General features: G+C 39.4%; 1 protein-coding gene across 3 annotated transcripts; it reads left to right on the top strand.

The window, feature by feature from the left end:
• The first annotated feature begins 50,326 nt into the window (after positions 1-50,326).
• POMGNT2 (protein O-linked mannose N-acetylglucosaminyltransferase 2 (beta 1,4-)) lies at positions 50,327-133,744 on the top strand. 3 transcript variants are annotated; one of them, XM_034404018.3, is made up of 3 exons: positions 50,327-51,170; positions 73,615-73,696; positions 129,481-133,744. In XM_034404018.3, exon 3 carries the CDS (start codon positions 129,514-129,516, stop codon positions 131,305-131,307), a length of 1,794 nt encoding a protein of 597 aa, XP_034259909.1. In that variant the 5' UTR covers positions 50,327-51,170; positions 73,615-73,696; positions 129,481-129,513; the 3' UTR covers positions 131,308-133,744. The 3 variants fall into 3 exon arrangements, with proteins under 3 accessions (XP_034259909.1, XP_034259910.1, XP_034259908.1); XM_034404019.3 differs by lacking the exon at positions 73,615-73,696 and having other exon boundaries at positions 50,327-50,970; XM_034404017.3 differs by lacking the exon at positions 73,615-73,696.
• Positions 133,745-144,179: the final 10,435 nt, after the last annotated feature.

Here is a 144,179-nt window from a genome sequence, read left to right as displayed (position 1 = left end):
GAGATTGCCTTTATACCAGAAATTTACCTCCTGGGAGTTCTGAAATGAGCATATGGGAAGAAGAAGAAATATCTAATTATCCACATTGTTACAGCTGCAAGAATCTCTTATGCACAACATTGGAAGGAGAAAAGTTGTCCAACTGAGGAGCATATAGTTAACAAAATATTGGAATGTGCAGAAATGTATAGATTAACATATGTACTAAATGAGAAGGAAGATTCAGAGTTTTATACGGTATGGGATTTGTGGTATATAGGTGGTTGGGAAATAAATGCAAAAGTTAATTACTAAGGGGGACAACACTTAACTATTAACTTAACTTATGTACTATTATATTATGACTTATAATATATTAATTTCAGAAATATCTTACAATTCTAAATGTAAATTATCTATATAACCTATTAGCTACCATATTTATAAGCATATAGTATGACTACACGTTGCCAAACCAAAAAGGTTGAATTGTAATATATTTGTGTATTCAATAAAATTATATATATAAAAAAGGATAGTGTTAACCCTTGCCCTGCCATGGGTGCACAGTGTTAGGCATTTGTATGTAACAAAGAGGCACTTCGGAAACTATGTTGGGAAAATTTTACTGGACAGCTTAGTCACTTGAGAATTTATTTTTATTTTATTTTATATTGGATTTCTATACCGCCCTTCTCCCTGAGGACTCAGGGCGGTGTACAGCCAGATTAAAAAACATGCAGAACAAATATTAAAAACAATTAAAAGATATATAAATTTGGCCCAATTAAAACTCATTTACCAATTAAAAATGTTTAAAACATTTAAAAACAGTTAAAAATTTCATCTTAAGCCAGCCCGGCTTGTTTAAATAAATGGGTTTTAAGGGCGCGACGGAAGGCACTGAGGTCTTGGATTCTCCTTATCTCTGGGGGGAGCTGATTCCAGAGGGTAGGTGCCCCCACAGAGAAGGCTCTCCCCCTGGGGGTCACCAGCCTACATTGTCTGGCTGATGGCACCCCGAGGAGGCCCTCTCTGTGGGAGCGCACGGGTCGATGGGAGGTCGTTGGTAGCAGCAGGCGGTCTCGAAGATAGCTAGGCCCTATGCCATGGAGCGCTTTAAAGGTGATAACCAACACCTTGAAGCGCACCCGGAAGACAACTGGGAGCCAGTGCAGCTCGCGCAGGAGCGGTGTTACATGGGAGCGCCATGCTGCTCCCGTCACTACCTGCGCTGCTGCGTTCTGGACCAGCTGGAGCCTCCGGGTGCTCCTCAAGGGGAGCCCCATGTAGAGAGCGTTGCAATAGTCAAGGCGAGAGGTGACGAGGGCGTGAGTGACTGTGCACAGGGAATCCCGATCAAGAAAGGGCCGCAACTGGCGAATCAAGCGAACCTGACAAAAGGTCCCCCTGGTTACAGCCGTCAGATGTTCCTCCAAGGACAGCTGCATATCCAGAAGGACTCCCAGATTGCGAGCCCTCTCTGTGGGGGCCAATGACTCGCCCCCAATAGTCAGTGATGGAGTCAACTGACTATATCGGGATGCCGGGAGCCACAGCCACTCAGTCTTGGAAGGGTTGAGCTTGAGCCTGTTCCTCCCCATCCAGACCCGTACAGCCTCCAGGCACTGGGACATCACTTCAAGGGCATCGTTGGGGTGGCCTGGGGTGGAGATGTACAGCTGGGTGTCATCAGCGTACTGGTGGTATCTCACCCCAAAGCCACGGATGATCTCACCCAGCGGCTTCACATAAATGTTGAACAGAAGGGGCGAGAGGACCGATCCCTGCGGCACTCCACAAATGAGAGGCCTCGAGGTCGACCTCTGCCCCCCTGCCAACACAAACTGCGACCGGTCGGAGAGAAAGGAGGAGAACCACCGCAACACGGTGCCTCCCACCCCCAACTCTTCCAGCTGGTGCAGCATGATACCATGGTCGATGGTATCAAAAGAATAATATGTGTTCCTTGCTTTTTGCAGTTGTTTTGGAGAGGGATAGAATTCATGGAACCAAGTAACCTATAAAATCTGATCCATCCATTCTATCATCCCATTAGAAAGTCAAAGATTTATTTTCTCAGAATTATTTTTTCTTTTCCTTATTTTCAATAGTTCGTAATGCATCAGTAAGAAAAGGGTTTTAAATGTAATAATAATCCAAAACTCAGAGACATCGCCTTTATTAGGCCCACTGAAGTTTTAAAAAATTAATTGCAATTATTCCATCTCCATTTGGAAAATAAATTCAGAGAAAAAAATAAAAATGGGATTGAGAAGAGGTCGTCAATGAAATTGATCTCAGGGGTTTTTTTGTACCAGCTTAAACAATTTAATGGAGTAATAGCTCTTCATCCATGTAATTTAATTTATCAGGGTCAAAATTGTGTTGGATTGGAATGAAAGCTCTTCCTAAATTTGTTAGAAAGATTTAAACAAGGGTGACTACAAGGAGGGTCAAAATCTGAAAGGTTATGAATGCAGCATTATAATAGCTGGGCCCACCATTTTGAAGATTTTGATCCACACCCACCCACTCACACTAACACCTTCAAACATCTCTGGAAACAAGAAAATGTTATAAATGTTCCTCTTGTGAGCAATTATTTATCTCCTGACACAATTGAAAGTGACTCTCAGCACTTTGAGCATTTAAATTCTACAGATTTTTTCTAATAAAAAAAAATCAAACAACCATATGTTCTAAGATTTTTGTGAAAGCATAATAATCTAACACAATATCATAATCAGTTTCATACAGAGGCAGAATTCAGAAAAGATTGGAATGATATCACATACCTAATAAATTAATTAATAGCTATTTCCTATAAAATTATATACATATATTTTAAGCAATATCCATACATGTTATTTAAAAGGAAATGTCAGACTATTTAAATGTTACTTCAAATAAGTTCAATTGAATTCAGTAGGTGAATTCAGTGAATTCATAATCCATGAATTCATTTAAGGAAGGAAAGTACAAGTAAAGTCACTTTCATTGTACTATGCAAACTCCAAACTCAGCCAGAATTTTTCATACCTGATGCCTAGTTTTGTTAAAATATTATTTTAGACATTTTGTTTCCGAGAACACTGAACAAGAATCTCTAGAATTCTAGGACTTCCGGTCGGCACCGCAGGCTTCGTGGACGGTCTTTTTAGACCGCCAGCCCTGTGTCTTTGTAAAAGCTGCTTTGACAGCGCAAACCAGCTGTCTGGCGGCTGAAAAACTTCCCCTTCGGGAAAAGAAGGAGAGGAGAGCCGGTGGGCGGGAGTAGAGCTCCCCAAAAGCCCTCTGGAATATTTCCAGAGGCTTGGAGGGTGAGAGCTCCCCAGCCAGCCCGCCAAGAAGCTCTGAAGCCAGGACGACTCTGCGAAAGCAGAGCGAGAAGCCGTGATCCGATCCTGCTCTCAAAAGTGAGTTTGACTGATTACAAGCACAGGCAGAGCGGAAACAGGAGAACAAGCTTTAAAAGTACAGAGCTTAACTCCGAAGTTACTTTGTTTCAAACTGAATTTCATTGAGCTGGAGGCTGAAGATGGCGTCTTTGTTATGGTTTTGAAAGTGAAAGCCAGAAACGAAAGTGCTTATTGAGAACTTTGTGCTGGGAGAGTGGATTAGCTGCTTATTAACTGCTGGGAAGTGAGAGCTTGTGGAGAAAAAAAAAACTATCCTGCCTGATAAATTAGAGACTACAAATTACAAACATTTTAAAGTTGTTTAAGGGACTTTGTGGCTTTGGGGGAAAAAGATCTCTTTAGAAGGGGAAAAAAAGGCTTCTAAACAAGTGAAACCAGGAGTTGTTAAAGGAGGGGGAGGTTCTCCAGTTGTGTCAGTGGTGACACAGAAAGCACAACTTCCGGCTGATTCACAGAGTCAGAGTCAGAGTCAGGAGGTAGCACTTAATGATTTTAAAGAATTTATGAAAGAAGCCATGAATAATCAAGCAACAGCAATGAAAGAAGCTATGAATAATCAAGCCACAGTAATGAATAACTTAACATTACTTGTGGAAAGGAAATTAAAGAAAGTTGAGGAGGATATAAGATCAATTAAGGAAGTGGTTGCAAAGAAACACGATGAAATAAGAGATGATATTGTTTATGCTGTATCAGGATTGTCAAACCTTGTTATCCAGCTTGATGGGAAAGTTGAAGAAATTAATGAAGCCAATTTAAATTTGGAAAGCAAAATGGGAGATGTTATGACCAGATCAGAGAAAGTGGATGATGAATTGGTAATGTTACAATACAGGTCCATGGAGTTTGCTTTGAGATTGAGAGGCCTGAAAGAAAATAGCAAAGAAAAATTAAAAGATATTTGTGCTGATGCTATTGCAGAGATAATTAAAGAAAGACCAGAAGATGTGGCAAGCCAAATTGATAAAATTTACAGGGTTAATTCCTGGCTGGCAAAACAAAGACAGCTGCCAAGTGATGTGGTGATTTATTTTACAACCAGGAGGATCAGAAATGATATTTTACAAGCTTCCTACAAGAATAAAGTTCAGGTGGCTGGGCAAGAGGTGGTGGTTTTGAAAGAGATTCCTCCAAAGATGCTGAGAAGTAGAAAAGACTTTGGCTTTTTGGTAAATGAGCTGAGAAATCAACAAGTGGCATACAGATGGGATGTTCCAATTGGTCTAATAGTGACTTATAATGGAGAAAGATACCAGTTAAACCCAGTCTGGAAGGCAAAAGACTTTTATGTAAATGTTTTAAAGGGGGCTAAGCCGAAGAGTAAGGTGGAGGAGGAGCTTCAGCTGATGCTCATACGGCTTCGAAAGGCTAAAGATGGCAACTAAATTCCTATCTTGGAATGTCAATGGCCTAAATTCACCACAAAAAAGAAAGAAAGTATTTCACTACTTGAAATAATTTAACAATGATGTTATTTGCTTGCAAGAAACACATATTGGATTATTAGACCAAAAATATTTGATAAATCCAAGATTAGGTACACATTTTGTGGCATCAGCACCAGAGAAGAAAAATGGGCTAGTCATATATGTAAGGAAAGGACTATCAGCTAATTTAATTGAGGCAGATGATCAAGGAAGATATATTGCAATTGAATTATCAACACAGACTGGAAAAATGCTTTTAATTGGAATATATGCCCCTAACCAGCAACAAGACAAGTTTTATAAATTTTTGGAATGGAGTAATAGACACACAGAAAGATAAAAAAAGTTTATCAAAGATCTCAACACGTGCAAAATTACCTAAATCTTTTTTTGATATGATGGAAGATATAGCTCTGAGAGATATTTGGAGAGAACGTAATGTGGAGGAAAGAGACTTTACTTTTTTTTTTGATAGACATTAATCCTTCTCCAGGATTGATTTTATACTAACCACAAATGATTTTATTTCCAGGGTGAAGAAGACGAAGATATGTCCAAGAACTTTAACTGATCACAGTCCGGTTTGGGTGGAATTTGAACAGGAGAGGGGAGAAAGGAGGTCTTGGAGGTTAAATGAAAATTTATTTAGATATGAAGAAAATGTGAAAGAGCTTAAAAAACAAATGAAAGAATTTTTTGTTATTAATATGAATAAGGGTACTTCTATGGAAATGGTCTGGGATGCTAGTAAGGCTTATATGAGGGGTATGTTAATACATATGAATAATAAATATAGACTAAAACAACAAAAGAAGCAGAAAGAGATAGAGGAAGAAATAAAAAAGAAAGAACAATTATTTATATTTAATCCAGGAGACAAGAAAGTAAAAGAAACAATAAATATACTACGAGGGCAATTTAATATGTTAATGGCTGATCAGGTGGCAACTAGCTTACAATACACTAAACATAATACATTTTGTAATGCCAATAAACCAGGTAGGTGGTTGGCCTACATGTTGAAGAAAAAACAGAAATCATGAGCCATTGGTAAGATAGAATTTAGAGGTAAGCAAGTTTACCAACAGAATATGATCAAAAAGGCTTTTTTAGAATTTTATACAAAGTTATATGCTAGTGACTCAATACAAGGTATAGATATAGATAGATACTTAAAGGAAGGAAATATTCCTGAATTAACATTGGAACAGAGGGAAGGATTGAATCAACCAATAACTTCTGATGAGATTACTGATGCAATTAAGCAATTAAAAATAGGAAAAGCTCCGGGAACAGATGGATTAACAGCTGTTTATTATAAGAATTTACAGCTTGAAATGGTAGAACCGCTTAGAGTTCTATTTTGTAAAATTCAATTAGGGGGAGGAGTCCCACCCTCTTGGCGAACAGCTTTTGTTTCACTGATCCTGAAGGAAGATCAAAATTGTACTAAACCTGAAAATTTTAGGCCAGTTTCACTTTTGAACACGGATTATAAAGTTTTTGCTAAGATATTAGCGAATAGACTAATGCCAGTTATGCAACAAACAATTCATAATGATCAATCAGGCTTTATAAAAGGGAGGCAAATGAAATATAATGTTAGACAAATTATAAACTTATTGGAATATCTGGAAAAAAACAACCAGGTCCCTGCAGCGTTCATATATTTGGATACAGAGAAAGCATTTGATCGATTGAATTGGCAATTTCTGTTTAAGATAATAGAAAAAATGCATTTTGGGGAGTATTTTATACATTCAATTAGAGCAATATATCAGGAACAAATAGCACAAATAATAGTTAATGGTTTAACAGATGTGTTTAAAATTGAGAAAGGTACTAGGCAGGGTTGTCCCTTGTCGTCATTGTTGTTTATTTTAACTTTAGAAGTTTTGTTGAATAAGTTACGTGACTCTGATAAAATAAAAGGAATTGTAATAAAACAGCAGGATTATAGATTAAGAGCGTTTGCAGATGACCTAGTTGTTACTTTATCTCAACCTATAGAAGCGGCTCCCTATATGTTGGACATAGTAGCTCAATATGGCAAAGTATCTGGATTTAAAGTAAATCTACATAAGACAAAGATGATAACTAAAAATATGTCCATAACTCAAAGAGAAGACTTAGGGAGAATAACAAGGTTTGAAATAGTCAAAAAGGTTAAGTATCTGGGAGTATATATTGGAGCCTCAAACACGAAATTGTTTAAAAATAATTATGAAATTCTTTGGCAAAAAGTACAGAAAGAAATGGAAAATTGGAAAAAGTTACAACTATCATTACTGGGAAGGATAGCAGCAATAAAAATGAATGTACTACCTAGGTTTTTATTTTTGTTTCAAATGGTACCAGTGCTTAAGAAAGATGGAAATTTGATGGAATGGCAGAAAGAGGTTAATACTTTCATCTGGGGTGGGAAGAAACCAAGAGTGAAACTGAAAATTATACAGGATATATGTGAGAGAGGAGGTCTTAAAATGCCTAATTTAAGATTGTATTATGAAGCAGCTGCTTTATCACAAATTAGTGATGGGTTTAACTTAACTGAAGAAAGAATGTTAAACATAGAAGGTTATGATTTGTTATATGGATGGCATGCTTATTTGTTATATGAAAAAAAAGTGGATAAAGTGTTTAAGGGTCATATACTTAGAAATGCGTTGTTGAGGGTTTGGAAAAAGTACCAATATAAGCTAAATTATAAGATACCCATATGGGCAAATCCCAGACATGCAATAGAAAATATAAGTATAGAGCAAAAAAACAGAGGTGATTACTTATAAAGAGCTTCTTTTTTTGGAAAGGGGTAAGTTACAACTGAAATCTTTAGATGAATTAAAAGAAGAAGGGATAATTTATACTTGGTTTCAGTATGGTCAGCTTCAAGCTAGATGGAGGGAAGATCAAAAAATTGGTGTTATACAAAATGAGGAAAATTTGGTGAAACAGATTAGAGATCAAAGCCAGATGCATATTAAAAGGTTGTATAATGCATTATTGGAAATAGATTCAGAAACGGAATTGGTTAAGGATTGTATGATAAAATGGGCACAAAACTTTCAGGAACCAGTGATGATGGAAACGTGGGAAAAGATTTGGGTCAGAAATGTTAAATTTACGCAAGCACAAAATTTGAGAGAGAATTTTTATAAAATGTTTTATAGATGGCACTTAGATCCTAAAAAATTATCATGTATGTACTCTAATTTGCAAGCTAAATGTTGGAGATGTGAATGTAATGATGCAACCTATTATCATATATGGTGGACCTGTAAGAAAATCAAGGCATTTTGGATAAAAATTTGGTGGGTGATGCAGAATATTCTGAAAAGAAGGTTGAAATTTACTCCTCAATTGTTTCTATTGGGTATAATTACGGACTGTACAGTTTCAGAGACTAAATTGATTTTGAATTTAATATCAGCAGCTAGGCTGTTCGTAGCGCAATATTGGAAGAAGGACTCTTTGCCTACTATTGAAGAGTGGATATTGAAAGTAACGAACCTAGCAGAAATGGTGAAAATCTCAGCGTACTTGAAGGACTATACACAAGAAAGATACGTATCGGAATGGAGAAGATGGATTGATTATATTCAAAATAAGTATCAGACAAGAAAATATCAAATAGCTTATGAATGAACGTTAAGTATTAGAAGTATTATGTTATCTATAGTGGAGTTAAGGTTTCAGGGGGAGGAGTTAGTAGTCTGAAGATAAGTAGGTTAATCTATCTTATGATTGTTAAATGAAATACCTTGTATTTTGCTCTGGGAAGTCTGGGGGGAGGGTGGGATGAGGGGAGGGAAAGGGTGGGGGGAACATGGGGGGGAAGAAACTTTTTGTTTTTTTGTAAAACTTTTCAATAAATAAAAAAAAGAATCTCTAGAATTCTAGAAAATATTCTGCTGCTCTTTCTTTCAAAATCAGCCCAAATCCCTTCACTTTCTGGGAGATTCACTTAGATCTACTTAGAAGTAGTTATTTTCTAAGATTCATCTTGACATATAGTCATTTAAAAACACGTATATTGTTCACATAGAATCAGAGATAATTTGTTTTCTTCAATTTCTTGTCTGTACATGACATTCTGAACAATCTAGAAATACTTTTTTGATATTTTTAATAGCACACATTTAGACCAAAAAGATACCTATACAATACAAATTTTTAAAATGCTGAATAAAAAGAGCCAGTTTGGTATAGTGGTTGTGCACTAGGAACTGGGAGATTCTGTCCATGTCCCAATGTCCCATCTTAACCATGAAGCCAGCTGGCCCAGTCACACTCTCTCAGCCTTAGGAGGAAGGAAAGAGCAAACCATTTCAAAAAGTCTTGTCAAGAAAAATACAAGGATTAGTCCAAGCAGTCATGAGAAGTTAGAAACTGACAACTTCCAGTTTGATACAGACATGGAGGAACGGGTCTCCACATTCCCTGTGCTAAACTCTTCCTGTTGGGACAAACCGAAGAATAACAGCTAAGACTGGTGCTGGAGAGAAGAAGATGAGCCGTGGTGGAACTGGGGGAGAGGATTCTACCTTTGTCTTAAATTGAACCCCAAGAAATAACCAGAACTATTTGCCCAGAATTGAGTGTTAAAGCAGCGCCTAAGCATTTTGGGACGTTTTGGAGAAAAAAATACCTAATCGGAAATGAGAGCTGTAGGAGAATAAACAACAGACTATGAAATAAACACTCCTAAACTGGGAAGAAGCACTACTGGGAAGGTATTTTTAAACATTGGATTTATCTATATATATAAAAAACTTACTCTGCTTTGATATTTGCTGTATAATCCAATGACAATGGACTAGTAAACTAGTAAACTAGCTATTTAAATGAAGTGTACCACCTGCTGACAAAACTGGAAACTAGAAGGAAGTGATTTAGGTAAAGAGACATTTGAATACCATATTAGAGGATTGAATGTTCAAAAAGAATATAAAAGGGTTTTTTATAATTTCTGGGGACTACTTGAATAGAACTGAGTGTTAACTTAAGAGATATAAAGAATTGGAACTAGTGCACTCCCTGAAGGGTAGTTTAAAGACTAAATAACTAATTCTTGGACTGTTGGATAAAAATTAACCTTCTTAAAAAATAAAATAAGATATTGAAGAAGCAGATATGAGTGGAACTGTCCAGGAGATGGAATTACTTTATTAAAATATAAAAGACATTATAGACAAAGGATTTAAGGATATTATGAAAAAATGGAAAACACTATACAAGGGATGATGATCACAGACTGAGATGCCCAGGAAAGGGAGGAGCTAAAAGAAGAAACAAAGAAGCAAGAAGACAAGGAGGAGATTACAACAAAAATAATAATGATTGATGAATTAAACCAAGGGAAAAACATATTAAGAGAGTTGGAAGAGATGTTTGAAATGGAGGCAGGGGCCTCGGTAAATTTTTTAGAAAATAGACAGTGGAAGAGGGTAGAGGTGGGAGGAACACTTAGATTGGACATCCAAGAAATAGAAATAGATGGAGACTTAAGAGAAGAATGAGGAAGACAAGTTAAAAGCAATTGAAGTATCGAAGCAGGCAAGAGAAGATGGGTAGTTGATTTCTCTTTTTTCTTTCTCTAATGTTGTTTTGACTTGTTTTTCCATTTACTCCTCTTTCTTTTAAAGTATAGCAACTAAAGTACAAAGCAGGCAAGAGATTATGGTTGGATTATTCCTTTTCTTGGTTGCTGTATTGAATTATCTTTCCATATCTCTCCCTTTCTATTATTTTTCTTTTTTTCTCTTTTTGTAGGCAGGTTACATGATTAGAAGTTAGACAGGAAAGAAAGAAAAAAGCTTTCTAATATAGAGTGATATGATTAAAAGCTAGAAATAGAAATAAAGGGAATATTAATGTATTACATTTTTATTCAATAAAATGAAAGTAATGTGAAATAGGTGGAATAAGTGAATAATGATAGACTGTGACTTAATATAGATGTGTATTGTTTTATTATTATTTTTTTTATTATTAAAATATAAACACACATATAAAGACAATACAATACAATACAATACAAAGACAAACAAAAAACCCACCACCTACAAACCCACCTAACATTTTACATATACGTTTTTGTCATCAACAGAATATATGTCATTGAGCTTATATAGTTTAATAAAGAGTAATTATTAAATGTCTAATTCCAATGTTATAACTTTACACTACAAATTTACATTCCTTATGAGTTCATCTCCTTATGCAAGTCTTTACCCTAATTTTGTCCTCTACATTTTTGCTGATTTTCCTTTCCAGCCATTGATACCATTTGTGCCATACAAGATAGTATTTGCTTTCTTCCTTTTCCTGGAGTTCCAGCGTCAATTTGTCCATTTCAGCACACTCTGTTATCTTTGCAACGATTTTGTCTTTGGATGGGAGTTGGTCTAATTTCCAGTTTTGAGCAAACAGTAGTCTTGCTGCTGTCAAGATATGTATGAATTATAGATGTGTATTGTTATGGGAGTTTCATTTTTTTAAAAAAATTTGATTTATATGCCGCCCTTCTCCGGAGATTCAGGGTGGCTTACAATGCATTAAGCAATAAGCAATAATTTGATTGAATGTAATAATAATGTTTAATCTGATCCGTTTTGTTTGTACTGGAATGTATGGTGCCCAGGTGCCACACTGTTCACACATTGATTTAACATTTTTATTAAAAAAAAATAAAAATAAAAAACTTTGAAAAAAAGAAGTTAGAAACTGACACACACACACACACAACCAAACACTGACACACACAAATTAAAAAATAGGAGAAGCAGGTCTTCACTGTTGTGGTGCCTACCTGCAGCTTTGCCACTAATCTGCTATCCTTTAAAGTGGGGGTCCTCAACCCCTGGGCCATAGACTGGTACCATGCCTCCTCCTCTGGTCCATGAAAAAAATATTTTTTATGAAACTGGTCCCTGGTGCCAAAAAGATTGGGGTCCACTGCTTTAGAGAGAATTGTTTCGGAAAAATTGTCAAACTATTTTCAGCTTAGCTTGCAGCCATTCAATCTCTGTATTCAGATCCAGAAGCACAAATGCTATTCAGTTTATCTAACAATGTTAACAAGCTTTATGTTTACTTATTAAACATCAGCAAATACAAAAAAGAGTTAATTGAAAAAGTGTAACAAAGGGGAGCAAGACAGAGACAGAGAACAATTGTTTTCATTATCAATATCCCCATAGGAAAAGACACAGAACCTTACTGGGGTCATTAACATGGACAATCCTTAAAAGAAGTACTTTTTGCTTATTCCAGCCTTAATCCTTTTTTGTATATATAGCAGAAGCAGACCAGAGTTGGAAAAGAGGATATAGTTTGGTGAATTGGGATGAGGTAGCCATAGTTTGAAATCTCAGCTTTTTCTCCAGGCCTGAAATAGGGTGGGGTGCTCATCTGGACTGAGCAATGGTTGGCTTCTTCATAGAACACATTCTGTTCACCTTGTTGTAATCTCATTTTTGGGGGGGGAGAGGGTTAAAGTCAGAGGTGGGATTCAACTGGTTCAAGAGAACCAGTTGTTAAATTTTTGTGCAGTTTGGAGAACTGGCTGATGCTAATTGCACCACTGGCTGGCCCTGCCCACCCTGCTCCTTCCAGTCACTATTTATCTTGCCTCGCCCACCTAGGCCGCTCACCTACAGTCACACCCACAGCATAACTGCTGCTGCTCTCTGGTTCCCTCACTTCCCTCGACCAGCTGATCTCTACCTGTTGAGCCTTCCTTCGCTCCTCACTAGGGTTGCCAGGTCTGCTTCCAAAAAATAGCGGACAAGCGGGGGTGGGGGTTTTAAGTAGTAAAAAATTTTTAAAAATTTTTACAATTAAATTATATATTTTCTTACAAACATTTTAACATGTATTAAAATAATCACTTCAAAACTTTACTTAAAATTCAAAACATCAAATATATTATAATAATATGTAAAATATTAAATTACATTTTACTTCGCTGTCATGTGTATTTTTTATTTGACTGCGCAGCTTTGATCAATTCTTTGTGTTTAAGGAATAATTCTTTAATTTCAGTACAACATTGAGAAATATTAAAAAATATACAAAGTTCACTTCGAACTGATACAAGCAGTTGGTTACGTTCGTCAGTCCACAAATTTCCCATGACGCTGAAAATTCGTTCAATGTTTGCATTTGATACCGGAATTGATGTACAATACTGGAACAGTTTCAGTAAACTCGGAGCTGGCTCTTTCTTGAAAAAGTACGTCCACTTATCAAGGGATGAATCGCCCTGCAGATGAACATAAACTTCTTCTAAGGCAGAAATTTCATCGAAGAGAGTGTTGGGTGGAAGTTCTTCTCGCCATGGTCATAATAACCAGATGTTCGTCATTTCTTCTAAAGTTGGAGGATTATTGCAATCAATTAGATTGAAACAACTTAGCGTCTCATCTACTGAATTGGTGAAATTATACCACTTTTCTAGGTACACAATGGCTCTTTGATACACGTTGATGGCTTCTTTCTTGAGCATTCTCAGGCAAATGTTTTTTATGTAAGGCAAATAAAACTTTCATTCCAAAAAACTGCTCATCGTATTTTTTTTGCAAAGAATCACGCAGCTTACACATGATAACGTGAAGATCACATGCAAGAATTTTCTTGCTTTCCAGGTTCAGTGGGGTGTCTTGCATTATTGACATGAAGTGCATGAAATATAAATACAATTCTGAAATTGTTGGTTCATCATCCTTTGCGAGTTCATTTTCCTGATCCAAAATAAGGTTCCAGATAACCTTATGGCACTCATCAGATCCAAGAGAAATAAAATAGGATTTTAGAGGTATCTGGTTTAAAAGAAGTCTTTCGACCGCTTTAAACAAACTTAACCAATGTGTTGGAACATGGCACAAAACTTCATGGAATTCTGACTTGCAAAACTCAAAAAATGATTTCAACTCTTCTCGTTTCTTCGCAGAATTCGAAAATTCAGCAAAATCCTTCAGCACTACATTTTCGATATCAAAAGATAACTGCTTTAATGCATTTTTTATGCTGTTGTGTAAAATGTGATTATTGCAATGAGCATTCGATCTTTGTCTCATTCTAACTTATGAAAAAAAAGACAAAACACGATTCTCCTATCCTTATTCTCTTAGACTGTACAGCTTTAGATTACTTACCATTTCATCATAAAGCTTTTGAATAAAAAAAATGTCCACTATTTTGTGAAAAAAAATAGTGAACATAATGTGAAAAAAGTGGACTGTCCGCTCAAATAGTGGACACCTGGCAACCCTACTTCACTCTGCTGCCTCCCACGCAACGCACACAGCCCAGCCTGCTTGCCTGCGGCCTCCCACATGGTGCCTGTGGCCCAGCCCACTTGCTGCCACCGCTTCCTCCTCATTACCTGCCCACTAGCAAACAGTAGAAGCTGCAGAGACAGGGCAATTTCCTACGTACCATTCCAAGCCTCTTCCCCACCCATTCTTGGCCTGACAAAATAAAAGCCCATCTAAAGATTGTGACTGCCTGCCTGGTGCATGCTAGCAAAAGGAGGCTAGGGAGAAAAAAACAGAAGGGTCAACAGAAACCCCACATTTTCTGCCTCCATTTGGCTGTCTGCATCACACTGGATTGGGAGCAGCTGGGTGGAAAATGCATGGCTGGGGTGGAGCAGTCCTCCTTAACAAGCTCCAAACCATTGCTGCTCCTCCAAGCCTGGCTCTGGCTGCAGACAACCGTCCAAACCCCAGAGGCCACCAGCAGGCTGACTAGGTGGGGAAGGAGTACCGGAGCAGTCAAGGAATGACTCGACTTCCAACACTCATATGGGGAACCCAGGAGCTTAGCAGCAGCATATTGCATGCCTTAACAAGCCTGCTGGTGGCCTCTAGGGTCTGGATGGTCAGCTGCAGCCAGAGCTGGGCTTGGAGGAACAGCAGATGGACTTCAGAGCACACAATCTATCCCTTAAGTGCTCGATGGCTGAACCTGGCAAGCTGGAAGAGAGATTTGCTGTTGTGCTGGTGAGTATGGACCGAGTGGGTATTTTGCTTCTTTTTTTCCCCACCTCCCCATCCCAATCCAGCACAGCACAGACAGCTCAATGGAGGCGGAAAATGGGGGTTTCCATTGGCCCTTGTCTTTTTTTCCTCCTAGCCTCCTTTTGCCAGCATGTACCAGACAGGCTCGGCAGGCAGTCACAATCTTTAGATGGGCTTTTATTTTTTCAGCCCAAAAGAGGGAAGGGGAAGGGGCTCAGAATGGTACATAGGAAATCAGCCTGACTCTGCAGCATCGGCCCGCCTGCACCGCCCGACCTTGCCGTGAGTGACGTCAAGTTGGCCATGCCCACTCAATCACTTGACCACCACCCCAAGCCATGCCCATCCAACTAGACACTAGGAAGAACCGGTTGTTAAATTACTTGAATCCCACCACCGGTTAAGGTGTTGTAGTTGTTTTTAATTTGTATGCCAACCAGAATCAATTTTGAGTTGGGCAGCTTTAGAAGTTTAATTATGAATTAAATAAATATAAATGTTTTCATGTGTGCTATGAATATCAGAAAGGCAAATTTTTTAAAGCAAAAATTATTGGAATTTTCTAACCAGTTTGGCTATTGCTTGGAAACCAAGGGAGATGCTTTTTAAATTTTTAATTAAACATTTTAAAAAGAACATGAGTGATGAAGAATAGAAGAAATATAAAAAGAGCTTGGACTGGTATAGTCATTAAAGCCTCAGGCTAAAACCTGGGAGACTGTGAGTTCTAGTCCCACGTAATCCATGAACATTGTCTTGGTGAGTCTGATCTAGTTACTCTCTCTTACTTCACTCATTCACAAGGTTGTAATTGTGGAAAAATAATAAAAAGATGAAGAATTAAGTATGTCTGCTGCACAGGTGGGATTAAGCCTGTTCTCACTGGTTTGCTCAAGCCATTATTTAATTGCTTATGCAGTTCGGCGAACTGGCTAAAAGTAAAGTGCAAGAGAGGGGGCTTTCTCTCTCTGTCCCTTCAGTTAATAGCTCCAGGCAGACAGCCAAGAACCACTTAACAGTTGCAGCTGGAATGCAGCTGATACACGCTGAATCAAGTCAATCAGAAATTGACAGGCTTAGGGCAGGGAAACCCATCAATCACCCATTTAGGGATGGGATTAACCTCTTCTCTTTAGGAAGAGGGACAAGATTACAAACATTTTCATTATAAAGAGTATTAAGTAACACTTCTGTGATCAGATGATACTCCCTGGAGTTCCTCAAGACCTACTATAGCTGCTGCAGTGTTGGCTACTTCTTGTTTCTTCCTGGGGGAAAATATACAGGAGGGGACAATGATGCAACTTGATCATACAGGCTGTGAATTTAATGCATGTGTGGTCCAGCCAGTTGTATTGTTTCTGCTGTGAAGCCCCCAATTTAGAACATAGAGAACATAGAATAATAGAGTTGGAAGGGTTAATGGCTTTTGGCAGCATGCCCAGGCTTTCAATTAGCATGAGTGGCTGCTCTTAGTTTCCCTCTCAGCTGCTGCGTTTGCTGTGGGTTGACTTTTTTTAAAAAAGGGAATGGCTATTTTAAGTTTTCTGCATTGTTTTAGTGGTTCCTGGCACTGTCCTTCTGGGATGTACTTCCCTCACTCTTTTTGAAAGCCTCTAATGATGGAGCACCCACAACTTCTGAAGACAAGCTATTCCATTGGTTGATTGGTCTCACCCTTAGAAAATTTCTCCTTAGTTCTAGATTGTTTTCTCTTTAGTTAGTTTACATCCATTGTTTCTTGTTGTGCCTTTTGGTGCTTTGGAAAATAGATTGGCTCCCTCAAATTTCCTGACAGAACAATTAATCAGTAGAACAACTTGCCTCCAGAAGTTCTAAATGCTCCAACACTGGAAGTTTTTAAGAAGAGATTAGATAACCATTTGTCTGAAGTAGTGTAGGGTTTCCTGCCTATGCAGGGGGTTGCACTAGAAGACCTCCAAGGTCCTTTCCAGCTATGTTATTCTATTCTATTCTAAATATTGGAACAGTACTACTTTATTGTGCTATTTTATTGTGAGTTGGACTAAGGAGAAATTTCCTAAGGGTGAGACCAATCAAGTTGGCCACACCCACCCAGTCACATGACCACCCAGCCACGCCCACCCAGTCATTAGGGCAGAGAACCGGTTGTTAAATTATTTGAATCCCACCACTGGTCTGCTGCCTTCATTTATTTATGTAGAAAAAGGTGGAATAAAGTAGAAAAATAAATAAAAGTAAAATATATGAAAATAAGCCTGGGATTTGAAATGTTATGGAAAATACAGTTTTCAGTATAACATTAATTACTATGTAATTATACTGCTGAAATATGTCATTAAAAAAAAACAACCCAAACTCATTCTTAAACTTTAGGAACGCAAAGTGAGTACCATGGAACACTAATTTGAATAGGTTGCAATAAATCAGAACAACACTGGAAGTCAATATGCAAGAATTTCATTTGCCAAAACCATCCCAACTCGGAAGAAATGGTTTGCATCTTCCCAAACCTTTCATTTGCTGATCTGGATTTGGAGCCTGGAAGAAAGGGAGGAGTTTTCATCTTGGATTTCATATGCTCACTTTAATCAGTGATTAAAGGCTAAACAGAAAGGAAGGTGGAACCCACAGCATCTCATATCTCAATGGCCCAGGTGCAGCAATAACAGCTCTGCCCAACTTTTAGGATCAAACCAACAGAAAAAGGAAGAAAGCTCTCTCTGTAAGGAAATAATTTTATATAAAAAAGCTATTTTTCCCTATAAAGCTATTTAAACATGTGAGGAAATTAACTGTTTCACCAGCTTTTCACATTTTGCTATAATTTTGTTGTTGCTTTGATTTTTAATTAAATTCCCTGTATTTTATTTGTTGATTTACAGTAAAATTTTATTTTTCTCATGATTATTCATTCTTACTTGGTAAATCCTTAATAATTGAAAAGCATACTAATGATAATATTCTTAAAAGTAAAAATAGCATATGGATATATTTATAAATAAACATATTGATAATAAAGTTTCTAGAGGTCTTCTTTCTTGTGAGTGAAACAAATCATATTACCTCTCAGAGCTGAGAAGCTGGAGAAATAGAGGAGGACTACAGAACAACTTAACAACTTTTCTTATAATTTGAGAAATCCCTATACAGGTAGTCCTTGACTTACAACACAATTGAGCCCTGTTACTAAGCAAGACAGTTGTTTAGTGAATTTTGCCCCATTTTAAAATCTTTCTTGCCACAGTTGTTAAGTGAATCATTGCAGTTAAGTTAGTAATGTAGTTGTTAAGTGAATCTGACTTCCCCATTCACTTTGTTTCTCAGAAGGTCGCAAAAGTTTATCACAAGATCTCAGGATCTCAACCATCATAAATAGGAACTAATTACCAGACATTCTAATTTTGATCACATGAACATGGGGATGTTTTGATCAGGTAAAGCATAAAGCATAAAGTATGTTTTATATATCAGCAGCCAATTAATACTAAAATTTCATCCAAATAGACCTCCCAGAGTTGCTGGGAATCTAATAACATATAAATGTAATATATTATTTGTTATGTATGTATCCATTTTGTGCGGGAGATTTGAATGGTAGAATGTTTGTGATTGGTTAACGGTTATTTCAGAACTGTATATAAGGAGGGCTGTTGCCTGTGTTCTTTTGCTGAAGTCTCACCCTGAATTAAAGAGCTGTTGTCACTAGCTTGCTTGTGCCTCTCGTTATTCCCGCGCTACAACATTATTTATATCATTTGTAATCTCAATGCCTCCAGAGAGTACCAGGTTGGGAAATGCTGCTTTATGGTATATATAATACCTCCTCTCCAAAATATTGATTTCTGCTTCTGCAAACTGCATAAATAAAATCTTATACTAAAGTAATATTCTTATCTTAAAAAGGCAATATCTATGTCCCCAAATAATGTTATTTGATGGTAAGTGGCAATCCAATTTAAAAATACCCTGAAGAAAACTTAGAAAAAGGTTATACCTAAACAATCATTATCCATGATAAATAGCAACAAACAGAGAAAGCAGAGGGGCTTAATGGAGTGAGTGCCTTTTGAATTATTACAAATTCTGTAAACCAGGTTAGTGTGAAGATCTGGTCACCACATTAATTATCCAAAGCATTCATGTCAATTATAGTACTCCATGGACGAGATAGGGATGATCATGACAATGAAGGATAATGAAGATTACTATCATATGGTTTTTCAAATCAATCATTTTGATCTGTGCAGAGGGGAATTAATGTCAACATGAGGAGATTATTCACCATCACACCATAATTTCAAAATACTAATGCTTTAGATTATATATCTTTGTGTGCTCAACAATCTGCTATTTTAATATGATAACAACAAAGTTAACTTTTTCACTGAAGTTCAGCTGCTACCTTAAGACTGTCTTAAACTATCACTTGTTTTAAGGGATGGTCTGATTTTCCTGAAGGGTTGTGTGGCCTTATGAATTCTAGGTCTCAGCAAGCTTTCTAAGAAAAGCTTGATGATGTTAAATAAAAAACATCCCTTAAAAAGAACTGAAACACCAACTAAAAAAGAGTTTTGTAGCTTCAGAGAAGACAGGTCATGTGGGTGCTGGGACAAGGACTTGGACTTTCTTTTGGGTGGGGAAAACCTGGAAGCTTTCAGATTCAAGTTTTCCTAGATGTGCCAATATGACATCTCTAATAAAATGGAACTTTGGGGAACTTCTCTGAATCTTCTTTCATTGGGGCTGTTACTTGGAACACTGACAGTTGACATAGCATACTTAGACATTAGCAAGGCATTCTACAAGGTTAACCACAACCTACTTCTTAGTAAGATTTTTAAAAAGTGGGATAGATAGCATCACAATCAGATGGATTTATACCTGGCTGAGAAACGGTACTCAACAAATAGTCCTTAATGGTACTACGTCTATATGGAGGGAAGTAAGCAGTGGGGTACCACAAGGTTCCGTCTTAGGCACAGTACTCTTCAATATCTTCATAAACAACTTATATTCCTTAGAAAGAATAGAAGGGGAATTTATCAAATTTGTGGATGATACTAATCTGGCAGCCGACAACCTAGATGGATCTTGACAGATTTGAACATTGGACACTAACTAACAAAATAAAATTCAATGTAGAGAAAAGTAAAGTCTTACACTTGGACAAGAAAAAACAAAAGTACATACAGTATATAGATTGGGAGAAACCAGGCTTAATAGTAGTAACTGTGGGAGGGATCTTGGAGTCCTTAGTGAACAACTAATTAAATATGAGCCAATAGTGTGCGGTGGCAGACAAAAAAAGCCAATGCAATCCTAAATTGCATTAACAGAGAGATTCAATCAAGATCATGTGAGGTACTTAGAAAAAGGGACGAGACAAGGATGTCCACTGTCCCCACTGTTGTTTATATTGATATTAGAAGTCTTAATTAGAAATATCAGAGAAGAAAAAGACATAAAAGGCATGAAAATTCGAAAAGAAGAATATAAGTTGCAAGCATTTGCTGATGATCTGGTCTTTATTATTGAGGAACCTTTAACATCAATAAATAAACTGATAGAGAATATTGGAGAATTTGGGAATGTGGCTGGCTTGAAAATTAATAAAGACAAAATGAAGATTTTGACTAAAAATATGTTGATAAAACAAAAAGAAGAATTGATGGAGATATCAAAGATGCAGGTCACGAATAAGGTAAAATATTCAGGGATATACTTGACAGCAAGGTGTAGCTCACTTAAAGAAAATAATTATAACAAGCTTAAACAACAGATAGGGACAGACTTGGTGAAATGGGGAAATTTGCAGCTTTCTTTGATTAGTAGGATATCAACTATCAAAATGAATATTTTGCCTAGAATTTTGTATCTATTTCAGACAATTCCAATTAGACTGGGGAAAGAATTTTTTGAAGATCTGAATAAAATGGTATTGAAATATATTTGGCAGGGAAAGAAGGCGAGGATAAAATTAAAATTGTTACAAGAAGCTAGAATGAGGGAAGGTTTTGGTTTACCTAATTAGGAACTTTATTATCAAGCAACAAGTTTAATGTGGATTAAAGAGTGGATAACTTTGAGAAATATTAGATTATTGAATTTAGAAGGACATGATTTGTTGATGGGGTGGCATGCTTTTCTATGGTACAAGGGAACAAAAATACAAGGGTATTTTAGGAGACATCATATATGTGAGGCTTTGTTATTGAATTGGGAGAAGATTTAAAAACAACATTATTTGAAAATTCCAGTCTGGGTACCAACGATTGAAGCTTTTTCATATTCAGTAATATTTAGAAGAGAACAAGTTGTAAGATATACTGAATTAATGAATGAAAAGGGTGAACTTAAATTGAAGCAAGAATTAGAAGAACAGGGTTTCAAGATGGATTGGTTTTCATATTGGCAAATACGTTCTAGATATGAAGAGGATTTAAAACAAGAAGGTTTTTATAATGTTATGACTAATTTAGATAAGATTTTAATGGGTTCTGATGACTATATAATTAAAAAATTATATGGATATTTGTTAGAGGTAAAATTGGAAGAAGAACAAATTAAAGAATCATGATAGCATGGGGAAAAAACTTTGGTTATGGTATTGATTTAGAGAAATGGCAAAAATTGTGGTCACAAAATTATAAAATGATAATGTCTACAGCGTATAAGGAGAATTTGTACAAGATGTTTTACAGGTGGCATTTAACCCCGACGAGGATAGCCAGAATGTTCAAGAATAAATCGGAGAAATGCTGGAAATGTCATCAGATTCCAGGATCATACTACCATATGTGGTGACATGTGAAGAAGCTAAGAGATATTGGACTAAGATACACACATGGCTGGAAAAAAATGATAAAGAAACACATTGACTTTAAACCAGAGATATTTTTATTAGGGATTTTACCAGAAATATATAATAGAGATTTGCAATATCTAATTGTAAATGTCTTAACAGTGGCTAGAATCGTATTTGCTAAAAATTGGAAATGCGAGAAGTTACCTACTGATGATGAAGTTATTAAGAAAATTATGGAATGTACTGAAATGAGTAAATTGACATTTGAAATCAGAGAACAGGAAGACAAACAATATTACTTGATATGAGATTTGTTTTATCAATGGATAGATAATAAAACATGGAGATGAAATATGAAAAATGAGGTTGTTGTAAAGATAAAATATGTGAAGTTCTTCCTTATGAGAAATAAGCTTTTGTTATAAATTGGTACCTTGGAAATGAGCCTAAGCACAAAAGAATGTTTACCGATCAACACACTGTCAGTAATTGTATGGAATAATGATGGTTTTATGTTTTGTTTTTATTTTAAAATTAAAAAAAAATTCAAAAAAAAAAGATCATGTTAGGTACTAATATCACTCTATAAAGCCTTAGTAAAACCACATCTAGAATACTGTATCCAGTTTTGGTCACCACACTATAAAAAAAGATGTTGAGACTCTAGAAAGAGTGCAGAAGAGCACTCTAGAAGAGCAATAAAGATGATCAAGGGACTGGAGGCTAAAACATGAAAAATGGTTACAGGAACTGGGCATGGCTAGTCTAATGAAGAGAAGGATCAGGGGAGACATGATAGCAGTGTTCCAATATTTGAAGGGCTTTCACAGAGAGGAGGGGGTGGACCTATTTTCCAAAGCACCTGAAGGCCAGACAAGGAATACTGGATGTAAACTGATTAAGGAGAGATTCAACCTAGAAATGAGAAATTTTCTGACAGTGAGAATAATCAACCAATGGAACACCTTGCCTTCAGATATTGTGGGACCTTCATCCCTGGAAGCTTTCAAGAAGAGACTGGGCTGCCATCTGTCAGAAATGGTGTAGGGTCTACTGTTTGGGTGGGGGGTTAGACTAGATGGCCTACAAGGTCCCTTCCAACTATGTTATTCTATTAGTATAATGCAGGGGTCTGCAACCTTAAATACTCAAAGAGCCATTTGGACCTGTTTCCCACAGAAAAGAAAACACCGGGAGCCACAAAACCTGGGTGGGCGTGGCCAACTTGATGTCACTCACTTCCACCAGTGGCATGACCTTCCCTAGCCACGCCTACCCAGCCGATCATTAGGGCAGAGAACCAGTTATTAAAAAACACCAGGAACCACAAAATCATTTTGACATCTCTTTCTCTCCCCTCCCTCCCTCCCACTCTCCCCCCCCTCTCCATCTCTCTCTGTATCTCTCTCTCTTATCTCTCTGTCTCTGCCCTGGCCGCTTCTCCATCCCCCACTGTCGCCCTTACCTTCTCAGGCCAAGCGAGGAGTGACTGGGAGGGGAGAGCGAGGGGTGGGGCCAGGCAGTGGTGGGATCACCTGACAGGGAGCCACAGCAGAGGGCCCAAAGAACCGCATGCAGCTCCAGAACCGCAGGTTGCTGATCCCTGGTATAGTGTATACTATACTGGCCACTAAAATTTGTAAATCATGGAGTAGTGCAGTGTACAAAGCCTTCATTTAGACTTTATCCAACAAGGGAAGAGCCTTGGTAGTACAGTGGTCTAAAGCACCCTGTTATTAACACAGCTGCCTGCAATTACTTCAGGTTCAAATCTTACCAGGCTTAAGGCTGATTCAGCCTTCCACCCTTTCTAAGGTAGATAAATTGAGGACCCAGTTGTGGGGGCAATAAGCTGACTTTATATAAATATACAAAAGTATGAAGGCTATTGCTTAACGCATTGTAAGCTGCCCTGAGTCTCCGGAGAAGGGCGGCATATAAATAAAACAAAACAAAACAAAACAAAACAATAATACATAATTTAGCATGTGTAAACCCGACAATTTTTTTTTAAATCAGAATGTATTTCTTCATCAAGCCACAATAGCTTAAGTAAGTAAACAATAACAGGCAGTTTCATGCATCACAGTAAGATTAAAGCAATATGTATAATGAGTGCAATGTTTTATCCAACCAGTATGAGTAGGTGCCAGTGTAGATCAAAGACAGAGTTTTTGCATCAATTTCCTATATTAAGAGCAACACTAAATTGCACTCTTTCATTTTTTTAATATACAAAGTTCAACATTTAAATATAATATTATATATTTTCCCAAATTAATATAAAAGGCTTTTGCAGTTGGCTTTTAAATAATAAAATCTTACAAGGCAGCTAGAATGTATATATTCAGTAACACATATGTTGACACCATACTAATCCTCATGGAGGTACCCCAAGGCTCTGTTTTAGGCCCAGTACTCTTCAACATCTTCTTCAATGATTTAGATGAGGGGATAGATGAGGAAGTCATCAAATTTGCAGATGATACCAAGCTGGCAGGAATAGCCAACACTCCACAAGATAGGCTTAAGATACAGAAGGATCTTGACAAGTCTGCAAAACTGTGCTCTTTCTAATAAAATGAAATTCAATGGTGAGAAAAGTAAGGTTCTACACTTTGTGATGCCTCGGTTAGACCAAAAGAGAAAAGCAGCAAAGATGATTAGGGAACTGGAGGCTAAAACATATGAAGAATGATTGCAGGAACGGAGTATGTCTAGTTTAATGAAAAGGACTAGGGGTGACATGATAGCAATGTTCCAATACCTAAGGAGCTGCCACAAAGAAGAGGGGGCCAAAGCACCTGAAGGCAGGACAAGAAGCAATGGATGGGAACTAATCAAGGAGAGAACCCACCTAGAAGTAAGGAGAAATTTCATGACAGTAAGAATAATTAAATAGAGCAACTTGCCTCCAGAAGTTGTGAATGCTCCAAAACTGGGAGTTTTTTTAAAAAAAATATTTTTTTATTGATTTTACAACAACAACACAACAACAACACACAAAACATCAACACACCATATGTGTGTCTTTTTACATATCAGTTTAATTCTTCTTACTTTCTACTTTCTACATTCCCCATTTTTCTTATTCTTTATTGTCTTTATCTTTATAGTCCCTTTATTTCTAGTTTTATTCATTTACAATATTTTGCACATTTATCACGTCATTTATTCCTTTTTACCTTCCCTAGTCTTTAGCCAATCATACCACTTATTCCATACTTGATAATATTCTGTATCTTCTTTTTCTTTTATTTCTTTCATTAATTTATCCATCTCCGCATAGTCCAGAATTTTCCTAATTGTTTCTTCCTCTGTTGGAGTCTTTTCACTTTTCCAGAACTGTGGGTAGACTATCCTTGCCGCTGTAATTATATGCAAAATCAAATATCTAATTTCTTCACTGTAGGTTCTATTCAATATCCCATAAAAGCGTCTCTGGTTTCAAGTCCACATTATAGCCAATTATCTCTTCTATCCATCTTCTAATTTTAGCCCAATATTTTTTCGCCTTAGGACATGTCCACCAGAGATGATAATATATTCCGGGGACTTTTTTACATTTCCAACAATTTGGAGAGTTGTTAGAAGACATTTTAGCAAGCCGTACTGGTGTAAAGTACCATCTGTAGAACATTTTAACTGGTTTTCCTTGAATGCCGTTGATAGAGTCAATTTAATGTTTTCTCCCATAATTTTTCCCATTTCTCCAATTCTATTCTCGGCCAGTCCACCCAACTGCACTGGAAACAAGCCAACACCAGAACGGAATAAAGCAGTTGCAATCCTTTAATTAGGTTCAGCACAGCAAACACAGGCAGGAGAAAGGCACAAGCCGGAAACAAGGTTTAAAGTTAGCGCTACACGCAATCGCAGTGTAGCGCCTTTTATATACACAGCAATAAATCAAGTGGCAATTAAACAGTTAACATCACCCCTCCTTCCCCTAGCTGGCCTGAAGGAGGAGCACAATAAATCAATTAACAATCAAACAGTCAACATCATCCCTCCTTCCTCAAGCTGGCCTGTAGGAGGAGCGCGCCTCTGTTACAGCACAAGGCAGCGTCATTTGCAAACACCATGCCCCCCCCCATCTCCGATGAAAGAGTTTGCTTCGTTTTTTTTTTTTTTATTGCAAAAGTTTTACAATTACATTTTCACCCCTTTTTTCACCCCCCCACCTCCCTCCCCAAACTTCCCGTCCTCCCTAACCCTCCCTAACCCTCCCCCCCCAGACTTCCCTATTATGTACTCATAACTAATAACACTGATATATATACCTGAACCCATCCCTCCCCCTATATAATTTTCCCTCTTTGTCTCTTTATATTAAAATATTTCTAATACATTGTTTTCAAATAAAAGCTATTTGATACTTTCTAATTTGGTATTTGTTCTGAACATATTCTATCCACCTTTTCCATTCCCATTCATAAGTCTCTTGTGAACAATCTTTTAAATATGCTGAAATCTTCGCCATCTCTGCAAAACTGGCCATCTTCGAAGTCCATTCCTCGATAGTAGGCAAAGCTTCATTCTTCCAATATTTACCTATCAACAATCTTGCTGCTGTTATCATATACAATATTAATTTTGTTTCATCCCGTGTAAAACCCTTAACTATGCCCAATAAAAACAATTGTGGAGAAAATTGAATTTTTTTCTTCAAAACATTCTGCATGACCCACCATATTTTTATCCAAAAAGCCTTAACTTTCCTACAGGTCCACCAAACATGATAATACGTAGCATCCACACATTCACATCTCCAACATTTTGGCTGAACATTAGGGTACATACATGACAACTTTTTAGGATCTAAATGCCATCTATAAAACATTTTATAAAAATTTTCCCTCAGATTCTGCGACTGTGTAAATTTAACATTCTGAACCCAAATTTTTTCCCATGTTTCCAACATCACTGGTTCTTCAAAATTTTGTGCCCACTTAATCATGCAATCTTTAACTAATTCCGTTTCTGAATCCCTTTCTAGCAAAACATTATAAAGCCTTTTAATATGCATTGGACCTTTCTCTCTTATATGTCTGACCAATTCTTCCTCATGCAACATAATACCAGTTTTTTGGTCCTCTTTCCATCTCAATTGTAATTGATTATATTGTAACCAGGTTAAATTAATCCCTTCATCCAACAGTGTCTGCAATGTCTTCAGCTGCCATCTGCCCGCATCTGTAAAAAGAACCTCTTTGTATAAAAACCCCCCGAGTGACATTATATTTGTATTCCACAAAGTATGACCAAGATCCAGCCATAGCGGTATTTTATAATCCCATTTGAGTCGGTGCTTCTTCCAAACTCTCATCAAAGAGTCTCTAAGTATATGACTTTTAAATACTTTATCAACTTTGTCATCATAAAATAGGTAAGCATGCCATCCAAATTCAAGATCAAAACTTTCTGCATTCAATATTCCAGCCTTTTTACCCCCAAACCAATCACTTGTTAAAGTTAAAGCTGCTGCATCATAATATAACTGTAGGTTTGGAAGTTTAAGGCCTCCTCTTTCTGGAACATCTTGCATAATTTTCAATTTCACTCTCGGCTTTTTCTCGTTCCAGACGAACTTATTAAGTCCAGTTTGCCAAACTTTCAGTTGTTTATCACTTTTAAGCACCGGAATCATTTGAAACAAAAACAGAAATCTTGGCAACATGTTCATCTTAACTGCTGCTATTCTTCCAAGTAAAGACAGTTGCAGCTTTTTCCAAGTCTCCATGTCTTTCTGAACCTCTCGCCACAACACCTCATAGTTATTTTGAAACAATTTCATATTTGATTCTGCAACCTGAACTCCAAGATATTTTACCTTAGGTACAATTTCAAAACCTGCCCTCCTTTCAAGCTCATGTTTACGATCTTGTGTCATATTTTTGACTATCATTTTAGTCTTTTTTGAATTCAGTCTAAAACCTGAAACTCTACCATAATCTTGTATAATGTCATTCATCAGGATTGTTGATTCCATTGGTTGTGATAGGGTAACCACCAGATCATCTGCAAATGCCTTTATTCTATAATCCTCTTGCCTTATCATTATACCTTTCAAAATTTTTGAGTCCCGTATTATATTTAGCAAGACTTCCAATGTTAAAATAAATAAAAGTGGGGACAACGGACATCCCTGTCTTGTTCCTTTTTCAATTTTAAACTCTGTCGTCAAACTTCCATTAATAATAATCTGTGCTTTTTGCTCTTGATAAATTGCTGAGATCGCCTGTGTAAATTGGTCCCCAAAGCCCATCTTTTTTAAAGTCTTTAGTAGAAAATTCCAATCCACTCTATCAAAGGCCTTCTCCGCATCCAAAAAGACCAGCACTGCAGAAATCTGTTTATTCTTATCAAGATATTCCAATAAGTCTATTACTTGCCTTACATTATCCTTCATGTATCTGCCCTCAATAAATCCCGCTTGGTCCTCATGAATCACCTTTTGGATTACTGGCATCAACCTGTTGGCTAATACCTTCGCATAAATTTTATAGTCTGTGTTCAAAAGAGATATTGGTCTGTAGTTCTCTGGTTTTTTAGGACCAACTTGTTCCTTTGGTATCAAAGATATATAAGCAGTTGTCCAGGATGGGGGTATTTTACCCCCTTGTTGAATATTGCAAAATAAATCTCTAAGTTGTCCCACCATTTCAGCTTGTAAAGTTTTGTAATACACTGCAGTCAAACCATCCGTGCCAGGAGCTTTAGCTGTTTTTAGCTGTTTAATTGCTACTATTATCTCCTCCTCTGTTATAAGATAATTCATTCTTTCCTTTTGTTGATCAGTAATTTTTGTAACTCTCTTATCCTTTAAATATTTTTCTATAAGTCCATTCTGCACCTCTTCTTTAGCATATAGTTTAGTATAATAATCCACAAAAGCTTCTTTAATTAATTTTTGTTGAAAAATTTCTTTCCCTCCAATATCGATACTGTCAATAGTCCGCATACTTTGTTTTTTCCTCAATGTGTAGGCCAACCATCTGCCCGATTTATTAGCATTGCAAAATGTATTATGCTTCGCGTATTGTAAGCTTGTTGCAACTTGTTCCGCCATAAGCATTTGGAATTGGTCTTTCAAAAGTTTTATAGCACTTCGTATTCTTTCATCTGTTGGGTTTTTAATAAGTAACTGTTCTTTATTCTTTATTTCCATTTCCAACTCAGATCTTTTCTTTTGTCGGAACAGTCTATGTTTAGAATTCATGTAGATAAGTACCCCTCTCATATAAGCTTTACTTGCATCCCAAACAATTTCAACTGGGGTACCTTTATTCAAATTTATTTCAAAAAATTCTTTCAAATGCTTTTTAAGTTCTATTATATTTTTTTCATATCTAAACAAGTTCTCATTTAATCTCCAAGAACGTCTCTCAACCTTATCCATCTCGATTTCTATCCATACAGGACTATGATCAGTCAAAGTTCTTGGAAAAATCTTTGTTCTTTTTGTCTTAACAAGTAGATCATTTGACAACAAGATAAAATCAATCCTAGAAAAGGATCTATGTCTATCAGAAAAAAAAGTGTAATCCAATTCATTTGGATTATGTATTCTCCAAACATCTTTTAGTTCCATATCTTCTTTCATATCAAAAAAGGTCTGTGGTAATCTAATTCTAGACTTTGCCAAGCTCTTTTTATCTAATTTAGAATCAATTACTCCATTCCAATCTCCCATAATTAAAATAGATCTGTAGTCCCATTGCAATATTTTAGTATGTAACATCTTGTAAAAATAATCCTGTTGTTGGTTGGGAGCATAAATTCCAATCAAAAGAATTTGCCCATTTGCTGTAAACAATTCAATTGCTACAAATCTACCATCTTGATCTACTTCTATAACTTTTGCTGTTAATTTTTTATTTACATAAATAACCACACCATTCTTTTTCTGCGAAGTTGAAGATATATAATGTACTCCTAGTTTTGAGTTTATCAAATATTTTTGATCTTGAGTTGTAATATGCGTTTCTTGTAAACATATTATATCATTATTAAATTGTTTCAAATATGTAAATAATTTTTTTCTTTTCTGTGCTGAATTCAACCCATTGACATTCCAAGATAAACACTTAAAGGTCATTAGCCTCTTTCTGGAGCGCAGAGCAATATGCTTGAAGTTCATCCGAGAGCTTCGATCTCGCTCCTCCCATAGCGCCAGTCTCTTGTGCAGTGCTCTTAACTGCCTTCTTATCTTGTCTTTCCTGTTGTTGTTGTTGCTTTTGTTTAAGTAGCTTGGATTGAGCTCTAGTTATACGTTGATCTTTAACTTCCGTCAACTGAATCAAATCCAAAATTGGAGAAGAATCCAGCAATGGCTCACTCAGAATACCTCCTTCTGCACCTTGCACGTTTTCTAATTCCTGCTTAGACTGTTCTTTCAATTGCCTCTCTTCACTCTCCTTAATCTCCAAAACTGTAGATGTACGTGGAGATGGTGTTCTTTCCTTAAGAATAGTACTGTAAAAGTGTTGCGCCTTCTCCACGGTATTCAACCGATATCCTTCTCCCTTATATCTGAAAATTACCCCAGCTGGTGCATCCCACCGGAAGGGTATCTGTAAATTTTTCAATTCCTTAACAAGAAAATCAAATTCTTTTCTAGCTTTCAGCATTTTAGGAGGTAATTCTTTAAAAATTACAAGCCGTGAGCCCCCCACTTGTATAGAAGTGTGAAAAGATTTTTGCAGGATATCATTTCTAATTTCTCTCTCAGTAAAGTATATGACCACATCTCTGGGTAATTGTCTTTGCCTGGCCACCCAAGAGTTCACTCTGTAAATTTTATCTATTTTATGAAATACCAAATCAGGATTAACTTGTAAAATCTTAGCCAGGGCTTCAGAGCAAACTTGTCTCAAGTCCTGTCTTTCCTCCTCTCGAATTCCCCGAAGCCGTATGGCAAATTCCATCGCCCGGAATTGTATCATAACAATCTCATCTTCAATTCTCTGCATTTTATTGTCAACTTCATCAATTTTATAGTCATTATCTTTCATCCTAACATTAACTTCTGATTTAAATTCTTCAACTTTAAAATCAACTTTCCCAATAAAATCTGCCAGGCCAGACGCCACTTCTGATATTTTTTTGGTCACCATAATTTGATTCTGTTTCACCATGTCTTTAACTTCATTAATTTCCTGCAAAAATTCCTGATGTGATTTTTGAAGTTTATCATCTATCTCCTGATGTGATTTTTGAAGTTTATCATCTATCTCCTGTTGTGATTCTTGAAATTTATCATCCAAAGTTTTAGAAATAAATTCTTTTAAATCTGCCACATCAAATTCTTTTTTCTGAGTTTGTAACTGTTGAGCAGGGGGAAGTTGCGTTTGATGTTTATGTGTGGGGGATCCCCCCCCTGATGCCTTCCCTTCCTGCTTCTTTGAAGCCATCGTGCCACGTAAGCTAGTTTTTTTGAAGAGGGAAGTTCTTTTTCCTTTCCCTCTTCCACAGAAACTTCTAAAGAAGTCCCCCAGATTTAATCAGGTGGAACTAGAGTAAAGCAAAGTCAAATTTTAGCAAAAGAAATTTTTTCTTTAGATAGAGCAACTTTGTAGCAATTTTACAACTTTGTAGCAAAGCAGGGAGGCTTCACAAATCCACTTTCACTAGCTCGTTAACTCAAACGCTGGACGCCATTTTTTTTCAAATCACTTTCACTCGCTCACTTTCTCTTTTGATTTAAAAAGTCAACAAAGCACCAATACTTGCAGTTTTCAAGTTTCTGGATTCAAGTTGATATTTCCGCTGTTTGTTAAAATTAATTCCTCTCACTTTAAGAGTTTGCTGCTGCCGGCTTGTTCTGCTAAAGGCAGAATCGTCCCACGCCGCCCGGAGTCTCCGCAGGTTGGAAGGGAGCCACACCTGTTTTCACCCCCAGAAGCAATTCCCTGGGGGGGTTACAGGGGCTCAACCTGTACCCTGCTGTCTCTGCTCCTGCAATCTTCAAGATTTCGGAGTTTTCGAGCCGCACCTCGTTCGCGGGGCGGCTCTACAGGCGGCGGGGCTGGCGGTCTTTAAAAAGTCACCGCCGTCGCCGAAGCTCGCAAACCGGAAGTCTCGAGTTTGCTTCGTTTTGTGTGCGGGTGGTAAAGACTTCTCAAACAGCTGATGACACGCCCCCGGAGAGTCCAACAGCTTGCCCCCTCCTCCTCGTCCTCCCTAGTGATGGCAAGACCCAACCGAGGCTCGACAGGTGGCTCCTCTCTACCAGGAGTCCACCTGCAGGAAATAAAATAAAGATGTTAGCATAGCAACCGTTCTACCCACTGGGACCTGGTTTATTTGGATATTTACGATGATACCGACGGAGCAACCAGTCGGCATGAACGTCTGGAGCTGCCACCCAAGATGCTTGTGCTAGTGGATAACGCTTCCACCGTACTAAGTACTGTAACCTGCCTCTACGTAGACGTGAATCCAATACTTTATCTATCTCATATTGATCTGAATGACTCGGTCCCGGGGAAACAGGCTGATGTGTGGGCCTTTCCTCTTTGACAGGTTTAAGGAGGCTGCTATGAAAAACAGGATGTATTTTTCCTAACAGTGAAGGTAGCTTAAGCATGACAGTGACAGGGTTGATCACATGTATTATAGGAAAAGGACCTATGTATTTGGGACCTAGTTTCCTACTAGGTAATCGTAATTTCAAGTATTTTGTCGATAGATACACGTGATCCCCTACAGAAAACGGTTTTGGGTCGGCTCTTTTTTTATCAACATAAAGTTTGTATTCATTTGCTGCTTTTTGAAGCGCCGTTTTTACCGCTGGCCACGTTTGTCAGATCTTGTCGGCCCAACCGGAATGTGTAGATACCCCTGTAGCTGGAGGTTCTATCTCAGGTATGGCAGGGAATTCTCTTCCATAGATGATTTGGAAAGGAGAAAATCCCGTGCTACGGTGGCTGATATTGTTGTACGCGACTTCAGCGAACGGGAGTAAGGCAGACCAATCAGTTTGCTGATATGAAACGTAGCAACGTAGATATCGTTCCACAGTGGCATTAGCCCATTCGACTGCTCCATTTGTACTGGGATGGAAGGCTGAACTTAATCCTTGAGTGGACCCTATCCTGTGAATGAAAGATCTCCAAAACTGGGCAGTGAACTGGACACCCCGATCTGATATAATACGCTTCGGGACCCCGTGAAGGCGGTAGATATGTTGTATAAACATGTCTGTCAATCGTCGGGTAAACCCCGACAGGGTATAAAATGCGCCTGCTTTGAAAATAGGTCTACTACTGTCCAAATAACGGTATGTCCATTGCTGGGCGGTAGGTCCACTATAAAATCCATCGCCACTTCCTCCCACGGACGACTAGGATCAGCCACCGATTGTAATCGACCAAGTGGTTTTCCTGACAATGGTTTTGCTGCCGCGCATGTGGGGCACGATTTAACGTAACGTTCAATTTCACCACGCATTCGTGGCCACCAAAATTGACGTCTAATCAGGTGAAGTGTTTTAAGGAAACCGTAATGACCTGCTGGTTTGGCATCATGGCACCGTCTTAAAACTGTAGTTCGAAGCGGTTCTGGAATGTATAAACGATCCCCATTCCACCCTAATCCATCTCGTAAGATTACTGACGTTTGGTTTTGATTTACCCATGTATCCTGGCTGATAGCTATCCAAAGATTCGTTAAGAAGGACGCTTCTTTCCGTAACACCGCCGCAACCACATGCCCACTCTCAATAGGTGGTATAAGAGATTCCACTACTTCCTCGCGCTTACTGTTATATTGTGGCATACAAGAAAGTGCATCGGCGAGGAAGTTCTTTCCTGCTGGCACATATTTGAGTCTGAAATTGAATCTTCGAAAATATTGTGCCCAGCGTAGTTGTTTTGGGGACAGACGTCTAGGCGTTTGTAATGCCTCTAAATTTTTATGGTCTGTCCATACCTCAAATGGGATAGTAGCCCCTTCCAGGATGTGACGCCACGTAAGTAGAGCCCAACGGACAGTGAAGGCCTCCTTTTCCCAGATCGCCCACCCTCGCTCTGTGGTGTTTAATTTACGTGAGGTATAAGCACAAGGGCGTATCTTATCCTGTTCATCTTTTTGCAGCAACACAGCTCCCACAGCAACGTCGCTAGCATCGGCTTGAACGATGAATTCACAAGACAGATCAGGGTGTTTAAGTACCGGTTCTCTGGTAAAAAGATATTTCAACTCTTCAAACGCACTTTGACATTGAGCTGTCCACTGCAATAACTGGTTTGGTCTTGGTTTCATCACAGGAGATTTAGTGCATAAATCTGTTAACGGTAGTGCTATAGCGGCAAATGCAGGGACGAACTGGCGATAGAAATTCGCGAAACCAAGGAAACTTTGGAGTTGTTTCCTGGTTTTCGGTGCTTGCCACTCAACTATAGCTTGGACTTTACGTGGATCCATTTCTATCCCATCGCTTGAGATCCTGTACCCGAGGTAATCTATCTTCGACTTATGGAACTCACATTTCGAAAGCTTTATAAACAGTTTAGCCGCTAACAATTTCTCTAAAACCTGACGGACTAACACAACGTGTTCTTCCAAGGTGCGCGTATATATTAGAATGTCGTCTAAATAAACAAGAACTCCTCTATACAAATGTTCATGCAAAACTTCGTTGATAAGCTGCATGAACACCGCTGGAGCGCCTTGAAGTCCAAACGGCATAACTCTATATTGGTAGCTACCAAGAGGGCAGTTAAAAGTGGTCTTCCATTCATCGCCCTGTTTGATACGTACTCGGTAGTACGCTTCCCGTAAATCGAGTTTTGTAAATACCCGTTCTGTAGATAGCGCAGCTAACAAATCCTTCATAAGCGGAAGGGGGTATAGATGTTCTATACATACTCCATTCAAATCTCGGAAGTCAACACATAACCGAACCCCACCGTCCTTCTTCTCCCTGAAGAAGACTGGGGCAGCCATCCTAGATCTACTAGGGACGATGAAACCTCGAGCTAAATTTTTGTCGATATATTGTCGTAACTCGGATAATTCTTGTTGGGTCATGGAATACATCCGAGGTTTCGGTAACTTAGCCCCAGGCACCAACTCGATAGCTCAATCTGTAGTCCGATGGGGGGGGGGTAGTACTTCGCATTCCTCTTCACTAAACACGGCTGAAAGGTCTTGGTAAATAATAGGAAAGTCCGGTGTAAGCAACACCTCTGTGGAGGCACAGCTATTGTCCTGTCCCTCATTCGACTGTCCCACTGAAGAAGCAGGGGACGGGACAGCAGGTCCCAAAGGGATTCTAAGCTTACGATAACCTCCCTCCCACCAGATATGAGGTTGCCATTTATCTAACCATGTGAGACCCAGAATAACTGGCTCTATCATTTTTTCAACCACAATAAACTGGATGGACTCTTGATGTTCACCTATCACCAACAACACTTGTTCAGTTACGTGGTTAGCAGGGCCCCCCCCAATAACGACCCGTCCATCTGTTCGAACTTCACAGGAACTTTTAGCTTTTTTATCTGTAGGCCCAGAGCATCCACCACACTTCTCCGCACCAGACAACGGGTACATCCAGTGTCTATTAAAGCACCATACTGAAAACCCGTTGTGCTTCGGGGATTCCTCAGCACCACAGGTATGACAAAAGGGAACACAGTTTTGCTCACCATAGGGTCCTCCGGCTCGTCGTCATCACTGTCCCCTGACACCACCGGGAATCTCCCCGCCACAGTGGTTGGTGTAATATCATGAACCTGATGATCTACGACGGACTTTGGTCCTTGAAGTGCTTGGGTACGTTCTTGTGGCTGCCGTGGTTGGCCTCTGGTTGCTACCCCCGTAGCCAGCTTTTGGGTTTGTACTCGTACCAGAGGTACAGGGCATTCAGCCGCTCTGTGTCCTATCTGATTGCAGCGAAAACAACGAAACGCCGGTCGCTGAGACCTTTCAGGTAGGACGCTGCTGGGCGGAGGTACTTGAACCCGCGTGGTTGGCAGCTTTTCTGAGGCCCTCTCCATGGGAACCCATCTCTGTCCCACATTAACTTCCGACCGAGGCCTAAACTCCCGGAGTGTAATGTCCAGTTCAATAGCGGCTTTAAACCAAACAGCCAGGCACGGAGCCAGGCCTCGGTATGCACAGGCTTGACGTAACTCACAATCCAGCCCCATCCGAAATTGCTGGACTAGCATCCGTTTGGGCCAGTCCCTTAAGCTACTAGCAATTTTCCGGAAATCACGTACATAGTCCTTTGCAGGAACACCCCGCTGTATGAGGGCTACAAGATCTCCTTCCGCAATTTGTACACTGGAGTCATCCTCAAAAGCAGACCGGAGAGCTTCCAAGAACCTACCCACGTCCACTAGTTCTCTAGCATGGTTGCGATGTAATCCCGCCACCCAGTCTGCTGCATCACCGGTTAACACAGCTGTAATGGCTACCACCATGGCCCATTGTGATGGATACCAGCGACCATACTGGTCTAGATGACTAACCACCTGGCTTAAGAACAACGCCACACGGTCTGGGCTCCCGTCAAAGGTGGCTTGCAGTGCAGGAGGGCCCCAGATTGGAGGTGGTGCCCACATCCCAGGAACCGGGATCCATGCTGGGGGTGGTACAGGCGGTCTGTTCTCCCCATCTCTCCTCAGATCTCCAACGGGCCTCCGTTCCCCCACAGGACGTTGTGCCCACCTTCCAGCTCCTACCTCTCTTCTGGTCGATGGCTGTTCGGAGCCCCTGGTGCTATCCTCCCTCTTAGGCAGGTGGTAGTCCCGGTCTTCGAATTGGCCCTTTCCTTTTCCTGTTTCCTGTTCCTTCGGAATTTGGGGCTAGCGATGCAAAACCGAGCCTCTGGCCTGGAAAGGCCCTCATCCTGCCAAGACTTGCCTTGTAACGGTTCCGCCCCAGCAGCCCAGGGTTGCCAAGACGGGGCGTCCCGGAAACTCCCTTCTCCAAACCGATCTCTTGAGGCATCCATAGCACTGGATTCAGGCCCTGTATTATCATAGCCCCAATCCGCCTCTTCATCGTCTGTCCAATGTCTCTCCCGCCAACCTCTAAATGACGGACCCAATGGGGGGGGTAGATGGCCATTGGGGCCCGGTATGAGTAGAACTAGGCCACCAGCCCCCACTGGAAACCTGTCCCGAAGGGTCTAGCCCTTGACTCTGCGCACCAGCCGTCTCCACACAGTCCTCCTCACGTGGCTGGCGCAGCTTGGGTTTGACTACCGGTTGATGAGGGGTTGCAGTTTGTAGCTTCTCCTCTTCCACAACCACCTCCTCCACGTCAGCCTCTAGAGGGACCTCCAACTCCGAATCACCCAGCGCCATCCCTTCTGCCATCACCGACAGCCTTTCTCGCCAGATTGCAGCTAGGGAACGTAGGCAGTTGAAATTGGTGAGTGGGGAGCGCTAACTTTCTCTCGGCCAGTCCACCCATCTGCACTGGAAACAAGCCAACACCAGAACGGAATAAAGCAGTTGCAATCCTTTAATTAGGTTCAGCACAGCAAACACAGGCAGGAGAAAGGCACAAGCCGGAAACAAGGTTTAAAGTTAGCGCTACACGCAATCGCAGTGTAGCGCCTTTTATATACACAGCAATAAATCAAGTGGCAATTAAACAGTTAACATCACCCCTCCTTCCCCTAGCTGGCCTGAAGGAGGAGCACAATAAATCAATTAACAATCAAACAGTCATCAACATCATCCCTCCTTCCTCAAGCTGGCCTGTAGGAGGAGCGCGCCTCTGTTACAGCACAAGGCAGCGTCATCTGCAAACACCATGCCCCCCCCATCTCCGATGAAAGAGTTTGCTTCGTTTTGTGTGCGGGTGGTAAAGACTTCTCAAACAGCTGATGACACGCCCCCGGAGAGTCCAACAGCTTGCCCCCTCCTCCTCGTCCTCCCCAGTGATGGCGAGACCCAACCGAGGCTTGACATCTATATTGTAGCCAAAATTTTTCGCCCATCTAATCATGGTATCCTTAACTACTTCTTCTATTTTATACTTTAGTAGATATTGGTATATATTACTAATTAATTTTATTTCTGTTCCATGTATGATTTTATCCAGTTCTTGCGCATCTCATATATCTTTTTATCTCTTCAAATTTAGATTGAACTTGTGCAAATGTCTACCAGTCAATCACCCTACCAATATCTTGTTCCAATTCTTTTTTCGTTTTCAACTCTCCCTGATCATTTACCAATTCCTTATTTCTAATTATCTTATTTTTCTCCAATAAATTTGGGTATATCAATGCTTCTGTTGGTGATAACCACATTGGAATTCTTGTGTAATGTTTTTGTTTTGTTTTTTTTCCAAATCTGTAGCAATGCATTCCTGATCAAGTCTGTTTGAAAGTATTTATGTGATTTATATTTCTCATCCCACAGGAATGCATGCCACCCTGCTTGCAAATTGTGGCCTTTTATTGTTAACACTCTGTTATTTTTCAGCTCCATCCAATCCTTTAACCACACTAAACTCACCGCTTGATGATAGATTTCCCATTCTGGTAGCGCCAGTTCCCCTCTATACTTTGTGTCTTGTAAAAGTTTTAATTTAATCCTAGGCTTTTTTCCTTGCCATATAAATTTAAAAATTAATTTATTTAGTTCTTGAAAAAATGCTTTCCCTAGTTTTAATGGTATCACTTGGAACACAAATAAAATTCTTGGCAATATATTCATTTTCACTGTTGCAGTCCTCCTTATAAATTAAATTTGTAATTTTTCCCAATTTCCTAAGTCCTTTTTTATTTGATGTATCGATTTGTCGTAGTTATCCTCCTTAATTGACGAACATTTTGCTGTAAGCCAAATTCCCAGATATTTTATTTTCTTAGTTGTCTTCATTTTTATTTTGTCCTCCAATTCTTTTTCTTGACCTTTTGTAAGATTTTTTGTTATTAATTTAGATTTATCCTTATTGATTTTAAGTCCCACTACTTCACCGAATTCATCTATCTTTTGTATCAATTTAGCACCCATTTCTAATGGATCTTCCAAATAAATACCATGTCATCAGCAAATGCTTGAATCTTATATTCTTCCTTCCTATTAAGCCCCTTATTTCCTGATCTTCCCTAATTTTCGTTAGCAGTGTTTCAAGTGATAAAATAAATAGAAGTGGAGAAAGAGGACACCCTTGCCTAACTCCTTTTGTTATATCATTTTTTTCTGTCAAACCCTCATTTATAACTACCCTGGCTGTTTGTTTGGAATATATTTTTCCCACCATTTTTTCAAATCTTTCCGCCAATTCAATATAATTTAATTGTGCTGTAATGAAATTCCAATTCAAATTATCAAAAGCCTTTTGGGCATCAAGGAAAACCAGTGCAGTTTGCTTTTCCAGATGGCTTTCATAATATTCAAGAACATTCATTATTATCCTCATATTATTTTTAATTTGTCATCCCGTCAAAAAACCATTTTGGTCCGAATGTATATAGTTATTCAAAAACATTTTTAATCTCTCCACTATTATTGTTGCAAATGTTTTGCAATCTGCTCAGCAAAAAAATTGGCCTATAGTTTTGGATCTGTTGTATATCAGTGCCTTCTTTGGGTATAAAGGTAATAATTTTCTATATCCTTTCTGTATATGAACCTCTTGGAGACATATCACTTCAGCTTCCAATTTCTTTAATTTATTAAATATTACCATCCATCAATGGATATTTAGTCCACTAATATTTACTGAGAAAAGTTTAATTGCTTCTCCCATCTTCTACTTGATCTGTCTTTTTGTGTTTCTGGTCTCTCTTACTACCCTTCCTTTTGCTCCTTTTCTTTCTGTCCTTTCTTTCTCTTGTTTCTTTTATACTTCTTTCTCTGAGTCTACTTCTTCCGAGTTCTCTTCCTCCTGACTTCTAGTCTCTAGTTCTTCCTTGCTCCCTTGGTCATCCCTCTTCACAAAATGGTGTTCATAAAATTCTTTTGCTTTCTCCAGTGTATCAATCCTATACTTTTTTTCCTGCCATGTCACAAGTAGACCCTCAGGTATCAGCCATCGATACAATACTTTATATTTGATTAATTGAGTTGTTAAGAATTGATAATGGCATCTTTGATCTCTTATTCGTCTTGATACTTGTTTCAATACTATGATTTCTTTGCCTCTATACGTTAATGTTTCCTCTCTTGTCCTTTTATATACTTCGTCTCTTAGTGACCGTTTCGTAATTTAAATGTGTATCTCCCTTGCCAACCTATGCCTTCATGAGTAATTTGTATATATTCGATAGCATTCATCAATGTCTCATCTTATTTCCCATTTATCTTTTCCTAATATCTCTATCACAATTTCTACCATTTTCTCTCCTAAATTCTCTTCTTTCTCTTCACAATTTGAAATCTAAGGAAATAAGAGGCTTTCTCCATTTCCAAAAATGCAATCGATTCGACAAGTTCTCTATTTGTTTGTATCGATTTCTGTTCCCATATTTCCATTTGGTTATCAATCTGGTCAATTTTTGTTTCCACTTTTTGAATTCTTTGTTCATTTTCTACCATTGTTTGTTGTATTTTCCCTATCTTATTATTCATGTTTTTTATCTCATTTTTCATTTTCCCAATTTCGTCTTTAATTTCTTTAAGGTGTACTCTCATTTCCTTGTGGTTATCTGCTATAGCCTTCTGAATCTTCATCATTGTTTCCTGTATTAATTGTAGTGCTATCTGAATGCTTTGTGTACTCATTGTCTGTTCTGTTTTTTCTTTTTCTTTCCCTAACATAGTCACTATTGATCTTTGACTTGTGGGAGAATCTGTTGGTGTAATGTTTATAGCTGCTTTTTTTGCCTGTTCTGGTTACTGTCGCTGTGCTTGTCATTTTTATTACCTGTACAATATCTTTCCAAATTGACATATATCTATATACCGATATTAGGATTTAAATTCAAGCTAAGATTTATTTTTGCTATACTTTAACAGCAATATTTCCCTATTTTCTCTCTCGCCCTTATATACTCTATTTTATAATATTCTTATCACTTTTATAGCTCTAACCGCAGTACTTATAACGATACAGTTTTCTAAATTTCTATTGTCACTCTTATTTAACTAAGTATATTCTTTTACAATACAGTAATATTATTCTCTAATCAATTCACTTATTCCGTTATATCTCTATACCTTAATTCATTTCATTGAAACCATTTCATTTCCATCAGTATCTATAATCACTTTCCTTCTTATCACTTGTTGTCCATTCATGCCCTTCTGTTGCAATCTTACATCAGCCTTCTTTCCAGATTTTCCTTGCCTTCAATATTATTATTATTATTATTATTATTATTATTATTATTATTATTATTATTATTATTTAATCTTTAGTGAGATTCACAGCCTTTGAGGCTGGTTAATAGCTTAGCAGCTTGAGTCCTAACCAAGGACTTAGGAACTGTTAAGGTATCGTCGGAGGATGTAAGCTGTTCCGAGTAAGGTGGTTTTTTGTAGAGTCAAAATGTTCAAGTCCGGCAAATTTAGAATTTCTAAACAGCGGGGTAGCCCTTTGGGTATTGCCTCCAAGGGCTCCAATTACAATCGGGACAACACACGATTTCTTTTTTCACAGTGACTCAACTTCAATTTGCAAGTCCTGGTACTTTGTGATTTTTTCTTGCTGCTTATCTTCAATCTGTGCATCACCAGGTATTGCAATGTCAATGAACCATACTTTTTTCTTTTCAACTATTGTTATGTCAGGTGTGTTGTGGACCAAGTGCCTGTCAGTCTGAATCCTAAAGTCCCACAAGATCTTGAGTTTCTCATTCTCTAAAACTTTCTCAACCTGATGTTCCCAGTGGTTTTTGCTGTACTCAAATCCAAACTTCTGGCACAATTTCCAGTGAATGATCTTAGCAACGCGGTCATGGCGTTGTAGGTAGTCAATTTGTGAAATTTTGCTGCACCCACTGATCAGGTGGTCGACTGTCTCATCTTTCTCATTGCAGAGGTGGCATTTGCTGTTGGTGGTAACATGTTGAATTTTTGCCTTCATGCAGTTTGTGGCTAGAGCTTGTTCTTGAGCTGCCAAAATAAAGCTTTCTGTTTCTTTTTTCAGTACTCCTGATCTTAACCAGTTCCAAGTTAGTTTCTGGATTATTATTATTATTATTATTATTATTATTATTATTTATTATTATTATTTCGATTTATATGCCACCCTTCTCCAGAGACTCAGGGCGGCTTACAATGCTTACAATATATCCACCATTCCACCAGATGGCACCTCTTCTTGTCTTCTTTCCAATATAGTCAATGTCTCCAAAATATTCAATAAACACTGTCCCCTTTTTTATGTCGATAATTTTTACTTGTAGTTATCTTTTCCTTTCTCACAGTTCAGTCTCATTCATTAACACTATGTTTTCCACTATCCATTTGTCCTTACAGATTTTTATAATCCTTCATGTCAGTTTTTCAAAGTCCTTCGATCACCATTTTTCACACAATCATTCCATCCCCATTGGTATCGTTCGTCTCCTCTCCCATTCACAATCTCTTTGATCTATTCTTAATCTTTTCTATTTTATCAACACTTCTATTTGGACTGTCCCCTTCTTCACGGTTTTCTTAGTCCAATCTGTTTCTCAATTCTTGGTTTTGGTCTCTTCTGATCACCGCCTTCTTGACACTTTGTGTCTTTCCTCTTATTCGCCTCACTACTTTCACACCATCTCTCACCAATACACTCCTCATCTCTTTCTGGGGTACCTCACATTTCCGGAACGAATCTGTCAGTGTTAATTTTCTGCTTCCCACTCTCGCGGTTGTCAGTGCTCCAGGCCGGTCTTTTTTTTTTATTTATTTAAAAAGTTTTACAAATACATTTTCCCCCCAGTTTCCCCCCCCACCAAACTCTCCCTAGCCCTCCCCTCCCCCCATGACTTCCTCAAGATGAAATCCAAATCAAAATCACATTTTATAATACTATAACCCCTAACTATTCCACCCCGTGTACTATTCATTTCTTCGTAAATAACTATTCTATCCCTATATAATACATTCAGCTAAAAGCTATCTGATATTTCCTAGTTTGATATTTATTCTGTACATAATCTATCCACTTCTTCCACTCCCATGCATAAGTCTCTTGAGTCTGATCTTTTAGATATGCTGATATCTTCGCCATCTCTGCAAAACTGGCCATCTTCAAAGTCCATTCTTGAATTGTAGGCATAACATCCCTTTTCCAATATTGACCAATCAGTAACCTAGCTGCTGTCACCATATACAATATCAGTTTTGTTTCACCCATGTAAAGCCCTTAACTATACCCAATAAAAACAATTGAGGAGAAAATTGAATTTTTTTCTTCAAAACATTTTGCATAACCCACCAAATTTTTATCCAAAAAGCCTTCACTTTCTTGCAAGTCCACCAAATATGATAATATGTAGCATCTAAACAATCACATCTCCAACATTTTGGTTGGACATTAGGATACATGCACGACAGTTTCTTAGGATCTAAATGCCACCTATAAAACATTTTATAAAAATTTTCCCTCAAATTCTGCGACTGTGTAAATTTAACATTCTGGACCCATATTTTTTCCCATGTTTCCAACATCACTGGTTCTGCAAAATTTTGCACCCACTTAATCATGCAATCTTTAACCAATTCATTTTCCGAATCTCTTTCTAACAAAACATTATAAACCCTCTTAATATGCATTGGGCCTTTCTCTTTTATATGTCTAACCAATTCTTCTTCATGCATCATTATACCAGTTTTTTTATCTTCTTTCCATCTCAGTTGAAGTTGATTATACTGTAACCAAGTTAAATTAATCCCTTATTCCAACAGTATTTCTAATGTCTTTAGTTGCCATCTGCCCCCATCCATAAAAAGAACTTCTTTGTATAACCCCCCCCGAGTGACATTATATTTGTATTCCACATAATATGACCAAGATCCAGCCATAACGGTATGTTGTAATCCCATTTGAATCTGTGTTTCTTCTAGACTCTCATCAAAGAGTTCCTAAGTATGTGGATTTTGAATACTTTATCCACTTTGTTCTCATAGAATAAATATGCATGCCAACCAAATTCAAGATCATGGCTTTCTATATTCAATATTCCAGTCTTTATCCTTCCAAACCAATCACTTGCTTGCGTCAAGGCTGCTGCTTCATAATACAATTGTAGATTTGGAAGTTTGAGGCCACCCCTTTCTGGAACATCTTGCATAATTTTCAATTTAACTCTCGGCTTTTTCTCATTCCAGACAAACTTATTCACTCCTCTTTGCCATTCTGTCAGTTGTTTGTCACTTTTAAGCACCGGAATCATTTGAAACAAAAAAAGAAATCTAGGTAGAACGTTTATCTTAACTGCTGCTATTCTTCCAAGTAAAGACAGCTGCAGTTTTTTCCAAGTTTCCATATCCTTTTGTACCTCTCGCCACAACACCTCATAATTATTTTGGAACAATTTTATATTTGAATCTGCAACTTGAACTCCTAGATATTTAACCTTTGATACTATTTCAAAGCCTGCCTTACTTTCAAGTTCCTGTTTTCGATCTTGTGTCATATTTTTAACTATCATCTTAGTTTTTTTCTGATTCAGTCTAAATCCTGATACCATACCATATTCTTCTATAATGTCTTTCATCTGGATTATTGATTCCATCGGCTGTGTTAGGGTAACAACCAGATCATCTGCAAATGCCCTTGTTCTATTATCCTCTTGCTTTATCACTATTCCCTTCAAAGTACTCGATTCCCGTATTGTATTCAACAAGACTTCTAATGTTAAAATAAACAACAATGGGGATAGCGGACAACCTTGTCTTGTTCCTTTTTCAATACTAAAATTCATAGTTAAACTTCCATTAATAATAATTTGTGCCGTTTGTTCTTGATAAATTGCTGAAACCGCCTGTATAAACTGATCCCCAAAGTCTATTTTTCTTAAAGTCTTTAATAGAAAGTTCCAATCCACTCTATCAAAGGCCTTCTCCGCATCCAAAAACACCAGCACTGCAGAGATCTGTTTATTCTTCTCAAGATATTCCAATAAGTCTATTATTTGCCTTGCATTATCCTTCATGTATCTGCCTTCTATAAATCCTGCTTGATCATGATGAATCACCTCTTGAATAACTGGCATTAATCTGTTGGCTAATACTTTTGCAAAAATTTTGTAGTCATTATTCAGAAGAGATATTGGTCTAAAATTCTCAGGTTGTTTAGGACCTGCTTGCTCTTTCGGTATCAATGAGATATAAGCTGCTTTCCAGGAAGGAGGTATTTTACCCCCTTGTTGTATACTACAAAATAAATCTTTGAGATGTTCAATCATTTCTGCTTGTAAAGTTTTATAAGACACCGCAGTTAAATCATCTGTCCCTGGTGCTTTAGCTATTTTCAATTGTTTAATTGCGGCAGTAATCGCCTCCACTGTTATAGGTTGACTCATTCTTTCCTTTTGATCACTAGAAATTTTCATAACTCGTCTTTCTTCTAAATATTTGTCTATAAATCCAGTCTTTATATCATCTTTAGCATATAATTTGATATAATAATCTAAGAAAGCTTCTTTAATTAGTTTTTGTTGAAAAATTTCCTTCCCTCCACTCTCAATGCTGCCAATAACCCGTGTGCTCTGTCGCTTCCTCAATGTGTAAGCCAGCCATCTGCCCGGTTTATTAGCGTTGCAAAATGTATTATGTTTCGCAAATTGTAAATTAATTGCTGTTTGTTCTGCCATAAGCATATGAAATTGATCTTTCAAAAGTTTTATAGCTCCTCGTATTCTTTCATCTGTTGGAGTTTTTATAAGTAACTGTTCTTTTTTCTTTATCTCTGCTTCCATTTCAAATCTTTTCTTTTGTCGGTTTAATTTATGTTTAGAATTCATATAAATGAGTACCCCTCTCATATATGCCTTACTCGCATCCCACACAATTTCAATAGGGGTACTCTTATTCAAATTCATTTCAAAAAATTCTTTCATTTGCTTTTTGAGTTCATTTACATTCTTTTCATATCTAAACAAGTTTTCATTTACTCTCCATGATCTTCTCTCAATCTTTCCCATTTCAATTTCTATCCATACCGGGCTATGGTCAGTTAAAGTCCTTGGAAAAATCTTTGGTTTTTTTGTTTTTACAAGTAAATCAGATGATAATAAAATAAAATCAATCCTAGAGAAGGATCTGTGCCTGTCTGAAAAGAAAGTAAAATTCAAATCTTTTGGATTATGTATTCTCCAAATATCTTTTAGTTCCAAATCTTCTTTCATATCAAAAAAAGTCTGTGGTAGTCTAATCCTTGACTTTGCCAAACTCTTTTTATCTATTTTGGGATCAATTACTCCATTCCAATCTCCCATAATTAAAATAGATCTGTAATCCCATTGCAATATTTTAGAATACAATGTTTTATAAAAATTTTGTTGTTGTTGATTAGGAGCATAAATTCCAATCACCAAAATTGGACCATTTTCTGTATAAAGTTCAATTGCTATAAACCTCCCACAGTCATCTGCTTCTATAATTTTAGCTGACAATCTTTTATTTATATAAATCACTACGCTGTTCTTTTTTTCCAAATTCGAAGCTATAAATTGTGTTCCTAACCTAGAGTTTATTAAGTATTTTTGATCTTGTATTCGAATGTGAGTTTCTTGTAAGCAAATAATATCATTGTTAAATTGTCTCAAATAATTAAATAATTTCTTCCTTTTCTGTGGTGAGTTTAATCCGTTCACATTCCAAGATAAAAACTTAATTGTCATTTGGACCCTCTTGAAGCGATAAGAACATTTGCTGAAGGCTTTCTCCCAAGAAGAGCCTTGGTAGTACAGGGGTTTAAGGCACCCTGTTATTAAGCTGGTTATTAAGACCAGCTGCCTGCAATTACTGCAGGGTTTGAATCTCGCCAAGGCTCAAGGTTGACTCAGCCTTCCATCCTTTCTAAGGTAGGTGAAATGAGGACCCAGTTTGTGGGGGCAATAAGCTGACTTTGTATAAAATATACAAAAGGATGAAGGCTATTGCTGAGCACATTGTAAGCCGCCCTGAGTCTTCAGAGAAGGGCGGCATATAAATAATAATAATAATAATAATAATAATAATAATAATAATAATAAATAAATAAATAATTTGATAGTCTTCGGCTTGCTCCTCCCATGGCTTCACATGCTTGTATATTACCCTTAGCTCCCTTCTTGTCTTGCTGTGGCTTGGACCTTTCCTGTTGTTGTTTTTCTTTAATTTGCCTATAAACTGCTCGAGTTATACGCTCATCTTTAGCTTCACACATCCGAGCTAGCTCCAAAGCCACTTCTCTTGTATTTTTAGGTGATTCAATTACAGTTTCCAGAGGGAGATCTAACAGAGGCTCATCCAGAAATCCCCCTGTAGCTCCCTACATTTCCATTGCCTCCCGCTCCATCTGTTTACACTGCTCTTCAGTCTCTTGTTCAAACTGCTTCTCCTTATCACTCTCCTTTATCTCCAACACTGAAGATGTATGTGGGGATGTTGAACCTGTTTTAAAAACTGTAGAATAAAATTCTTCTGCTTTCTCAACAGTATTTAATCGATATCTTTCTCCTTGAAACCTCAATATTATGCCAGTTGGAGCATCCCACCTGAATGGAATTTGCTGTTTCTTTAGTTCAGACACTAAAAATCTAAAGTCCTCTCTGTCTTTTAACATCTTAGGCAACAGCTCTTTATAAACTCCAATTTCCCTTCCATCCACTTGCACAGTGGAGACAAAGGACCTTTGCAGAATATCATTTCTTATTCTTCTATCTGTAAAATATATCACCACATCTCTAGGCAATTGTCTTTGTTTAGCCACCCAAGAATTCACTCTGTAAACTTTATCCATCTTACAAAAAATCTCTTCAGGGCTAATCTTTAACATCACAGCTAAAGCATCAGCATAGATCCTTCTCAGGTCTTCTCTGGTATTCTCTTTTATACCTCTAAGTCTTATAGCAAATTCCATAGACCTGAATTGCATCATTGTCATCTCATTTTCAATCCTTTGCATTTTATTGTCAACATTAAAGATTTTATAGTCAGCCTCCTTCATTTTAACATCTACTTCTAGTCTAAATTCCTCCACTTTTTTATCAGTTTGCAGAACTGCATCTGACAGACCAGTCACCACTGTCATTAAGTTTTGTCACCTTATCATATTTTTCTTGAACCACCTCTTTGATTTCTTTAATCTCCTGCTTAATTTCCTGTTGAGATTTTTTAAACTTCTCATCCATGTTTTCATCTTGCCTCACCAAAGCCTGAGCAATAAATTCTTTTAAATTTTCAAGATCAATCTCCTTTTTCTGGCTCTGCTGGCTAGGAGGCTGTTGTTGCGGTTTATGTGTGGGGGATCCCCCCCCGCCGCCTTCGCTTCTTGCTTGGTCTGTTTTGAGGCCATTCTGCCACGTAATCTAACTTTTTCAAAGAAGGAAGTCTTTTTTCCTTTTCTTCCTCCACAAAGTCCTCTAAAAAATTCCCCCAGGTTTTATCAAATTAAAAATAAAATTAAGTCAGAATCAGGCTTACTTTAAAAGGATTTCCCTTTCTCTTCGCTTGTTGCAAGCAATGTTACTTTGTAGCGTATTGAAATGACTATACAAATCCACTTTCGCTTTCAGCTTTCCCTAGCGCTGAAGCCGGGCGCCATTTTCAAGAGACTTTCAAACTTTCACTTAAATTTAAACACAGGGCTAGCAGAAATACTTGCTGTTATGAAGTTCAAGTCCCAATTTCACCCTGTTCGTTTAAAAAATTCTCTTTGTTTTCGCTAGTAAGGTTGGTCACGCCGTCTGGTTCTACAAAGTGTAGAATTGTCCCCGAGGTCCGGAGCTTCGGCGAGCTGGATAGGGAGCCTCGCCTGTTTCCTCCCCAGAAGCAGAAGCAATCTGGGGGCTTCACAGGGGCTCTACCTGTTCTCGCCGGCTCTCCTCACGATTCCTTTGGAATTCGGAGTTTTCCAAGCCACTTGTCCTTTCTCGAAGTGGCTCTTTACAGGCGACGGGGCTGGCGGTCTGAAAAAAGACCATCTGGCGATGACGGAAACCAAACGGGAAGTCCCTCCAGGCCGGTCTTAAAGACCGGCTCTTTCTTCACTAAGTTTTAAGAGTGCCGCTCACATCCACTCAGGGGCTGGCATTCCACCTGAATCTCTGGAGCTTCCTCTTTAGTTTGCCGTTCCTTACATGATCGGTAATGCCCTAAAAGAGCTCTTAGTGTAGATATTCTGAGCTTCAAGAACGGAGCCTCGTCCCCTCAACTGCTCCATGCTGTTGTCACCGCCTACTGGAAGTTTTTAAGAAGAAATTGGACAACCATTTGTCTAAAATAGTATAGAGTTTCTGCCTGAGCAAGAGGTTAGACTAGAAGATCTCCAAGGTACCTTTCAACTCTGTTATTCTGCTAAGCTGTTTTGGGTCTCAAAATCCAATTTAGATTTTCCCCCTTAACTTTCTTTTCTCCCCACCCGTGTCTTCCTCCTTTGTCAGATGGATTCTCCATTTTAAATACAGATAGTGACGTCTGCGTTCAGCATAAATCTACAGCATACGATTGAATCACCCAAACTAGAAGCTGTGTAAAATTCACTCAAAAGCTATTTGGCAATTCTTCAGGCCATTTTTACTTTGCCAAAAGTCAGCAAGGGGAACTACTATCAGCACTTGCCTCACTGCTGCTCCTTCAGCTCCACATCCCCTCTGTCCTGTGAAGATGAAGCCCCTGTCTTTCACTGCTGCCTTGCCAGTTCCATCCTAGTTGGGAATTCTTGGAATGGTAGTCCCATCCTACCATTGTTTTATTCATAGTGACCCAAATGGGAACTGCTGTGGTAGCCTTGTCTGAACAGTGGGAGAGAAAACAGCAATTAAAATGAAAGAAAGTGCTTCTTATTAGGAGTCTAGGTGGTTATGTATATGTATCAAAATCAAACAAACTGTGGGAGATGCAATACTCAGCTATTAAAAAGTAAGTTTTCCCCAGCTAAGTGTCAAGTTATCAGGACCAAACACTTCAGCAGTTAAAGGCTGACATTAATTTACTGGAAAGATATTTAACTATCTTGTCACCATGGGAATATCTAAGTATGCATACAAACAGTAGCTAATATGAGGCAGCATTTGAAGGCTCTGTTGGTTGCTCTTATTCATTTATTGAGCAACGGGCCTGAATACTTTTTGATTTCCTGCTGAAAAATATTCCAAAAAAGCAACATTCAGAATCAATCCAACATCTTTTTGCTTGAGGAGGACGAGATTGTTAAATACTCATCAGTAAACAGAGTGAAGCCGAAGAAAGGAAGGCTTCACTCAGGTCCGCCATCCAGGCGGGAAGAATAGTTTGAATTGATTGGTCAATTCGTCTGGCAGCCCCTATAAAAGGGTACGCTGCCAGACAGGCTTTGCTGGAGTTTCCGGGTAGCAATAAAGAGCTAAAGTCACACTTGCGCCTCTGCCTCTTCACTCTACCCACCACACAACAAAGATGATCCTCCCACTTTCCAGCAGATTGGCTGTTTCATCTTACTTCAATTTCTGAGAAGGTACAATATGTCTCATGGGGTGGGGGGGCATTTAGTTTAGAAATATATATGGGACAACTTAAGTGAAACATTCACTTAAGAGAGTTTTTGTTTTAACTTAAAAACATTGAGGGAAAGATGAAATAGAAATAGCATATTTGGATTGACTATCCATAGGCACTTCAGGGAACCCCCTGGTTTTTAAGGCTTTCATATAAATACCACATGCCTGAGAGATCTATACATATTGCTGATAAGAATTGACTCAATTTTTAAAAATTATCTTGTTGGCTATTTGTTCAATTCTGCCTACCAAAAGTAAGTTTAGTGGAATATATATTTGGAATTTACTCCTAGATAAATAATTATAGCTCTATAGCCTGAACAAATTCTGCATGAGGATTTCCGATGTGCAAAAAAAAAAAAAAAAAAAAAGACACCAATGGGCAGAAAGAAAACTACAACACCCAGGATGCAACGTGGCAGCCATGCCGGGACCGAGCATGAGCATAGATGGGTCCTGCCTGGGAACAGCGCCGGCCGAAGAGAAATGGTGATAAACAAGAGAGCGATTTAAACTCTCTCTCTCTCTCTCTCTCTCTCTCTCTCTCTCTCTCTCTCGCGTAGGCAAAGGAGCAGCTGGAAGGAGGACCACTCTCTTCCAGTGATTGCGGACCACCGCCACTGCATCGACGCCGTGTGAGGCAAAGTTATGCGTCCCCAGTAGCGGGCGGAGAGCCTATTGCTGCAACAACAGGGCGAGAACTACTGCAGTGTCCTAGGAAGCGCTGCAGGAGGTGAGCAGCTGGCTGGTCTGTAGAGGGCCAGTTCTTTTTGGGACGGGGACAGCAGCGGTGGTGAGAGAAAGAAGGGATTGCAAGACAAGCGGCACTTTTTCCGACAGCAGAGCACGCTCTGAGACTCATATTCAGATGTGCAAAGAAAGACAGCTTTTTTACTCCGCTCTTATTATTTTGATGGCATTCAAAATCAGAGGGTGAGTGAAAAGACTTGCCTTCATTGCGAGTCTTTTAATTCTTCTTGGCCTTATGTTCGTAGGGGGACTACCCTTCGGGATGAGTGGGATGGGATGAGAGAGTGCTTTCACGAAGTCTCCCAGTTAACTAATATCCTTACATGGAGATTCGGGATACTATAAATTTGGGGGAGAGGGGGTTGAAATTGATGCGTGATAATATTTTGAATTTTCTTTATAAGCACAGCTTGGGGTAGGGTTGAGTTTAATCACAATCCCCCAGCATATTCTTACCATCTTTGGAAAATGTCAGCATTCAAAGCAAAGCTTTTGAAAAGAGAAAGAAATCGCGGGATAGTTCCCTGAGGTTTCCTTGCTTCACTAAATCCAAAACATATCCACCAAGCACATTCAGAAATTAGTAACCAACTCTTTCTTGAGTGTATCACTCTATCCTTTCCCCAGGCGTTTTCAGATGTGTTGAATTGCAGCTTGTGTGCTTCCTAGTTATGGGTGGGCAATGGAAGTTGCCCAACACCTTTGGATAACATCAGATTGAAAAGAAATTATCTGCAGTCAGTGTTCAGGTTCTGTAGTGCAGTGTTTTAAATATTAGATGTGATTTAAATTTTTACTATATTTGGATCCCATTGTATATTCACATAGATTCACAGTTGAGATTACCATATTAGATATCTTCAGAAACTATTTATAATATTTATTAATTCAGTATATCTGGAAAATTGGTTCTACAAATGAACCTTAACACTGTTACACATTCGGTCATATACTGTGTTGTTGGATAAGATTTGGAAAAGATTCAAACATGAGTAGTGTGTGTATGTGTGAGATAACCAAATAAGAAATGCAGTGTAGTGAAAATGTATTAATAATTACCACATTAAAAACATGTGCTATGGTTGCACATTTTAAGCAGTGCAGAAGTATCAGAGATATTACTTAGTTACCGGTGCTGATATATTTGGCAGTATATCCTACTGAAAGTAGATTTCAAAGTTAATAGTTCTACATTGTTGACTGAGGCAAAACAAACTTAACTGCTATTCCCAGGAAGCAGAATTCCCAGTTTAGAACTCAGTTCAGTAGAAAATAGCAAGTCTTAACCAAACTGTGATTTCTTAATTTTTGATTTACTTCAGTGCAGTAATAGAAGAGGTAGGGAAAGTCCAACATTCTTGTGTCCTTTTAAGAGAAAAAAAATATGTATATTCCTCACATGTATATCTATCAGAATATGTCCTATTAACTGGTATTCATTTGATTTTGTAACATATACACTATTGAATTCCACAGCCTACTTCAGGCCAGGGCAAATAATAGAAATTATAAGGTTAAAAAATATGGAGTTTTTCCCCCCATTGTTGAGGGAAGCCACAAGTTGGATTTCTGGTTTGAAACTCTTAGGGATTTCTATTAAGATAAAACTAAGGTTTCCCCTGCCAATTATGTTTGATTCTACAGGGCAGTGCTCATCTCCAGTTCACAGCCAAAGAGCCAGCATTGTCTGAGGACACTTCTGTGGTCATATGGCCAGCATAATTATCACTGAAGGCACATGGAATGCTGTTACCTTCCCACCAAAATAGTATCTATTTGTTTACTTGCATTTTCATGCTTTCAAACTGCTAGGTTGGCAGGAATTGGGGCAAGAAACAGAAGCTCCCTCTGTCACGTGGTACTTAGATCTCGAACTGCCAGACAAGCCCAGTGTCCTCCTTTGTTTGAATTAGCAATCTAAAAAATACTAAATATTAAATTGTAAGGTAGTGGGCTAACTCCAGTGATAATTTATTCCATGAAATATGTGTGCATCTATGTCATTGTTTGATTTAGCAGTAATATTTCAGCACAGTACAGTGTCTCAAACCCTGAAAGTGTTGCCCTTATGCCTCTCATGGGCCTCTTTGTGCCTAGGCATCCTTCTTTAGATATTTAGCTCAGAAAAATCTTCCCAATACAAATGGGCTGCTTTAAAATAATATTAACATCACCTGTGCTTGCCTAAACAACATAATTGCTTTTATTGATCTCCTTTCCAACAGCAAGTCAGGAAACCAGCAACAATAAAGGGAACAAACTGCTGAAATATATTTTTAAAAATTAATAATGTCTCTCTGAAGTATTGAAATAAAAGCAAAGCTGTATTTATTATTCTATGTTGCTTGTAGCCCTTTGGGAGGGATGTACTCCATGATAGAGTGCCTGCTTTATATGCAAAAGTTGAGTCCCCAGCATCTCTGGGTATTTATTTATTCATTAGTTTTAATCTGCCTTTCTTCTCAGAGCTCCAACATATATCTGCAGCCCTTCTCCAATGTTAAATTTACAACAACTCTGCAAGGTGGATTGGCCTGAGTGACACTGAGGAGATATTCCATTGTATTAAAGGCTGAAGAAATGTATTTAAGGATGGCCCATGTTAAAAATCCTTTGGGGGTTGGGGGAAGAAATATTGTCTTATGCTTTGGTAAATGCTGAACGTATTTAGAAGCAACTGCAGTATTGCAGTTAGGATAATATGAAAGAACAAAATTCATTCTCCTGGAGCCTTTCAAACAAATGCCCTTGGTCTTCAATGCCTTTTATGCTTTAATAGGAAAGACAGATATCTCAATAAATATTGCTTATATAAGTCAAATCTATAATCGAAAATTGTTAAGTAGGAGAAAGATCTGGTAAACAAAGATGCAATCTCATATTAAGATCTAGAATTGAGTCTTCTTCAGAGTTTCCTGAAACTATTTTTCACATCATAGCTTATGCTTTCTATACTTATGTGTTGTATAGTTTCTGATAAAAGTGGTTCCATAAAAAGTTAACCACTGGGAGCCAGTGCGAGCTGCACTGGCTCCCAGTGGTCTTCCGGATGCGCTTCAAGGTGTTGGTTATCACCTTTAAAGCGCTCCATGGCATCGGGCCTAGCTATCTTTGAGACCGCCTGCTGCTACCGACGACCTCCCATCGTCCCGTGCGCTCCCACAGAGAGGGCCTCCTCAGGGTGCCATCAGCCAATCAATGTAGGCTGGTGACCCCCAGGGGGAGGGCCTTCTCTGTGGGGGCACCTACCCTCTGGAATCAGTTGCCCCCAGAGATAAGGAGAATCCAAGACCTTAGTGCCTTCCGCCATGCCCTTAAAACCCACTTTTTCCAGCAAGCCGGGCTGGCTTAAGAAGAAATTTTAAATGTTTTAATTGGTTTGCATTTTTAATTTTGGGCCAAATTTATATATATTTTAATTGTTCTTTAATATTTGTATTTCATGTTTTTTAATTCTGGCTGTACACAGCCCTGAGTCCTCAGGGAGAAGGGCGGTGTATAAAGTTAAAATAAAAATAAATAAATAAATAAAACTTTATCTTATTATACTCCGTCTATGTATTTTCTAACATAGTGTTAGAAGTTTCCATAAACTGATGTCTTCCAGACATGTATGGTCCAACTTTTCCAGAATGTTTGTTCCAATGTAGACTTGGCTGCAGCTTCTAAAAACTGTGTTCCTAGTGCTTCTAGAGCCATGGTGGCGAACCTATGGCATGCATGCCAGAGATGGCACACAGAGCCCTCTCTGTGGGCACATGCACCGTTGCCCCAGCCCAGCTCCATTGCATTTTTCTGTTGTATTTCTTGCCATTGTTTGCAGGGAAACAAAAGTTTGTGGGGCAAAAAAAATAAAAATCAATCAATTCCAACTTCTCGCAAAAAAAAAAAAATGTCGTGAAGTTGGAATTGATTGAGTGAACTTTTCCACTTGTGCACTTCACAATGGGGGAGATGGGGTCGCCTCCTCCTGAAGCCCATTATAATGTGGAGCCACAATCCGACCCTGTGTCGTCTTGGCTCGTTCTGGCCTCCTGGATGTTAGTTGCTTTTCCTGCAGAGCTGCCTATGTTGGGATGCTCCACCGGCCAGCTGAGCTTCGGTGTGCTGCTCCTGGGCTCATTGGTCTATGGATGTCAGATTCCCACCACCCAGCACCAGTTCAGGGGTTCCTTCCCTCCCCAGGGGGGGAGGAAGAGGGGGGGGAAAGGGAGGGAGGGAAAGAGAGAGGGAGGGAGGGAAAGAGGGAAAGGGGGAGAAGGGGAAAGAGAGGGTGGAAAGAGAGAGCGAGACAGAGGGGGGAAAGAGAGAAATAGAGAGACAGAGGGGGAAAGAGCGAAATAGAGGCAGAGAGGGAGGGGGAAGAGAGAGAGGGAGGGGAGAAAGATGGAGGGAAAGAGGGAAAGTGGAGGGAAGAGAGACAAAGGGAGGCAGGGAAAGAGAGAGACGGAGGGAGGGAGGGAGGGAGGAAAAGAAACAGAATCAGAGAGAGGGAGGGGTGGAAAGGGGGAAAAGAGAAAGAAGGAGGGAAAGAGAAACAGAGAAATGGAGGAGAGAAAGAGAGGGAGGGAAAGCAAAATGATATTACAAAAGTTTTTCTTTTTTATTGTTGCTAAATGTAATATTTCAAAAGCAGAAAAAATGAAAGGGCATAAAAGTGCATTTATCATGTTTTTCTTAGAACAATTAGCTGAAATGAATTAGCTTTGTTTTTCATTATTTTAGGTTGTAAAACCTCAGTATTCAGGTTAAATTGCTATGTTGGCACTTTGTGATAAATAAGTGGGTTTTGGGTTGCAGTTTGGGCACTTGGTCTCTAAAGGGGTCACCATCACTGCCTTAGAGGGTTACCAAGGCAAGTAGAGGTGCCTAAGCAAAGAACCAGTGTGGACCAGCAGCTAAAACAAGAGGGCCAGGAGAACCAGGACTCTGCCTTTTACTACCCCCTAGTTTAAAGGAAGAACATTTATCATACTTACTGATACAGGGAGATTATTCTCTCATGTCCTGTATTATACTACTTGCTGCAGATATTTCATTGTGCTGTATTTTGATGGCCCTTTCAAAAGGTTTTCACAAGTGTGCACCATATTTTTTCTCCAGTTTTTTCCTCTATTTCTGTTGTCAGGGTAATGTTTCTTCATGCCAAATACCTTAGTTTTCTCAGTTACGAAATGTTTGAGTCAGTGGTGAAATCTGAACTGGTTTGCTACCGGTTCGCTTGCCGTGCCTGCACGCTGCATACCAAATGTGCGCCGCACTTGCATGTGCACCAAATGTGCGTTCTGCGTGCATGCCCGCATGCGCCATACTTGCCAAAAGGAGGCTTGGGAAGGTAAGTAGAACAGCGGGGGGTGGGGGATTAGCTGTGCCGCGGGATTTAGCTTCCAGAAATAGCTTTTTATCACTACCAGTTTGCCTGAACTGGAGCGAACCGGTAGCATTTCACCCCTGATTTGAGTGTTAAGAGTTATTTGATGTTTTCACTTATCACTGCAGTTCTGATTAGAAAGTCATTATCATTTTAGAGCAATGTTGACTTCAAAGGGAGGCTCAAACAGGTGATTTCTTCAGTTAAAACCAATAAGCTATTTCCAGATTAAAACTAGTTCAATTACATCTCAGCAAGATAAAAAAACCAAGTCAATGATAATTAATCCCATGGGTTTTGCTTGGATCCAAATTCAGCTAACTTAATCTGATCCAGTCCACTGAGTTTTAATTAAGTGTTTTTATATGCTATGCTTCTCTTAGAATCACATTTCCTATTTGAAGAACACATTCCAATGCTCCTCCGAAGAGGTTCAAATGTATGCTTTATTGAAAGATGCGACTTCTCCAGACTGCAGGCCCTGATGACGTGAAACTATGTGGTAGCAGTTGCCGATCTTTCCCACTCATATTAGAGAATGGGAATTGATCATGTACTCTGCGTCAGATCTTTGTTGCTTTTCTCTTGAATTGCTACTTCTTTATTGTGTGAGAAATAAAAGCGCCAGAAGTAATCCTGCACATTCTAGTTTTCAATATGGTTTTGTAGCTATGGGCCCGTCTTTGCTAACTTTTCAGACTCCTTGCTTCAAATGACCTGAAATGACTACTGCAAGCGGTTCATATAAGAGGTCTGACTATATCCCTTAATAGCTTCCATTATATTGCTTCTATACTCTATTTTTTAGAGGTGATGGACAAATGTGGATTTTTAACAATGATTTCAGGCATTCTGGATAAATGGCTATGGGAGGGTGATTGTGCATTCACAAAATGGCTGCCAGAGGGAACATGCAGTATAAGAACTGGAGATGCCCATATGATACTGCCCAGGCAAAACATGGATGAGCCACTATGTACAAATCTGCTAGACATCTACCATTTAATGCCAAGCATGGCTTTGAAGAAAAGACAGCATTTAACTTAAATACAGAATGATTTTGAAGGAATGCCATTGCAAAAATGAAACGTTCTATCCAGTTCAATAAATAGCTTGCCAAGTTTCTTTGAACCATGATTCCCCATCATCAAAATAGACAAAAGGAATGTCTAAACTGGAAAAAAAAAATCTGTTCTCTAAATTTTATCTTTGCATGGGTTGATTATTTAGTGAAAAATATAAATGTTTTTTAAGGTTTATGTTTATTCAGGATGCTTGTAATATCACTTGATAGAACTCCCAGGATGGTTTATGATAAAATTTGGTAAAAAACACAATTTAACTCAAGTAGTTATGAATGAGGCCATACAAATTTAAAGGTTTGCAATGGAATGAAAAGTTTTTTGCTGTTGTACAATTATTTTTTTTAAAACTAAAAGCTTTTATTTTTATTCTTTTACTATGTTGAAATTCTATAAATATGTTAAATATTTTTCTTCTTGCTACTTGAGTTGATGTCCAGTTGTTATTCCTACCGGTATTTATGCACAGAGCGGGAAGTGTGGCTAGTCAAACAATTGTTAATAATTCTAAATTGTATTTCAGAATGAATCCAGCTGGTAGAGATGCAGTAGCCTTGGCAAATGGCCAGAAAGCTAAAATCACTGGAAAAGGCTGTGTAATAATTCCATGTTTGGAGGAAAAGTTTGGTAACATATTATGTGTGCCTGAAATGGAGCATAATTTGCTGAGTGTACTGTACAATTTTTTTATCATTCTCTCTTCTATTCCTGTCAATATCTTATACAATTCTGTCAGTTCCATATAAAAATCATAGTTTAGCATCCTTTTCATATCTAGATTGTATTTGCAACTATGTATACCAATCCAAATCAATCCCCTGCTTTTCCAGTTCACATTTCATTTAAATTCCCCCTTTTCTGACAAAATATCTTTGTATCTAGCAATATTTCCCATATTAATAATATTTGGATGTATAAGTGCTTCGATCATCAAAAGCCAGACTGATATCTTCAAATAGTTTTGCTCTCTAATATTTTCCCATACTAATAACAAAGCATTTCTTATATAATGTCTTTGGAAGTAACCATGTGTCTTATTTTTCCCATACCATACAAAAACATGCCAAATTAATTGAATGTCATGTCCCTTCAATGTCAATAACCTTGTGTTTCTCAATACAATGCATTCCTTCATCCGAGTTAGTGCTGCTGCCTGGTAATAAAATTCCCAAATCGGTAGTCCAAACCCTCCCTAGCTCTTAGGTCTTGTAATATTTTTAGATTAATTCTTGCTTTTTTCCCCCTGCCATATATATTTCACTGTTATCTTACTGAGCTCTTCAAAATATTTTTTCTCCAATTTTATTGGTATTGTTTGGAGTAAAAACAATACTCTCGGTAATATGTTCATTTTAATTGTAGCTATTCTTCCTATTAACGATAATTGCAGGTTTTTCCATCTACCGTGTTTCCCCAAAAATAAGACCCTGTCTTATATTTTTTTGAACCCTGAAATAAGTCCTTGGATTTATTGCCATGTGCTCAAAAAGCCCAATTGGGCTTATTATCAGATGTCTTATTTTGGGGGAAACAGGGTATCCAAATCTACCTCAATTTGCTTTTTTAGCTTATAGTAGTTGTCTTCCTTAATCGTTACACATCTTGCTGTTAATTGTATCCCTAAATATTTTATTTTCTTTGTAATCTGGATATCTAATCTCTTTGTCAAGTCCCTTTTCTGTTTTTCTCTAATATTTTTCACTAAGATTTTCGTTTTGTCTTTATTGATTTCCAGTCCTGCCACCTCACCATATTCTTCTATTTTTTTAATAACTTTGGTCCTGTTTCTTGCAGATCTTCTAAAATAAATACAAATAATCTATGAATGCCTGCAATTTATATTCCTACTTTTTAATTTCCATATCCTTTATCTCCTTATCCTGTCTTATATTTCTGTTTAATACGTCCAGTGTCAATACAAATAGCAATGTGGATAAAGGACATCCCTGTCTTGTACCCTTCATAATATTAACCTTTTCATCATATCTCCATTTACCATCACCCTTGCTGATTGCTTATGATATATTGTCTTAATCACATTAATAAATTTTTCTCCAAAATCCATAACTTTTAGTTGCGTCAGCATAAATTGCCAGTTCATGTTGTCAAAGGCCTTCTGAGCATCAAGGAAAATCAAGATCATTTGTTTCCCTGGGTACGCTTCATAATATTCCAGTGTATTCAAGATTATTCTCATATTGTCTTTAATTTGTTTCTTAGGTAAGAATCTATTTTGATCTGTGTGTATAAACTCATTTAAGAATCTCTTTAATCTTTCCGCTATAATTGAAACACATATTTTATAATCTGCATTCAACTGAGAGATCGGTCTGTAATTTTTTATCTGTCGCAAGTCTTTGTCTTCTTTCGGTATAAGAGTAATATACGCCTCCATCCACGAAGTCGGTATTTTCGCTTCTATCAGCAGGTCGTTGAATACTTCCAACATCATATTATGTATAACATTTTGTAGTGTTTTATACAGTTTTGCTGGTAGCCGATCTGGACACAGTGTTTTGCCATTCTTTTGCCTTTTGATAGCTTCTGTGAGTTCCGTCATTATTATTCTTTCCTCTAGTGCCGTGATGGCGAATCTATGGCACACGTGCCACAGGTGGCACGCAGAGCCATATTAGTGGGCACGTCAGCTCAGCTCTGGGGCGCCTGTGCGGGCCGGCCAGCTGATTTTCGGGCCTTCTGGGCCCATCAGAAGTAGGGAAACAGGCTGTTTCCTGCCGCTGGAGGGCCTGGGGAGTGGTGGGGAAGGCCCATTTTTCTTTCTTACCTGTCTCCAGGCCCTCTCTATTTATCTGGGAAGGGCGAAAACAGCCTTTCCCACTCTCTTGGAGGCCCTATGGAGGCTGAAAGGGCCCATTTCCTGACTCCCGGTGGGACAGGAAGTGACTTTTTTGCTGTCCCCAGCCTCCAGCGACTCTTAGAGAGGGTCCTAGAGACTCCTAGAGAGGGTCCTAGAGACTCCTAGAGAGGCTCTAGAGGCTAGGGACATCAAAAATGTCACTTCCTGTCCCACTGGGAGTTGGGAAATGGGCTGTTTCAGGCCTTTGGAGGGCCTCCGAGAGAGTGAGAAAGGCTGTTTTCGCCCTTCCCAGATAAATAGAGAGGATCTGGAACCAGATAAGAAAGAAAAAGGGGCCTACCAGGCCATCATGTGCCAGGAGCGGGTGGGTGGGTGTTGCATGCGCATGCACATGGGCACGTGCGTGCATGACTCTCCCCCGCCCCTCCTCTCCTGGCATGCGATGGCAAAAAGGTTAGCCATCAGTGCTCTAGTGCCTTTTTAAATGTCTCTATTGTAGGTAATTCAGCTTTTTCCAAATATTGTTTTGTTTTTTCTTCTGAGATTGCCTCTTGTTTATATAATTTTTCATAGTAATCATGGATCATTCCCTTTTTTTCTTCATTTCTATAATGTAAAGTCCCCTTCTCATACTTTAATTGGTAAATTAGCTTTTTCTCCTGTTCTTTTTTCAGTCTATATGCCAATCATCTTCCTGGTTTATTTGCATTTTCAAAAATGTTTTGTTTAGCTCTCTTAATCTTTTGTGCTAAGTTTTTTTTTTTTATTATTAAGTTTAGTTTATGTATTTTCAAATCCATTTGATTTTTTTTTTGTTCTTTTTTCATGGGTCTTTTTGTAGTTCCATCTCTAGCTTCTTATATTCCTCTTCTAATTGCTTTTGAGTTTGTCTTTTCTTTTTATTTCTCTTTCCCACGTATGTTATTGCCAGTCCTCTAATATATGCTTTTGCTCTATCCCATACATTTTGTAATGATGTTTCTTCTTTTCTATTCTCTTTGAAGAAGAAGGCCAGTTCTCTTTCCATAAATTGTATTATGTCTTTTTCTTTTAAAATTGTTTGGTTCATTGTCCATCTTAACTTCTTTTTTTGTCCTCTCCATACAATTTTCATCGGGTTATGATCTGCCCACGTGCTTGCATCTATACTTATTTCTTGTATATTGGGTAGTAGCTCAGTTGATATCCACATCATGTCTATTCTAGACCAAGACATATGTCTATTAGAGTAAAACGTGTATTGATTTTTGTCCGGATGTATCCCTGGCCAAGCATCTTGCATACCTAATTTTTCCACCATTTTAAAAAAGATTTTTGGAAGTATCTTCCTAGCTCTTTTATTTCTTTTTTTAATTCTGTAGTCCAATTCTGCATCCACAATTGCATTGAATGGTGCATGCAGATTTGGTGGGACCAATGCAAGCCAGTTTGGGAGGAGCAAAGTATGCGCTGGTCATTGTAAATGACTACAGCAGGTTTGGGTTCTGCTATTTTCTAAAAAGTAAAATAAAGGTACTACAGAAATTTAAGTAATGGGTAAGCTTCATAGAACGGAGATATAAACAACAGGTATGTCAGCTGCAAACTGACAGAGGTTCAAAATTCATATCAGCAAGTTTTCAACAATGGTTGGGACAGTTAGGAATAAAATACAGATGCACAAATCCATACACAGATGCACAAATCCATACCCAGCAGCTGAGAATGGCATGGTTGAGAGACGGAATGGAGTCTTACAAACAATGAAGGACTCACTGCTGGAGGATTCTGGTCTGAGCAGGTCATGTAGGGGTGAAGCCATGTTGACTGCTAATTATTTAATCAATAGATTGTGGAGTTCCTCTATTAATAATACTCCATATCAGGGGTGAAATCCAGCAGGTTCTGACAGGCTCTGGAGAATCAGCAGTGGAAATTTTGAGTAGTTCTGAGAACCAGCAAATACCACCTCTGACTGGCCCCAGAGTGGGGAGGGAATGGGGATTTTGCAATATCCTTCCCCCAGGAGTAGGGAGGGAATGGGGATTTTGCAGTATCCTTCCCCTGGATTGGGGTGGTAATGGAGATCTTGCCGTATCCTTCCCCTGCCACGCCCACCAAGCCACTCCCACAGAACGGTAGTAAAAAAATTAGGATTTCATCACTGCTCCATATGCAGTGCTATATGGGAGAAAGCCATCTCTGGCACATTTAAGGGTGTTTGGAAGCAATGCATAGGTGTATATTCCAAAAGCAATTAGAAGAAAAGGACAACCAAAAGCTAGAAAGCTCAGGTTTCAAGCTATGAGCCAGGCTCAAAGAGCTATCACTTTACCTATGGGAGCAAAAGAATAATGATTTCCAAGCTAGCTTTGCAGAGCAAAATTGGAACAGAATTGATGCCAATTTTTGGAATGATCCACTTAGTGATGGTGATCCACCTGGTAACTCACTTAGTGACGACAACTCACTTAGTGACGGTGTCGGTGTTCAGGGAGGAGAAGCTGAAAAAGATATGAAGCAAGAGAGGGTTGAAACACAGCAGCAGTCAATGCCACGCAGGTCAGAGCGATGGAACAAGGGGATTCCACTTGACAGGTATTCTACTAGTAAAGTAAAGGTGTGTAATGTGTGGTATGAACCAAGAAACTATAAGGAAGTATTGGCATTACGTAAAATTGAATAAGTGAAGTGGAAAGAAGTCATGGACAAAGAAATGAAATCCATGGGTGAACATAAAGTGTTCACATTTATGACTTTGCCACAGGGTAGCAAAGCTGTAGGATGTATTGTAGAAAGTACTACCCAATAATGAGGTACCCAATAATGAGGTAATAAGGCAAGCTTTGTGGCATAAGGTTTTTCACAGATGAAAAATGTGCACTATGATGAGGTATTCGTACTTAAAGTAAAGAGTGAAAGTATAAGGGTGGCACTAGCGTTGGCAGCGGCACATGGCCATAAAATTTGGCATTTTTATATAACCACTGCATTCCTCAATGCAGAATTAGAGGAAGAAATTTACATGGTTCAAGCACCAGGGTATGAAAGTAAAAAGCCTAACACGGTGTATAAAATTGAACAAGGCCATTTATGGGCTGAAACAGTCAGCCAGGAATTGGAATATCTTTTTAGATAAGGCATTGAAGGGTCTGGAAAGTTACAAGGTGGGGATTGTCAACTATTAGCATTTATGGATGATCTTTGTTTCATTGCAAAAGGATGTGTCACAGGTTTGCTAATAAGTTAGAGAAGTTTGAATTAAAAGATTTGGGAGAAATACAAAATTATCTTGGAGATACAAAAAACTGAGAAAGATGGTTATGTTCTCAGTCCAAAAAGAAAAATTGAACAGCTGTTGGAGAAATATAATATGAAGCATTGTAATTCTGCTCCAACATCTATGAGCACAGATTTTTCTAACAGTTTGGGTGAGAACAAAAGTGAAGCCTGTGATCAAGAGATATATCAGTCAGCAATAGGGAGCCTGTTATATCTATCACAGTTGTCCATACCAGACATAGCTTGTGCAATAAGCATCTTGAGTCGCTTTACTGCTACACCAACGCAATTGCATTGGATGGGTGTAAAAGGATTCTCAGGTATTTGAAGGGAACTATGAATTTGGGTCTTCAAATACAGGTCTCTGAGGAATTAAAATGTTACGTTGATAATGATTATGCCAGTGATGTAAAAACCAGAAAGTCCAATTCTGGAATTGTGTTATTGTTTGGAGGGGCTTTAATTGGTTGGAAGTCCAGAAAATAAACAACCGTAGCCATTTCTACTGCGGAGGCAGTATTTATTGCTTTATTTGAACTTTGTTCAGAGGTAACATGGTATGTACAACTGTTAAAGGATTTAAATGTAAAGGTAAATGAAGCTGTAATGATGTTTGAGGATAATGCTGCCTGCATTAAAATGGCAACAGGTGACAGAGTAAAAAATAGAAGCAAGCATGTGGACAGTAAATATTGCAATATAAGAGAAGCCATCAAATGTAAATTAATTAGCTTGCTTCACTGTTCTTCAGAGGACAATCTGGCAGACATAATGATCAAGCCATTGGGTGGAGTACACCATGGGAAGAATATTAAACTATTTGGTTTTATGTCTATTCCAGTTATGAAGGGAGGAGTGTCAGTGTAGATATATTCATGAACTGGAATAGGCATAGCAACAAGGTCAGCCAATGGCGACTGTTTGATAACAGAGATAGCTAGGAGCCTGGGCGTGTCTTAGCTCAACTGTTCTGTATATAGGAGAAGTCCTGTCTCTGCTGTCCCTGGCCTGGGTTTGTACCTACTTAAAATCTCTTCTCTCTACCACATTGGAAAAACCAGCATGGGCATTGTATATTTGTCTTATGTGTTGTTTTATATATATAAAGAAGTTTTGAATCCTGCTGAATTGTCTGATTGTGTGTGCTGCAACAAACTCTGACAATTGTTAAAATGTTAAAAGTGAAAAGTACACAAAGATCTGTAACTTATAGTGGGCTTCTCCAATATCTGTGTCTTCTAGGTTTATCAGCTCTCAGAATTCCCAGCTAGCATGACCGCTGCTGAGAATTTTGAGAATTTGAATGAACCCAGGTTAGACAAATTTAGTTCTGATTGACAGCCAGTTGTTTGTAGGGGTCAGTGAAAAATATGTAAGCCAGCTCTTCCCAGGAATGGGCTACCAACAGTCCTCTTGATGCAGATACAAGTCCTTATCTCTATATCTCTCACTTCATCACTTACCCTATTATAAATAGACATCAATTACTATCAGAGTCTTCTGAAATATCCTTTCATTGGAAAGTTTCATTGATTCAATTAAACCAGCCTCGTCCAATTAAATATTTTCCAGGCATGTTAAGATTCCTAGCAGCATTGCCTCATTCTGGTCTGCCAAAAATGGAGTAACAACCTTAAGGTGATTTCATGACTTTAATTATGTTATGTACAAGACCATTTTGAGAGGCAAAATATAGTTCTACCATATTTTATTTAACGATAATAGCACAGCAATCCTTCTTTTTTATATAAAATAATTTTTATTAAATAGTCTTTAAAAACAACACAAAAAACAATCACACACATATAAAAACAAAACATGTCAAAACATAACGTATTGAACATTACATATCCTGTTCCCCAAGCAGTGGGCTAGTAGCTTGATCTGTGACTACATTTGAAAATCAAATCTGGAGCTGCATTGAGGGAGTGTTTCTGTTTTCCCAACCAACCTAAAGCAGTGTTATATTCTCTGAACTGCTTAACGTAATATGGCAGTTTCATCTCATGTTTTTTGTCCTGGAGGCTTTAATTATGAATAAAGTTAAGCAAATAAGACAAGAAACCTTTCAAATACATTTGTCTGCAGAAACCCAGTCCTGATGAGTATAGAGACATTCCCTCACCCAGCCTGCAATTTTCTGGCTACCAGGGGTTGTAAAAGAAACCTTGCTAACTTTGGGCTGTAAATTGCTGCATATGGATGTCTAATAGATTCAGAGATGCTCACTCCAAAGGGCTTTTGATCTCTCTTTTCAATATATGTAGTGATTATGCAGATTCCAAGAAGTAAATTTATGTTGCTTTTTACATCTTACCCACCAGTAGTCATCTCTGCATGCTGTGTCTCTGACCCAATCTTCATTCCAGTGATGTAAGATGGAAGGTGACACTTTCGTGCATTTAGATATCAGGCTGCTATTTCATTTGCAAATAGGGACAAGAGAGGGAGGCATATTTCAGCAAATAATTGGTCCATTGTATTGCTGGCTTCATTTTTATACAATCCTTTTTAAAGATCGGTTTAAAATCAGCATTGATTGCCTCAACCTTTTTTTTCCATGAAACACAAAGCTTTAGCATAGCATACTTTATTGCGGTCATAGACCAAAAAAACCCAAAACATCCAAGACACATAACTGGCACATGACCAGACTGAAGTGCAAAACAGCAACAAGATCAGTGGTGGAAACCACTCCATCAAACATAGGTAGAAAATACTATATTGCAATTTACATAAAATCCACACATCGGCACTTTATACAATCACCAGCTTAACTCAACCGCTGGCGATCAATAAAGCTAACCTCAGTTAATGGGTCCAGCCCATCACTTCCGCCGGCTCTTACATCCCAAGACTGCAGCAAAATTTTTTGCTACCTTTAGTGTAATCTTAGAATCAGTATCTTGGAGTAAGAAGCGAAGACTAAGATTTTCAGATAATCCAGGAAATCTTTGGCAAATGGGAGAGGTAAATTCTGACTTTACCATAGGGGCATGTAAATACTATGTGAGCCAACGATTCTGGAGATCGGCCATCACACTCCCCGAGCACCTGCTGTCTAGGACATTTGAGGGGGTCACATTAAAACGTGCCTTTAGAAAGGCCAACCTGTATTTAACAAAGGATAGCGTAGAGAGATATTTCGGGATGTATTCGGGGAGTAATACCAAGAGAAAACGGAGAATTGGGTACTACGTCAGCATAGTACCCAATTCTGGCCTCCAGAAGAAGATTGATATGGGTTCAGGTCAAATGGCAGGGACATATGTTTGACAAATACCAGATAATAACAATATATTTGTAACAAAATATAAAGGAATAATATATGTGATACAACTACAAAGGCACAATATATGTGTTACAGGAACCTAATGGTTACAGAATAAAAAGTTTTTACTAAATCTAATATATCAGTATTTTTTTTTTAATTGAAAAAGTTTTTCAAATACAATTTTTCCCCCTTTCCCCCCCCGCTCCCTAACCGCCCCTCCCTCTCCCCTCCCCCCATGGCTTCTACAAGATGAAATCCAAATTAATATCACATTATATAATACTTTACCACCCTTTTACACCACCCCCTATGTACTTAGCATTTCTTTCTAACATTATTATTATGTCCCCCGTATACTATACATTTCAAAACAGCATTCGGCTATAAAACTATATAATAGATCCTAATTTGGCATTTATTCTGCTCACAATCTACCCATTTCCTCCACCCCCATACATATATCTCTTAATTCAAATCTTTTAAGTATATTAAAAGAGCGTCGGAGAGGTTGGCAGTTGCTCGCTTCCTGTGTTGGATCTCCTGGGTGACCGTGGGGCGTTGTTTGGCCCCTTGGTCGTCCCAGAGACCTCCATGAGGATTTATGGAGGCTGGGCGAGGCTGGGCGAGGCAAGCAGCATGGTCACAAGGAAGATCTGGGAGGGGTTGGGGAGAGCTGGACTATGACTGAGGGGTTCTCCCCCTGTGGCGTTCGTTGCCTCTGCTCTCCTTTTTCACCCCCATCCCCCTGAATGTGGTGATGCCATGCTACGTATGCCTGCTGAACCCTGCATCTCCGGGTCTAGGTGCCATCTTCACCTCCCCGGAGTTAATGATGGTTATGATCTCTGCTGTTTGAGCCTGCTTGGACTATGTGGACTGACCTGATCCCATTCTTCCCTCCATTGAATGGAGGTTTACATCTGGGGATTCAAGTCTTGGTGGAGTGGGTCTATAGCTGCTGTCTCAATTCCGGTTTTTTGGATGATCGTGGTTGACCAGCCGCCGTGAGAGGGGGGCTGGGTCACCCTCTGCCGGATCGAAACAGCATTTTACTCCCGCCATTGTTGTGAGAGGGCAATGAGGTCCCACATGCTCCATTGGAATTCTATTGAAGTCCGGCATTTCACTCCTTCTGACTGTGATAACATCAAATTGGCCCTTGGCTATTGGCCATGGACTATCACCTCCCTTTGATGTTCAGATGTACTCGGTGAATGACCTTCGTGCCCTGCGAGATTCCCCCCTCTCGCAGGTCTGGCCCTCTTCGTTATCGAGGGCCTATCTTGATGACGGGCGTTGGAGCCCCGAGAGATGGCATGCGGCAAAGAAGAGTTTGAGGGGTTTTTTAAGTGGGTTTTTTAGTGGGTTTCTAACAAAAATTTTAAGGGGTTCGGGGGGGATTAGGGTGGGTTCTGGGGGAAATCCACCGGGTTCAAGACCAGCCGCAGCGAAGGGCTATGACACTAGGGACGTAGAACCAGAGGTCGGGGAGGGGGTTGGAGTTCGATTTAAAGAGGGCTGTTCCATCAGTATAGTGAGTGGGAGGGGCAGATATGGCGGAAGCTGGGGACCACATCATGTTCCGGGAATGCGCACTCGCTATCTTAGAGCGATTGCACACTCCGGTCCCCAATGCTTTTCTCGTTCCCCAGGTTGTCCAGATTCTCAGGGCCAGAGCCTTCGGCTGATGCTATGCAACGCCAGGTCCGTTGTTAATAAAGCCCCCCTCATTCACGATCTTATTCAGGAGGGGGAGGCGGACCTGGCGGGCATTACGGAGACCTGGTTGGGCCAGGAGGGGGGAGTCCCCCTCGTGGATATATGCCCACCAGGCTTCCGTGCATTTCATCAGCCGAGGGCTCAGGGCAGGGGCGGGGGGATGGCGGTTATTATAAAGGAAGGTCTGGATCCAAGGGAGACCACTGTTCCACAGATAGCCGGATGTGAGTCCCTCTTTGTGAAGTGGGGTCGTGGAGTACAGATGGGCTTGTTGGTCATGTACCTGGCTCCCTGCCACGTGGCAACGGCCCTGCCCGAGCTGCTTAACGTTATAGCCGAGATGGCGGTGGACACCTCCAGACTTGTCATCATGGGGGATTTTAACCTGCCATCTATCGGTGAAACATCTGAGGTGGCTCGAGAGTTCATGGCTTCCATGACAGCCATGGACCTTACTCAGTTAATTCATGACCCCACTCACACAGCGGGACACACTCTGGACTTAGTTTTTGTCTCTGGACAGTGGTTGAGTGGCCTTGATATAGGGGATATAGCCATCGAACCCTTGTCATGGTCTGACCACTCGCTCCTTCGACTGGACTTTCTAACCGCTGCACCCCGCCACAGGGAGACGGGACCGACCAGGTGGTTCCGGCCCAGGCGCCTGATGGACCCTGATAGGTTCCAGATGGAGCTTGGGCCATTTCCTGAGATTCTGGCTCATGACTCGGCTGAAGACCTGGTGGCCGCCTGGGATAGTGCGGCTGCCGGGGCCTTGGACCGAGTCGTGCCTTTGCGGCCTCTGACCCGGCACTGAACTCACCTAGCTCCTTGGTTCTCTGAGGAGCTTAGGGAGATGAAGCGCCGGAAAAGACGCCTGGAGAGTAGTTGGAGGACCAGCCGCTCCGAATCTGACCGAACACTGGTGAGGTCTCATATTAAGACCTACCTAGTGGCGATAAAAGCGGCGAAAACTAGCTATTTTGCCGCTCTTATCGTGTCATCAGATAATTGCCCGGCCGCCCTGTTTAGGGTGACCCGCTCCCTCCTCCATCTGGAAGTGCGGGATGACCCCTTGCAGGGCCGAGCTGAGGATTTTGTGCAGTGTCTGTATGACAAAATCGCTCAGATTCGGGAAGGGCTGGCCTCTGACTGGGTATGTCCGGACGGGATGACTGAGGCAGGTCTTGAGAGTGTTATCTGGGGGCAGTTCGATCCTGTGGCTCCCGAGGACATGGACAGGGTCCTGGGACAGCTGAACGCGACCACATGTTTATTGGACCCGTGTCCCTCCTGATTGGTACTGGCTTCCCGGGAGGTGACACGAGGCTGGTTCCAGAAGATTGTTAACGCTTCTTTGAGTGAGGGGGTCCTGCCAGCCGCTTTGAAAGAAGTACCTGGATGAAGTTGTCTATCTAGACCCGCTCCAGTCCGGCTTCCGGCCTGGGCACAGCACAGAAACGGCATTGGTCGCATTGGTGGATGATCTCTGGAGGGCCCGGGATAGGGGTTGCTCCTCTATCCTGGTCCTGTTAGACCTCTCAGCGGCTTTTGATACCATCGACCATGGTATCATGTTGCACCGGTTGGCGGGGTTGGAGGTGGGAGGCACCGTTCTGCGGTGGTTCTCCTCCTACCTCTCTGACCGGTCGCAATCTGTGTTGACAGGGGGGCAGCGGTCGACCCCGAGGCACATGGCTTGTGGGGTGCCACAAGGGTCGGTCCTCTCGCCTCTTCTGTTCAACATTTATGTAAAGCCGCTGGGTGAGATCATCCGTGGCTTCGGGGTGGAGTTCCACCAGTACGCTGATGACACCCCGCTGTACATCTCCACCCCAGGCCACCCCAATGATGCCCTTGAAGTGATGTCCCAGTGCCTGGAGGCCGTGCGGGCCTGGATGGGGAGAAACAGGCTCCGACTCAACCCCTCCAAGACCGAGTGGCTGTGGCTTCCGGCGTCCCGATATAGCCAGCTGATGCCATCGCTGGCTATTGGGGGTGAATCACTCGCCCCCACGGAGAGGGCTCGTAACTTGGGCGTCCTCCTGGACGCACGGCTGTCTTTAGAAGATCATCTGACGGCCGTGGCCAGGAGGGTTTTTTATCAGGTTCGCCTGATACGCCAGTTGCGCCCCTTTCTAGATCGGGACTCCCAATGCACAGTCACTCAGGCACTTGTCACTTCCCGCCTGGACTACTGCAACGCTCTCTACATGGGGCTCCCCCTGGGGTGCACCCGGAGGCCCCAGCTGGTCCAGAAGGCGGCCGCGCGGGGGATTATGGGGGCGACGAGGCGCTCCCATGTGACACCTCTCCTGCACGAGCTGCACTGGCTCCGGGTGGTCTTCCGGGTGCGCTTCAAGGTGTTGGTGACCACCTTTAAAGCACTCCATGGCCCAGGGCCAGGGTATTTACGAGACCGCCTTCTGCCACCAATAGCCTCCCACCGGTCAGTACGCTCACACAGAGTGGGCCTCCTCAGGGTGCCGTCCGCCAGACAATGTCGGCTGGTGACCCCCAGGGGGAGAGCCTTCTCTGTGGCGGCGCCCACCCTCTGAGATACGTACAATAACAGACCTCTGGACTTTTCGTCGGGCCCTGAAAACCCATTTATTTCAGCTAGCTGGGCTGGCTTGAGCTAAATTTTAAACTGATTTTAAATTGGAATTTTTTAATTACGGCCAGAATATTTAATTATTTTAAACAGTTTTTAGATTTTGTATGTCTTGTTTTTACTTTGGCTGTTCACCGCCCTGAGTCCTATATTGGAGAAGGGCGGTATAGAAATTTAAACAAATAAATAAAATAAATAAATAAATATTAATATATAAACATAACATCCCTTTTCCTAAACTAAGCAATCAGTAACGTTACCTATCACCTTATACCATATCAATTTTATTTCACCCACTTTCCTACAGGTCTACCATACATAATATATTTAATATCTTTATTCTTCTGCCCATATCACTAAAAGATATTTCCCTATATAAGTAAAACCCTCATATGACTTTAAATTTGTATTCCATATAGTATCTTCTATATGGAATATATCAGTATTTTATATGCTATCCTTATTATTGTTTCCCTACATTCCACTCTTTGTATTTAAACGATGGAATGCATTCCATCATGCTGTAAGAGGGGTACATATTTAGTAGGTTTTGTTTTAAGACTCATGAGATTTGCAGGCTTTTGACGAGGAATGGTCGACACTGAGGATGCTATGACTGTAATCCCAGAAATAGTTGATGTGACTATTCTTTGGATTAAAGGAATGAGATAAGGGAGAAGAAGGAGACCTCCAAAGGTTAACAATCATCAGTTTTGCAAACAAAATTTGTGAGATTAAATTTTACTTTTGCTAACAAGTATTGTAAAGCAAATCTGTTCTGGGATATTGCTGTTTTAAACAGAGAGTGCTGTTTAACTAAGAAATTTAGAGCACTAGCAGTTGCATTAGCTGTCATTGCAATAATTGGCTGTAACCTTACAATTCTATTCAGCATATAAAGGGAGTTCTGTACCATCTTCTGCCCAGGTGGCTGGTCCGTACACCTGAACTATTATTTCTGGAGGCCAGTCATCTTTCTGTGGCCTACTTCCAGATAAATAGGTACACCCAGTCTTTCACCTTGTTGTATGGGCAGTAGAAAAAGGAAGAAAAATAGGTTTCACCGTTCCTAGCACACATGCTTCATCCCATCGGCTAGGCAATTGCACATAGGCAAACTTTCCATTTATCCAATGTAAGACATCTGGAGCATGTCAATTAAGAGTTACCACATCCCACTCAGTCTAGTTATTTTTTTTTCAAATGGGTTACTAGGTTGTGTCAGGTTAATTCCAGACTGAAAAATGACAGTAAGCGAAGAAAACACCCTTACATGTAATATGATTTTTCATACTTATCATTGCATTATATTCTCCTCATATTAGCCCTATGCATAAGAAAATTAGTCCCAAATATTGAACCATTGCATTAAATCAATCCATTCTATATCTTCAGGGATTATGATATCACTATCTCCTAGAGCTACTGTGTTCAAGTCAGGTTGATCTGATTCAATGCCCCAATTCGCCGGTGTAGGATAGATATATACAGGAATAGAATTTCTATGGAGAGTAATCCCTTACACGTTTTCACAAGCACAGTGTCCCATTATTCCCCACAAGCGTGTATAAATTCACAATTACAACAAGAATAACAACAACATTCTGTGATACAGTTACAATCACAGAACCAACACAATCTGGAGAGTGCAAAGTTGCACAGCTTCTTTTGGGATCTTCAGATGGAATAAGAGAGGCCACCATTCAGGCCGAAAAAACCAAAAAGTTGCAACTCCTGCAATGAGAAAAATCACAAACAAAGCCCATTCATACCACAATGACCACATCAGTTTTTGGAAAGGTTTATTCTCAGCGGGTCTTCTCCAGGAATCACTTGCCACTCTTTAAGTTCTCCCACTGGTCTTTTACATGGGTGTAGTGGTCCACCCTTTGTCTTTAGGTTGGACCGCTGTTTCAGTAGTCGGCAGGACTTGGTAGGACTTGGCTAAGTTTGTCCTCACATCAGGTTTTATCAGGATCCAATCACGAGGCTGGAACTTATGAACGGCAAAATCGAGAGGTAGGGTTTGAGCTAGGAGTTCTTTGATTCTTTTTTTTTTTAAATAGATCTTTATTAATTATTTACAAATAAAAAAAACATATAAAGTAATTTTCAAACAGATATAGGTTATATATAGGTACACAACACAACACATAAAGACAACCACAAAGAAAGACTAACCGGGGGTCATATCGAACCCCCAGATACTTATTCATAATTACACCCCAGTAAATCCTTTTGTTCAAATAGCATTGACTATTTTAAATACCAAACGCTATCTCATTATAATTAAATATATATTTAATACTATGTTATTTATTCTATGTTTGTCCTCTTCTTTAGCCATATATACCAGCGTTCCCAGTTACTGTAGTATATGAATTCTTTTTTGTCTCTCAGGTTATAGGTTAAGTTGTCCAATTCGGCACAATTCAATATCTTATTTATTATAAGTTGATCTGATGGTGTATTTGTATTTTTCCAATAGGCAAGTGCCATTCTCGCTGCTGTTGTAATATGGATGAATAGGTGCCAGTCTTGTTTGCCCACGTCTTTTAGTTTGATTCCAAGTAAGTAAGAATCTGAAGTTAGGGGGAAACTTGCATCTGTTATCTCGTTCAACCATTTTTGAATCTTTTCCCAAAATTTCCTGATCTGAGGGCAGGTCCACCACTGGTGAAAGAAAGTACCCCTGGCCAAATTACACTTCCAACATTTGTCCGAGGATCCAGGGAACATTTTAGCTATCCTATCTGGTGGGAGGTACCACCTATAGATCATTTTATAAAAGTTCTCCTTAAATGCCGCTGATAATGTGAATTTCACTGATCTATTCCATATTCCCTGCCATTGTTCAAGTTGCATCGGTCTTCCTAAGTTTCTCTCCCAGGCAATCATCGTATCTTTTACTATCTCCTCAGCTGTATAGCTTGATAGCAAAAGATTATAGGTCTTAGATATAAATTTTGTTTCAACACCCAGAAGGAGTCTGTCTAGCGGTTGTGTCGTTTGGTAAATACCATACTCTTGTTTGTCTTTTCTGAATCTAGCTTGAATTTGGGCATATGACCACCAATCTATATCTATTCCTTTTACTTGAAGTTCCTTTCTTGATATTAAGTTCCCTCCTCCATCCATCAGGATATTGTAGGTCCAATTTCTTTTTATATTATAAACAGTTGGGTAGGTTGCCATCTCCAATGGGACCACCCATTTAGGAACTTGGGTATAAGTTTGTTTCTTCACCTTTTCCCATATTTTTATTAAAATTCTTCTAATATAGTGGTTAGTAAAATATTTAGATTGTTTTCCTTGTTGTGCCCACAGAGCTGAATGCCAGCCTTGGTGAAGAAATCCCTTAACGGTTAATATGCGTTTTCTCGAAAGGGATACCCAATCTCTTATCCAAAGAAGGGACGAGGCTTGGTAGTATAACTCCCAATTTGGGAGCCCAAAGCCCCCCCTCGTTTTGTGCTCCTGTAGCATTTTTCTCTTAATTCGTGGTTTTTTCCCTTGCCAAATAAATTTGCTTATTACCTGATCCAATTTCCTAAAGAAATTTTTATCCAAATTTACAGGAGCCATTTGAAATAGAAAAATCCACCGTGGGAGGATAATCAAAGCAGCAACCGTGCCCAAAAGTGAAATCTGTATATTCTTCCATCTATCTAGGTCCTCTACTGTATCAGCCAATAGTTTAAAGTAATTGGTCTCTTTAATATTAGAACATTTGTTTGTCAGCCAAATCCCTAGGTATTTTACCTTCTTGGTAAATTTAAGTCCCATGGCTTCCTGCACCTTATTTCTTTTATCCTCTGTTAAGTTTTTGGATATCATTTTAGTTTTATCTTTGTTAATTTTTAATCCTGCCACTTCTCCATATTCTTCAATTCTCCTTAGCAATATCGGACCTGAAGTTAGAGGGTCTTCCAAGATGAATACAAGATCATCAGCGAAAGCTTGGAGCTTGTATTCTTCTCCCTTAATCCTTAGGCCTCTAATATCCTTGTCTTGCCTGATTATGTTGAGAACTGGTTCCAAAGTTAAAACGAATAATACCGGTGAGAGAGGGCAACCCTGTTTAGTACCTTTGGAGATTTTAATCTCATCGGAGATTGTTCCATTCAATAGCAACTTGGCCTACTGTTTAGTATATATAGCCTGAATTGCATTTATAAATTTAGAGCTAAATTCCATAATTTTTAATTGTTGTGTAATAAAATTCCAATTGACCCTATCAAAGGCCTTTTGGGCATCTACGAATACCATTGCCATATCTTTGTCTGAATACCTTTCATAATACTCCATTATATTTAAAATTACTCTTACGTTGTCTCAAAGTTGTCTATAAGGTAGAAAGCCATTTTGCTCCTGATGGATGAAGTGGGAAAGAAATATTTTGAGTCCTTCTGCTAGTACTGTCGTAAAGATCTTATAATCGACATTTAAGAGCGAGATTGAATTAGTGATTGGTCCGAGTTGGACTTTGAGATCAACAAAATATAAACTTCCCTCCAGGATTGAGGTATCTTGGCATATATTAAGGCCTCGTTCAATACATGCTTTAGTTGAGGACTCAGCAAGTCAATAATACCTTTGTATAATTCACTTGGGAGACCATTGGGCCCAGGGGTCTTTCCCCCCGCTTGCTTCTTAATAGCTCTTTCAATTTCGCCAATAGTAATCTCTTTGTTTAAAGTGTGCTTAAAAGAATTGGGGAATCGGTTCCAATTGAAGTCCCTTGAGATATTCCCCAAGTTTATTTTCTTGACATCTTTCTTCTCCATATAAGGAGCCATAAAATTCCTGGGCTATTTTTACTTTTTGATCCCTATTAGCTGCCAAATTTCCATTTTTATCCTGTAGGTATTCTATTTTTCTTGCTTCTGCCTCTTTCTTTAGTCTATAACTTAACCATTTCCCAGCTTTGTTCGCATGTTCAAATTGTCTTTGTCTGCTTTTCCTAATTTTGTCTCCAACTCCTTTTGGTCTATTAATGAAATCTCATGTCTATTTAACTCTATTTTCTCTTTGGGTTTAAGATTTCGTGGGTCTAATTGCAACACCTCTTCCATTTTTTCTAACTCTGATATTAGCTCCACCCTTTTTGACTTTTCTTCTTTCCACTTGCGGGTTAAGTGTTTTATTGCCAGTCTTCGCACTATGGCCTTAGCAGTGTCCCAAGTATTTTGTAAAGAAGTGTCCTCTCTTTTGTTTTCCATTAAAAAAAAAAAGTAGTTCCGGGACTTCCGGCGGTGACGTCATCATGAACGGGTGAGGAAACGGAGGCTCCGTCTCTGATACCCAAATTTCCTCATTAATTGCTCTTTAAGGGCGTTCCCGAACTTGGATGGATCGGGAAACGAAAGAGGAACTTGCGAAGCCCCCTGGTGTTGCGCTGTCATCAGGGAGGTCGAGCGATCAACCTCTTAAATTGGTGGAGAAGAAGTCGGCCTTATCGGCGGACAGGAGTGATGGCGCCCGCCTAGATTGAAGCAAATAGTGGAAGCAAATTCGAGTGACTGTCAGATAGATCACCTACAATAGAGGCGGTAAACAGGAGACGCATGATCGAATCAGAGGAAGACAAGTGAGTTAAAACAGCGGCAGTACAAGAGGAGAAGGAAAAAAGGGGAAACAACTACAGCGCGGAAGAGAGGAACCCATAGAATGACTAAGCAAACATAAGAAAAGGAGAAATAGCGCTCGAAGCGGTGTGAGTGCGGACTTTTACAGTTAAGCAAAGGGAGCAGCCTGTGGACTCTGTGGATATAGACAAGCCATTTGAACCTGGGAACTATAACTGACTCAAACCCCAAAATATCGGAAAACTGAGTGCAGAGACTGAAATACCGGACTAAGTGGTGAAATTCACGGGTACAGAAGACCTATCTGGATTTCGGACTTTGGATTTACAAATAAGTTTGGACAATAAGAACTTAAGTTTAAAAAAAGATTTGAAAACTCAATGCAGATATCCGATTACTGGGAGAAGTAAAAAAAAAAAAAGACTGAGACGGACACAGATCGCGTTTTTATGACTGTGAAAGAACTGATCGAGAGAGGTAAAACAAGAAGACAACAAAGACCAAAGAAAATAAAAATTAAGACAAGAGGGAAGTGAATTATTAATTTTGAACTGTTTAATTAGTTAATAAGTTTAATATTTAAAAGAAATAAATAAGTAGATAATATTTTTATAGCTATAAATTGTATTGTGAAATTGTGGTTAGATAAGGAATTATTGTTAAAGTGAAAGATTGATTTTTATACAAAATAACAAATGAGTTGACTATGTTTGAGATAGACTGATTGAAAAAGGGGGTAGTTGAAAAGATTGCTAATTAGAAAATTAAGAAAATTAAACTAAAATCCTGATTGATAAGTAAATTGATTTATACTGTGAATAAGAATTAATTGCTCAATTGGGATAATTGGCAATATAATATAATATAACTATATATAAGCTGTGTGGTATATAAGCAGTGTTTGGAGGGGAAAAGAGATACTAAGGAATAACTTAATAATTGATGTTAAGGTTGGAAAGCTTTACACGAATATTGAAAATGTCTACAACATCCACCATAACAAAGACAGGGGGAAAAACCTACAACCAATACGTTAGTAATGACTCCTCACAACAAAAAACAATAGATAGCATGATGGGGAAAGAAAAAGAAAAACTGGAAATGGCACCAAATGTAATACAAGATATGTTTCAAAAGATCCAGGAAACACTGCTCCAAACACAAGAAAAAATAGCTGAAAATCAGGAAGAAATGAGAACGTTCCATGCAGAGATTAGAAATGAAATAGGAGAAGTAAAGGAGGATATCAAGACCATGAAGGATAAAATTGAGGGCATTCAAAATTCTACAGCAGAAAATGAACAGAGAATTAGGAAAATGGAAACAAAAATAGATCATGTGGAATTAAAAGTAGAAGCAATGGAACAAAAAACCCTACAACTAAATAAAGAAATGTCAGATTCCTTGGCCATGCTCGAAATGGAAAAGGCCTCATACTTCTTGCATTTTCAAAATATTCCAGAAGAAAAAAATGAGGATTTAGAAGGGAAGATGGTGGAAATTATCGCAGGAATGACACAAAAAGAGCCAGAAGAAATAAAAGGACAATTGGAAGAAACTTACCGTGTACAAACAAATTATATAAGAAAACACAGACTGGCGAGAGAAGTCCATGTCAAATTCTTAAAAAAATCAATCCGAGATGAAGCCTATAAGAAATCTAGAGAAGAAACAGTGATCTATAATGATAAAGAAATTATAATCTTAAAACAGATACCTTGAAGAGTAAGAAATCTACGACAACAATATCAGTTTTTAACACAACTATTGATCAAATATAAGATAATGTACAGATGGCTGCCAATAGAGGGGATCTTAATTACGTGGGAAGACAAAAAATATAAAATAGACACTCTAGAAAAGGCAAGAGAATTCCATAACACACACTTTAGACTAGAAGAAGAACAGGAAAGCAAGGAGGAAACAGATAGTAAAAGTCAAGAAGAAGAACCAATAGAAACAAATCAAGAAAAAAGAAATAAGACAGAGGCAAGAAAAAGAGAGAGAACAGAGAGAAGGTGCAAAAGCTAAGGTACGGATGGAAACAAGAAACACACAAAAAAAACCCAGATACGATAGGCAATGGATGAACAGATCAAACTCTTTTCGGTAAATATTAATGGCTTAAATGCCCCAAAGAAAAGGAATCAAATTTTCACAAAATTACGAAAATTAGAAGCAGATGTGATATGTTTGCAAGAAGTACACATTCAAAAAGACTATCAAAAAATCCTAGAAAACCCCAAATTAGGAAAACTATATTCATCTCTGGCCCAAAAAAAGAAAAAAGGAGTAGTGATTTACGTAAAAGAAAAAATACAATCTAAATTAGTTTATACCGATGAGCAAGGTAGAGTGGTGATGGTAGAACTAGAAATAGGAAAGAGGAAAATGTTAATTGTAGTGATTTATGCACCTAACCAAAAACTACAGGTTTTTTTTAAAGATCTACACATAAAATTAGCAGAATTAGAATATGACGATATTTGTGTAATAGGGGATTATAATGCAATAGTAAATGCAAAGAAGGACTACAAAACTGGGGGAAAAAACAAAAGAAAAAAGAAATACTTCCAAAAGAATTCTTTACTATGGTTGAAGAACTAAACTTGGCAGATGTATGGAGGGAAACACATGAAGAAGAGGCCCAATATACCTTTTACTCCCATCCGCATAACTCCTGGTCAAGATTGGACATGGCATGGATGACCCCAAATATCAAAATAGAAGTAGAAAAAATTGAGATAGGCACAAACCAATGGGCAGACCACAATCCACTATTCATAAACTGGAAAGGGGAAAGAAGACATAAGAGATGGACAATGAACCAAAGATTATGTAAAGAAAAAGAATTTAATTCAATGTTAGAAAAGGAAGTAAAAATATTTTTTCAGATAAATAAAATAGAGGAAACCTCTTTACAAAACACATGGGATACTTTAAAAGCATATATAAGGGGCCTAGTAATAGCATATACGAGGAAAAAGAATAAAGAGAAGAAAAAACAATTAGATAATTTAGAGAAAGACGTAAAACAAATAGAACAAAAACTCCAGGAAAAGCCCCAGAACAAAACAATAAGAGAAGAATGGGAAATGATTAAGCATAAATTGAATTTGATAAACCAAATAGAACTAGCCCAAAAAATAAAAATGGCGAAACAAAATTATTTCGAACACGCAAATAAAACGGGCAGATGGCTAGCCTATAAACTGAAAAAAGAATAGAAAAAAAGAACGATATACCAATTGAAAGACGATAAAGGAGAAATTCAACATAGTAAAGAGGTAAAAAAAGAAATTATTAAGAAATTTTATGCGAATTTATATAATCAGGGGAAAATAGAGGAAGACAAGATAAAACAGTACATAGTGAAATCAGGAATGCCAAAAATCACAGAAGAACAAAGAATAACTCTCAATAGGCCAATAACCAAATTAGAATTAGATGAAGTACTGAAAAAGCAAAAAAACAATAAAACACCGGGACCCGATGGGCTACCGGTAGAAATATATAAAACAATGCAAGAAGTATTGGGAGAGAATATGTTGCGATTATATAATGAAGCTATGGAGAAAGCCAAAATACCAAATTCATGGACAGAAGCCATAATAACAATCATTCCAAAAGAAGATACAGATCTCCAGTTAATTCAAAACTACAGACCTATTTCATTATTGAATGCCAATTACAAAATATTTGCAGCAATCTTGGCTGACAGGATCAAATCAGTATTAAATACATATATACACCCAGACCAAAATGGATTTCTGCCGGGACGCCAAATAAAGAACATGAGAATAGTACTTAATGCTCTAGAATATTATGAATCACACCTGGAGAAGCAGACAGTGTTGGTTTTTCTTGATGCCCAAAAGGCCTTCGATAATCAAAATTGGAAATTTATGATTGAACAATTACAAAATATGCAAATTGGGGAAAAAATTGGGGAAATTATAGCAGAAATCTATACCAAGCAATCAGCAAGGATAATTATGAATGATGATATAACAGACAAATTTAATATAACAAAAGGAGTCAGACAAGGCTGTCCACTTTCCCCCTTACTATATATTCTATCATTGGAAATCCTGTTGAAAAAAATTAGAGAAAACCAAGGAATTGAAGGTTTAAGGATCAATAGAGAAGAATACAAAGCTCAGGCCTTTGCTGATGACCTAGTGTTTTTGATAGAAAATCCTATGGAATCTATACCTAATTTGTTCCAAAAAATAGAAGAATTTGGAGAAGTGGCCGGACTAAAAATCAATAAAAGTAAATCGAAGCTAATTGTAAAAAACCTTACGGAAATCCAAACAAAAGAATTGACAGATAATATACAACTCCAAACAACAAAAAAAATAAAATATCTGGGAATCTGGTTATCTACAAGAAGATCAGCAATTAAAGAAAACAATTATGATAAATTACTAGAACAAACAAAGAAAGACTTAGAAAAATGGGGAAATTTACACATTTCATTCCTAGGAAGAATTTTGGCCATCAAAATGACTATATTACCTAAATTTTTATATTTGTTTCAGGTCACCCCAATTAAAATAGATAAATCGTTTTTTGAAAAGCTGAATAAAATAACATCTAAATTTATATTGTAAGGGAAAAGGCCACAAATAAAATTTAAGATGCTTCAGGATACAAAAGATAGAGGAGGAGCTGCACTCCCTGACTGGGAGGTATATTACCAAGCAGCAGTACTATCGTTGGTCAAAGATTGGATAGAATTAAAGGACTCTAGAATTTTAACAATTGAGGGACACGAACTCCAAACTGGCTGGCACTCCTTTAAGTGGGATGAGAAATACAAAACACATTCATATTTTAAAAGACACACAATAAGAAACTCATTATTACAAATTTGGCTTAAAATTAAAAAAACAACATTATATGAAGATACCAAATTGGCTAGCACCCACAGAATCAATTAGACACCCAAATTTAACAGAGAAGACAAAAATAATTAGATATAAAGATATAATTCACTATCAAGGCAAATTAAAGACAAAACAACAATTGGAGATAGATTTACACAGAGAAATAGACTGGTGGACTGATACTCAAATACAATCCAATACAGAGAACATATAAAAACATATGAAATTTATAATCAAAAACAAGAAATAGATAAAATTATATTAGATTCAGAAAATAAATTAATTAGTAGAATTTACAAATTTCTTCTACACTATAAATTGGAAGAAGAGACAGTCAAAGAAACGATTAAGTGGGCTCAAAACATCAAACACACAATACCTTTGGAAAAATGGGAAAAGCTCTGGCAGGTAAACTTAAATTTAATGAAAGCAACGGCGTACAAGGAAAACCAACTGAAAATGTTTTATCGGTGGCATATGTCTCTAACCAGATTGGCAAAAATACAACCTAAAAATAGCCCGATTTGTTGGAAGTGCAAAAAGGCACAAGGGACTTTCTATCATTTATGGTGGACGTGCCCGGCAGCAAAGAAATTTTGGTCTAACATCAAAAAATGGTTGGAACAAATAACAAAAACACAGATTGAAAAAGAACCAGAAACATTTCTATTAGGAATCTTTAACAAATCATACCCTAAGGATATCAAATATCTCACAATTCACATATTAACTGCTGCAAGAATAACCTACGCAAAAAATTGGAAGCAAGAAAAAACACCAAGTAAAACAGAAATAATAGGAAAAAAATTAGAATGCGCTGAAATGGATAGGTTAACCAAAGAATTACAAGAAAGAGAAGAATCAGACTATTATAAAATATGGAATAATTGGTATAATTGGTTAAAAATCAGAAATATACAAAAAATATAGGGGGAAATATTACCGACTTATATATATATATATAATAAAAAATGTTATTAGATTAAGGAGAGGTGAAGGAATATATCATAAGTAGAATTGTAGAACGTCACTCTGAAAAAATGCTTAAGAAGAAATTATACTCTTTTTGTGTATATGTTGTATAAATGTTTGTTGTGTATATGTTACATATGTCTTTTTTAATATTTATATTCAATAAAAATTATTTTTTTTTAAAAAAAATTGTAGTTCCATTTTTATCATTAACAAAATCCTCGTCCTTCATTAATTCAGCTCTCATGGACCATCTCGCTCTTTTTTTTAATCCCTGCCCATTTGATTATTATAGGATGGTGGTCTGCCCATACATTCGTACCTATCTCCAATTCTTTAATCACCTCTTTAATCTCTGATGTTAACCAAAACATGTCAATCCGTGACCACGACCAATGTCTGGGGGAGAAATAGGTGTATTGTTTTCTTTAGGATGTAAATCTTGCCATACATCTGACAATCCTATTTCAGTTGCCAATTTGTCCCAAGTTTTTGGTAGTGTTTTTCTCTGTCCTGTTGCATATTTTTGGGATCCCCTTCTTGGTTCATAATCCTTACCTACGTCTGAGATTGCATTAAAATCTCCCAAAATACATATATTTTCATAATTGAGATCAGCTATCTTCTTATACAGTTTTTAAAAAAGGTTTTTTGATCAATATTGGGAGCATAGATAATTACTAGTAAAGCCAATTTTAAACCTATTTTAATCTCCAAACAATGTTCTTCCCTCTTCATCTGCATGTAATTGTTGAGTCACTAATCCTTTACGGTAATACACCGCAATACCTCATTTTTTCTGGTTGGCCAGGGATACATACAATTTCCCAAATTTGGGACAAACTAACACCCTTTGCTGGTCTTTATGTATGTGGGTTTCTTGTAGACAAATTAGATCGTAATTTTGTTTTTGTAGGTTAAGCCAAACTTACTTTCTTTTATTTGGGGCATTTAGACCATTAATATTCACCGAAAACAGGTGTAGCCCCTCTTCCATATCCTCACTTACCTGTGGCTTTCTCTTTTTGTGATCTAGTTTCCACTTGCAATCCAAGTCCATCCCCGACCCTTTCTTTTCCGTTCATCTTCTTCTCCTGTTCACCATGACTTTCCATCCTTGGTTCCTGTATAATATCCTCCAAACTCCTGCTCTCTGGTTCCCCTTCATTTTCTTGATCAAAGTGAGTAAATTGAGATTCGTAAAATTCCTGTGCGTCTTGTGGGGTTTCAAGTCTAATCCTCTGACTCTGCCATGTGAACGATAATCTCTCTGGCATTAACCAGCAATACCGAATTCCATATTTTCTTAAGTTAGTTGTAAGAAAGTCAAATTGTCTTCTAGAGTCCCGCACATGTCTTGGTAATTGTGGTAATATTGTAATACGCTTCCCTTTGTAAGTGAATGATTGATCCCTAGTTTTCTGAAGTACTTCCTCCCGAACTGCCTTCTTAGAGAAACGAATGTGGATTTCTCTTGGGAGATTATGTCACCTGGCGTAACTGGTGTAAATGCAGTAAATTTCATCAACCTCCCTCATTGCATCGAGTTGGTCCGATCCTAGAATTCCCGCAATTATTTCTCCCATTACTTTTTTGAGACATTCTTCTTTTTCCTCCACCACGTTCTGGAAACGTAGAAAATATCCAGACCTGTCCATCTCAAGCAGCACTATCTCATTTTCCATCTTTTTATTGATCGTAGCATAGTGAGAGTCCATTTTTTCTAGTCTGTTATGTTTTTTGACTGTTTTCGTCTCTATAGTTTGTAGTCGCTCTTCATGGTTGATTAAGGTATTCTGGGTCTCTTCAAATCTTGTGTGGAATTGCCTTGTCTCGTTTGTTAATGTTGTCACATCCGATTTTAATTCCTCAAGTACTTTAGAAGTACTTTCTTGATTATTAACTTGATTCTTGAGTACTGTATCCTGTATGGATTTAAGAATATCTTGCAGTTCTTGGGATATGGCTGGGGATTTACCCGAGGGTGAGACATCTTCTGCTGATTTCCTTAGCATCTGTGGAATTGTTATCATAGATGGGGAGGAGGAAGATGTAAACGTCTTCTTCTTAAGTATTGTCGTGGTCGTAGCCATTTTGGAAAGGCCTAAAAGATCTCTCCAATCATACACTGCCACGTATCTTTGTCAATATCGTTCAGTTTCGTGATAGTAAGACTACTTTATCTCAATATTTGAATTGAAGACTTTTGAATAACTCTAAAAGTCTATCTCTAATATAATAAATGTGAAGAGCGATTAATTAAGACAAATAAACTGTAGTTTTACAATTAATTAGTAAATAATTAATAACTCTAAAAGTATCTGTCTTTGATATAAGTATGAAAAGCAATTAATTAAGGCAAATAAGCTGTAGTTTTACAATTAAGAAGTGAATAATCAATTAATAATTAACAATTCTCATTTAATATCTATCAAATGCTCAATAATAATAATAACCTGTAGATAATAATAATTACCAGACCAATCACAATAAATAATTTCTCAAAAAGAAAAAAGGGTTAAATTAGTTGTAGAGTAAATCCCAGGATTGACCACTAGATGGCAATTGAAGAGCAACGTGTGTTCACTTTCGTGTTCAGAAGACCGTTCCAAATTAACATGCAAATGGCGTCTTGTAGCTTCCAGGGTAAATTTCCAAAATAGCTTGAATGAAACGGTATTCCCCTTCACCGGATCTTTAGAGAGCCCAGATTTACGAACAGTGGAGAGATTGTTTTATTAAGAATAACAAAGTCCAGCCTTCCTCTTTTACGATCTTATCCAAGACAATGTCACTCTCTCTCTCTCTCTCTCGGTTCGCCTCCAAAACCCTTTTGCCACCCTTCTTAATTTTAGCTTAAATACGATGAGCAAAATCAAAGTTAGAAATGCCTTTCAAAGTTCCCTTGTTTCTCCATTGTAGTGGTGGCAGCATCCAGGAAAGGGTTGTCCTTGTACGCTAGCGAATGGGACTGAGACTGTCAAGTTGCGAGAACACGCCTCCACCAATGGTCCCCAGCTTTGTCTCAGTCCTAGCTGTAGACAGGCGTGTTTTTTCCTAGGTCTCTCTTTCCTGGATGCCTTTGGCTAAATTGCTTGATTTTTATTTCTTTTATTTCTTTTATTTTTGGTTAGTTGAGTGACAGCTGTATTAGAGCATAGTGTGTCGCTGTTATTCCAGCGGGCAGTGCCTTGGCATGAGCCACTGACGGCTGCGCAGCAGCAAGTCAGCCCACCAGCCGGTGGGTCTGACAGGGCAGCTCAGGCTGACCCTAGAGCCCTTTCCAGCAGGGCTTTGAATTCCGGCTTGGTGGGACGCTCTGCGCTCTGCTTCTAGCCGAAGAGCAGCTGGGCTGTCAGAGGAAGCCCAAACTTTTCGCAAGCCGCTGGACTGCTGTGAATCCTTGCCCAGTTGTGGACTGCTGGTTTTCGCCCTGCTAGTGGTCAGCAGACCAGGGCCCGATTCCCGAGCCTCTGCTCGCTTGCGAGTATGCTCGGAAGCCACCACAGCTGCATAGGAGGCAGCCTTTGATCCCAGCTGTTCGTCGGATCACAAAAATGGCGGACGCGACTCCTGGGACCAGCAGTGGAGCTGCCTGGCAGAAGGAAGGTGAGCAGAGAGAGGCCCCCAGGAGGACTGCTGGCGTGGCAGAGACCTCGGGCTCGAGGTCTGCCAGCAGGATGGCAGCTGCAAAGATCTCCAAAAGATCGCAGCGAACAGCGAAGCCCTCAAAGGCTGCAGAAAAAGATGCAGCCAGACGTCAGAGGGCTTTAGAAAAGGAGATTGCCAGGGCTTCTGACTCTAGGAGAGATGTCTCTCAGGGCTTGGCAGCAAGTTCTTCCTGCCATTTTCAGGAGCGACAGTTGGTTACTGAGGACTTTGACAGCAGGTTTATGCAACCTTTGTCGCCAGATGGCGTTGCTGAGCAGTCTTTAACCAGCAATCTGCCCAGCAACAGAGCTCCATCTAGTTCCCTCCCTGATCCTTTTTCTGCCCCTGTGGCATGGCAACAGCCTCCTAAACGCAAGCCATTGCCTGCTGGGACTCCAGTGACCCAGTCTTCTGTGCAGATTCCCTCTGGGGATAATCAGCAAGGTCAATTTCCATGTAATATGGAAACCATTATTTCTGAAGCAATAGAGAGGGGCATAGCTGCTGGGCTGCAGTGTAGACACAGCCACAGCCACAGGAAGGCTTCCCTTCGCTCTGAGGTTTCTCAGCCTGTGGAAGTGCCCCTTAAAGGGCAGCTATCAGGTGAACTGACCCACTCTCGGGGTGCTTATTCCCCTACTTCTTCAGATGCCTCTGATGTGCAGGAGGACATGTAGGAAGAGCCTGAGCTCTCAGAGGATGAGGGACTATCCCCTGATCAACCCTCAGTTGTTGGGCTCTTTCGCCCTCATTTGTTTAAGTCATTACTATATAAGGCCTCCAATACAGCTCGTTTGGCAGGTCATCTGCCCTCAGTGAATCCACTGGCAGAATCAGGCCAGTCCAGTGGGGCCTTATTTTCTGAACCCAAGGCTGAGGAGGAGGTGGTTCCTGCGCCACCGTTGTTTATTGACACTGTGAATAGACAGTGGGTCTCACTCGGGACTGGTGCTAACCCCAGTTCCCTGGATAGGCGCTTTTTTAACATGGCCCCAGAATTATCTGAGGTTCTACAGGTGCCGGCTGTGGATGGACCTATTGCAGCACTGGTGTTTTCAGTGGTCCTGTCAGATACCCTAGAGGAGGCCCTTCGGCTGGAGGACAGACAGGTGGAGCAGTCCATCAAAAAGGTACATCAGTCGGCAGCGTGGGCTGTGAAGGCCTCAACAGCAGCGTCTTTCTTTAATCGGGCCTCGTTGCTGTGGCTGAGGCAGCTTCAGGACAGGATTCCGCTGACCAATTTGCGAGCCCATCAGGATCTCAATAAATTGTCGGCCGCCTTAGAGTTTTCAGCTGATGCCACCCTGGCTGCAGCAAGGTTTGCCTCAAAGGCCATCGCTTCCTCCATGGCTTCCAGGAGGCTGTTCTGGCTCCGTCACTGGCAGGCGGATGCCAAGCAGAAGTGGCGGCTGGCATCTGCCCATTTTTCAGGAAAGCAGCTGTTTGGTGACTTGCTGGAGCCACTGCTCATCGAGACCAAAGAAAAACGTAAGGTCCTTCCTTCCCTAACACGACGGACAGATTCCCAACCTGCTCCATATCCTCGAAGCCAGTCCTTCAGGGGGCCCGAGGGGGTGGTGGTTCCTTTAGGGCGCAGCGCCCATTCCACCCTAGGCAAGGTCAACCCCAGGATAGGGCTGGGAAGTTCAGGCAGTTCCCATCTAGGCGGCCCTTTCGAGGGGGAGGGAGCCGTCCTTACTGCCGCCAATGTTAGTTGCCTCACGGACCCTCCCATTGGGGGACGCCTGGCCTTATTTGCCGGGTGTTGTGAGGGTATCACGATGGATGCATGGATCTTGGAGACGGTCCGCTCGGGCCTCTCCTTGGAGTTCCTCTCCACTCCCCCGAGGTTTTTTATCTCTTGCCCGGTTTCGGGTAATCCGGCTAAACGGAATCTCATGGAAACTGCTATTCAGCACCTATTGGATATCCATGCTGTTCAGCCAGTTCCTGAGTCTGAGCACGGGATGGGATTTTATTCCATCCTCTTTGTGATTCCGAAAGCCTCGGGGGGGGGGGGTATAGAGCTATTCTGGACCTCAAAAGTCTGAACCGCTACGTCACTTACAAGCGGTTCAAGATGCATTCCCTTAAATCCATATTAGACAGCTCTGGGAGGGCGACTTCCTCACTTCAATTGATCTGACCGAGGCTTACTTGCACATCCCCATTTTGCCACGCCACAGGAAGTATCTCCAGTTCTATTACTCAGGCCGACATTATGAGTATAGGGTCTTGCCCTTTGGGCTGTCGTCAGCGCCAAGGGTTTTCACAAAGTGTTGGCAGCTTTAGCTGCCCATCTGCGAGCTCGTCCCGTGCGTCTCCAATGCTATCTGGATGACATTCTTATATAATCCACGAGCAAGCATGTGTCGATCTTAAGGTCACCATGCAAGTGCTTCAGGAGCACGGGTTTTCTGTTAATCTAAAAAAGAGCCATTTAACTCCTACCACTCGACTTCTTCATCTGGGGGCAGAGATCGATACCATTGAGTGCAGGGTGTATCTGTCCCAGGAGCATCAAGCGACCTTGGTGGACCTGGTCCTCCTCGTTTCTAGGGCACATGTTGTGCCCTTGGCTACGCTGTCGAAGCTTCTGGGCAAGATGGTGTCCTGCATTTCAATTGTACCATGGGCACGGTTACACGCTAGGCCCCTTCAGTGGTTTCTCCTCCCTTATCAGAGGGCAGGCACTGGTTCATCCCTCTACAAAGTTAGTGTGCCCCCTGAGGTGTTATGTTCCCTAGAATGGTGGGTCTCCCAGGCGATTACCAAGGGTTGCATGTTTCGAGACCCGGAGAGGCTGACGGTGACAACGAATGCCAGTCTTTATGTCTGGGGAGCTCACCTACGTGAGGAGATGGCCCAGGGCAGGTGGTCCCAGTCAGACTTGGCCCATAATATTAATTGGTTAGAACTTAGGGCGGTCCACCTGGCCCTTCAGGAGTTCCAGGATCTGGTGGTTGGTAGGCCTATCCTAGTTCTCACGGACAGTGTGACCTCCAAAGCCCACATTAACAGGCAAAGTGGCACTCAGTCCAGGGTCCTTATGGATGAGGCTGAGCGGCTCTGTCTGGGCAGAGCAGCTCCAGATCTCATTACGAGCAGAGCACATTGCAGGAACGGCCAATGTTCAGGCAGGTTGTCTTAGCAGGGCCACCATTGACCACGCAGAGTGGTGCCTGCATCTGAATTTGTTTCAGGAGCTGACGGACCGTTTCAGTCAACCGACGGTGGACCTCTTCGCCTCCCCGGACAATGCTCACCTGGACAGATTCTTTGCAAGGTTTGCGGTTCCAGGAGCGGAGAGTATCGACATGCTTCGCAGCCCTTGGCCGGCAGAGCTGCTCTACGCCTTCCTGCCACTGCCCCTCCTACAGAGAGTGGTAAGGAAGATTCTTGCAGAGCGGGCGGAGGTGATCCTGGTCGCTCCTCACTGGCCTCGGTGGCCTTGGTTTGCTGACTTGGTGGCACTTTCGGTGGCCAGACCTTGGAGGATACCGCTGGACAGAGTTTCCTTCACCTAGGGGTCATTGGTCCACCCGGATCCTCAGTAGCTCCACTTGATCGCCTGGCGTTTGAGCGGCGGGCTCTGAGCTGGAAAAACTATCCCTCCGAGGTCATTGACACCATCCAGGCCTCCTGGAGGGCTTCAACCAACAGAATTTATAATGCCACTTGGCGTGCCTTCTGCTCTTGGTGCGGTAAGTCAGGTATTGATCCAACTCAGGTGACTGTGCCCCAGATTCTTCACTTTCTGCAAGTGGGCCTGAACCAGGGGCTCTTGCCTAACACGCTCCGGCGCCAGGTGGCGGCGCTGTCTTCTGTCTTCTCCTGTAGGGGGCTGGATTCTTTGGCTTGTCATGAGAACATTCGGAGGTTTCTTAGGTGAATCTCCGGCCTCCGGTGGTGCACCGATTCCCGACCTGGGACCTTACCAAGGTGCTACAGGCTCTGATGGAGGACCCCTTTGAGCCCCTGCGAGACACCCCTTTGATATATCTGTCATTCAAAGTGTCATTTCTGGTCGCCATAACCTCCGCCAGAAGGACCTCAGAACTGGCATCTCTATCTTTTCTGACCAGATTTATGTGTCTTTCATACCAACCGGGTGATATTACGTTTGGACCCTTCCTTTCTACCAAAGGTTAATTCATGGTTTCACAGGGCCCAGGAGCTGGTACTCCCTAACTTTTGTCCCAATCCGGTGCATGCGCTGGAACATAAGTGGCACACATTAGATGTGCGGAGGGCACTCCGGATTTATATAAAGCAGAATTCTTCATTCCGGAAGACGGAGTCTCTCTTTGTTTCATTTCAACCAGCCTCCTTGGGGGCCAAGGTCACTCCTTCGACCCTGGGCCATTGGATTCAGGCGTGTATTGCCAAATCTTATGAGATGCAGGCCCTTCCACTGCCCAAGAGCATTACAGCACACTCCACCCAGAGTGCGGCAACAAGTGCAGCATGGGCCACTCAGGCGTCACTCGAGGAAGTTTGCTGTGCTGCTACCTGGTCCTCTCCGTCCCCCTTTATCAGGCACTATAAAGTTGATGCCTATGCCTCTGTGGAGGCGGCCTTTGGGAGGTGGGTCCTCCAGCGGGTGCACACTGATGGTGGGACCTAGGGCCGGGCTCCTGCCCACCCGTAAGGACATGGTATGTCTCTTTCCTGGATGCTGCCGCCACTACAATGGAGAAGGAACGTTGGTCTTACCTGATATGATCCTTCTCGTTGAGTGGTGGCAGCATCCAGCTCCACCCTGTTTCAGAGCCGGCCTTGGTCCGCTGGATGGTGGTTGGCTCTGTTGTTGTTTTTTAACTGTTTCTTACTTGTTTCCGAGTCATCACATGCCGAGACTGTCGCTATTCCTTCGACAAAGCTGGGGACCATTGGTGGAGGCGTGTCCTCACAACTTAACAGTCTCAGTCCCATTCGCTAGCGTACAAGGACAACCCTTTCCTGGATGCTGCCACCACTCAACAAGAAGGATTGTATCAGGTAAGACCAACGTTCCTTTTCTTCCGATTTAAAACTGAATCAAGTTAAATGCGATTACCAGGATGTCTTGACTTCCTGCTTAGATGTAGTCATGGCTTTGGGACGCCATTCCAGGTATCCTCTTGATGTGTTGGCCCTGGGGAGTTCCTCAGCTTCTTCCAGTAGCTTGCACCTCTACTTCAGAGCTGGAATGCTCCCCTCACTTTCCCCAAGCTTTTCCCGCTTGAGGATGGCTTTAATCAGCCACCAGACGCAGCAAATGGAGCTGTCAGCTTCAAGAGAGAATCCCTTGCTTGCTCCAGCTGCTGTGACATCACCGGAAGCCGAAGTCCTTTGATTCTGAGGTAAGATAATGAAGAGGAGAGGCCAAGTATACAGTTCTTTACAAACATGTCTTTAGTTTCATATTGTGGAATTTCCCCCATTCTGTCCAAGTGTAGTAATCCAAACATCATTTCAGAAGGCAAGGTCAAGGGTAAAGATTTGGTTCACAGCAGAGACGATTTTGCATTCCATGGAACATGACATTCCCACTGCCTCCATTATTAATTGAAGCACTTTTGCAGTAAAATGAGTCTCTTGGTTGCTGTCTATAGCTCCTACTATCCCATATTTAGGTATTATCTGTTAATTTTGGTGACTACTGTTGAGTGGCTCTCATGGCTGGATAAGCCTCAACCCATCCAGTCAAGTGACCGACTATCACCAATAAATATCTAAATCTCCTCACTTAAGTTAGTCTAATAAAATCAACTCAAATGCATTGAAATGGTCTCATGCTAAAGTAGCCCTCCCTTCTCTTTATGCGTAGAACTTGTTTACTAACTGTTTTACATATTATACATTTTTTACATATTTGTCACAATACACAGCATCCAGAAACTTCCCAAATAAACAGATCACATCATACCTTAGCCCTCAATGACTACCCTGATGTCTAAAATCAACATTTGCCTACCATCAGGTATACCCACTGCCCTCCTCATTTCTCTTCCCAACTATAAACAAATTAACCCCTTCTCAGCACCAATATCCAATCGTCCTTCTAAATCTCCTCATAAAACTGAGCTAGATTCAAAGGAACGTAAGCATATTCTCATCAAGATCACCCTCACTAGAGGAGGGGCACTAGGACTTCTCCAAAAGTCAACTTTCTGCTTTCCCTCACTAACACTGCCATAGCTGCCACTGCTTGAACACAATCTGGCAATCCTTAACAGACAGGATCTAATATTTTAGACAAAAATGCCACTGACTCTCTCTTACTACATATTGTAATTTTTAACTCATCTCTCTAACAATTCCTAAAAGGGCAACAACTTGTGCTGCTAACAAGCAAACAAGCAAGCAAGCAAACAAACAAACAAACATGCCATAGGATGGAGCACCTTGTCTGCTAAGTATTCAAAATGCATGCAGACATAAAAGATAAGAAAAACAGCTTCAAAAATAAAACAAACAATCTAAATGAGGTATTTTGAGTCAATACTCTGAAATATAATTGGGTATTTAAGCATTTGAAACCTCAAAAATTTCCAGAAGGAAAAAGAAAATCAAAATTGTATTCAGAGCCAAAAACAGTGCAACTGCAAAGGCAGGTATCCGAGGTCACCCTTTACCCCGCCTTTCTCAGGCTGGTTCAGCAGAGAGGAAAAAAAATGGTGAAAAGAACAAAAATCCGCAGCCCCCATTTTGCCTGCTTCTCTCGCTCTTCCAAGGGGGGGGGGAATCCTTGTGTAAAATAATGACGGGGGGGGGAATTCATGGAGAAAAATGTTTTAACTACACAGAATTCTCACCTCCTTTCGCCTTCTTTCAACAAAATAACCCTCTCTGCATTTCTCTCTAGCCTTAACAACTCACAGACATTTTCCACAAATTTATCTTCCACATCCTCCATGGGATCTTTACTTACTTCACAACAACATCAAAACCTTACAACTTATTGTTTATATGAAAGGGAATCTCTCTAAAGGGGTGATGGTCAACACACAGACATTCACATTTGCACTGCAATCAGACTTTTTGTATAAACCAGTTTCACATACAAAAAAATCATTTAATGCTTCCTCCATGCAAACCAATCATAATTATTTCAGGGAGCTTTTTCACAAGCCAATGAGCTCCATTTTTTAAATAACTTTTTGTGTACTGTTGTTAGAGGGTCTCATCCTTCCTACAGGTTTGGAAATGATTACACACACACACACACACAAACATACCATCAAACATTTCCAGACCTGTAGAGGTTGTTTTTTTTATTTTATTTCTTTGGGCAACCTATAGCTTATTCTTAAAGCAGTGGGAAAACTCAGAGAGCAGTTTAAATCATAAATATGATTGTGGCCCTAACTACTTTCCGTTTCCCACAGCTCCAAGCTGAGATGTTTACTTAATTTGCAGGCTGACCAGACATATCACAATCAATTCTACATGCTATTATTATAGATGCACATCCAGGAATTTTGTAACAGAAATCACATCAAATTGATCAAGTCAAATTATATGAGTCTTCCCATTTAGGCAGGTTTTACATTTTTTATTACCTGCTAAAGCCCGGGTGGGAAGAACAATAAACAATTTCTTCTTTATTCTTAGTTCTTTCAGACTTCCCTGGCTCTTTTGAGAATGGTAAATTATCAAGATCTTTATAAAACTGCAATATTTCTTTGCCACCATAGATCTCTCTTTAGGCACTAGATTGTTACTACGTGTCTCTGCCCTGGGGGTGTTCTGTGTGTTCTCATTTTAGCTTGGATCTCCCAGCAGGCGCTGGCTTATTTTTAAAGATCAAACTCTTCCCTATCTTATCTTAGACCTCCCAGCAATCGCCCATTTTAAAGATCAAGATGTATAAGAGGTATAGAGACTTATGTTCACACATTGTTTGCATTTAGCCAGGGCTCTCATGAACAAGTTTGAACTCCACTTTTTTTTTACAGATAACTTTTACTGCCACAACATTTTTTCATACTCTTTTTTTTTTTCACTACTTGTTTGTAACGTGTTCCAGTGGGCTAACATAGCCAAATGGAGAACACGGCCCTATTCTTGTTACTAGATTATTTGTTCCAAACAGGCTACCAGCATGGTTGCCCATTTTTCCCAGAGGATTCCTTTCTGTCAGCTCGAAGCCTGACTAGACTCTCTGTCTAACCAAACCCTTTCTTTTTCCCTAAGAGATTTTCCAGATCTCCCCTGTGGGTCCAAAGTTTGGTGAGAGCCCTCTCCTGCACTACAGATTCTTATTCCAACAGTCACACTCCTTTCAAAATGTAGGCAAACCTCTATTAGGTATTTCCAACATTGCAGTCACACACACACAAGGCAACACTCCCCTTCCCAAGAGAAAAAAAAAATTCTACTCACCCAGAAGAGCTCAGTTCCATAACTCCCCACAGTGCAAGCCTCTTTGTTAGGCATTCAGGGCAGGCAGAATCAGAGCCTGCCAGCAAATGACCAGATCAAAGTCACTGGATAAATTTTTCCAGGAGCGCTCTTGACTTCGGTACTGGTTCAAGCTGGTTTCTTCCGTCTGCCTTTAATGAAGGCCACCAAGCCTCAAAGCAGCTCAGTTTGTGGGAAACTGAATGCAGCTACCTTGAAGAAACTGTGCCTTCAAGTCCCACGTTCGGGTGCCAGAAACGTAAGGTCCCAAAATATACTTGAGTCAGCAGAATGCCAAACAGAGAGACTCAAGATGAGGCTTGCAAAAAAAGCAGATTTTATTTATGGCCAAAAACAAAATACTGGGTGGGACTATATCCAGAACATACAGATACAATGCATGTGAGGAGATAGCCACACCTAGGGGAAGGTATGGCGTCCTTTTATATCCTCAGAGACGTCAGTTTAGTACCCAATTCTGGCCTCCTAATTTAGGTTTGTGTATTCCTTGTTGCCCTGCAAGGGGGAATAGAAACTTCCCAATTAGTCTTATCTCATCCTTGAACATTCCTTTGTTTTCTCAATTGGCCATTTGGCCCTCCGGTTCTGCAAGGAATGAAATTATACAGATCAAAGGCATAAATTAGGGCTGAGGTGTAAATTATCCCTTGGTTGATGTCTGCAGTTCCAACTAAGATACATACTGTGCTCTTAGATGGCACAGAAAGAAGATTGATATGGGTTCAGGTCAAATGGCAGGGACATACATTTGACAAATACCAGATAATAACAATATGTTTGTAACAAAATATAAAAGAATAATATATGTGATACAACTACAAAGGCACAATATATGTGTTACAGGAACCTAATGGTTACAGAATAACAAGTTTTTACTAAATCTAGTATATCAGTATTTTATATTCTATCCTTATTATTGTTTCCCTACAATTTGTAATTCCCTGACATATGCAATGGTTAATATAAATTTCCAGAGAAACTTAAAATATGGATTTATTTTTTGTGCATAAATAGATTTGATGTGCATAATTTTATCCCATAATGTCAACTTTTTTTAAAAAAAAAAGTATAAATACTGCTTTATATTATAAAATGTGCAGAAGCATACATTCCTTTGCAGATACCTTTTTCACAAGCCTTTATTTATTTATTTATTTATTTATATTTATTTATTTTATTATATTTCTATACCGCCCTTCTCCTGCGGGACTCAGGGCGGTGTACAGCCAGAATAAAACATAGCATATAAAATTTAAAAACATTTTAAAAAACAATTAAATAATTTTGGCCCGAATTTAAAACAACCCAATTAAAACCGAATTCGATTAAAAACTGAGAGGATGGGATCAAGCCAGCCCAGCTAGATGGAACAAATGTGTCTTCAGGGCCCGACGAAAAGTCCAGAGGTCTGATATCGTGTGTATCTCAGGGGGCAGATCATTCCAGAGGGCAGGTGCTGCCACAGAGAAGGCTCTCCCCCTGGGGGTCGCCAGCCGGCACTGCCTGGCCGACGGCACCCTGAGGAGGTCCTCTCTGTGCGAGCGAACCAGTCGGTGGGAGGCTATTGACGGCAGAAGGCGGTCTCACAAATACCCCGGCCCTAAGCCATGGAGCGCTTTAAAGGTGGTCACCAACACCTTGAAGCGCACCCGGAAGACCACGGGAAGCCAGTGCAGCTCGCGCAGGAGAGGTGTTATATGTGAGCCCCCGTCGCTCCCATAATCCCCCGCGCAGCCGTGTTCTGGACCAACTGCAGCCTCCGGGTGCACCCCAAGGGGGGCCCCATGTAGAGAGCATTGCAGTAGTCCAGGCGGGAAGTGACGAGTGCTTGAGTGACCGTGCGTAGGGAGTCCCGATCCAGAAAGGGACGCAACTGGTGTATCAGGTGAACCTGATAAAAAAAGCACCCCCTGGCCACGGCCGTCATATGCTCTTCTAAAGACAGCTGTGCGTCCAGGAGGATGCCTAAGTTGCGAGCCCTCTCCATGGAGGCCAGTGATTCGCCCCCAATAGCCAGCGATGGCACCAGCTGGCTATATCGGGATGCCGGAAGCCACAGCCACTCGGTCTTGGAGGGGTTGAGTCGGAGCCTATTTCTCCCCATCCAGGCCCGCATGGCCTCCAGGCACTGGGACATCACTTCAAGGGCATCGTTGGGGTGGCCTGGGGTGGAGATGTACAGCTGGGTGTCGTCAGCGTACTGATGGAACTCCACCCCAAAGCCACGGATGATCTCACCCAGCGGCTTTACATAAATGTTGAACAGAAGGGGCGAGAGGACCGACCCTTGTGGCACCCCACAAGCAAGGTGCCTCGGGGTTGACCGCTGCCCCCCTGTCAACACAGATTGCGACCGGTCGGAGAGGTAGGAGGAGAACCACCGCAGAACGGTGCCCCCCAGCCCCTTCAACTGGTGCAACATGATACCATGGTCAATGGTATCAAAAGCCCCTGAGAGATCTAACAGGACCAGGATAGAGGAGCAACCCCTATCCTGAGCCCTCCAGAGATCATCCACCAACGCGACCAATGCTGTTTCTGTGCTGTGCCCAGGCCGGAAGCCGGACTGGAGCGGGTCCAGATAGACAGCTTCATCCAGGTACCGGGGAAGCTGCCACGCCACCATACTCTCAACAACCTTCGCAACGAAGTGAAGGTTGGAGACTGGACGATAGTTAGCCAAAACAGCCGGATCCAGAGAGGGCTTTTTAAGGAGGGGCCTCACCACCGCTTCTTTCAAAGCGGCCAGCAGGGCACCCTCACTCAGAGAGGCGTTAACAATCCTCTGGAGTCAGCCTCGTGTAACCTCCTGGGAAGCCAGTACCAACCAGGGGGGACACGGGTCCAATAAACATGTGGTCACGTTCAGCCGTCCCAGGATCCTGTCCACGTCCTCGGGAGCCACAGGATCAAACTCCTCCCAGATAACATTCTCAAGACCTGCCTCAGTCATCCCATCTGGACTTACCCAGTCAGAGGCCAGGCCTTCCCGAATCTGAGCGATCTTGTCATCTTGTCATCTTGTTATGGGGGGGGGGGGATGGAGGGTCTATGGGACAATTTTTGCTCAGAAGAATTTTAGTGGACTGTATCCAAAGAAGTTATGCATCCTAAAGTGAAGTTGCAAATTGATTCCAAGTTAATTTGCAATCAATTTCTTTTACAGCTCTATAGTGGGAATTCAGTTTTAAAAAAACAAAAAAAAAGGCTTTCCACATAACCCTTTTGACTCAAGCACATCTTAACTAGAGCAGTATATTTCTGGAATGCCAATTTTTTAGTCTTAAGACTAAAAGGATGATGTTTAAAATAATGCATGGCATCAAAGTAGAGCTTTAGCACAGTTCTTTGTGTCACAGCTAAATTGAAAGGGATATTAAAAATATTCCATATGTACCCTGGATCTGTCCAAGTAGTAAGGGTATCATTGACTCAGCAGCTCCCTTTGCTTTCCTGCAAGGTATCATTCAAGCCTTATAACTCCCTGTTGTTTTAATTTTATTCAGATTAATTTTATCTTCATTTAACTTTGATAAGTATTGCAAAGTGTTGTTTTATTGCAGGTAGTATTCTTTAATATTCTATTTTAGTTCTGTTCCTTTACTATTACTGGTACTCTTAGTTCTGTTGCTTTTATTGTTACTTTATCTTCCTGTAAACTTTTACTGCTTTATTGTTTCATTATTTCAGATTTTCAGCTTATTGATCCTAATAATATCTGTTTTCAAGCATCTTATCTCTCTTTGTTTCACAAGTGCTGGAATTAAATCCATTAGCACATGATTTAGGCTTTAAAAAATGTAGCTTCAGCATATCTGGAAGGTACCAGATTAAGGAATACCACTGTATTTTACTACATTATATCTGCCATAAGTTACTCTACTTGTAGTTCAGAATGCTTCCACATCACATCTGAAGGATCAGTTGAAAGGGTCATAATCTTATTTTACAGACATACTATAACTCCACTCAGGTAGGAATGCTTTCCAGCTGAGTAGTGTGATGTGAAATCTTGCAAATTTTGATGGTGGTGGTAGTGGGGGAAATTATAGGGAAGTATTTGTCATTTTTAAAAGGGTATCAAGGACAAGCTTGGATGTCTTGATTTCATCTTTCCAAACAGGCCCCCAAATACTGAGAGGATCTCATTAATGGGCTATGTAATAAATATATAATGGCCAGTAATTCTAAAAGATAGAAGGTACATTTACTGCTCAGGTTGCAAATGTGATCAGTCAACAAATAAGTCAGACCATTAGTTTTAAGTTCACTTCAGAGTACATTGATATAAGTGGTTACATGTTTTTTAACACAACCGTGAAATTTTATGAACAAACTTAATTAGAAATTTACGTATACATATCTGTTATTAGAATTTTTTTTAATGTCACCCATTTAGGAAAATTTATTCCAAGAAGGAAAGGGATAGAAGGAATTTAGATCAGTTTGCCTTGAAAATCCATTACAGCTTATTAGTGGGCATACATTTGTCAGGCAGCAAGTAAAGCTCTGATATCCCATTGAAGGGAATGGGATCAGGATAACAAAATGATAAATCCTTTCCCTGGGAAATTACATTATTGTGTTAAATAAGTAATGAACTATTTGTGGATCCTCAGATGTTTCTCTTGATGGAAAGGCCAATCTTGAGAAATTGGAATTTATACATGGATTAAGTTGAAGAGCAATGCCTTCAATGATATAATTCACCAATTGATGGCAGTATTGATGCACCAAAAGCTCTGACATATTCTTTAGAATTTGTTATTTTACCTCAGTGGATGGAGAGTTGCTATGAAAAAAGTATAGCTGTTGTTTGTGAATACTTAAAGTGAGTATCTATCAGTACAAGCAGTAATTGAATTTTGACAGCCAAAGGAGTTCCTCCAACTAAAATTCATCACCAGTAGTATTACTGTTACCCAGCCAAGGGTATTACTTGTTACCCAGCCAAGAAGACATAAAGATGAACTGGGAAGAGCCAATTCATGTGATCAAGAACAAAGAAGACAATCTCTAACAACAACCATTGAGTTTCCCATGAAAAGATTGGTGAGTTGGTTAACAGGAATTGGTGGCTTAATCAAACAATTCTGTCAGACTGGTATATCACAGGAATGTGTGTCACACATTTTTGTATTGCATAATACAATATAGTAGATACTGCATTGATATTTTTCAATATTGAGATATTTATGCAAGCTTGATATCTCACAAACTTAGAGCAGAAATGAAAGTTTTAAGAGCAGATGCTTGTCCTGCTACTAGAATGAAAGTAAGAAGTTTTTCACAGCACTGTAATAGCCAGAAAAACTTGGACTATTCTTTATGACCCTGAAACAAAGCATCAGTCCATGGAGGATCATCCCATGTGCATATAAATAAATAAGTAGACTAGCTTTCTCCAGTTAAAATCTTGGTTACTTTACAATAAGTCCTCAATTTATGACTGTAATGAAGCCTGCCCATCATAGTCATAAGTCATGACGGTTGTAAATTGAGTCGCTCATATGACTGACCTTTTTTAATGACCTTTTATGTGGTGGTTAATAAGCGAATACCATGGTCATTAAATGAATCAATGGCTCGCTATGGGTTGATGTTGTAGGAACGTGGTCATATGACTTCAGGATGCTGCAAGGCACATAAGCCAATTCTCAGGGATCCAACATGTAGTCACATGGTTTCATGGGAGAACCCAGCCATGGGAACTTCGTATCCAGGTTGTAAGTACTCTGGGGAGTCTATTATAAGTCTAGGACTAACTGAATCAACTCAGTAATACATTACACTCAAACTTTGAAACAATGATTAAGCAGAGTTTCAAAATATAAGAAATTGCTGCAGTTTGATAATAGTAAGCCTCATACCTCACACATCATCCAAGAGGCATTGCAAAGTTGGATTTTGCAAAATATTCCAGATTTCCGCCTTTTCCCTAAATCAAATAAAACCTTCACAAACATTTCTTTGACTGAAATGAAGAGGTGCCAGGACCTGTTTGAACAGACAGAGTGTAGAGATTTTTCCTGACAAGAAATTTGTCAGTTGTTGGCAGAAGTATGTAATCTACAGTGGTGGTTATATGGAATAGTAAATGCAAGTAACAAAAGAGCTCATTTTGATTTTTCTATTCCATTTATTAAAATATTTAACCCAAATTTAGGAAGATGAATGTATTACTTTTCATTCAACCTTCATAGTTTAGCTTCTATGAATCTACAAGAATGCAGAGTTACTGTAGATAAATCTACAGTAAGTCAGAATTAGTGGAAGCAGTTTCTTTTGATCATTTTAGTTGCATAATACTAAATCTATTTTGTTATGGAGCGATAACAAAGCAGAATACAGATACAAGGATAGAAATAACAATAGTATAACAGACTGTGGTGTGTTATGAAATCAAAACATAAGCTTTTTTTTCCAATAGATCACAAAGTCCTTTCCTTTAATTTTGCCATCTAGGGGACTTACCCTGTATGCTTTCTTGCTGATGGCCCCTACCATTTGGAGATCCCGCAGGACATTTCCTTCCTGACTTCCAAAAGGCCATGAGGATCTAGCTTTTCCCACAAGTCTTGAGATGGTATATGGTTGGAGCCCAGAGAAACACTTTTTTTAATGGATATGTTGTATTTGAGGACATCATGGAGTTTTTTAGATTGGTTTTTATGTTTTTTTAACCTGTTATCATTTTATTATTCATTGTGAGCTACCCGGGGATATGCTGCACATGAAAGTCAGCTATAAAGATCTGACAGGAGATGATAGAGATAGATAGATAGATAGATAGATGGATGGATGGATGGATGGGTGGGTGGGTGGGTGGGTGGGTGGGTGGGTGGGTGGGTAGGTAGGTAGGTAGGTAGATAGATAGATAGATAGATAGATAGATAGATAGATAGATAGATAGATAGATGGACAGAGTTAGATAGGTACCGTGTTTCCCTGAAAATAGACCTAACCTGATTTGTAAGCATGCACCTGAATGCACCTAATATAAGCCCTACCCCAAAAATAAGCCCTAGTGAAGGGTTGGGTGTGGCCAGCACAGGAGGCAGACCAACCACGTGTCCCCTCACAAACACAAGCAGCGATCCTTGAGGCATGGCGGCTCCTTCCCTTCCTGGTCACCTCATGGAAGCTCGGCCCCTTAATTACAGCCCCATGGATTGGCTGAGCCAGCAAGGACTGGGAACTGCCTCTTGTTCTGTCTTTCCAGGCAGCTGGAGGTGTTACCAGTGCACTCTTACCAGCTCTGCCCATGTCCCAGGCAACCTCGCAGCTGAGGGCCCTTCTCTTTTGCAGCTTACCTTGTGACTCTGGAGCAGATGGCAACCAATGTTTGCAGTCCTCCAGGCCTGGAGCTGGGGTCTTGTTTAGGCTGCTGCTACAACAAGGCAGAAAGCCGTGCAGCGTGTTGGGATCGCCTGCTCCCCCCTGTCTCTCCCCGGCTGCTGGGCCTACTTCACCTGCTGCTGCTGGCCTCACAGGGGCTCTTCACCCTCCTGGCTGCACTGCTCTCGGCCGCCCTGCTGAGCTGCTCCTGCCGGGAAGGGGCAACCCAGCCCAGATCTACGACCTCTGGAGCGTCTCCCTCATTAACGGTCTGTCAGGGTCCCTTCGTCAGCAATTTCTGGTGCAGCCATACCGCCTTGCCTGCTGTCACCTTTGGGCTGCGCCCCTCCCCTGCCCTGCCCTGTCCTCCACTAGCTCAGAATCGGCCCTGAAGTAGGAGGGAGGGGGAGATCATCCCTTCTTCCTTTGCACCCCAAAACCCCATCTTCCCTGCCCACCAAGCCAACCCAACCAGCACAGGGGTTGCTTGGCGGAGGCTGCAGAAGCATCCAGTCTTGCAATCCTGAGGAGAGAAGGTAGAGGTTTGCTCTGGAGCTGCAGTAGAGCGTTGCACTGGGAGGCCTCCGCAGGTAACATTGAGTTGGGTTTCTTGCTCCAGTGAGAGGAGTGCTGGCCGGGACTCGGCCAGGGAAGACGAGGTTTTGGGGTGCAAAGGAGAAAGGGATCATTTCCTCCTCCATCCTACTTCAGGGCCTCCACTGAGCTCGTGCAGAGAAGGGGAGCCTGAATACAATGGGCAAAGTGGCATGGCTCCACCAGTGACCGCTGACAAAGGGGCCCTAGTGGGCTAACAACAGGGGAGGCCCTCTGAAGATTGTAGATCTGGGCCGAGTTACTCCACACCAGGTAAGAGCAGCCCAGCATGGCGGCCTGAGAGCAGCACAGCCAGGAGGATGAAAAGCCCCCATGAGGCTAGCAGCACCAGATGCAGCAGGCTCAGCAGCTGGGCGAAAGCAGGGGGGAAGCAGCCTCATTGTAGCAGCAGCTTGAGCAAGACCTGAGCTCCAGTGTCCCAGCAACAGCAGGGCCAGCAGGCAGGGCAGACAGAGGCCAAGGTGCACTGATAGTTTGGACCATTGCAGCCATAGTCAAGTAGATAGTGGGATGGAGGGCAGGATTGGGCTAGCAACCCTCCCACTCCCGTTGGCTCCTGCACTCACTGCCTCCTGTAAATGAAAAAAAATCCATCCCTAGTGCTTATTTTTGAGCCCAAAACTGGGTCTTATTTTTGGGGAAACGAGGTAGGTAGGCAGGCAGGTAGGTAGACAGAGAGACATGGATGTCTGAGTGGGGTGGGGTGGGGTGGAATGGGGGAAAGGTCCAGAATAGTGCAAGCAGTAGTATTCTGGACAGAGTAAGGTAGAACAACTCTTTATAGTGACAATCAGGGATTAAATCCAATCTTTCAAACACAGGCATACATTTAGTTAACTGATTGATAAAAAATAGCTTGTTTGAAATGCAGTCAAAACTGTGCACGTTATTTTAAATGTGGTTACACTATAGACTTAGGATGATTGAATCTCAGCATTATGTGGAACTCCAAAGGACTGACTCTCTAGGAGATGCACTATTTAACTATCCTGATAAATGACCATCACATTTTATTATCTAGTCTCTTTCCCAGGGATTACTGACACAGATTTCTTCTTTCACAGCAGTGGCATATTGAATTAGTTCTCTCACAGAGCTATCCACATTAACTGCAAGAATTCCATCTTAGTTATGTGCCATCAGTGATTACCAAAGTTAGGGGTTCATTTCCCAGCATGTCTCTTTACACTAATCTAAACTGCTTCATTTGTCATTTTATTTCCTAGCACATTGGATGTTGCAAAAGGTCAATGTGCAGCCTGTTGTTGATCTGTCCATCTACTACTGCATTTTTATTTTCAGTGCAATGAAGCCAGCATGTCTTTTACAACCAGTCAGATAATGTAAGAAATATGGGAGCATTCTGTTTCTGGAGATAAAAACAATCTGTTTGACTCTTCAGATGTTATCAGGTATGGTCAAGGTTATTTGTAGTGAATGTACATAGTTATCTCCTTGTCTTGTTAAGCATTTTTAAAGAAAACTAGCTAAATTAGGTTTCCTAATGATGAGAATTATTGCTGTCACATAAGTTCATAGATTGAATCTTTCACAGTTTGTCTCCCTCCCCTTAAAAACAAAATCAGAATGTGGGTCATATAATCCTGGGAAGGTTAGATTATTTTCTCTTTCAGACTATTTTATTCAGCTTTTAGAAAAATAGAAATGTCTTTCTCTCCTTCAACAGGACTACTCATTTATAATTCTTGCCTCTTTCCTGTTCTTTAAAGATTGATTGATCCCAATGGGCTTGAAACCCTTTAGAAACCATTTATGCTCACTTCCTTGCTGAAAGCATACCCAGGTCTTGCTAAATGTGAGCAAGAGATGATGAAGAATGTATGATTTTTGCCTACTATCCAACAGATTAAGAAGTGCCTATGTGCATAAAGCACATTATCTTCTCTGTTGCTTAGATCAGCCTACTCTGCTGACAAAGGGAAGGGTACATTCATTTGATATATTACATAAATGTCACCATTAAGACAGTTTTGACAACATCAAAATAAAGAGATATCCAATGGCTCATCGAGCTTCATTCTCCTGTCCAGGATTTAGTACCTCAATTCTAAAAAAACACCTGATAGAACCAAAGTCATCAAAAGAAAATAGGTCAACCAGTTTTCTGCCCTCATTTGTCTTGCTGGACTGTTCTCTTTTCTTCATTTCAAACTTATTGTTTCTCCCATTAACCTTCCCTTAGTTTCTTATTTTTTCTCGCTACTGATTGTGGGAGTTACAGTCCAGTGTTTTTACAGGCCAGAGTAAAGGCTATTGCCCACTTCCCCTAATTTTTGAGTGGTTGCATACAGAACTGAAAACTTTTTAAAATTAAGCTTTTAAAAAATACTTTCTATCATATATATATATATATATATATATATATATATATATATATATATATATATATATATATATATATATATATATATTGTGTGTGTGTGTGTGTGTGTGTGTGTGTCTTAGTTTTATATATATATATATATATATATATATATAACTAAGACAGTCACCATTATACTTATACTCTTATATTCCTTCCTTGGAATTTCTGACAACAGTTCTGTGAGGAGGATTGGCCTAAGAGAGAGTGACTGGCCCAATTCACCCAGCCGGCTTTTATATCGACTAGAACTACCAGTCTAGACAAGTGTCTTAACCACCAAGTCTAACAGGGTTTTTTTTAACTGGTTTTTTGTATGACAGTCTTTACTGGTTCCAGGACCTATTTCTTCCTTCCGTGAATTCCTTCTAAAAGAGAATAGTATTTTGACACAGACATATTCTTGTTTATCTGATATCACTAAATCCTCCTCTTTTGTCATAACTGGGTAGCTAGTTACAAAAGGGATCCATTAACTGCTTAATTATTGCTTTTTCAGCAAAATATTATTTTAGATTTGACAAAACAAGCCAGAACATTTTTTTAATTATGGGTAACAGTTTGGATCAAACTAGGATATTAAGTTATGGTTCTGAAGTGGAATCAAAATGCTAGCTTTGGAGGGAGTTTAAATCAGCTTAAGAGTCCCTTAACCAAACAAGAACCAAACAAGATTTTAAAAAATCAAATGGAATTAATAAAACATAAAATAAATCTACTAGATAAAGAAGAATTGGTACCAAAAAAAATCAAAAATGCTAAACAGGACTTTTTTGAAAATTGAAACAAGCCAGGAAGATGGTTGGCATATAAACTGAAAACAGAGAAAGAGAAAAGAAATTGATACATAGGCTGCGGCTGAGAAAGAAAACTTTATACTATCAAAATGAGGATTAAAAAAAATAAGATTATGAGAAGCTATATAAGCAAGAGAAAGTTTCAGAAGAGAAAATTAAAGAATATTTGGAAAAAGCGGAATTACCTAAAGTACCAGAAACAGTGAAAACTATGTTAAATGAATGAATATCAATTATGGAATTGTCAGAATTAGCAAAGATGTTTAAGGATAAATCTGCAAAATGTTGGAAATGTCACCAGATATCTGGTTCATGCTATCATATGTGGTGGGCATGTCAAAAAGTGAAATATTGAACAAAAATACATACATGGTTGGAAAAAATGATAAAACAACATATTGATTTGAAACCAGAGACATTTTTGTTGGGCATTTTACCAGACAAGTATAACAAAGAGAATGTATATCTGATTTTGCATAGTACCGTGTTTCCCCAAAAATAAGACATGTCCCTAAAATAAGGCCAAGCCTGATTTTTGGGGTGGGCTTAAATATACGCCCTCTCCCGAAAATAAGCCCTAGTGACGGGGTGCGCATGGCCAGCACAGGAAGTAGCCCTTCCTTTCTCAGGTCACCTCAGGGCTTCTCAGCCCCTTAATCTGATCAGTTGAGCCGTTCAGGCCCCCATTCACAGCTGATTCGCGGGTGCCGCTCTGGCCGGTGCCTCAAGCAAGTGGACTACTTTTGCCATCGATTGCGGCCACTTCTGCAACAGGAGGCCAAGAGATGCACCCCATGTGCCTAGCACCGGCCTTCCGAAGGGTACTGTAGCAGCAGCTATCCACAGTTTTTTTATCCTTATTTCGTCCCAACCGTACTGGGCCACGTGGGTCGGGACAAAATAAGGGTTAAAAAATTGTGGATAGATACTTCCAGTGGTGGCTTCATGTCGTGGCAGTTCAGAGGAACAGAAGCTCCGTTCCTTGTGCCAGATTTCTAGGGATCGGGAGCCTTGAGAGGCGAAGTTTTGTCCTGGAGGGATAAACAATAGAAGGAGGAAGTCTCTGAGGCAGCAAGGAAAGGTGGGGTTTCCCGCAGCGCTAGGAAGAGAACCTCCAACCTGACTTGGAAGAAGCCTGCCTTAATGGCAGTCCTGGAGGTGTGACGCGCCGGCCAAAGAAGGGGAAGTGAGGAGAGAAGACAGTACGGCAGGCCTAACCCGAGTAGTGGATTTAGCCGAGGTTGGAAGACCAGCGAAGAAGTAACCGGAGGAGTGTTTAAAGAGACAGAGTGAGTCTCCAATAGAGAAAGACTATTTTGAACAATTGGCGGCATTTTGGCATCGGGAGCAGTCTAGTGAGCAAAAGAGAACAAAAACATTTAAAGGGCGAAGGGAGCAAAGTTTCACTCTGTGAGATAAACAAGGAACTGCAAATAAGGAGCTGTATTTTGGACTTTGAATCTCAGAAACTTGAGCTCCAATGGAGAAACGAAAGGCTTACAGTCGAAAAGGAAAGGCTATGAGAGAGTGGCTGTGCAGACAGAGACTGACATCGTAAGACGGAAGCTGATGCAATAGTGAATATAACGGGAATAATAATATTCAAAATTCAAATACCCCTTTCCTTTCTTTTTCTTTGTGCTCTTATAAACTTTTTTAGTTTAATATCCCCACATATCTATACGTTTAAAATATTACTTAGTATTGTTAGAGCTGGCTAAAGATCATATATAGTTTTTAGAAATATATAAATATTTAACCATGCTGATAAAAATATATTTATTTAAGAAACTTAGGAAATAGTCAATATAGAGTAGTAGTGGTGATAGTTATAGAAAAATATAATAATATTTCTTGTACTCAATACCAACTGTATTTATGGTAATTATTTACTTTATTAACTTTATCAACTGTACTTGTGAATAATTTGATCCTTGCAATTAGACTGAAGAGTATTTATCATATTTATTCTATATAAATAAATTCTATACAATAAATGTATTTATTGTACTTAATACCCAATAGTTAATATTTATTATTCATTTATTTATTATTATTATTCATATTATCTTTACTATTTTTATTATCAACTAACCTACTTATTGATACATAATAGTAAAATTGATATTGATTTAAAGAGATAGAATTACATTGAGTAGACAGGACTTAGCTTAATTTACAGAAAAGTATAATATATATAAATACAAACTAGATCAATAAAATTGGATGGTAATTTGGGAGAATATATATAAAATTTTAAGTGAACAGCATAAAATTTTAAGAGAAATGACCACCATTACAACTCTGAAAACAGGAAAGAAGGCTACACCATTAATCCCAACACTGACTGTATTTCCATCGAATCAAAGACTAATGAAAGGAATGTTAACTACTGGAAAATCGAACAACTCTCCAAATATGCAGGTGATGCAAGCTGTCCTGATATCATTACAAGAAATGATGGGGAAACTACAGGAAAATATGACAAAAAGTCATGGAGAAATTAGATCAGGCATAAAATCAGAAATGGGAGAGATGAAGACAGAGTTACACAAGTTGGATGAAAAAATGGGCGCCATTCAAGAAGCAATACAGAAGAATGAAGAGAGAATAAAAACTATTGAAAATAGAACAGAACAAACAGAAAAATTTAGAATTGGTAGATTGAAAGATGGCTGGGATAAATAAGGAACTAGAAGATTCCTTATTACAATTGGAGATGGATCAGGCTTCCTTTTTTCTGAGGTTCCAAAACGTCATGGAGACAAAAGATGAAGACCTAGGGATACTGATAGCAGGCTTAATTGCAGATGCACTGCAAAGGGACAAGCAAGAGATTATAAATGAATTGGATGATGTGTACAGAGTCTACACAAGTTATGCGAGACACCATAAACTCCCCAGGGAAGTCCACATAAGATTCGCTCGTAAGAAAGTGAGAGATATGATGTATAAGATCACAAGAGAGGAACCGATGATGTACAGAGGAAAAGAAATTATTACGCTGAAACAAATCCTAGGAAGGTCCGCAAACTACAGAAAGATTATCGCCTCTTAGTGACCCAATTAAATAAAAGGGATATACGGTTTCGATGGATTACTCTGGAGGGGATGTTAGTCTCCTGGAATGGGAAAAAAAAATGGATAGTATGGAGAAAGCTCAAGAACTGTATGACCAGCTAGCTGGCTCAGAGGAAGATTATAGTAGCAGGGAGGAATTGGAATCAGCCAGCCAAGATGAACAAAGACAGGAGACACAAAAGAAAGACCAAGAGAATAAAAGAAAAGAGGAGAAATATCATCAAGGAGAAGAGGGAGTAAGAACAAGGATCCAAAGAAGGCAACAAGAGACACAAAATAAATAATGGAAGAGGAACTGAAATTAATATCATTAAATGTGAATGGTTTAAATTCACCATCTAAAAGAAGACTTATAATTTCCAAATTAGTAAAACAACAAATAGATATTGTGTGCCTCCAGGAGGTACACATCCAAAAACAAGATGAAAAATATTTACAATATAACAAATTGGGGAAACTTTATATAACATTGGCAGAAGAAAAAAAAAGAGGAGTGGCGGTATACATTAAAGAGGGGATAAGAGCTAAACAAATATATATAGACACAAGAGGTAGAATGTTGATAATCGAAATAGTAATGGGTCAAAAAAATATTTTGTTAGTGGTGATATATGCACCTAATAAGAACCAAGTAGATTTTTATAAAAAAGTATATGATAAGATAATAGAGATAGGGAATGACAATGTTTGTTTGATTGGTGATTATAATTCAATAGTGGATATTAAAAAAGATTATGTAAATAAACAAAAAACAAAAATAAAAAGGAACATCTTACCCAAAGTATTTTTTGAAATGGCAGAAGAATTAAATCTATTAGACATCTGGAGATTTCGTAACCCAGAAGAAACAAAATTTACCTTCTATTCCAACCCTCATAGATCCTGGTCGAGAATCGATATGGCCTGGATATATGGAGATCTAGTTAAAGATGTTGAAACTGTAGAGATTATGCCAAACACCTGGGCCGATCATAATCCTCTCAAAATAATATGGAAAGGGTATAAAAGAAAGAAAGGTAGACGGACATTGAATCCATAATTAAAAACACCACATCTCATTACAAAATCTTTGGGACACTACGAAAGCTTATTTAAGGGGGATTGCAATAGCATATAGTGCAAAAAGAAACAAAGATAAGAGGAGAGAACATAACATGTTGTCAGAGGAAATTAATTAGAAGATCAACTACAAACAGATGAACAAATTAAAAGCAAAATGACCCTAGTTAAGCATGAATTGAATATCTTGGACCAAATAGAAATGGCAAGAAACTTAAAATTTGCAAAACAAAATTATTTTGAAATGCAAATAAACCAGGGAGGTGGCTGGCTTGTCAATTAAAAAAGGAGAAAGAAAAAAGAATAATACACCAACTACAGGATGAAAATGGAATTGTGGAAAGTAATATGGAGAAGAAAAAAGAAATCACACAAGAATTCTTTGAGAGGCTCTATAGGAAGAGACAGAACAGGAAAGAATAAGTGATTATTTGAAGGAAGGGACTGGGTTTTCACCGATGGAAGAAGAAAGGGAAATATTGAATAAGGAGATAACATTATTAGAAATTAAAGAAGCAGTTCAAAAACAAAAAAATAATAAGACCCCAGGGCCAGATGGGTTGCCAGGGGAAATTTATAAACACTTAGGACATTCGGTAGAATAATTATTATTGGAAGTATGTAATGAAGCCCTAAGGGAAGCAAAGTCACCAGAATCATGGAAGGAGTCATATATTACTTTGATTCCTAAAGAAGGCACACATAATAAACAAATCAAGAATTATAGACCAATCTCACTCTTAAATTCGGATTACAAAATATTTATGAACATTATGGCGGAACAGTTAAAAAAAATACTAAATGGTAAGATACACATAGATCAAAATGGATTTCTTCCTAAGAGACAAATTAGAAACAATATCAGAATAGTGATTAATATAATGGAATATTACGAGGAACATCCAGAAAGACAAGTTGCCCTTGTCTTTCTGGATGCACAAAAAGCCTTCAATAATGTAAATTGGGAATTTACGATTCAACATATTAAAGCCATGAAATTCGGAGATAAATTTGAAAAGATGTTTGAATCGATCTATTCCAAGCAAAAGGCAAGGGTAATAATAAACGGGGAGATTACAAATTCATTTAAGATAACAAAAGGAGTTAGACAGGGTTGTCCTTATGTCACCTCTGCTTTTTATCCTGACCCTTAAGATATTATTACAGAGAATTAGACAGAAAACGGAAATAAAGGAACCAAAATTAAACAGGAAGAATTTAAAGTGCAGGCATTTGCAGATGATATGGTATTTGTTATAAAAGACCCATTGGAATCTGGATCAATTCTACTGCAAGAGAGAGAGAAATATGGGGAGGTCGCAGGCCTTAAAATTAATAAAGGAAAAACTAAAATGCTAGTTAAGAATTTAATGGAAAAACAAAAAGGAGAACTCGAGGAAAGAATGGGACTTCAAACCATAAAAAAAGTGAAATATTTAGGTATTTGGTTAAGAGCAAGATGTTCAGCATTAAAAAAGGATAATTATACTAAATTAATACAACAAATAGGGAAAGACTTAGAAAGATGGGGGAAATTACAGTTGTTACTATTAGGGAAAATCGCAACAATCAAAATGAATATCCTGCCAAAACTACTCTTTTCCAAACGATTCCTATAAAATTAGATAAAAAGTTTTTTAAAGAGTTAAACAAAATAATTATGAAGTTTGTATGGGTAGGAAAAAAGGTGAGGATAAAAATAATCTCACTTCAGGATAGAAGAAGCAGAGGTCGCTTTGGACTCCTTGCGTGGGAAACTTATTACAAAGCAGCGAGTTTGGTCTGGGTTAGGGAATGGATTAATTTAAAGAATAGGAGAATTTTAAAATTGGAAGGACATAAGGTGGCATGCCTTCATATGGAAATAAGAAACATTCACATTCATATTTTTATAGACATACAATTAGAGATTCACTAATACAGACTTGGGAGGGAATTAGGAAGAAACATTATCTCAAAATACCAGGCTGGTTATCCACTATGGAGGCATTGATCTACCCCAACACATTAGATATTGGTAAAATGGTAAAACACAATGAAATTTTGGACAATGGAGGAAGATTAAAAACTAACCAAGAATTAAAGGAACAGGGAATAATCATAGATTGGTGGCCGTATCTTCCATTGCAATCTAGATACCGAAAAGATTTAGAGGAATTTGGATTTGAATCGAAATTTATACAATTGGATAAATTATTGATAAGCCCGGAAGAGAAATTAGTATCTAAAATATATAATTATTTATTAAATTTTGACTTAGAAGAAGAAATTGTAAAGGGACCAATGATAGCATGGGCAAAAAATATTGGGCACAATATAGAGTTAGAAGAATGGGAAAAAATATGGGAGAAAAAGTATACATTAACAAAATCCGTTGCATATAAAGAGAACCAGTATAAAATGTTCTATCGGTGGCACTTAGCCCCAACAAGACTCAAAAATGTACCCCAACTTAAAACCTAATTGCTGGAAATGCAATCAAGGCACCTACTTCCATGTATGGTGGCTTTGCCCAGAAGTTGAAAAATTCTGGATTAAAATACAAAAATGGCTAAAAGAAATTACATACTATAAAATAAAATTTAAATCTGAACTGTTTCTTCTGGGGATTATTAAAGAAAATTATCCTAAAAGGATAAAATATTTAATTATTCATATAACTACAGCAGCTAGAATCGTACTTGAGCAAGCTTGGAAAATGTCCACTATTGCAACAGACTGTGCAATAATCCGGAAAATTTTCGAATGTGCAGAAATAGACAAATTTACTTTAGAATTAAACAATAAGGAAGACTCTGAATATTACTTAACTTGGGATAGTTGGTATCAATGGATAGAAATTAAAAATAAGGAATGTATAGAACAAAATAAGATATAAAATGTGATTAAATATGTCGATTAAGTAGGAATATGTGGGAATAGATGAAGAAAGTTAAGAATTAAGTACTGTCAGAAAGACGTTGAATTGTATAATTATTACAGATGTATTTTTGTTATAGAGGTATTTTAACTTGTATTTTTGGATTTCAAGTGTTAATAAAGGGTTTGTTTGTTTTTTTAAATTGTGGATAGTTGCTGCTACCCTTCGGAAGGCCGGCGCAAGGCACAAGTCTCCTGCTGCAGAAATGGCTGTGCCTGAAGAGCACTTTTGGGAGAGAAAGCAAAAGGGAAGCGATCACTTGCAAACTCCTGCCCCATTCCCGCCTCTCTGCTGGGCGACTCTCAGCAGCCCCAGACACCCAAAGCCCGTGCCTGCTCGGCTCCCTTTTCCACAGTGCCCAGCTCTTTATTGAGGGCGGTGGCAGGTGGGGTGGAGGAGAAGCGAGACGCATAGAGCGAGACAGGGCTCGCTCCTCTTGCCGTCTCTTCTCCCCCTCTCGCCAGGCATGGCAGGACTTCCTGCCCCTGCCCAAATTGGATGCAATTTGGGGGTGATAGGTGGGGAGGGGGAGGGCCAGGTAGACGCGAGATGTGTCTTACCTGTCTTATAGCTCCATCGTGTGTCTCACCGTTGTCTGCAGGCAAACACGTTGTAGGTAAAAAAAACCTCATGAGTCCAATCAAACTTCTCAAACTCACGAGAAGTTTGGTTTTACCCTACAACGTGTTTGCCTACAGACAACGTAGGCAAAGACACGAGACATGTTACAGAACAGCAAGGCAGGTAAGACGTGCGTCTCATGTCTCCCTGGCCCCACCCCTCCCCACCTGCTGCCCCCAAATTGCATCCAATTTGGGCAGGGGCAGCAAGCCCTGCCATGCCCGGCGAGAGGGGGAGAACAGATAGCAAGATGAGCCCCGTAACACTCCACATGTCTCATTTCTCCCCCGCCCTACCTGCCACCCCCCTTGACAAAGAGATGGCAGGGAAGGGCAGCAGCTAGGAAATCTCTAGTTAGTTAGTTTCCTTCCTCCTTTTTTCTTTGCCAAAGAATAATTTATGGGTGGAATTCTCTAGAGTATTTCAGTAAAGGAAAGTGATGAAGCCAGATAACATTATAACTAGCCGCAATTATTATTTTTTATATATATTTACATCTTCTTCTTTTCAACATCTTTGCATCAGTAATCTATATTTATACATTTTCTCTTTCTTATCTTAATATATCTTTTATACATATATTTCTAGTATATCATATATATATATATATATATACCATTATAATATATTCTCTTAATCTAAATATTTTATTTACATTTAACATAAACAGGTACCTAGTTTCCTTTCCACAATTTATATCTTCCCATTTGTTTCCATATTCCTCCACCTAATTTAACCATTGTCTAGTTTCCCCCCCCTTCCCCCCTTTCTCCTCCAACTATTTATACCATTTCTCCCAGGGGTAGGTTCTAAAATTTTTTACTACCGGTTCTGTGGGTGTGGCTTATTTTGTGGGCGTGGCTTGATGGTCATGTGACAATTATTTAGGATTTAGCAGAGGTACTGGTCTACCAGGCTTTTAACTGCTTGTAGAGCTGTACCGATCTATCCATTTATTTTTGCAGGCAATGGTCTACCCATTTATTTTTGCAGGCACTGGTCTACTCATGTATTTTTGCAGGCACCGGTCTACCCATTTATTTTTGCAGGCACCGGTCTACTCATTTGTATTCTTTTAACACTGATCAGCTGTAGGGCAGCCCTTTGACGCCTCTCGGCAAGAGTTTAAACAGCTTTTTTCCCTCTAGCCATCAGCTGGGATTCAGGAGGCAGCAATAGATTGGGGGTGGGGCCAAATAAAAGGTAAGAATAACACGGGGGATGGGTGGGAGGGTGGGGGCTGCAGAACCGGTTCGGTGACGTCATATTGGCTACCGGCTCAGCGGAACCGGGCCGAACCGGGAGGAACCCATCACTGATTTCTCCCAGACTAAGTAGTATTCTGTTTTATATTTTTCTTGTATCTCCTTTGTGAGCTTATCCATTTCCGCACACTCCATAATTTTTCTAATCACCTTGTCTTCTGATGGTATGTCATTGTTTTTCCAGTTTTGGGCAAAAACTATTCGTGCTGCTATAATCATGTGAATAATTAAGTATCTTATTTCTTTTTCATATGACCTGATAATTATTCCCAGTAAGAAAGTTTCTGGCCTGATTTCTATTTGTTGATTTATAATTTCTTCTATTTGTGTTTTAATTATTTGCCAAAATTGTTTTGCCTTATGGCAGGACCACCACATGTGATAATAAGTTCCTTTTTGATGTTTACATTTCCAATATAGCGGGGAGGTATTTGGAAACATTTTGCCAATCTGGCAGGCGGGAGATGCCACCTATAAAACATTTTATACATATTTTCTTTATAGGGTACAGACATTGTTAGTTTGTAATTTATATTCCATAATTTCTCCCATTTATCTAGTTCAATATTGTATCCAAAATTTTTCACTCAAGTTATCATATTTTCTTTAACTACCTCTTCTTCCAATTTGTATCTTAATAAATAACTATAGGGTTTTTTAAAATCAATTAATCCCTGAAGAATTTTATTTAATTCGTATGTTCCCTTTTGAAATCCAAATTGTGCCAAATCTGTCTTGTATCTAGATTATATTTGCATATAGGGCCATCAATCAATGTCTGTACCCAATTCTTTCAATTCCTGTCTTGTTCTTTTTTTTTTATTGAAAAGTTTTTTAAAATTTTACATACATTTCCCCCCCTCCTCCCTCCCCTCCTGCCCCAACCCTCCCCCCCCCCGGACTTCCCAGAGCCAATACAGGGTATAGCATTTAACAAACATAAAAATATTCCTGTCTTGTTCTTAATTCCCCTTGATTATTCAGCAGATCTTTGTAAGTTTTCATTTTACCAATATCTAAAGCATTTGAGTAAGTTTGTGCCTCCATAGTGGATAACCATTCCGGAATTTTATCATAATGGTTCTTTTTTATCCCCTGCCATGTCTGTAGCAATGCTTCCCTGATTCAAAAACATTTTCAATGTTTTTGAAAATATTTGTGCTGTCTACTTTTTCCCTCCCATAGGAAAGCATGCCATCCTCTTTGTAGATCGTACCCTTCTAATGACAATATTCTTTTGTTTTTTAGTTCCATCCAATCTTTAATCCATATCAATGAAGTTGCTTTGTAATGTTTCCCAGTCTGGGACAGCTAATCCTCCTCTCTCCCTTGTGTCTTGTAAATGTTTTATTTCGATCCTTGCTTTCTTCCCTGCCAAATGTAATTCGCTATAAGTTTATTAAAATCTTTAAAAAGAATTCTTCCCCAATTTTATCGGTATCACTTGAAATAAAAATAACATTCTTGGTAGCACATTCATTTTGATTGATGCTATCTTCCCAAGAAATGATAACTATAGTTTGCTCCAGATTTCTAGATCTTTCTTTATCTGTCTTGTTAATTTGTTGTAGTTATCTTCTCTAATCGATGATCCTTTATTTGTTAGCCATATTCCTAAATATTTTACTTTTTTTGTCATTTGTATACCCATTCTGTCTTCTAGTTCTTTCTCTTGTAGTTTTGTGAGGTTTTTCGTTAGTGCCTTTGATTTTTGCCTATTAATTTTGAGTCCTGCTACCTTCCCATATTCTTCTATTTGCGATAACAATTTGGGTCCTGTCGATATGGCTGCTCTATGATGAACACCAAGTTATCGGCAAAGGCTTGAAGTTTATATTCCTCTTTTTTAACTTTCAGTCCTTTTATTTTCTTGTCTCTTTTAATTTCATTTAGCAGTATCTTTAAGGATAGTATGAACAATAAAGGGGATAAAGGGCATCCATGTCTCACTCCTTTTGTTATTATAAATTGTTCAGTCATATCTCCGTTTATTGTTATTTTTGCTGTTTGAGATGAATATATTTTCTTTATCATATTTACAAATTTATCGCCAACTAGCCACAATTATTAACATACCATGGTTTAAAACAGCCCTGACTGATTTGGGAAACTTGGGGCTTTTCCCTCTTTTGCGGAGCAATGACAAATTTTCTGCAGCTGTTACGGTACTATTGGTGTGCATGGAGCCATCTTACCTGCCTTGCAGCTCTGTCGCGTGTCTTGCCGTTGTCTGCAGGTAAAAAAACCTTGTGAGTTCAATCAAACTTCTCGAACTCATGAGAAGTTTGGTTTTACCCTACAATGTGTTTGCCTCAGACAAAGGCGAGACATGCGACAGAGCTGCAAGGCAGGTAAGATGCACATCTCACGTTTCCCAGGCCCCTGTCAAGGGGGGGGGGGAGAAGAGACAGCAAAAGGAGCAAGCCCCATCTCGTTCCATATGTCTTGCTTCTCTCCTGCCCCACATGCCACCCCCCTCGATAAAGGGCCAGGTGCTGTGGAAAAGGGAGCTGGGCAAGTGCAGGCTTTGGGCATCTGGAGCTGCTGGGGGTCGCCCGGCAGAGAGACAGGAGCAGAGTTTGCAGGCAAGGGGGATGGATGGATGGGAGGTGGGCGAGTACCAAGAATACCGGGGATATTCCCACCTTTGGTTGCCTCAGCAAAGAGCTGATGAGCGGCTGTGTTGTGCTGCTGTGGCAACACAGCAGCAGCCATGAGATGGCCACCCTCACCACCTCCTGCACCCCCAAAATAATAAGACCCCCCCCCCAATAATAAGGCCAAACCCTTATTTCGGGGTTCAAAAAAATATAACTTAGGGTCTTATTTTTGGGGAAACATGGTATTTGCACAAAAATGGAAAAGTGAAGAGATCCCAACAGATGTGATTAGAAAAATATTAGAATGTGTAGAAATGGATAAGCTAACATTTACAATTAGGGAAAAGAAAGAAACTGAATATTTTTTGACTTGGGACTTATTTTATAAATGGCTAGCTGACAACAACAGGAGCCAGAAACAGGGAAATATACGGAAGGATCAATGATATAAGGAAGATATGTTAACTTGGTTAAACTAATATTATTATTATTACTATCAATATTAATATAATTGATATTAATGTAATGAATATTGTTGTAAACACTTTGATTATTATTTCCTGAAATGATTTATATCCAGGCAACACACTGTTCAATTGAAATTGGAATTTTTGTATGTTATAAAATAAAATAAAAACATTACAAAAAAAATAGAGTCCCTTGAGATCTCTTGGATTACGTTTTTCATTTTCCTCAGCCTAGGTTCCCATGTTGATTGTGGGTTTTTCTACCCACTTGTTCACTTGTATGGGGTCACTGCACTCTATTTCTAAAAGGTTGCAATCTAAAGTATTAATCTTTGGCAGGAGTAGTATGTTTGTATATATCAGTGTGTGTGATTTGTAGCACAAATAGCCCTATATCTTAACAATATAATTCTTCGAGAAATAGTACAGTGTTGCTGACTTGGGCTGATTTTCCAATGGTTTGAGATAGCATAGCTTTTATAAAGAGGCAGGAGATCAAAGTGGATAATTTCCTTTTTTAATTTCTGTTTTGATAACGTTCAATTTTTCTTCTAGCCTTTTGTTTTGGTCTGGTCTGATCCGTGTATGCATGCCTGCCTCTCCTTTTAATTGCTCCAAAGCATAACAACTTTCTGTCCAATTCCCAGCATATGTTTTGGCTTTGCAAAAATGTTCCCTGGTAAATTGTTTCCATTTCCTTGCCCTCTGCAACTATTCAGGAACACTATAGCGATTACCTGATTGACTTCAGGGAGAAGAGGCAGCTGGAGCAATAGGCCAGCCTGACAGATGGAGCTCACTCATGGAGCCCCTCCAGAAGTGGGCAAGAGGATCCCCTTGGAGTTGTAGATGAAGCACAAGCTCCTGTTTTTACTCCTCTAATGCTGATGATTGGGGTGGATGAGTAGGGAAAACATGGAGAAAATTGCTGAGGGTCTTCTTTAGCCTCTTTAAGGGGATTCTCTCTCTCTTTGGGGATAACAAAAGTGGGAAAGGTAACCAATACCAAATGCTCAGGCGTGCATTTGTATATGGTTGTAACTTTAATCTGCATGTATTTTTATTTCTACAGCTGCTAGAAATGACTGAGTTTCCTTGGTGAGGGTTAATAAGAGTTACTGTATTTTTCGGATTATAAGACGCACTGGTGTATAAGATGCACCAAGATTTCAAAGAGGTAAGTAAGAAAAAAAAAGGTTTTTGCCCTCCCCAGCCCCCAGGAGCACTCTGCAGGCCTCCCAAACCCTCTGTGCGCCCCATTTTTTGCAAAAACGGGGCCGTTTTTTGCCCGTTTTTATGAAAAATGGCGGGCGCAGAGGGCTTGGTAGGCCTCCAGAGTGCTCCTGCAGGCCTCCCAAACCCTCTGCACACCCTGTTTTTGCGAAAAATGGGCCCATTTTTTGCAAAAATGGGATGAGCGGGGTGGGGCTTCGGGAGGCCAAAAATGGCTGTATTTGGTATATAACATGCACCAACATTTCCATCCTCTTTTAGGAGAGAAAAAGGTATGTCTCATACTCCGAAAAATACGGTAACACTATTTGAGATGTACTTTACTTTTTACTTTTTACTTTTATTTGATTTATATACCGCCCTACTCCCGAAGGACTCAGGGCGGTGAACAGCCAACAATAAAATACATACATACAGAATTTAAAAAGCAGAAATAAAATCGAATTAAATAGTTTGGCCCAGACAGATTAAAAAACCCCAATCAATTTAAAACAAATTAAACTTTGAATATTAAAAATATTAAAAAATATTAAAAATTATTTAAAAAGAGGGAGAAAGTTAGGCCAGGCCCGCCTGGTGGAATAAAAAGGTCTTAAGAGCACAGCGGAAGGTGCGCAGATCTGGGATCCTCCGTATCTCCGGGGGGAGCTCGTTCCAGATAGTAGGTGCCCCCACAGAGAAGGCTCTCCCCCTGGGGGTTGCCAGTCGACATTGTTTGGCCGATGGCATCCGGAGGAGCCCCTCTCTATGAGAGCGTACCGGCCGGTGGGAGGCTATTGGTGGTAGTAGGCGGTCCTGCAAGTACTGATTTGCACATGCAATTCTTCAGTTCTGGTCTCTGTTTGGGCTGTATTTAACACTGTTTTAATGTTTTATTGATGTTGATTGTACATGTGTGTATGCATATGTTCTCATTATAGAGTTTTTCACTGAGCCATTTGTACTTCTTCTGCAAGTTGAAGGAAGAATAGTTCAAAAGTCTGGGTTGGGATTTTTGGTTTTCTGTGGTTAAATTTTATCCAATAGATAGAGATTATTCACAACTACAGTGCTCCAAAGATGTTTACCATTCCTGTCACCCCCCAGATGATACAGCTTAATGGAAAGTAATAGGAGTTATACTCTAATTCATCTGGAAGGCATCCAATGGCTTTTAAGTATTTTCATTGATTTGACATCAAATCCTGTGAGGCCTTGGGACAAATTTAGTGGATAAGAAACAGACCTAAATGTTGCCATATCTTGATCTGGTCTCAGAATTCCATAGAGTTCATATGACTGTCATTGGGTGTTCAGCCTTGTGATTCTTGACGAGTGTATCTTGTCTTTTTATGTACACTGAGAGCATATGCACCAAAGACAAAATCCTTGTATATCCAATCACTCGGCCAATAAAGAATTCTGTTCTGGCTTCCGGTTTGCTTCTTGCCGCCGCTAGACGATCCCTTGGGATCGCCGCCCCATTGCCTGTAAACAGCCGCCTTTACATCTGAAAGGCGGCTCGAAAAAACTCCATTTCCATGTGGAAATGGAGATAGAGCCAGAGGGGGCAGGTAGAGCTCTCTGCATAGCCCCAAAAGTTTTGTTTTTTTACTTTTGGGGATGAAGCAGATGACGCTCCCTATTTCCCTTGCTGCTGCTCCGGGCTTTGGGAGACCTCTGCTTATGCAGAGCTAGGCGACAAGATCAAGCCTACAAAAATTAACAGAACAATAAAAAAGGGTATGAGCTGGACCTGTGACCCTGAATCGCAAGTATTTTACTTATTTTACAATAGTTATTGAAGAAGGAAAAGGAAAAGGAAAAAAAGAATCTTTAAAAATGGCGACTGCCGAGGCTTGAGAAGGGGCTGAAAGGGAGAGTCCTTCCGTTTCCTACTGAGATACAAAGTAGCGGAATAAATACTTTTGGCTACACTTGAAAATAAAGCTCTACTTTTGTGTTTTTCTCTTCCTGGAGATCTGATATTGATCTTGGTTGGAAAGAAGTTTTTTTTTCTCTTTTGCCTCTCTTTTCTTTTTTTTAAAATAGTCTGTCTGTGTGGAAATATGGCATTAAAGCTTGCAAAGCCGGACAAACAAGCAGTGGGGGGGGATTCCCCCATTAATAAATTACGTGAACAAGTTTTAAAGCTCCAGTCTCAAAAAACTGATTTTAATATAATTGAATTTCTTTTGGAGGAGATTGTAAGAAGGGATGAGATTGTGAATCAGAACTTTGAAAAATTTAAGCAGGAAATTAAAGAATTAGTGCAATTAAAGTTTGATACTCTGGATTGAAAGATTATAAAAATGGCTAATGGCTATGCAGAATTTATGATCAAGTTGGATGAAAATACTAACTTATTAGAGTCTAAAGTGGAAGAAATTGAGGACAATTTGGACAATAGAATACAAAAAATTGAAAATGATTTGACAAACATTCAAGACAATAGCTCAGAAGAAAAACCTAAAATGGAGGCTGAACAAAAGACTTGTAATGCAGAAAATATACAACAACGGATTGAAAGAGAAGTTTTAATGATGCAATATAATTTTACTCAATATGCGATTAGACTGAGAGGTTTGCAGGAAAATAACAGAGATGATTTAAGGAAAATATCTTCTGAAATTCTGGCTGGGATTTTAAAGGTTCAACCTGAGGAAGTGTTTTGTAGGATTGACAGAGTTTACAGAATAAACTCCTGGATTGCAAAGCAAAGGCAATTGCCTAGAGATGTGGTGATTTATTTTACAGATAAAGAAATTAGGAATAATATTGTGCAAAATTCCTTCAATTCTACCTTGCAATTGTATGGAAGAAAGATTTGGATCTACAAAGAGCTCCCGCCCAAGATGTTAACAGAAAGGAAGAAATTTGGTTTTCTGGTGACTGAGTTAAAAAAAAGAAATATTCCATTTAGGTGGGATGCCCCAGTTGGTATAATATTGAGATATCAAGGAGAAAGATACCAACTAAATACTGTTGAAAAAGCGGAAGAATTTTATCAAAAATTTTTGAAAATGAACTTAACATCTTTAGGCACAATACAGGATAAGCAGAAGGTGTTGGAAATAAAGGGAAAACATCAAATTACAGAGGTTGCGGTAGACAAATTGCCTTTGGATTCTTTAGATACCCCAGCTGGATTATCTACAAATATGAGAAAAGTGGCATCTGACTCTAACGTGATGATTCATCAAGTCAAAGACAAGTATGGAAACCAATTAGCTGATATACAATTGGCGAAAAAGAAATATGAGATACAAAAACAAAACCAACAAGATCAAGTTATAAAGCAGAATGAAAACCAATCAGTTGATATACAACTTGCAGAAAGGAAACCAGGATGGAAATTAAACCCACAAAAAGAAAAGAAAAAAAGAAATAGGTCTTATAAAAATAGAAATTTCTAAATTAAGCAACAGTGAAGCCAGTGATTTTAAAAAAATGAATGAATATGTGAAAAGATAGTGGAGGCGAAGTATTGGTTAATATTATCCTGAGGACAGAGACAGACCTCTGCAATGCCGTAATTTTGGGATGTGAAAAGAGCCTTAAATTGTTGGATTTGAATTATCTACTTTGGATTTCTTTCTTTTATCGATAAATATATTATAATTATACTGAGCTACAAGGCAAGAGAGCTACGCTGGGGCATGCAGAAGATCTGGTTGTTACCCACTAGGATGATGGGAATTAATAATCCTGATGAAAGCCACAATTACAACTGTATGGAATATAATCATAATGTCACTCGGGTGGTTGTTTTTACTTTTATATTTATATGAGGATATTCATTACTGATGGGGGCAGATGATGACTGAAGATTTTGAACAAACTGTTGCACCAGGATGCTATGTTACCCTACTATGGATGATGGACTCAACAATCCAGTGGAAAGACATTAAAGAAGATATTATATGGATTATAAATTTAAAGTCATTGTCTTTTTTTTTTATATAACGGAATATATATATATATATATATATATTAGCAGAGTGGGCAGTGGATTAAAGATATTAAGAATTGTTGTGCATGGCAATTTTGTAGGAAAGTGGGTGGAAATAGGTTAGTTTACTGATTGATTAGTTTAAAAAAAGGGATGTTTAAGTGATATATTTAGGGGAGTGGAGGAAATGGATAGAGTTGAATAAATGTTAAATTAGGATTTATGGGGAAGGCTGCTTTGAAATGTTATATTAATATACACAAAAGATTAAATGTTAAAGTAGGATTTATTATATAGTTTTAAAGTGGAAGGTTGTTTTGAAATGTTGTAATAATATACAGATATAAGTTTGGGGGAGGAGAAAAAGGGCAGATTATTGCTAAATTGGGAGTTATAATAATATTATGCTAAATTAGAAGTTATCATATAATGTTATAGTAGAATGCTTTTTTTTGAAATGTATGGTAAAAGGGGGAAGTAATAATATTAATAATATTTTTAGCAAGTAAGGGTCAGTATTTAGAGGAGGGAGTAAGGGGATGGTAAAATATTATGTAATCTGTTATGAATTAGGTTTTTGTTGTGAAGAAGTCACAGGGGGGGGATGGGTGGTGAGGGGGGGTTAGGGAGGAGGGGGGAGAAAAAAGGGGGGGAAATTTGTATTTGAAAACTTTTTCAATAAAAAAAAGAATTCTGTTCTGTTCTATTCTATTCTATTCTATTCTATTCTATTTCTTCTCTACTCTACTTACTCTACTCTACTCTATTTTGTGCCTTGACTAAAGTGATGAAGCACGCAGGTATCTCGGAGATGGTTAATGCTTATTGTTAGAAATGGGTTCATGCAATTTTAAATGTATACAATTTACTCTTTTAGATTCCTCTGTATATATTTGATATGTATACTTTTGACAGAGTTTCATTATTGATATTCAATTATTCTTAGAGCCAATGGACAATGATGATAATTAGAAATAATGCTACAGAGTTCAATACAAATAGACTTGTAATTTCTGACTCACAGTTGAAACCAAAATTTCCATTGCTAAGCAAGGCAATTGTTAAGTGAGTGGCACCCAATTTTACAACCTTTTTGTCACATTTGTTAAATAAATCTCTCCAATTATTAAGTGGATCTTGTGGTTGTTAAGCAGTTTCCTCTATTGGCTTTGTTTGCCAGAAGCCAGTTGGGAAGGTTGCAAATGGCAAACAAATAACTCAGGGACTCAGCAACTGTTGTAATACATGCTGGTTGCCAAGTGCCTGATTTTTGAGCATGTGACCATGGAGGTGCTGCCATGGTCATAAGTGCAAGAAGTACATTTTTTCTACTTTTTTCAGTGCCATTGTAACTGTAAATGAATTGCTATATGTTGAGTGCTATCTTGTAATGTAATTTGTGATAATAAATCGGCTTCAAACCATACTGTCAGCCTTCCGACTGACGAACCCAACCAAAGCAAGCACGGTTGAGATGATCCAATCTCTGAATGCAAAACTTTATTGAGTACATCATTTCAGCACTGATGAGAGCAAAATCAGATCTAGCTAATTCCTTTGCAAACCCACATAATTAAAGTATAGAATTCTCCATCTCCCTATTAGTGCAGATCACATTGTCCAATTGAGTGTCATTGTATTGTTATGAGAAAAAGTTTTTGGTTTTGGCAAACAACGAGCTGAAATGTCTTTGGCTCTCATGGATCATCATCTTGATGTCTGAAGCCTACATTCCATCTCACCCTTCCTTTCCTCCTGGTTCATTGGCATGCTGAGAAACAATAATAGTTGCAACAGGATAAGCGCGCTTTGAACTTGGCACATACTTTTGGCTTGTGAAATTGTAATCAAAATTAAAGCTAGAAATTGCCTATACTAAATACCATAAATACTAACACAGGAGAGAAAGGATCAGGTGGCGGTAAAAAGCCACCACTAAGAATATGGCAATATGAAATAGTAACTTACCTGACCATTTGAGACAAAATTGAGATAGAATTAAGGAGAAGTTTCTTGACTGGAGATTTAATGCACCAATTTTATTGATTTAAAACAAAAAGGGGAAATTTGGCCATAGGAAAATAAGAAAATAAATGGTTTGGGAGCTATATATATGAGAGACAATTATTACCTAAAACAGTGTTTGTAAACCTGGACAGCTTTGAGATGTGTGGGCTTCAATTCTCTTGAGGAATTATGAGAGTTGAAATCCGCACACCTTAAAGTTGCCACAGTTGAGAAACATTGCCCTAATATGTAGAAAAACCCTTTGAACTCCTTTTTAGAGAAGTGGAATGTGTAGATCAGGTTTAGCATAAAATCCAAATGGATTTTTACTGGCTGAAATCAATGCAGTCTGGTTAATTAATTAACAGTTAAATTGCTTTGGGCATAGTTAGGAAAAGACAGCTTTAATAATTTACTTATGGAAATGAGATTTTTAATAGCAATAGCTTATTTTAGTAATTTTATAATGTACCCGTTTAATCAACTTTACTTTGATTTTATAGTTGATATTTTTTATTCAGATAATTGTGTAAAGTGCCATTTTCTCTTCACTTTTTTAAAATAATCAGCACATCGACACAGCTTGTCACAGAAGTTAGCTAGACAGGATTTAAGAGAGAAGTAAAAGCATGTTGCAATTGTCTTATCTGTGAACAAACATTGATACCGTATTTTCCGGCGTATAAGACGACTGGGCCTATAAGACGACCCCTGACTTTTCCTGTTAAAATATAAGGTTTGGGCTATACTCACCGTATAAGACTACCCCTCTTCCAACGCACACCAAATAAAAATTAAAAAACATCAACTGGCTCACCCACAATGTTAAAGCAGATGTGCTAGACCCAAAATGGCCCCTGCAACAAGCAGGAACCTCACACAGCCACAAAAAACCCAAAAAAACAACTTTCACACTTTACACACACACAACACAACACAACACAACTGGCTCACCCACAATGTAAAAGCAGCTGTGCTAGACCCAAAATGGCCCCTGCAACAAGCAGGAACCTCACACAGCCACAAAAAGCCCAAAACCCAACTTTCACACTTTACACACACAAAATTCCACATACAGTTTTGTGAGATTTTGTGTGTTTGTGTAGTTAGAGTGAAACACTACAGAAACACACTAAATCTCAGAAACTGGCACAAATATTATTTTATTTTATTTTTATTTTTATATGAAAGCTAAATTTAAAACTTCCTAAACTTTAAATGGCTAGGTCTAAAAATGAACAACTAAAAAAAAACCCCAATTAACTATTTTTTTTAAAGCTCCCAAAGGGGAAAAAAACTTACGCAATAGAACAGGGGTCTCCAACCTTGGCAACTTTAAGACTTGTAGACTTCAACTCCCAGAATTCCTCAGCCAGCTTTGCTTTGCTGGCTGAGGAATTCTGGGAGTTGAAGTCCACAACTCCCTGCCTGCTTGATTGCAGGCAGGGAGTTGCTTGCTGATGGAATGGATTCAGGCAAGCGAAGCAAGGCAAGCGTTGCAACTAGCAGCTAAGGTAAGCAAGCTGGAGGGGGAAAATTTTCTTTTTACATGGCTCTGGCGATCCAAGCTGAGTTGCCTGATTAGCAGGCAACTCAGCTGGTATCGTCAGAGCTTGGATCGCCAGAGCCATGTAAAAGAAAAAAAGTTTTTTTCCTTTTAAATGGCTCTGGCGATCCCAGCTGAGTTACCTGATTAGCAGGCAACTCAGCTGGGATCGTCAGAGCTTGGATCGCCAGAGCCATGTAAAAGAAAAAAAGTTTTTTTCCTTTTAAATGGCAATCCCAGCTGGCGATCCCAGCTGAGTTGCCTGATTAGCAGGCAACTCAGCTGGGATGGTCAGAGCTTGGCTCGTCAGAGCCTTTCGGGTTGGTCTGCCTGGTTACAGGAGAACGACACCCGGCGTATAAGACGACCCCTGACTTTGAGAAGATTTTCATGTGTTAAAAAGTTGTCTTATACGCCGGAAAATACGGTACTTTGGAAACAAAGAAACACTGTGGCACTTGATATCTCCTTTTTGTTAATTACATTATCAAAAAAAAATCCCTAATATACATTACATGCTGACTTACCAGCTTTTACAAACTTTCACGGTCTAGGCCAGCCATTTTCTTGACTCATTCATTATAGTTCTAAGCCATGGTGCATAATTTAGGTTTATATGTCACTTGCTCCTTTCTACATGTTGAACAAATCATGATTGCAACAAACCATGATTTAGTACGTTGTATGGATCCAGCCAGTTAGTTGCCGCATTTCCCACTGAACTCGGTTGATTCTCTTCATTATTAAGCTGGTCCACTGATTTCAGTCAGATGAAGGAACCAGGTTTTCTGAGTTTCTGATCAAGAAGCTGATAAGCCTTCTCCAATCCTGCCCACTCCCATCCAGACTTTATAAAGTGGCCATAATTCTAATCCGTGTGATTCACTGTTCCCTCCAACTATTGCTGGCCCCTGTAGCATAATTTGGTGCCCTTCAAATGTGTTAAACATCAAACTTCATTATTCTTTTTCTATTTAGAAATTGCAGAAGTCCAAAATATGCGAATGATATGAAAAGACTAAAACAGATGGTATTTTCTTTTTCAGTAACTGTCTTTCTGACAACCAGTATCCATTCCAATATTTCCTTTTCAAAGATAGTTTAATACTGTATCATATCTGGCGGTAAGGGAGGAAAGTGATGAAGACCATTATCAGTGGTAGTCCTAACATTTGTTCCACCATCCTGGTTACAAATCTAGGTTCAAATAGCTTGATTTCAATCCAGCCTAATTACTGTAAATATTACATACCGGTAGATATGAAGATGCTTTAAAAGCACTCTCTCAAATAATAAAAAAGTTTTGCCAAAACCATAATTTAAGTGTATCTCTAAGAATTTCTAGTCAGTCCAAATTTCTATACAGTGCAGATTGTGTGTTTGTTCCTTTATTCAGTTATACAGTGATCAAGCACAACTTAATAAATATATGCTAAATTCTATGGGGCTTTTTTTCAAGTGAGATATAATATATCTGGATAACTGATGCTTGTTTATACTATAAATTGTCTCTAAAGTGTTTTTAAAATCTGATATTTCAAGACTACAAAAATATGATAAATAAGTAAGTATATACCGGTAATACATTGCTCAGAAATAAATTACATATCTAAACATAAGTTCTGTTGAATTCAGCAGATTTATTTCTGAGTAAGCATGCACAGATTATAATGTAATGAGTGTTATAATTGTTCAATGGGATTTTTCTTTGGTCCTTAAGCTTCTGCCACTCTGCCAGTCTTGTGACAATCAAATTGTTTCCATTTTGCAATGGAGTTTTGCAAAAACATACCATCTCATTAACACTATGGTTGGGTTTTTATTAATGTCTCACTTAACAACATAAATTTTGGGCTCAATTGTGATAGTAAGTCAAGGACTACCTGTATTCACACTCAAAGCAAAGTGCAAGTATTTTTCTGCTCTTTCAAAAGGAGTTTCACAGAAGTAGAGCCCACATTAATTTGAAATGAGAAAGATAGTAAAAATGCTTTCAATGTTTGAGTAATGTATCCATAGCCACAATAAGAGACAATGGTCCTATTTCTATCTTGATTTGATTTTTTATCAGAGGGCAATGGGAAGCAGAAATAATGACTTTTGGCCCTCTCTTGTTACATTGGCTACCTCTAATCCAGTGTTTTGCAATCTTGGCAACTTTAAGGTGTGTGGATTTCAGCTCCCAGAATTCCCTGACCAGCCTACTTCCTGAGGAATTATGGGAACTGAATTCACACATCTTAAAGTCATTGAGATTGAGAAACACATATGGTTTACCACAAACTCACCTAATGTGGATTGTTTATTTTTTCCAATTCAGTTTATCTTTGGCTGACTATTTTAAAAGACTCTCATAATTTGAAAACAAAGGAGACTCAATTTCTTACCTGGATCCATCAGGTCCTTCTTGGCACTGATATGATAGATGCAGGGTTAGAGTTGTAAAAGTTTATATTGGGCTGACATATCCATTTTACAGTAATTCTATACATATATAAGTGGTCATATGTCACATTGAAACTCAAAGATTCTTCTTTTTTCCCTGCTGGTTTTTTTGCTGAAACAAATAAGTACAAAAATAAAAACAAATCACATAGTCAGTTTTGGATAAAAGAAGGTCGATGTGGCTATAAGTATACCTTCTTTCATAAAAGTGTCCATGAGTAAAGTATTATATGAGCACTTTAAGAGCAGAAATTGTTTGCTGGTATGTGCCATCTATTTATCAGTCTGTAATGTAACATGTATTTTTGTTTAGAGAGCAAAGCTAAAATTAGAGTGAATCTGTTTGGAGCAGCTGTTTCAAAGAATATTTTTAAACATTATCTGAGGTCCTTCCTTCTTGTACAAAAACTGAAGAATTTATCAAGGATGGAGGGAGCGAGATGGAGATTAGCCATTATTCCCATACAACAACATAATGAATTTTAGAGGACTGTTATAACCATAACTGTTTTTGCTCTTACTTTATTTTTTTAGGTCTTTGCTCCATTATGATAAAGAAGACTGAGAATGCATTCTTCTTCCTTAGCGTTTACCACCTGCCTACTTCCAAGATCTGGGTCCAGAATGAACATAGCAGCAGTGTTTAACTCCTTGCTAGTATGTGTCCTTGCTGCTGTGCTGTGGAACTATATCAAGCTGCATGATCATGTCTTTGTGCTGGAAGAGGAGTTAGTCCTCATGCGTCAGTCCCAGGAAATCTCTCAGTTCAGCATTGACTATCATGTCGCACTTCAAGCTCTGGTAGAAGATGGCACCAAAATGGTGTGCACTGGCAGGATGCACACTGACCGTATATGCCGTTTTGAGTCTCTCTGTTATTCCACTGAAGCTGAGGAATTCGTCTTCTTCCATAGCAGTTCTTCTGTCATGCTTCCAAACTTGGGCTCCAGAAGATTTCAGCCTGCCCTACTTGATCTCTCCTCAGTGGAGGACCATAATACCCAGTACTTCAATTTTGTAGAACTACCGGCTGCAGCTCTGAAATTTATGCCAAAGCCTGTTTTTGTTCCTGATGTAGCACTGATTATGAATAGGTTCAATCCAGATAATTTGATGCACATTTTCCATGATGATCTCCTTCCAATTTTCTATACAATGCAGCAGTTCCCAGATTTGGACTTGGACACCAGATTGTTCTTCATGGAAGGCTGGGGTGAAGGACTACACTTTGAGCTATACAAATTGCTTAGCAACAAGCAACCACTCCTAAGAGAGCAGCTTAAAACACTTGGGCGGCTCCTGTGCTTCACCAAGTCATATGTAGGTCTGTCTAAAATCACAACCTGGTATCAATATGGTTTTGTTCAGCCCCAGGGGCCAAAAGCCAATATCCTGGTCTCTGGCAATGAGATCCGACAGTTCAAAACATTCATGATGAAGAGGCTAAATGTGAGTTTGGAAGGGATACCTGGTGAGGAATATATAATAGTATTCAGCCGAACCATCAATAGACTAATCCTAAATGAGGCAGAGCTAATTTTGGCACTTGCCCAAGAATTTCAGATGAAAACCATTACCGTTTCCATAGAAGACCATACATTTTCAGAAATAGTACACTTGATTAGCAATGCATCCATGCTTGTCAGCATGCATGGAGCTCAACTTGTGATGTCTCTCTTCCTGCCAAGAGGAGCCACTGTTGTGGAACTCTTCCCTTTTGCAATAAATCCTGAACATTATACCCCTTACAAGACATTATCTACCCTTCCTGGCATGGATCTTCAGTACATTTCATGGCAAAACACTGAAAAGGAGAATACTGTGACTTATCCAGACAGACCTTGGGATCAAGGAGGAATTGCCCACTTAGACAAAACAGAACAAGATCGCATTATAAAGAGCAATGAGGTTTCCCGGCACCTGTGTTGCCGCAACCCAGAATGGCTTTTCCGTATCTATCAGGACACCAAAATTAATATTGCTTCCCTTATCCAGATCATCAGGCAAACAGTGAAAACCAAACCAAGGCCTAAGAAGCAAAAGTGGACTAGTGGCCTCTATCCAGGCAAAGTTAGAGATGCTAAATGCCAAGCCTCTATCCAGGGTACCAGTGAAGCTAAGCTCTCTATATCTTGGCAGATCCCTTGGAATCTGAAATACTTGAAGGTCAGAGAAGTAAAATATGAAGTTTGGATTCAGGAGCAAGGAGAAAATACATACATGCCTTACATTTTGTCCCACCGAAACCATACATTTTCAGACAACATTAAACCATTCACGAACTATCTGGTGTGGATCCGATGCATTTTCAACAAAAATCTCCTTGGGCCCTTTGCAGATATGTTAGTTTGCAGCACATAATTGTTTTATAGCTACTAGCTTCAAAGAAGGCAAACCCAAGTTTGGGTCCTGTCATTTAAGAAGATGGACAAGAACTTGCCGACCATGATAGTGCCTACATGCCACTTTATTGCATTCTGAATGTCTTCTCTGTTCTGTGTAACATTACATTCAGTTAGTAGATAAACTCTCTTAATTATTTAAAGAGGCATGAGGCTACAAAATCGGAGTGGAATAATTGTTTTATCTTGATAGTTCTAGGAACTTTTCTGTCTCTCTTTTGTGTGGTAAATCTTTTAAATCTAGCTTTATACTGGAATTTGGTTATGTCACTGAATGTACAATTTTAAATTTATTTTTTTGTTTGTTTCCTAAAAGGTGTGTATTCCAGAGCAGAAATTTGGTTCCAGAATATTTATTAAATAGTTGAAAACCTATTCAAGCACCTCCTTATTTGTCTTTGATATTTATGCATTAAATAGAACTCTGTTCAATCTGAATAGGACATTTCCTCCAATGAAAGTCCTTTTTTGGTCATATGATCTAAAAGAGAGCTGTTAATAAGGAGTTTGAAAAAAATCCAGAAATCCTGCTCTGGTTGCTTTCCCTAAGTAATTTCTGTTTTATTGCTTTATATTCCTATTTTTGTAGTAGAGTATCTATTTTCCATAGCTCCAATGGTTGGATATTCTTTTTGTCCAAACTCAATGCCTAGGATGAACATCTGATAAAAAATATAAGATAAAGTCTATGAAGACAGTAGATCTTTGTTCATTAATATAACAATAAAACCCACCCTGTAAAGAAAACATGATGTTAACTATTGAGATATTTAAATGTTTAAATGGGTAGGAAATTTAGAAAGAATTGAGATGTCAGTCCAAGTGGCTATTTCTAACAAAAAGTGCAAGATTCTCACAGAATCTTCTTCAATCAAATGTTTTGAAAAGGGGAAAGTCACTGGAATCTTGGTAACTAGTCATATTTAGTTTAGTATCCAATTGAAGACTTCTTGGTCATCTTTTTAACCATCTATTGATACAGTAGGAGGTGGCTACCAGTTTCCCTGATGGACAGTATAGACGAAGCTTTGCAAAGAATCTTCCTGATTTTTATGCACTCCAAATCCCCTTAGCTTTAGCAAACAAAAGATTTTTGAGGGATTTTGAGTGTTCAAAAATATCTTGTGGCTGCAATTCCGCCTTTTCCTCACACAAGTACTGACTGGAAAAAAGTCATCCCAATGAGAGTGAATGGGAGGAGTGTCTTCTCTTTCCATTTGCACCTTCCCAGCACTAGATGATGAATAAATGAAAAGTAATTAATTCAGCATTTAAATTTAATGTACATTTAATATAGGGTGTGTAATAAGACTGCTGTCCTTTTTTCCTAATAGTGGTTCAGCAAGTAATTTATTCCACATCCCCTATAATATTGCCCTCAATCTTGTGTTACAATTATGAGATTCATCAAAAATTATGAAACCTATTCAAATTTTCTCATAGTGTTATTTGCAAAACTGTGCCATCTAAACATGTAGTGTTTGAGAAATCAAGGATTATCTCAGGTATATACCGTTGCTGTATCCATGTACTTCTATGAAGCTTCTTAAAATAACAATCAATTATAAATATATGTCAGTATTGTTTAGGGTTGTCCTCAAGGAATGATCAAAAACACTATCGTGATTGCAACAGTATGATTGAATCTGCCTTTTTATATGCTGGACACAGTGAAATTTTGATTGTACCATCATTGCTATCATCTTAACTTGTTTGACTCCTTCATGTTGATATTATGGGTTATATTGAATGGACTGTTGTCTGTAAAAAAGACACCTGAAGCCTCCCTGATTTGTTTGACCTTGAGATGATGTTTAATTAGAATGTTTAAAAACAGAAACATTAATAGAATATAATGTTTCTGTTGCTCCCCTCTGGGAGGAGGTTTCAAAGTATTTCTAGCAGGACTACCAGATTCCATAACCACTTTGTTCCCTATGCCATCTATCTACTAAACTCGCAAGATTCGTTTTTCTCGGCATGTATATGTATACATCTGAATTAGACTGTGCTGTTTCTCTGTTTCATATAGTATATGTGAGTATATGCATAACTTTGTATGTATGTATTTATTTATTTTATCATGTTTATGTAGTATATATTGGAGGCGGTGACCCTTTGAGAATTGTATGCAATGAAATTTCATTTTAATATATACCGATTAGTGTACATTGAAAGTGACAATAAAGTTATTCTATCTATCTAGAAGGTGTGGGGAAAATATAGGGCAGGGCAGAACAGCTGCATAGAAAATTGAGAGCTGTAACACAGAAGCAGGAAGAAAACTATTTCTGTAGTCCAAGTGTTGGGTAACCAGAGGATCACAGACAGTCTTCAGACATCCTGTTGGCACTGCTGACGGACAGTGCTGGGCAATAAAATTACCTGGAACAAAATGCTTCCTTTCCTTATTCTTAATATCTCGGAGCCAAATAATGCAAAAGCAAAGTAAAATAAAGCAAGGAGGGGAAGAGTAGGCTTCTAATGGCAGTAGATCAGGAGAGTAACCCAGAAGAAATAAATAACAATATTTACACATTGCTCCAATCTGCAATTCTGCAACATCCATAAGGTTGTCTTTCAACTTATATAAGCATTGGTGATGAATGGTAACAACACAAGAAATTGTTTGTGGAAAGAGAGCACCAGTGGGGAAAAAGTGATGAGAAGGTCAGGACTGAAAACAACATACATTTCTTTTCCAGATAGACCACTTCTTGCTATATTTCATTAGTTTGGAGATGCAGTTTCCCTAATTCATTTCTGGCTATTGAAACATCTAGTCTAGCTGTGCAGCTGTAGAAGAAATTCCTCAAGTGGCACCAGTAGAAATTCACAACAATTGTGCAAATATTGATCAATGCATTCATGTTCCTTTTTCAACTCAAACCTTTGGAGAACAATTGTTTTCCCACTATTCTTCCATTGTAATGGGCAGAGGTTTTTTTGGAGCTCATCTGTAAGAAACCTGTATGAAAGAAGATTCCAGTTGGCATTAAAGGGGTACACCACATGTTCATTGAAGGATAACAACATGCTTTAGGCTTTCATTCATGTTTTAGTACCTGTCAACTGATCATGTTAGGATTAATGATGTCAAATGAGAACTTACAGGTTAGGCCTTCTTTCTGATACAGTTTCAGAAAAATCTATCTCATATTACAGAAACTTTCTCTACTACCTATCTTTTCCATGAATTAGACTTTAGTGCCTATAATCTCCCAACTCAGTATGATATATTTCTGTGTGTGTCTGTGTGTGTATGTATATATGTGTATATGTATGTGTGTGTGTGTGTGTGTGTGTGTTTCCTCTAGCCAGGTTTTTCCTACGTAACCAAGGTTTTTCTGCAGCCCTAGCTCAGTAGAATCACATCCACTCGATTCTGGGCTTTTTTCTTTTCTGGCAACCAGCAAGTTCCAGTTGCCAGGTGGGAGACTTATATAGATCTATTTCCAGTTCGTTTGCTTTCATCAGTAAGCCACACCCACATCTTATGTATCCTTCCTGTAAAGGTATAGTATCTATTTTCTTACTTCTTCGTAGGATTTATGTGTGTTTTTCCTCTAGCCAGGCTTTTCCTATGTAACCAAGGTTTTTCTGCAGCCCTAGCTCAGTAGAATCACATCCACTCGATTCTGGGCTTTTTTCTTTTCTGGCAACCAGCAAGTTCCAGTTGCCAGCTGGGAGACTTGGTTGCTCATGTGCACACTCTTCTGCACATGCGCAGAAGCGTTTTGATGACGTTGGGGTAGGTGGGTGGAGCCTCCCACCGGTTTACTACCGGTTCTATAGAACCAGTCTGAACCAGGGGCAACCCACCACTGACACACACACATATACATACATACATGCATGCATGCATGCATGCATACATACATACATATACCCTGTTTCCCCCCAAATAAGACATCCCCTGATAATAGCCCAATCAGGCTTTTGAGTGCATTGCAATAAGGTCAAGTGCTTATTTCAAGGTTCAAAAAATATAAGACAGGGTCTTATTTTTGGGAAAACATGGTATATAAAAAGAGACAGACATCACGATCTCCAGAACTTAAAATATATCATCCACTTAGCTTTCGTTAGCCTCTGCTAACATCGTCAGTGTAAAAAGTGTAAAAACTATCATTGAAGTTTGCCTTTATGCATCATTGATCAATTTGGCCATTGCGTGCGTGATTGGCCCGTCCACCCACTTCCCACCTATAATTAGCTCTGTCTTTCTTACTTCAGGCATGTTAATCGATGGAGGCTTAACTGCTGTTTCTTCCTCCCCTATTGCACATTGCTTGGGCTGCCCATCTCCAGGGAATGATGTTGAGCTGTCAGATATTGCTTTAACGGCATTCTCTCCGGTCCCTTCCCACACACCACTGCTCCTCCACCTCACAGGTACATTTGATATTTCAATCAAATTCGTTTGTTGTTTTGCCCATGATCTTGTAACCAGTCCAGCTCGTTCCTCATTATCCATGTCTATTATGGCTTGGAGCTGTTCTGCTGGGCTTCTCGGCATTCGGCCTGGACTGGCTATGCCCCCACAGGACAAATCTACATGCCCAAAGGGTGGGGAGGTGTCATCAATCTCCCCGATAGAAATCGGTCTCTGCTCATCCTGCATGATCTTTCCCGGTGCCTCAATGCTTGGTAAGCCGGTAGCAGTTTGATGTGCCTATTGATGGAGTTATTGTTGGAAAACCAGGCTTGTTGGAAATAGACATCCCCCTTTAGTTGCATCACAAGCAACAACTTCAGCCTCTTGAAAATAGAACATGTGAGTGTGCTCCTTCATATGTGTCCAGATCTGGAAGCGTTGTTCTTTGCGCCAGACAACCAGTTCATGTTCATGCACTCTAGACTGTAGCCACTTAGCCGTTTCCCCTATGTAGTTGCTTGCACAGTTACTGCAGTTAATATGGTAAACCACAGAGGATGTCTCCTCTTTGGGTAATGTTTCTTTTGGGCACATCACTCTCATTCTCAGAGTTTGATCCGGTTTGTGTGCCACCTTGATCCCATGCACTGAAAGAATGTGTGCGGCAGTTTCGGATACCCCCTGTATATATGGGAGCGCCCTCCACACAGATGTTCCACTTGTACTCCCAATGGGCTGTTGGGCCCTAGGTGTGATACACCGTCAGATAAAGTCCGTAGAATAACCATTGAGCATGCAGATCTGATAGAGATGTGCCCGCTCCTTCTCTTTAGCCATTAGTGTGTTGCAATGGGTGTCTATCCTATTAAACAATGCCCGAATGCGCTAACTTTATGTGCAGTAGGGTGGTTGCTTTCATTGTGTAAAATGTGGCCCTTACTCATGATTTTTCAATACACACCTGTGTCAAGGCTCCCATCAGGAGCCTTGCACATCCAGAAAGGCCAGTGTGTTATTGGCCTCCTCCTCATTATAAATGGAATATCTGGGTATATGGAATTCAGGATTCTCATAAACTCTTTGCAGCAAGCAAATAGCTTGTAAAACAAGAGCTTGCAAAAGAGCCTGCGCAAAAGAGCTGAGAGCAAATCAGCTGAGAGTCGGGAGGCCGATCTAATCAACTTGTGCTAATTAGCCTATGCTGAAGCTGAATGAAGCTGTTTTTTCTTGCTGTTTGCTTGCAAGGAGGTAACTGCTGGGAGGCAGAGGCCAAAGGGTGGGGGCCAGTGGGTGGGCAGGGCTACATTCAGTGTATAAGATGCACCTAAATTTTCACCCCCTTTTGGGGGGTAAAAAGGTGTGTTTTATACTCCGAAAAATACGGTAGGCCCTAAGGCAGAAATTCAATGTGGAGGAGATCATCCGTGCTGGGGGATTTGAGGTTTCACTGTTCCTTCTCCAATAGCTGTGCGGATCTGGATGGCGAGGAACAGGCTCAAGCTCAACCCTTCCAAGACTGAGTTGCTGTGGCTCCCAGCATTCTGATATAGTCAGTTGACTCCATCACTGACTACTGGGGGCGAGTCTTTGGCCCGCACAGAAAGAGCTCGCAATCTGGGAGTCCTCCTGGATATGCAGCTGTCCTTGGAGGAACATCTGACAGCTGTAACCAGGGGGACCTTTTGTCAGGTTCGCCTGATTCGCCAGTTGCGGCCCTTTCTTGATCGGGATTCCCTGTGCACAGTCACTCATGCCCTCGTCACCTCTCGCCTTGACTACTGCAACACTCTTTACATGGGACTCCCCTTGAAGAGCACCGGGAGGCTCCAACTGGTCCAGAATGCAGCAGCGCAGGTAGTGACGGGAGCAGCATGGCGCTCCCATGTAACACCGCTCCTGCGCGAGCTGCACTGGCTCCCAGTGGTCTTCCAGGTGCGCTTCAAGGTATTGGTTATCACCTTTAAAGCGCTCCATGGCATCGGGCCTAGCTATCTTCGAGACCGCCTGCTGCTATCAACGACCTCCCATCGTCCTGTGCACTCCCACAGAGAGGGCCTCCTCAGGGTGCCATCAGCCAATCAATGTAGGCTGGTGACCCCCAGGGGGAGGGCCTTCTCTGTGGGGGCATCTACCCTCTGGAATCAGTTGCCCCCAGAGATAAGGAGAATCCAAGACCTTAGTACCTTCCGCCATGCCCTTAAAACCCACTTTTTCCAGCAAGCCGGGCTGGCTTAAGAAGAAATTTTAAATGTTTTAATTGGTTTGTATTTTTAATTTTGGGCCAAATTTATATATATATTAATTGTTTTTTTAATATTTGTATTTCATGTTTTTTTAATTCTGGCTGTACACCGCCCTGAGTCCTCAGGGAGAAGGGCAGTATATAAATTTAAAATAAAATAAAATTAAATAAATAAATAAAATAAAATAGTAGTTCTAGTTAGGGCTGCTAACTCCTGGTGGATGGGTGTAAACAATGACAGAACATCAAATGACACCATTGTCTCATCCTCCCCAACCTCCACTCTTTCCAACTGTTGTAGAAAGTTGGTAGAGGATCTCACAGTGGTGGCACCTTCGGCCAGGTGTTGTAATTGTCCATGTAACCACTTGGCTAATCCAAACATGGGGGTATCACTAAGAGAGACAATGGGACGCAGGGGTGCCTCTGCCTTGTGGATCTTTGGTAACCCATAGATCCATGCCATGGCTGAGTCCCTTGGTTGAATCATTCTTAGATCCTCCTCATCAACTTTCCTTGCCTATACACATACACACACATATACATACACACGCATACATTGCCTAACCATTTCCAGTGATCTTTGAAATGATTTTATGAGACAGCCATGTAATATATATATGATTGTAATAGCATTTATTTCTAAGCATTTATTTCAGAGAGCCAAAAAGTGCATTTCAGTCACTGTCTTTTAATTGATCTACAGTTTTCAATTAAACACTGGAAGAGAGACTTCTTAGACAAGCTAAATTTTGCTATTTATTTTTGCAAACTGTAACAAATCTCCAACTCTTAACTGCAATCAGATAATTATTTCCCTCTTCTGTTGTACCCTAACACTTAATCCTCATTAATATATAACCTTCCTTTGCTGATGCTTAAATTAAGCAACTCTGAGGCTGTAAGAGGAGACAATTTAAAGGGCTATAAAATTAGGAAGGCAATCAAATTTTGGAGATTGTCCTAGCTCATTGGACTCATCTAGCAGATTAAGCACAGACCTGGGTACTGTGAGGATATTCTTTGAAGTTTGTTGCTGTCACTCTGTCTCCCTTGGTGTTCTCAGACTTTCGTATCTATCCTAAAATAAACATAGACACAGAAATTAGTTACAACAGTCACAGATGCCAAGAGCAATTGACATTATAAAAGTCTATGTCCTAATTACTGATTCAATTCTAGAAGACAATGCAACAGTGGCAGCCACTGTTCATGCTCTTGTGTACTGCATGAGTCCATGGGGCCTTTTGCCATAAAAACATAGTAGATGAGCTGATTTGTTGCTTTTGCTAAAATTCTTGTGTCTTTATAGCTTGAAGTATAAAAAGAAAATGTAATTGCATACCGGATGTATACATTCTGGCAGCTAGAGAGGGGTTATTTTTATAGGTGTGCTTAGGGTTGCCAGGTCTGCTTCCAATCGGTGAAATTATACCACTTTTCTAGGTACGCAATGGCTCTTTGATACACGTTGATGGCTTCTTTCTTGAACTTTTGCACGGCATTCTCAGGCAAATGTTTTTTACGTAAGGCAAATAAAACTTTCATTCCAAAAAACTGCTCATCATATTTTTTTTGCAAAGAATCACGCAGCTTACACATAATAATGTGAAGATCACATGCAAGAATTTTCTTGTTTTCCAGCTTCAGTAGGGTGTCTTGCATTATTGACATGAAGAAGTGTGTGAAATATAAATACAATTCTGAAATTGTTGGTTCATCATCCTTTGCGAATTCATTTTTCTGATCCAAAATAAGGTTCCAGATAACCTTATGGCACTCATCAGATCCAAGAGAAATAAAATACGATTTTAGAGGTATCCAGTTTAAAAGAAGTCTCGACCGCTTTAAACAAACTTAACCAACGTGATGGAACATGGCGCAAAACTTCATGGAACTCTGACTCGCAAAACTCAAAAAATGATTTCAACTCTTCTCGTTTCTTCGCAGAATTCGAAAATTCGGCAAAAACCTTCAGCACTACATTTTCAATATCAAAAGATAACTGCTTTAATGCATGTTTTGTGCTGTTGTGTAAAATGTGATTATTGCAATGAGCATTCGATCTTTGTCTCATTCTAACTTATGAAAAAAAAGACAAAACGCAATTCTCCTATCCTTATTCTGTTAGACTGTACAGCTTTAGATTACTTACCATTTCATCATAAAGCTTTTGAATAAAAAAAATGTCCACTATTTTGTGAAAAAAAATAGTGAACATAATGTGAAAAAAGTGGACTGTCCGCTCAAATAGTGGACACCTGGCAACTCGTGTGCTTCAGATTATAGGGCCTCTCTCCTAAGCAACTCCTGCTTGTTTTCTTGCTCTGTTTCTACCAAGTAGAAATACAAATCTTATTTGTTGGGGAGGAGGGGAAGAATCTAGCTCTGAAGTTTTAAGTAGTTCATGTTTCTGATTTCCTCCGAGATTAGATTCAGGCGTAGGCCATGTATATTTAAAAGAGGAAGCTATTTCCTGTTTTCTGTTGGAATATTCTCTTGATCTGGAAGAGGTAATTAAATGAAAGAATTGTGTCTTGGTGAGAGATATAAAACCTGCAATCTCTTCTCGTTTTCAGTTTAATTAGAACAAGGGCAAACACTTGCTCTTAGTTCAAAGAAGGCTATGAGATCTGGGTTGACAAACCTGGACAACAACTAGATGGTAGCAAGGAGTTATTGTTTGCTGCACCTTTTTGTTGCTATCTAAAGATTCTCTCAATTTCTGTAGCCCAAGATATCCCCTTTTCTTGTGACCAAAACATCCAAAGTTGTTTTGTGTTTCGTTTCTATTGAAATGTGGCCAACCAGGAATGGGTAATAGGGCTTCTAAAATGTAATGTTCCTTTTTGTAATAAAAGCAACACGATTTCTGTTTTATGTACATATGCTTGAAAACATGGTATAATCCGAAGTCTGAACAATGTTGAAGAACAGGAGGAAGAAGACAACCAAGGCAACAATTAGATAAGAGAAATCTGAGCCCTGGCAAAAATGTAATTTGAGAAAGTGTCTTAGATATGACCCTAATTCTCAGGAAGCTAAACTGAGGGGACTTCAATCTTGCAAACTTTTTTATTGTAACCTTATAATAAAAGTAGTATTAGAATTTATAATTCCGGATTCCTAATCTGGTCTACATTAAAGGGCTGATACATGTTTGAGGTCTGACTGCACATTCTTTGTGGTGGAACATTGATGACATGTTGCTCATATTTGATTTTTAATTCCTAGTATTGATCAGCTAGAGGGAGATCTAGTTGGCCTCTTGGTATTCCCCATCTGCTCCCAGGGCTTCAGAGCCAAAGAGTAGTAAAAAATTAAACTTCAGCTTCAAACTGGTTTATGGACAATTAGGGGAAGTAGTCTAAAAATAGAACCACCTGGAAGCATTTTGGGACATATCAGAGATATAGTAGCTAAGCTTAAAATTCAGGAATTATCTCTACAGAGATGGCAAAATTGTATGTATGTGCAATCCTTTTTGAGAACCACCAAATCCTCCAAGTTGGAACAGTGGCAAGAGAACTTTCCCAAGCACACAAACCGAGTACTATAGGGCTTGTTAATTGCAATGTGTTCCCTAGTAACCAGGGAACCAATAGCCAAGCCTGCTATTTACTGCAAGTCTGGAAATTTCTCTTGTAAGGAAATTGCTGTGTTTTGTTCTATTTGTGAGCCTGGTTGCCTTTTGGCAAAACAAAAGACCAGGTTGTTCAGTGTCAGTTTGTTTCATTAAAGGCTCTAGACTTAGTCAACTGGGCTTGCAGTTTATCTATCTTTCTGAACCCCAAAAAGATTGATTGTACATGCTGGATGGGATGGTTAATTTTGTCACAGATGGCTGGTTGCAGTTGTTCCTCTGCCTTCTGCTAGAATATTTTAGTATTAGAAGTATTTTTCAGGGAATTGGTTCATGATCAATACACTTATGATTTTAAATCCTAACTGCTGGGTATGTGTTCAGTCACTTCTGTTTATCCACTAGATGAATTTAATGTGACAAAGTTTCGTGGAAAGGAGGTCAAGTAACCAAATAAGATCTTGACATTGCAGTGCAAATTCTATAATTGAAGTCCTTGTGTTAGACACCAAGATGCAGGAACATAAACATTAGATTTACTTTATAATATCATCACATCATTCATCATTCCATCATTGTGGAAAGCTCCAGCTTTGTGGACTTCCATATATACCTGCCCTTGCAGACATACTCAAATACTTTCAGAGAAGTGGATTCCCCCGTGCTATATGGAAGCTTAATGTACTTTCCAAAGTTTCATATTAGAATCCTAAGTAACAAGAGGCCACTGGTAATTACATGAACTTATGTGTACCATAAGCTACCAAAGTGAAATGACACTTTGCTTGAATTCTGCCTTTTTCGTCTTCCCAGATACTTCTAATTAGCCTATTAACATGATACCAGACTTTTTCACTCTTTTAATAATGTATGTTGGGATTGTGTTAGGAGAAATCGCAGGCTGGTAGGTTTGGCACCAGATTAATCTTCTTTGTTGTCATTTTGTTAATCTTCTTGTTATGATTACCTGCTCTCTCCATAAAACCTATAATATTCAGTGATGTATAGTTAGACAGAATATTAAGTATTGGGACTCAAAGAACACTTAAAAAAGATTAAACTTTTATTTGGATGTCCTGGTAGCAAGGTATATATGGTAGATTTGGATTAGAACAAAGTGAGATCAAAGATTCAAGAAGTTTAAAATGGCAGCTATCCAGCAAAAACATATAAAAATCTCTGCTTTTATGTGGAAGGAGATATAATGAGCTGGTTGTACAATAGTATCCCTGCTGCCAAAATTCAGAAGCGATGACTTATTAATAAATCCAGCTCAGAAACATAGGTAGAATTGCTAAAGATAGGTTTTCAGGTTTACCTCAAACATTAGAGCCTCCCCCCTCCCAACAATCTAACTACATTACAAACAAACTGTGGCAATTTTTTTGGTCTGCTGCAGCCTCATGTCATCACCCTCACTTTGCCTGAGCCCTATAATAAGACACATTTAAGTCATCTTTCCATCTGTTGATATAATAGTAGCATCTCCCACCATACCCAACCTAATTCTCAGAACAGTCTCAAGGCATATAGCCGTGGTGGCAAACCTATAGTATGCATGCCAGAGGTGGCACAACGAGCCCTCTCTGTGGGCACACACGCTGTCACCCCAGCCCAGCTCCGTTGTGTTTCTCTGTCATGTTTCTCGCCATCGTTTGCAGGGAAACAAAAGTTTGAGGGACTAAAAAAAATTCATTCAATCAATTCCAACTTCTCATGAAAGAAAAAAATCTCGCGAAGTTGGAATTGATTGAGTGAACTTTTTCACTCGCATGCTTCACAATGGGGGAGAGAGAGTCCCCTCCTTCTGAAGCCCATTATGACGCAGAGCCACAATGTGATCCTGTGTCATCTCAGTTCATTCTGGCCTCCTGGATGTCAGTTGCTTTTCCTGCAGAACTGCTTGTGTTGGGATTCCCTGCCAGCCAGCTGAGCTTCAGCACACTGCTCCTGGGCTCATCGGCCTATGGACTTCAGATTCCCACCACCCAGCACCAGTTGAGAGGTTCCTTCCCCACCCAGGGGAGAGGGAAAGAGGGGGGAGGGAAAGAGAGAGAAAGAGGGGGGAAGAGAGGGGAAAAGAGAGAGAGACGGGGGGGGGTTTCTGAAGAAAACACAGACCAAAAAGAGCTGACAATGAAACAATCCAGCCCGGCTGCAAATGCAAACAGCGTCCATTTTGCGCACCAAATTCAAATGCTCAGAATTGTGGCACGCATGTCTGTGTTCCACCCACCAGCTCCATTTGACCCAGCGAAGGAGAAATGGGGCACTTATATGACAAGGTTTGAGTGCTTCATGGAAGCAAACAACTTCCTCGGATTGTCAGACAACTGGAAAAGAGCGCTGTTCCTGAGCCACTGCGGGCACGACGTATTTGACACTGCTGAAGCCTTATCCGAACCAACTCCAGTACAATCCGTACTGTGGCAAGTGCTACAAAACACACTAAAAACACACTATGCTCCTGCTCCATCAAAGATGGAGGTATTACGAATTCTTGCACCGAATGCAGCAGGACGGAAAATCTATCAATCAATTTGTTGCTGCACTACGAAAAGTTGCTGCCCACTGTGAGTTGAGACTAGGACGATATTTTAATTGATCAAATAATGTAGGGTGTAAAAG

The sequence above is a fragment of the Pantherophis guttatus genome, chromosome 4 (assembly GCF_059756535.1).
Source record: "Pantherophis guttatus breed Tessera chromosome 4, ASM5975653v1, whole genome shotgun sequence".
Taxonomy (NCBI): Eukaryota; Metazoa; Chordata; class Lepidosauria; order Squamata; family Colubridae; genus Pantherophis; species Pantherophis guttatus.
This window is presented reverse-complemented; position numbering and strand designations above follow the sequence as displayed.

Bases quoted from the DNA above. Each gene is read 5' to 3' on its own strand.
- POMGNT2 (XM_034404019.3), top strand. From the start codon at position 129,514: ATGCATTCTTCTTCCTTAGCGTTTACCACCTGCCTACTTCCAAGATCT.